Raw genomic sequence first — 118,523 nt, 5'->3', positions numbered from 1 at the left:
GCACCTGAGGTCGCGCTGGAGCTGGAAATCCCAACGTCTCGTCTTTGTTTGGGTTCGCTGTTGAAATCCTTCTATATATTAAACAGTGTTCTCTGAACTGGGCGATCTGGCTTGAACTCCTTGCTCCAGAAGGCCCCAGACCAATTTAACTGGATCCCATTAAACGGGACAGAAGATGGTGATTGGATGAGGCTTTGGGATGACATGTTGCCCTTGATTAGCTAATTCCACTCTCGCTAGCCATTCCGATCCTGTTAGAACAGGTGTGGTGAAAGCAGCCATTCCATCAGGGGTCCGTCTACATCCAGCCACCATCCATCACAATTTTCCTCTGTGTCATGACTCATTAGACCATTTAAAGCAGATTGTTCGACAATAACAGGGATCACTTTTAGGTGCAGGGTCTCATAGCGACAAGTCTAAATACAGATGTAGCATATAAATAAAAGTGTATGAGTAGGGATCCTGTTGAGGGGCTAGCCAACCTTTTTTGCCCTGAATCCAGGCAAGATCAAGTTTGTCCAGTTTATTTCATTTATTCTTTGTGTTCAGTCTTTATGAATGTACAAAAATGAAAGACGGGACTACATTTTATTTGGAAGAGAAATATTTATTTACCCAAAACTGTTCAAACCTGTCAAAAACAAGCCAATCAGAACAGAGGTTAAGGTAGACGCACTTTATTCCTAAAACAGAAGCTGCACCATCAGTAGCGGCACACAATTATATGTACACATATACACACACAATTACCTAAATCTGTTATATAAAATATATAATCTGACAATGTACCTTTTAATTCCTCTTCAGAGCTCATTGAGTTACTGTGCAAGAGACTCTGGAGCCAAAGCAGACAGAGGTAAGTCTCATCCGCTCATTGGGTGGGACACAAATGCCCAAGCCAGCTTTTACTTCATTTTCATAGCATGGCAATAAAAAGGTTTGTACCCTTTGAAAAAATAATATTCTAAAAGCAATCTACAGCAAATTCACTTGAACAGGTTTTTCCATGTTGTAATTGAGAAAATTACACTTTTTAAACCAATTCCTTTACAGTGAGATGTACACACCCTCTAGGATTTGTAATATATAAAAGATATTAAGCATTAAAAATTCCACATTTAAAAACTTACAATAAATAATATATGCAGGCATTTCATTAAGATAAAATTTCATAGATTGCAATCTACAGTCATTAAAAAGACAATTTATTCTCCTTTATGAAATGTCCCTTGATCTTCCAAAATGCTAAAGTGGATTCTTGGCATCCGATTGATTGAAAAACTCCAGCCAGTCACTGTTGTGTAAGATAAACTAGGAAGGAGGAAGAGGAGGAAGAGGACATTTGCCCTGACGGAGTGTGAGGTCCTTTTTGAATGTCAGGGATCCTTTGTGGCAGGAAGTCCATGATTTGACCTAGCTATCCATCCAAACAGATCTCAGTTTGACCCAGTTCAAGTTCAGAGCATGTTCATGATAAAATTGTACATCTGGGTGAGCACCACAAAGTGAACGGGCAGACAGGAGCGTCGGTCCTGGGTTGCAGGGTCGCATGTGAGCCAGGAGAGGGCGTTGTATTGCTCCAGAACGAATCTGTGATGGAGAATGGAGACACAGAATCTTAATACAGCAGGCGCCTCTCTCACATTAGAGTTGGTCAGTGGTGATAAGCTTACCTGAGCACATCAGAGGTGTGATTAGAGTCCAGCGGGTGGGAGTGTTTACTGTGGAGAAGCTCGTCTGATTGGACAGAAGACACATGCAGGTGCAGCGAGGCCTGGTTGAGGATGAGATGGGAGACAAATTAGATCCAGGCCTTCAGATTCAATTTGAACTTCCGCTACTGTCCGGTTACCAAAGATACCCACGTATGGAAGACATTTAAATAATCATCATTCTGTGTGATTAAAAAAAAATACCTGGATTGTAACATATCTTTGAGTTCGTTGGTTATTTCTGACTCAACATTTCAAAATGTCACACGTACAAGTACTGACGTACCTTTAGGAAGAGAGGGCACTGGTTACGGGCCTGAGGGCAGGCAGACCAGAACCAGTCGGGCAGTGGTCCAGCTTTGGCTGTTGAAACAAAGTAGCCCAGAGCCATTGGCTGCTGCAGGATGTTCAGAGCCTCTTCGTGGGATTCCATACGGTCTGCACTTTGACCCTGCAGGACAGAAAAAAATCAATGAAATTTAAAACCAAAAGTTCTGCTTTTGAACAGTTTTGGATTTAAATGGTCTCTTTTTGCCAATGTTACGTTGTTTACGACATCACATCTGAATGGACATGTCAATTATTGAATGTTTCACAACTTAAGATTTTGCAATGTGAACTCAGATCAAGGACAGTATTATTTTTTCATCCAGGAGATGTTAGCTCATCCTTCAAGCACTTTGACACAACTGAAAGTGGGCTTTTAATCAAATTAGAAATTTCTAACCTCTTGTTTCAACCTTCAGACTTCACCTATGAGCAAAATTGTTTTTTCCCCATTGAACATTAACAAAAATCATCACCTTTCTCTGAAGGTTAAAACCACAAAATTGATGCATAGGACTGTTTTGGCTCATTTGTTTCTGAAAATATGTGGTGAAATCATCCTTATAGTCTGTAGGTGATGTTTTAAATTGACATGACTGGGGTGTAAACAGATGGCAGACCTTGCTTCCATCTCCCCCCTGGTGGTAGTGGGAGCCAGGTGAGTGAACGGGGGAGGTTGTGGGCGAGTTGGGGAGGATGTTGATAAGATCTGGATCAACCATGTCATTGTCAAACAAGTCGAAGATGCCCATTCCGTCGGATCCATCTGTAAAGAGAGAGAAAAAAATGTGAGGACTGCTCTAGATATGTGGATCCACATCTCTCTGTGAAGATACTAACGCCTTTTTTAAACGTACCAGGATTTATGGGATTGAAGTTGATGTCGATGGGCTCTGTAGTGTTAGTGTTGACCTGCACCATCGCTGAGGTGGGGAACACGAGAATGTGTGTGCACGAAGTATCTTGAGGCGTGCTCAGTTGCGACGTTTGCATGTTGAGTGTGGTGCTGCGTCCAAACACCGAACCCGTTGAGACGGAATCTGCAGGGAAGAGAATGAAGTAAAGGTCATCAGATCTGGAGTCAGAATTAAAAGATTAGGTGCTCTGTTCCAAAGACTGAATAGCCATGTAAAGTTTTTTTACCTGGCATGATTACAAAAGAACCCTGGGGCTCCATGGCAACCAGACAGGCGCTAAGGATGCTGGGAGTGTCAGCAGCGGAGATGCCACACATCCTACATGTCTCCTTCAGACGTTTACTGAGAGACTGCAAGTTTCTCCTGCTCAGCAGAATACTCCAGTCTGGAAGAGAAACAAGAGAACATGTTGTGTTCCACGCGTGCAGAGAGAAGGTGCTCTACAAACACCTACTTACCTCTAAGCTCGCCATGGCCCATTCTACCAAGGCGCCCAATGACCACCCTCCATGGCAGCGATGTCACCTGCACAAGGCTCAGACACCACTCCCACAGCTTCTGCAAGCCCACTCGCCTGGCTGAGCCCTTTTTCCTCCGAGGCCTGTGCCAGAAACAACAGTATACTTAAAATCAGAAATCGGACAAGCGCTGCTGCCGGATACACTTTTTTGAATCTGTTCTTGTACCTGTTGGGTACATCAATGCTAATGATGCAGGTCTCCAGCAGTTCTCCATGTTGGTCGGTGCAGGAGGCCAGCAGCCAGCGCTGGTCGTGGGACAAACAGTAGCCAACAAACAGGACGTTGTACTTCTGCGAGGCCTCACCGAAAGTCTCCCCCAGCTCGGTCTGCTTGTCTTTCACAGGAGCCAAAATGAAGGGTGGTGTATAAAGACGGAGACACTCAGGTCTCTGCACAAAGGGAAAACTTGTTAAGGAGCAGCAGACGACACAACAACACATTGTGACGAATTATTTACTTAAACCAGAAGTCACCAGTTCAGCCACACACTAACCTCTGGGTTCTTGAGTGCCATGTCGATAGCAAGACCAGGACCAAAGCCCGTCAGGGCCTTGAAGTTGGTGGAGTTGGGCAGAGGCCTGCGACAATGAGTGAACACAGAGAAGGCCAACGACTTGAGGTGCTGGCCGTAGACGTGACGCTCCCCGCTGTGCACAGGCTGCAGCAGATACTGGCATGGAACGATCTGACAGGAAAGAAAGGAAAAGGTTACGCTATTTTGATGTTGAAAAAAAAAAAAAGTGGGGACAGATTTTCTCCTTGTTGGACATAAGCATCGCTGTTTGTTTTTTGAATTCCAGATTGGAAACTGAGGGGAACCAGGGGACGTCCAAAGGGATGACCAGCTGGTTTTTGTTTACTGGCAACGTGACTAGAAATCACACACATGATGGTCGTGAAGAAAAAGTTTCTATCCATCTTTTCTACATTGTCATTTATTTTATTAGTGAGTTAGTTTCCTTTGTCTAGGGTGACATGAATGATGTCCCACAAGAACCACTGCATGAGTAATCTCACAATAAATCCCTGCATAGTGGCTTGTTAATAATTAATGACCAAACACAAGGTTACACAAATATGTTGTTTTAATTGTAACACTACTTCATTTACTAGAAAGAAATATGAACTTTCATTAATGCAATAAAGTCATGATCTTTTGCCATCTCAGACAGCTGCGTTGTGATCACTGGGTCTAATCAATCAAACAAATCAAATGACTATTATGTTTTAATACTGTTCATACCGCGTCCTGCCATGTGACTGATGTGCACACGGATAGGTTTGTATCAATGTGCCAGAGGAAAGCATTCCGCCCTGGTGGTGTGGATGTGCTACTGCAGTATCACCGAGCTTTGGTAGTATCTTAGGTCACTACTCACAGGTGTGCACGTTTCCACCTCTACCCGTTAACCCTTTCCCCCCCTTCCGACAGCCATCTGGGGCTGCTGCCCTAGACGTGATTTCCCCCGTGTGCCCCGAGTCCATCTGGCTTCAGAAAAAGTCATATCATTTTAAATACAGTAATCCCTCACACATCCGCTCTTCAAGATACCCGGCTTCACTATATGGCGGATTTTTAGTAGGCAGTCACGTGATACCGTATGCGCACGCTATTGGCTGACAGCTTCTGGAAGTGCGCTGCGTTCCGAGACTCACGGATTGCAGCGCACTTCCATGTATTAAACACTTAAAGGTGCTTGAAACAGTCTATCAGAGTGTGGAAAAAGGTAATACAGATTGAAGGTGGTTTAATATCAGTATATTAATGTTTCATATATAATAATGTTTAAATTACCGTAAATAATAGAATAGTTTGTCGCTATATCACAGTTTATTTTTTTGCGGGTGGTCCTGGAATACATTAATTGTGAGTAACGAGGGATTATTGTAATTATTAAAAGCAATTTAGAAAATTTTATTGTTTCAAATATATTTTGCCTTCACACAAAAATATTTGGTCAACAAATAATTTCAGTAAAATAAGTTTGTATCTAAAAAGTTTGTATCTAAAAACACGATAAATTTGTCATCCAGTTCCGGTTATCTGCTGGTAAATAGAGGTACAATGAAGACGAGAGCTACGTGAATTACCATGCCCGCAGGTGGGGTGAAGGAGGAAAGGGTTAACAAGGTCATTTCCCTCTCATATCCTTTTGTGCCTGCTGGTAACCAGCTGTAAACCTCGAACACCTTTATGAATAAAAACAATGAAGCTAAAATCAGCCCGTACCTGGACCGACACAGCATTTCTGATGCGAGCAGGCAGGAACTGGAGCATCTCCAGGTAGCAGCGCAGCAAGCCCAGCGTGTAGGTACTGGAGTGGACCTCTCTGTCCACATCTTCATAGCTGAAGGGGTCGACGATGTACACCACAATGGCAGGCGGGTAAGAAACGGCGTGGGACTCCCCATCTGTGGGCTTCCCCACTTTGTCTCTCTCCATTGTACTGTTGAGAAAAGGTAGACAGCGGCTTTCAAAACGCACAAGCTGATGGCCACCATACAATATAGTGAAATGATCAATTCAGTGGAATTTCATCACAATTTCCTCAAAACATCTGACACCCACCTCCCACCCAAGTTTGAGGAAGTCAAGAAAACAACAGTCTTCTCACAAAGGCAATTCATCGTTCTGAATTGTCTTTCCATGAAATTCATCAGTTTAATGAAAACTACAAACATTTCCAGGCTTTCTCTCCTGACATTGGATTTTGATCAGTATTCTGTGCTGCGTGTAACATTACTGTCGTCAGTTGGCCAAGTTCATGTAAATCATTAAACTCTTATGAAAATATATCACTTGACACAATAAGAGCAGTATTTATTATTATTATCTGTGTTCTAAATCATTTTTTTGAAGTTTCACAATTGATATATTTTTGTATTAATAAATTTTAGTTTCAAACATTCTTTTTTTCTTTTTTTTAACAGTCTAGCCAACATGATATCAAACACTGGCACTGTTTGATTGCTTGCACTGCAATCATTTTGTTCTGTCAGCCAACTCAAAATTAAAATTTCTTTTCTCAGTCAACATCCACAACAAATTTCCATCTGTTTGTCTTGTAGCCCAGCTGTCACTGTGGCAACAGCAACACTTGATGACTGGATGTTACACGGTGTACTGTAGTCACGCACGCACCCCTGGATGATACGCATGAAGGGCAACTGTCTCTGCTGAACTGTGATGTCTGCAGCAGCTTAAAATAACTAACACAAAGATGGTTTTAGCAGGATGAGTGCATGTACACCAGATCTGGAGAGGCTTTGTTTGACTACAAATTACAAAGGAAAAATCAGACCATGTCCATTAGCTAAGATTTAAACTAAACAACTCCCCAGGAGCGGTATAGCAAAAATATATGTAGTAGTAGCCTGGATTATTAACTGTCTATAAATGACTATCGCAGTAACGCCCCACCTTTCTGGCGCCTCGCTGGACCCTTGAGACTGACTGGCAGATGGCCCGTTCTCCGCTAGCCCCCCGGCAGCCTGTGGGTTTGACTGGGATCCATTCTGAGATGAGCCACCCTGCAAACCCGCCGTCCCAAAGGATGAGTAAGAGTTCGGCTTGGTTGAAGCCGTTCCTCCGACGTTCTGGGAGCTGGAGGAGGAAGAGGAGGGAGAGGTGGCTTGGCCCGTGCCGGTAGCGTTAGAGCTCAGGGATCCTGAGGAGGTGCTCGAGGTCTGGGAGGAGGCGACTGCAACGGGGTTACGCTGGGACAATAGAGAGCTATCTAGAGACTGCTCCGACAGGTATGGAGCTGAAAGAAGTGATCAGGTAAAAAAAGAAGATTAGAATTTTGTCAAACCATTTGACCTGAATAACACTGGTCTGTCCCATTCAAAGTTACCTAGATCATAGCGGCACACTTGCGCAAAGAGTTTGAGCTTATTAAAGGCTTCATTGTTTCCATCCTTGGCCGCCATCTTGAGGAACCAGTCACTCAGTGGCTGCTCTGTTATGCTCCTTCCTTCTGTGGTGCCGACCTTTAATATGCCCTCTGAATGACTCTTACAGATAGGCCTGTGTTGCCCCAGCTGGCACGCCTGTCCACGCAAAGGGAGAGAATGTGAAAATAAGCCTGTGTGAATCTCTTCATCAATCATCATTTCAGGAAACTGCTTCTGTGGGTGCGTCGGTCCTACAGCACTCATACCTCATACATAGCACTCAAGTCTTTGAAGAAGGCCTTCGTTCGGCAAACTAGACCTTCGTTCTCTGGGCAGATAACGACGTATCCCACATCTCTCTGAGAACCAAAAGGATCTAGAAGGAGCTTCTCCCAGTACGGCAACCCGAAGGGGGACAGCACCACAAAATCATACTCGTAACCAACTAAAAAGGTGGGGATAGGCAGAGGCTCGGGGGACTCGTCTGTACCTGTAGGAAAAAGAAAAAAATGGCTCAATAACACAGTACAGTACTTTCCAAATCAAACTGATGATGATGATAAGATGCAGATGAGGTAACAAATGCTTTCCATGTACCATATGATCCCCTCCCGGCCATCTTGTGGAACTGTTGCCAGGTGAGCGGTCCCTGAATGCCCCAAGAGCGCAAACCCCTCTTCTTCTGAATGGCGTCCTGCAGCACAGGCTGGAGGGACAGCAACACCCGCAGGATGTCCTGAGAGAACAGCTTGCTCATATCTGCTGCTGCAAGAAAGAAAAGAAAAAACATCTTACCTTAACCGCAAAAAAAAAAAAAAAAAGCTTCAATAAAAACAAATGGTGAGGCTGAAATACATACATTTGCATTTTGGCCACTGATGGAGACAAGTGCTTTTTACTAGTGTTTCATCTACTTTGCCTCCTGACATGTTGTCCATGAACTGCCTGCCGTGCTCCAGTGCCATGTAGCAGTCATTGTAACAGTCCCTCTCCTCCACCCTCAGAAATGAACTGGGGGCTGAGCTCGGTTTAGGGTACTCAACGTCCGCCATCGGGGCGAATGGGTTGGTGCACTGGTCCTGCAGCAGTAGGATTAACTCATCTGGAGGTTTCTCCAGTGGGCAACCTGCTTTGTTTCCTGTGGCAGCTCGTAGCTCTTCGTAACACCGCTCTGTGTCCCGACTGGAGTCGGAGCCTCGCCCCACCACGTCAAGTTCGTCTTCCAAAAACAATCCGGCAGACTGGCCGAAGCGTCGGTTCGCGACGGCGCTGAAGCCGCAAGTGCAGGGGTACTGGGCCTCGCCGTTGTCCTTAAGGTACACGCCTACATCGGCTCCTCTGATGTTCATGTTGCACACGCACACACAGCAGCTGTCAAAGTTGCAGTCCTTGAAGAGGTTCATGACTGACTCTGAGAGTATGAGGGTGACGTATAGACTGTGGGCCTCGGGGATCGAGGGTACGGTGGCCGGCTCAACAGAGCTGAGTGGTCGGCAGGTGGAGGCAGTGGAGGCGGGCGAATAAAGGTCAGAGTTGTCGTATTTGAGCGAGCCCTGGACACTTGATGGACCGCGTGGAGTCCGTGGAGTCCTTGGAGTGCGTGGTGTGGGTACAGAGAACCGGGGCGTGGCAGGGGAGGGCAGGATTCCGGTGCCGCTGTTGCTAGGAGGGGCACTGCTGGACATGAAGGGCGTGTGTGTCTGAGGGGTGTAGGTCTGGCTATAGTCTGGCTCCACACTGGGGATATTACTGTAAGAAAAACACTCATGTTTATGACCATGCAATTTCAAGAGAAATTCAAAATAAGATGCATTAACATAATTTTCCTAAACTTGAGATTTTTATTACTCGTAAGACTCCTGTGCACTATTCATTGGGGCATTTTTCACTTTTCATGAAACAATTCTGATAATAATTAAAAACTTAAACTTTCTGACTCGGGTTTCAAACTTATTACCTGTTACAGGAATACGTACAGTGAGTAACGTTTCATTAATGAAACTGATTAATCATTAAATTAAACTGATGATCATAGAGGAGCCCTGTCTGCCAGTGAAAGACACCACTGGTCCACAGATGACTTTAAATGTACAAACCCATCTTTGGCGAGGAGATTGACATTTGTCACTGGAGGCATCAGTTCCATTTTGCCCAGGGTCCAGCTGGGCGTGTACACGCAATCGTCTGGCAGTTTGATGGGCAACAAACACTGGCTGGGCAGTATCTTCAGGGGGGCGTACATGGAACAGCCGGTAAATAACTGGCTCGTCTCCGGCTTGTATACAAAGGAGAAGTCCTGAAGGCAAATTAAACAAAATGGTGAAAAATGAAGTAGCTACACTTTTCATTCTCAGGGCTGTGACAAGTCATACCTTTATCTCAGATGGCTTTGGGCTGCAGAATCCCTCCTCTACCTCCATCTTGAAGTGGTTGTTGAGCTGGCTGCCATCCAACAAGGTGAGGCCTGCCCCAGTTTCCAAGCTGTCTTTGCTGCCAGAGTTCATAGGAGAATATCCCTGCTGTTCCAGGGATGGCGGGGTGGGAAACATTTGGTGCAGGTCTGCTGAGCCTACAGACATGTCATTAAAAATTATTACTTCCTCTTAGACATAATAGTTTTAATACAAACGGATTAACTGATGTTTTGTCTCCTTACTTATACAAGACAGAGGGTCCGTTGTGGCTGATTTTGCTTCTTTACAGACAAACTTGTCATCAGTACCAAGTCCAGCTCTTTTAGATCCAGGCTGTGAAAACAGGGAAATGCAAAACTATGTTTGACACATCATCAGTTTTTTAACAACCTACATCAGGAGCTAAAACCTTTGGTTAAAGATTTCATTCAACACACTATTGTACTTACTGCTAGCTCATCCTCATCTGAATTGAAAATTTTATCCAGGTCGCTGTAAGAAACAGCCAAATCGTTCTCATGGATTAAGCTGGTTGATGCTGAAGGCTTATTCCCGGATGGACCCTGAGCATCTAGAGATTTAAGAGGAGAACTTTATTACAGCACCATTTTACTCAACTCTCACTCCTTAAATCCAAATTAACAAAAAGAGAATACAAGCAAAAGCATCCTCACCATCTCCTGATGTTTCGGGTCCTTCATCTCCCTGGGTATAAAAAAGAAATAAAACACAGGTATTAATTTGGCTTTGCAAAAATATGTAAATCATTTATAGGGAAAAAGGCTGACATTTGCACCTTTTTAGACGAGGTTACTAAACCTCATCTAAAATAAACACATTTGAGGTATCTAATTACGAGCGGTCCACTGTGCACCAGAGTGTAAACACTTGTAATTGACACCATTATTATGACTGACCGGAACAAACCATCTTATTTGCTGCTAAATCACTGTAAATAACTTAACAAATATGTAACAGCCAAATAAAAAACTGCTCCCAAATATTCAACTTGTATGTCTTGAATCTCACAAATATATTGGAACACTGTGATCACTGAGGATTCCTGAAATATATATCATATCAGTGAGATTCCGCCACAAAACGTTCGGTACTTGTACTTGAAACATTTGAGACCAAACATTTTAAAACATAACTTCTAGGATGCTAAATGACCCCCAACCAAAACATAACAAATACAAGCACATTGGGGGAGAAAAAAAGAAGAAGACATTTCCAAAACTGTATATAATCCTGATATAGGAGCATCATCTGTTGCTGACTTTTGGTACCCAAGTATCCCATTTTGACTTGAGTCAGGAAATGGTAGCAGATGTTAGCAGACTCCAGTGATGACATTAACACTTTGTCAGGAACCCACCTTGTGTTTCTTGTTGCCTTCTCTCTCAGCCCCAAGCTTGTCTTTCTTTTCAGTGAAGCTGAACTCCTCATCGCCCTCTATGAAGGCATAAGGGTCAGGCTCCTCATTTTGTTCTCCGTCCCCCATGGCAGACACCAGATGGCTGTTTCTCCGCTGGGTGTAAGTCTTTACCAGCTCTTGGGACACCTTCAGGGGATGTGTGGTGCTAGACATCAACCTGAGAGGAGAGGGACTTTGAACAGATGCTCTGATAGACAAAGGTCTGCTGTTCGAAACACAATGCGTTACTCTGTTTTAACGCAGTGATGAAATACTTACTCAGTGACAGACACAACACTTTCTGTTCCTGCACCTCCCCCAGAATCATCTCTTGTTTTATCCACAGGTAGCGCCGGTGTCAGGAAACTTGACGCCTTCTTTCTAGGCAGGTTGAAATACTTCCAGGGGTTATGGGTGGAATCTTCGCTGGGGGTGATGGCCGAGCCCACAAAAATGGTTGGTTCCAAGGTTTCACTGTAGGCTGGAGGGAAGGGCAGATGCATAGGCATGTTCCCCATCTGAGACTCCTCTGACGAACCCTTCTGTGGCAACAGACAGGGCTCCACTGACGGCGGGTAGAACGGTTGGTGAATTGGTGTGGACGAGTTCTTCATTCCACCTGGAGTCATGTCACGTTCCACATGATCGCAGGGATGTGGGCTTAGAGGTGGGGGAGGTGGAGACCCGACGAGGTCTGCAGGGGTGGAGTGCGCGTGCAGCGTGGGGGTTTTAGAGGGTACCGTGTCCACGTGGTGCAGGTTGGGATACGAGCCCTCCTCCTGTGGTCGTAAACAGATCCTCTGGCTCTGGGGCTCCAGGGACTGCTCCTCGCTCACAGAGTTGCGGTGGTGAAAAGGCGTCTGCGGCCTCTTTTGCTGCTTCTCCCCCTTTTCAAGCTTCTCGCCCAGCTTGTGCTTGGGGGCCGGCTGGGCAGGCTGGCCTGAAGGCAGGTGTCCTGAGGTGGTGCTGGATCGCTGTTTCTGATTCTTATGTCTGTTTGAGGAGCGGAAAAAATGCAGGTAAGATACTTTCTTTTGCATAATGAACTTAAGTCGGTTTTGAATGCATTCAATTTGACACACCTTGAGCAGTTGCAGTGTGGTCTGTGAGCGGGCTCAACGAAATCCCAAATTCCAGTGTTATAAGATTCTTCCTCACAGGTCCCATTGCTCAAGGCTGTAAACTTCCTCCTATAGGGAAAGGGCCGAGACATTGTTTCAGTCAGCAGAGATGTACTTTGACTGACAGCGATAGTTTTGTGGAAGAGGAGACAAACATACTTGTGCACTGTGCGGTTAATGTTATACTCTTGCCATACTGACTCAACCATCTGGCTGGCCAGTCTGCGAGGGATTTTGCCCCCATGAAAAGTATTGTCAGAGCTGTAACTGTCAGATGCCGAGGACAACTTCAGCCACCTCTGGACAGGCTGATAATCTATGAGAGAGAAAGAAACAGTAAAAGTTCTGTTAGTATGCAGGATCTGAGGGTGATAAATGTACTGAATTCTGGTTAATGTGCAGCTCAAAGTCTTACCAGTCTGAGCCTCCTCTGGTGACGTTGGAGGAGTCAGAGTGACGGAGGACATGGCAGGATCTCGGTGAGGGGCCTGGCCCTGCTGTGCACCACACATGCTCCCTGAGGTGTTGGCTGAGCTCTGAGGAACCACAGCAGGGAGGTCCAACAGGGGGAGAAGGACCAGGCAGGAAGGGTAAACCATCCTTACTCCGGCTGCAGAAAAATCAAAATGATTTATTACAACAAATCCAAGTGTAGAGAAATGATTTGGTCAGACCCCCCCCCCCCGATACTTAAATGGATTTATTTGTCAGCATTCTCATTACAGTTCTCTGAAGGTTTTTTCATGGGCCAAAGAAAGATTTGCAACAAATAAGAAGAGGGAATGTTGAGATTTTTCTCTTGAAGTGCTGATGAATGACCAACCTATCTTTTAAATTCATGACTAGGTAAAATAAGGTCCCAGAGTGAGGACATTTTTGTGTCACAGCACAACATGAAAAGTATTTGTCAGTTTCTCTTGGACACTGTACATGAAACACAAAGTTCCAACCACCAACAACTGGTTTAACATTCAGAAGCCTTACCGACAAGGACTTCCACAGCTGCTAGAGAGTCATCCTCCCAGTCAGAATCTTCCATCTTCTCCTCCTGGACATCCTTGGGATTGGGGCTGATGGGATAGAACTGCCTCCACTCTTCTATGAGTTTCTGAGTGGGGTGGTCTGACATCTTGAAGGCCTGACCGGTGAGTGTCCCATTTAGGCCGTAAGGACTCAGGATGACTGGAGAGCAAGGAGAGGTTACAATACTTACGAAGGACGTCTTCACACAGGGGAAATGGGTTTAAAGAGGAAGATGGATTGGACTTTTTATGGTGAGCACCGCTCCTACCTTGGAGAGGGCTGGAGCTCTGCTGCACGAGGCTGAGGTGCTCCTCACTCAGTCGTTGCAGAGGCTGATGCTGAGCAATTTCCACACTTGTGCACACATTGCTGTCACCGTGCACGAAGAAGGTGAACGCACAAGACAGGTGCTCGCTTCATGGAAAAATAACGACAAAAAAGAGGTGCAGTGTTTTGAGATTTGTTTCCGAAGAACAAGTTGAACTTCACAGAAAGCAGCTAGAAGGTTTTGTCAACCCCTGAAGTGGGCGTGGTTAACAGTGGACTCACAAACATCATTTAAAATGGATTAGGAGAGGGCTTACAGTGTATGTGTGGAGACGACATAAAATTACAATGTCCTGCATAATTTGGGTGGGCAGTCTGATCCAGTTCAAGCTCAGTTGAAGTCACATTCACTGCCTAAGATATTTAGGCCTGTCCATCTCCGGACAGAGCATGTACATGACACACAAACACGCCAATCTGGACCTTTAACAGAATTTCTTGCAATAATAAAAAAGAATTAAAAAAATGAAATAATAAATTCGCCAGTCAAAATGACACATGGGGAGAACATTGCGGCCCATAAATGTTAAAATAATATTTAAACTTATTTTCAAGTTTCCTCAGGAAAGCTGGGAACATAAATGCACTAAAATAGTACTTGTTGACATGTTGCTGTAAAACCACAGTGCAGACTCAGCATTTTCCAAAGACTGTACTGTTTACCAGCCAGAGAGGGCAGGGGACAGCGAGACTGCACTGTTAGAGGTGCCATGCTGATACCTCAACACACAGTTGTAAACAGCTTCATGTATAAACAGTAGGAGAACACCATGAGCAAGAAATCACCTCCTCTTTTATGCAACAACTCAAAAGTAGCTGGTAGAAGTCTCAGAAAATCTTGCAAAGCCAAACGGGAGGGAAATGAGCCAAAGGGGCCCACATCAAGCACAAGTCAGCTTGGATCACAGCCAAGCAGCAAAGGCTCAAATTAGTTTGTCAGTGAACTCCAGGATACAGCGGCCTCCTCATTCAAACACAAGGGAAACAGTAAATCTATGTCTCCCCTTTCATGTCCCAGAGGTGAGTTAACACTGCTGCACAGATCCTCCCTGAAATGTCCAGTAAAGATCACAATATTCATCATAATAGTCTTGTGAAGTTCTCGCTTTACGAACGTGAATCTGTTTGAAATGTTTTCAATAGAACTCGAAAGCACTTGGCAAATACAGCATTTGACAGGGAGTCGAATCGGGGCAGCGAGTACACACTGAACACGTCAGGATCTTTGTTACACAGCTCAGTGGAAGACTTGTGTGCATTTGTCACTTTTCTCAATAAGACGATGACGTCTCATTCCCAGAAAGTGTCGCACTTCTCCAACTGAATGTCATGTGAAAATGTTAAAAAAAAAAAAAAAAAAAATTAAACTGTGTTAAACTCTGTCCAATGACACGGCAGCACTCAAACACGATGATCTGCCTTTGACATTATCATACTGCTTCACACATTGTTCCACACAAACACGTCCTGTTTAGCCCTTCAGCACAAGCTCACAGCGTCTTGTGCCGCAGCAATGTTTGTTTTAGCAATTGTTCTGGTTCTTCTGTGTTGAAATGAACTTGAGTTCAGTGTAAAATGAACATTTCGTAGATGGGTGCGTAGTATCTTCACGGTGGATACTGTGGTTAAATTTTGCTGTCCTCAGTTTAGCTGACCATTACTACTTTCTGACTCTGACCTTTTTTAACTCCTAAGAATAATGATCACATCAAAGCTGTCTGGCCATCCAGGTTACATAATCTCTTCTTTTTAAAAGACTTAATATTCTAAATCAACTGCTAAAAGTATTGAGACTCATTAGCAGCAGCTTAACACCAACAAAACAAGAACTAATATGGCACTCGCTTGAGCGCACGCCTCCGTCAACAGTCGCCATGGCTTATTCAAAAACCAGACTCCATGTAACTATAAATTCCAGGACAGACTATCCCCGATGAAAACATATTTAAATATGGCAGATTCGTATTTTAATGCGATCTAGCACTAAATTGGACACTCAGGGTGAGCCCACTGTTCCACAATGTCCTGTATAAACCTAACAAATGGTGGTCTGTGTAGTTCCACGTCTGATGTCTGTTGGGGTAGTAATAGTGCAGAACGGCAGATTTGTGTATGCGTAGGGACCAAAACCAAGAAGGGGGTATGAAGTTTTGAGGATGTCTCATGTGTGAGGTGCAAATGAAGACCAGCAGCAGTTAGCAACTCACTCAAAAAAAAAAGAAGACAATCAAACAAAACTGTTTTGAAATGGGAAGACTGTAATGTCCACAAATTCTTTAGCCTCTGAGCAGAGAATGAGATCAACATCCGGGTAACAAGGTAAATTATGTTTTTTTGGAATGTTAATATAATATTTACAAAGCATTTCAAGGAAGATTATCCAAGACGTCAAACCAGATGAGGACACTGCTGTTATAGCTCACCCCTCATTTCCTCACTTAAGATGGAGAGCTATTTTAAAAACCACACACTTTAACATTATTCTTCCACCATTATATAAAAACAAAGAAGTATTGTAGAGAAGGGTCTCTATTGTGCCGCTATTGTGATCCATGTCCAAAGGTATATGTATACACAAATTTCCATAACATGCCTGATTCGTACCTTATGGGGTGATTCGACGCTTACATTATTGACAAATTTAAGAAAATCAGAAGATGCCCTATGTCACAATGTTTAAGTTAAAAAAATATATCCTGCACATAAACGGTTCTGTTCTGGACAGATTTCCATCCTGCCAATTTATTTAAGTGGAAATCTATTTTGTAGCTTTTGCCTAATCATGATGAAAAATCCAGCAAACAAATAGACTTGAGTGAAAATATAAACTGAGTGAGCAGGTAAGTCACGGACAACCAGAAACAAGAGAAAAACAACACAGTAGTTGTTGTGCAGGTCATCCTTGCTCATCCGAAGAGAAAACACCCATTTTTCCATGTGACCCAATCATTAGCTGACTGTGGGCTTTAAGTTGATCATTTGCTGCATGTCATAACTTTGTTGTCTGTTACTGGTACATGTAACAAACCTTTTATTAATGGTCTTCTCCTCCTTCTGGTATGGCTTAACAAACCACTTGCCAATGCGGACAAAGTCACGGTTCATCAGACAGCGCTCCAGCAGGTTATGGATGGCCTTGAACAAGAGTGTTCGACACTCATAGGACAGGCCACTCTCCCACTCGCCATCTTCCTCACCTGAAACCAAGGCAGAATTACATTTTGTAAAAACCATGCCTTTCACTCATCCGATTAGAAAAAACAGTACCTGTAAACTGTGGTGTAATAAATTGATATGCCGAACAAATAGAGACTTGGCTTGATATTTAAATGACTGTTAATAATATACGGTAATAACAAAAAGACAATAAATCAGCCCTTAAGTCTGACAGAAAATGTACTATTTTGCTCAAACATGCAGAAACATTTTGAAAAGTCCTGAATTTGCATCTGAAGCCTTCTCGTCGATATTAGTCCGACTCAATTTTACAACTCAAAACTAAAACCTCCCATATGTCTCTGTAGTTCTGCACGGATATTTGTAAATGTTCTGTCTCTGTCCCGACCAATCTGTGTTGTCTTTAAGTAACTCTTGATTCTAGTTGAGACAGAATACGTGACTAAAGAACATCTTTGTTACACAATGAGAAAATGTAGAAAGAAAAAAAAAACACTGGGAAAATTCAAGAAAACGTAACTGACAACGACGCAGAATAACTTGCTCTTATGCTACCATACAATTCTGTGCCTCTGTGGCTGAGAGCCAATGTATTCCACAGGCTTTAAGAGACTATGAAACACATGTTGGCAACAAATCAGTGACGTTAAAACTCTTTACTGCAGTTTAAACTAGATGTCCTCATCATCACAGAACATGTTCAAGCATGTACAATCCCCCCAAATCTAACCAATTTCACATACAATTTTGTGTCAATACAGTAACTCTAGACAGTAGCTGCTCGATACCATCAAAAATTACATGACTGATTCAACAAAACGAACAAAGGAGAACGTTCTATTTTGTGGATATTTGTCTCATTTTGAGCTGCAGAAGACAAGACATGTTAAATGCACTTACTTGAGAGCTCATTATGGATAAGCTCTGCAAAACTAGGATCATCCCCCCACCAGAAAAGCCAGAGCTCTCTGCGACCAGGGGTGTGATGTCTTCTCCACACACTCAGCACGTCTGCCGCCAGGCATCGGCTGAAACTACATAGGATAGGGTCTTCCTCAGTCACAGGGAATAGGATGGGCGAAGAGGTCGGTCCTTGCCACACAAAACGACGCCATTTTATTCCAGTCAAATCCGCCTTAAAAGAAGGAGAAAAAAAAATTACAATTAATCAACAATCATAAGTTTGGATAAGTCAGTATGTATTTCTTCCTCTTCACCTATAGATGTGTAAAAGTGAAGGCTCCTTGTCCTGTCACACAGAAAATCACTTTAAACAAGATAATTGAAATATGAAACTAGAATATTCTTGAAAGTTTTGCGAAAATTTGTCCAGAAGAATCTGTAAATTTCAGTCACATGCTATTTTTACGTTCAAAGTATTACCTAATGGTGTCTTACCACTGCAAGTCACTGTAAAATCTAACTTAATGGCTCAGTTTTGACAGAAATAATGACTCTTTGTGTAACATATTTAGGAATGAATTACCATACAGTGACAAGCGAATCTAAGTCTTTGTGTTCCTGACAGCTACGGAATATACCCCTTTTGGCCCGACCTGCTACTACCATGGCACCAATGCTAACAGTCGTTAGTAACGTCAGTAATTAATCAATGCAAACACGCAATACTGTCATTTCAATACAAATCGATCAACGTCATTAGCTTATAGCATGCGTTTGATCAGTGTTATTAAAGTTAGCTTAACGTGAGATCACGATTTTGCAAGTCGCAGGCCCAATGCCTTCACGACAGTCTGCAACTGACGTTACAAAGCTTGTTGCCTGATTAGCCAAAATGGCTTTCTGGCCTTTCGGTATCATTGCTAACGCTAGCGAGCAACAGAGACACTTACCAGGCAGAAGAGGTTTGAGTGGCAATCCTCCAAACTGGCCCCGTTGGGTACAAAGCACGAAGTCATCCTTTCACTGTATGGTTGTAACGTTAAAGTCCATCGTCTCAATCACCTTCGGTGACAAAGCTGATCTAACTCGCTGGCGAAGCGACGTTCGGCAGTAATGATCCCGTTAAAGCGCTGACCAACTTGCTAAACACAGCTAGCTCCTGCTAGTTAAACATTTAACTTCTACCCGGCGCTAGCAGCCACCAGCACGGTCCCCGAGCTAACGTTAGACAAGCAGCCAAATAGCGTCAAATGCAGGCTTCTAGCTATTCGACTCATCAATCCTGTCTGAAATGTATTGTCTGATCTGGTTAGCCACAAGCTTGTTGCTACATTACCTTTAACACCAATTACGATTAGCCGATGTAATATGACCCCGAACTGCCGTTAAACCAAACACCAGAAAAGTTATCTGCGCAATAGAGCATACGAGCCTGAAGACTAAAAAAAACTTCACCTCAAAAAGCTCCAGTCCCTGGTCGGCTAATGCTAATGGCAGCTAGCCGATCTGAAACAATTTCAAAGCAAAGGAACTCTCCCCTCCCCCTGATCTCTCCTAGCCTGCTAGCACAAAAGCTAACATACCAGAGCTCCAACGCTAGCTTGTTAGCTAAATAAAACAAATATCTACACCACCCTCCTTTTTACTAAAACCATCACAGTGGTCCGTCATAGTAAAACTACTCCTTAAAGAGATGAAATGCTAAATAAGTGCGTCTACTCATCTGCTACTTTCCTCTGTCTGATCCATGGGTCCTGCAGATTTCCATTATTTCAGTTCATGGATTGAATTCTTTAATGGCGGCCAGGAGGACAACTCTGCCTCTCAACTCCTATTGGCCAATTTGTGGTAATGGGGGCGTCATCCGTCTTCAAGTAGCTCTATGACTTCACAGCTCACAAGATGAGAGCTCCGGTGCATCTGTCATACAGTCAGTAGTCACTCCACTGTGTTGGTTGTCGCTAAATATATTTCAAAATTAGCGGACTGTGTCAAGAAAACGGGAAACCCTCCATATTTATTTTGTATGTGTTTGTTTTGAGCATGATTTAATAAAAGAGTTATTCTCTCACTCATGGTTTTGCAATGTGCATTGACTTTTACTGCATATATGAACTTATCTAGGTCAAGTTTTGCAGACAAAGATGATGATCCCAGCTGTTATTATTGCGCGATTAGATCATACGAATCTCAGCTGCACTATGCACAAAAAAACTATTCTGCAACTTCAGGACTGTGTTAAAACAGAATGTGGTTATTATTTACTTTGATTGTCCTAGCAGAATCTTCATGCAATTTGTGGATTTTATAAGATGCATCAAATTTCAAGCGTACCCAAACGCCTCCCTGTCATTTCACGTCAGGCCACGGGGCGGAGTCTCGGTACGAACGGTGCCCTCGTTGGCCCCGCCCACACAGGCCTGGCGTCAGACGCATCGAGACATGTCAACAACATGCCGGAATCTCTGCGAGAAAAAGAAAGCGCTGCGGGAAGGAGTGACAGACAGCAAAGAGATGAAGGAACTCAGCCATCTAACAACATCGTATCTTTAATATCTCAGTTCGCAGATGATAATTTAACACTTGTACGGGTAGGAGCCTCTTTTATAAGGAGTGAATGTGCAGCATGGTGACTTCTTAGCCCCACACTTCTTCAGATCAGTCGTCCCCAGTTTGATCTTGGCACCACTGTATCTGTCCAAGTCTCATTGTGCAGGTCCTGCACATGTTAAGTAGAGCTGCTGGTTGTATAAATGTCTTCATGTCAACTCCAAAACCTTAACTGCTTTCTCTTCTCTCACATAGAACATTAGCACCGGGCTGGCAGTTGTTGGTGTTGTTCTAATATCAAGGAGTATCAAACTGGTAAGAGACTAAAGGACACAGCTGCACATATCACATTTCATTTCTGTTATAAATTTCCCAAATGAAATAGCAGCTGTCCTTTGTTTCAGGCTTTATTGCGACACTAATGATATACTTTCCCTCTAACTGATTATTTGATTTCTTCTATGGCACATATTTCATTCTTTCATATGATTACATGTTAAACCATCAGGTAGTTTAAGTGAAATTGAGCACAAAAAACATCCAAAAATTCTGTACAATGCTCAAAACAGCCAAATTTAAAAAAAAATAATTTGGATTTCATCCCTTTATCTGGAACCACAGCAAAAATGAACATTGTCTTACTTGACACATGCCAAACATTCTGTCAAGATTCATCAAAATATGCTGGACAGTTTATTTGTAATTATGGAAATGGTGGAAGGGACCTGCCTCATATTGTTAGAGAAAGCAGAAAAAACACCATAATCTGCTGCTTTACAGAGATCCACTCTACAAATTTAATTGGTATTTCCCTGTTATGTGCTCCAACATTGTTTTAGATATAAGCAATGAATTCTACAGTAGTTCTGACAGAGTCAAACAGGCCACATGTTTATTTTAATGAAGAAAAGCATGTTTAAAAACTACTTTATGAAAGGCATTCTGAATAAAAATAAATAAATCTTCAGTATAAAAGACTCATTTGCATCACATCATAGGATCACTGGATAGTAACGCCAGAAATGTTTCCACTGGCTGTTAGTTCAGTGGCACAAGGTGTCAAACAAGGTACATTTGCTGAATTGTACGCCATGTATGCAAAAGTGTTGTTAGTTAAATCTTGTTAGTTACACATATTCCCTTTTTCAAAATAAATTTGGCACGGGTTTGCATTGTGCCAACCCACCATTTTTCAGGGCAAAATGTAGCCATATGGTTTAGTGAAGCTGAATGTTTGCAACAGAAACCTTGCTCTGGACACATAATAACTAAAGAGTTTGACGGAAGAATGGACAAACGAATGTACTGATGGCCAAATACCCTCACAAATTTTATATTTGAAGATAATAATGAATTCAATGAACTGAAACAGTAAATATATTGTGTTTGCACTATTTTCAGCTTGGTTGGTGGAAAACAAAAGTAAATTATCACCTTTTTAAAAAATATACATTATACACAGCATGTCAACTTTTTAAAATCGGGGTTTCATTAAATGCATTGAAATAAATTTTGTGGAGTCAGGACAATTTATCCCTTTGAAATATGTTGTGGTATGAATATAAATATGGAGTGGGGAAAAAAAGTGGAAATTTAATTTAATTAACCACTTAAATTCAACACTTTGACAAATATATCCACTAAAATACCAGCAGTGCCTATTCTCCTCAGTAAACACAGTAATAATAACAAAAATATTAACCATCCTTAATTAATCTCCTTTAGGGAAATTATTTTTAAAGCGAAAGCTGGATGAATATTGCAGACTTGTTCATAAGCAAGAGCTCCTTTGGCTAGCCAGTTCAGTCCAGGTGTAATGTCCAATAATCTAAAGCCTTTTCAGATATCATTTTTATTCATGGTTAATGCACATTTTCCCACTTGAAGGTTCTGTTTGAATGCAATGAACCACTGATTGGTCGATTCCTGTATAGTATAAATCAATGAAGACTGCACTTAAGCAGCAAATTTGCTTTAGAGAATATAACCTTTTTTAAAAAAAAATTGCAACAGCTTATTGAGGAGGTTGAGATGTTTCAATCCTAAACAACTGATAAGATCAGAGGTGGACAAAAGATGTGTCGTGTTGAATATTACGCTAGGGCGTTGATACTACACAGTGGAAATATGAATAGTGTTCTACTTTTGTGATGCTTTCAGAGGAAATAACACCGGCTTCTGTATGTGTGTGATGTCGTAGTGACGTGTTCTTGTGTACAATTGACTTCAGAGATTTAATCATGTGGTACAAATAGGAAGTCTGTTATTTGAAGAACACAGAAAATCACCCTGGCTTGGAGATATAGTAGAGTATGTCAGCTTTTACAGTTGCTGTTGAGACGTACAGTATGTCATGCGTTTTAACATTGCAGAACACTGACACGTGATCCCATACACCAGCGTAGTCTTGTGATGTCTAGAGTTGGTCCAGTTTCAGCTGGCTAAATGGTGTTTGTTCAAACTGGCATCACAGAGGTGGAATAAACTGATGCTCCATTATGCTTTCATCACATTCAAACAGATGTCAGAATAAAGTGCAACAGGCCTGGAATGAAAACGCTATCTGAATGTGGCTTTAGACTTACTGTATAAGGTGTGCTTCAACTGAATTTTCTAAGATCATTTGCCCGAGGAGTCATTAAACTCAAGTGTCTTGTTCTGCCTCCTCAGCTCACCAAATTTCAAGCAGCATCTGAGATCCCTGCTTATTTTATTGAGAGGAACGTCAGACTTTGTGGAAAAGTTCGTGCTGTCAAAGAACGAGGACTTGAAGTGGAACATGTCCCGATTCACCTGCCACTCCTCTCTTCATTGCTTTCAAAATATAAATGTAATGTTTGCTGGTCAACTGAGTGAAATCCTGAAGACATGCACTTATAGAACAGAAATGTTGAAAAGCAGATGCATTCCTCCCTACACAAGAATAGCTTGTTAGCAGTCTGAATCTTATAGTGCTAAAAAAAAAAGTCAGTGTGACATTTGTATTTAGTAACATCAGACTCTTGTTGCTTTCAATCACTTTTCATTGTTGAGAGCATCAGGTAAGCTTATTACTTCTGTTACAGACAATTTAAAACATCTTACTGTTTATATAGTAGTATATCAGCAACTCAAGCTGGAAGAACTCAAAGGAGCAGCAATTTATAATGCCATTGTTCCTCTTGACCTCCTAGATGTTAAAACCTGTAAGATCTTACATTTTGGTTCAATGGCTACTTTACAAAGATCATTTCCAGGCATTTATTTCACATAGGTGGTCAACTATTTATAGTCATCAGTAGTGAAGGCCCAGTGTTGAATTTAAATGCTTTTATTATTGTAGCAATGAAACCAGTGATCATATAAAAAACAAAACAAAAATGAATTCTCAATGTGATTTAATGCTTTAAATTTGCTACCAAAATCCAAGCCCATGTACTGTATGTCTTATATCATAATCTGGGGCGGCAGTGGCTCAGTGGTAGAGCGCGCAGTAGAGCGGGTCGTCCAATGTTTCAAAGATCGGCGGTTCAATTCCAGCTCCTGCCCAAAAGTACACCCAAAGGTGAGCTGACAGTGGGAGGTGTCAGCTCTCCTCTGGAGCACTGCCGAGGCGCCCTTGAGCGAGGCGCCCTTGAGCGAGGCGCCCTTGAGCAAGGCACCGTCCCCCTTACAAGTTGCTCATATGGGACGCACCACAAAGGAGCTGCCCACCACTGTACCTCCTCTGCATGCGTACATATGCTGTATATGCATGATTTGAACTAACTAGAGTGTGCCACTAATTTCCCTGCGGGGATTATAATCAGTATATAAAATTAAAAAAACAAACAAAACCATTATCCCTATTCTACAAAATGTGCTTAAACAATAACTGCACAAGTCAGTTGTTACCTTTAATGTACTGTTGTGATCTAAATGGCCCATGCCCCCCCCTCTTTAGGTGCAAACTCTTCCTTCATGCTGGTGCATCTTGCTGGGGTGGAGTTGACATCAGAGGGAAGTCTATGGCTCCAGAAGAACCTGTTTCCTGCCCAAACAGTGTGGATAAAACTTATTAGCAGAGAAGATGACATGCTACACTGTTTGGTGTTTCAAAATAGGGTGAGGTGTCTATTAGTGGTGACAAAGCGGGGGAGTTGTAGCTTAGTTTACTTGATGTTAGACTAATAGGTGTGTATTTCATAATGTCATTTCCTTGTCTTCCCTCTCGTCTCCAGCAGAGGTGGATGTGGAGCTACTGTATAAATGAAGAAGTCCTCAGGCTTGGTCTGGCTCGCACAGCGCCTGTTGTTGGATTGCTTCCTGACCATCGCTTCTACTGGCGTCTCCATAAACGGCTCCACAGGGCAGAGGTCAGAGCTGAGAGAAAGGGGCAGGGACTGTGGAAGCAGGACACCCAATGGGAGAGGGTCTCCAAGGCTGTCAGAGACACTGCTTTATTCAGACTAATGAAGAGGATATTTAAGAGGAGTTGATGGAAGCTTTTTGAACAATCCAACACAACACAATTGATTCTATTTATATTGAATATCTCATAACAGACTAAAACAATTCCAATCCATCGCTTGTCTATCATTTCTGACAGATAAGTTAAAAAATAAAAAGTTGTACTCTCATTGCATTCCTTGTTACACCTGTTACACAGGTTTATGGTGTTCTTTGTAGATCAATAAAAATGTTTGAATCTCCCTGGCTCTAGTCTTTAATCTTTCACACACCTCATTAAGTGCAGCCATGTCTTTTTGGCGTGTGTGTGTGGGACACCCCGATAAACCCTAAAAGGGGGGCAGGGTATGTTAATGGTCTTTAAAATGGAGAGAGTGGTCCACTTGTCCTTTCCTGAGACCACTGTTGCTATAGAAACACCAAATGTGAAATACAAAGGAAAGCAAAGGCTAAACCCTATATTGGCTGCCCTCAAACCCCATGGGAGCCTTACATGTGTGTATGTGTGGGGTTCTTACTGCACAATTAAGAGAGCCCTTGTAGCCACAATACGACCATGACATTTGAGTATTTTGCATTGTACTGTAATATTATCGAAAGAGACTGAGGCCATACACTGCCTATGCTTTTCCCTAATTATAAGGTAGTCTTGCTGACACGAATGAAAAATACACTAGAGATTAAAACATTTTTATGTGTTGATTCTGTTGCAGAGATTGCTAATTACAGAAATTCCACTCCCACTGTTACATCTTGCGCCTCAGTTCGCTGACGCAGATGCTTCCATGTAAGGCAGAAGGGGGAAGAGGAGCAGGACTGGCAAATGAGGCCAAATTGTGTTGTGTGTCCCATGGGGTGCATGCTGAGGGGGTCTCATCGTTGCAGTTAGCGGTAGTACTGAAGTACTCAATCCAATGAGCACAAGGAGATTAGTGCAAAAGGGAGGAGGGTCAAAGGGGATTTTGGCTCTGAGCACAATGGCAGCAGAGGAGGAGTCATGGTGGAAGGGCTTGGGAGTGAAGGAGCGGGTAGGAAGGGAAGGGGGGATGATTCAGCTATCCTCTCTTTTGTTGTGCAAATGCTAAAAGCGACTGCTATGGCTCAAGACACTCCTGATTGGTGGACCGGTTTGATTTGTAAGGTGCATTTCATTCTGATGGCTGTTGCTGCCAGACTTTGAACTGTCACTATGGCAGGAGTGGGAGGGAAACCATGGAGGAGAGAAGTTTCTGTAGGTGGAAAGCAAATGCTGTTCTCTAAAGAGGTTTAAATATTTAGGATGTTTTTGTAAACCTTTGAGGCAACTGTACCTTTATTCTCAATTATCAGGGTACAATCTTTGTTCAATCTGTGATCAATATTTGACCGAAGATGTGCAGTATTTACAATACACTACACTCTCTATTTGAGATGATTTAGCTTTTGGTCCATTTTAATTCAATATCAATGTTTTAATTGTGTAAATTTAATACAATATTTGTCCTAATATCTTTAGAGGATTTTAGACCACTTTCTTGACCATCACCTTTTATAATGTTTGAAGGAACATGATCATTAACTAACTCAGATAAAATGAAAGTAATATTCATCCAATTACAGGTATGTGAAAAAATATAAAGCATTAAAATAAGGTCACAAATGTCAAGTGGCAAAAAGGAGATCATCTTACAGACGTTTACTCAGTAAAACTGCTGTTCGTACACAATAATAAAATTTAGGTTGTTGTCTCTAAGGTTCCTTATTTTGAACGAAAGTTTAAAGTATAAATACATGAGTGAACCATTTCCTTGCATCTCTTGTGGAAAAGTAGTCCACACTGAAATCCAGTCCAGCTTTTCCCAAACCCACTGGTCCCAGACCAGTAGTAGTCATTTGAAAAGGCAGTATGCTTGATGTAGTGGTGGGTGCTTGCCCACACCAGTGAAACTGTAGACACATTCTCTCTGCTGGGACGATCGCTTGTATTACATTTCTGCCATTTGCCATGGATGCCTGCTGCCTCGTGGACTACTGTTCAGGTGAAAGAGGAAAGATTTTCTAAGGAAGCTGACCAGGTAGTTTCAAAAATCAGAAACTAAAGTGACAGAAGTAAGTGAGTCTGTGAAGAGTTGTGACAGACTGACATTTTTGTATTTTTTTAAATCACCATGACATTACAGTGCATAGAGTGCATTTTTACAAACTTTTAAATGCTTTTTTTCTTATATTGTAACTGTTCAGTTTTTTGACTTTTGAATTATGCTCATTTACTATTACTTTGAATGTGGTGTTGGTGGAAAACTGTTTCTGATGTGCACCAGTTTAACTTGTGTATGTGAACAGATGCTCTTTAAAACAGAAACCAAAGACCTTTCAGTCCTTATCTTTATTGTACCACTCCAGCTCAGGCTCCTGCACTCAGAACACATTTTTAATTGTTGTTTCTGAACAACCACAAATTGCTTGAGTTCATGTGATCACCTAGGTGATAGTTGTCATGTGCTTTGATTTTTGTTATAACAGTGAATTATTAATCTGTGTAACTGTTGACACGTTTTTGCCATGTGCGTTTCACATTTTGGAACTCCTTTCCATTGTGCTTGAACAGAGATTTGCAATAGAGCAGTTTAACAAAGGCCTTTATTACACTCAGCCGGTAGCCATCCCAGAGAGAAAGAGACGGGACACTCCCCCATCCTAGAGCCGAGTCCTTGGGGATTTTTTTGATTTGATTTGACTGTAGTTAGCTGGGCTGTAAAGCGTAAAAAGATTTAAAGAGACAGGAAGTTTGTGTAAACACAGTTTAACTCTACATCTCTGCTACTGTCTGATAAACTTTAGGATGTATTGTCAACATCTCAAACAAGGAGTGTCTTTGTCAGGCACAGTTAATGAGGCTTGTGTGTAAACTGATATGTGCATGAGAGCTTCAGGTTCAAATTCAGTCACTCTGGATGTATGGATTTGGCTGTTTCATTGACTTTCTCTCCATCATGAGACTTGCATTCACCTGCTGTCACAAAAAATATTCACCTGTTCACAACTGTAACACAGATGAGATATTCCATCACACACACTGCACAGGCTGTATGGGTGTGTGTGTGTGTGTGTGTGTGTGTGTGTGTGTGTGTGTGTGTGTGTGTGTGTGTGTGTGTGTGTGTGTGTGTGTGTGTGTGTGTGTGTGTGTGTGTGTGTGTGTGTGTGTGTGTGTGTGTGTGTGTGTGTGTGTGTGTGTGTGTCTGTGTAATGGAATGCATCAACCGTAAAGTGACTCTCTTGTTGTTTGGTGACTTGAAGCAATGTGAACCGTGTATCAGCTTGCTGGTGTAGGGCTGTAGGAGTGGAAACACGAGTCTTTGTGGGTGATCCCTCATGAATAATTGAAGTTTGTTGGTGGAATGAAAGGGAAGGAAAGAGCGACTGGTGGTGAACTTTTTAGAAATATAAAAGCACATAACATAACATGATGTTTTAGACACCATCCATACTATCTACATGTGCGGAAATGATATTGTATTGTAATCTGTAATATTGTAATATTGTAATATTGTAATATTGTAATATTGTAATCTGTATTGGTACAAGATTACATGCAGATGAACAAGTTGCTCTAATCAAAGAAGAAATGATAGACAATCCTTGCAAGTCCAAACTAGAATCAATGCAGTTAGAGACTGCAACATCCCTCGACACCTCAAATTCAAAATTTAATCCTGACTTACTTGCATAGGTCAAAGTTCAAAGCTAGTACTCTTACCTACTTTTATAGCTCAGAGCAGTAGCTTTGATCTACGGTCTTATTCACACCGGCCTTCTCCGTCTTTCTATCTTATCCAGTTCCTGAGTGTACAAAAATTAAAATTTGAACTTGACCTAGTTTTCTCAAGGTCAAGGACATCATCTCATTTTCATCCCCTTTGCCGCCCGAGTAATGTCCTTTTTGTTTCATCTTTCTGTCTGCAATGGTTGCGAAGGTATTTGGTGGACTAACGGATGGACAGACGGACTAACGGACAAACACACAAACGCTGACAATTGCAATACATCACTGCTTGGAAGCAGGATATAAAATGACAGTGAAAGTAAAGAATATGAGTAGGAAGGCGTGTGCTTGAAATAGATCTGGATGTTGGACTTATGACCCACCACTATATTCCCCATGTAAAAAAGGACAACGCAGGAGTATGTGCTATCACACACAAGCACCCAGAAGCACACATGAAAATTAACATGTTGTATACTTGATGGTTTGACTCTGGAGATGCATTTTCCTCCTAGAACTGACAAATGTTAACAAAAGGTAAAATGCATAGTATCATGATAAATTAGACAATATTTTTACATCTGTAGCATGTGTCAGTTTTTTTGCAATACAGATTCATTGGTGGTCACCATTCTTTTTTTAACTTTATGATTCCTTCATGATAGTAAAACAGCTACACTGCCCTCTACACTGCAACTCACCTTTGACCCTTAAGTGAACTCTCTGTCTTAAGGTTTTATTTATCTCCTTATCAGAGCAAATTTTCAAAGACAAAGAGCATACAACTTCATACTCTTTCCCCCCAGCCTATTTAAAAACATGTTATAAATGTTATTAACACGCCTGAAATAATTAGCAGAGTGGTCCATCATTTGATTTGGGATGCCAAATTTTCACAATTTCAATATTTTTTATCAAATGAAAATATGTTTAGATAGGTTTCAGCCATAAATACTAACCCCTGATAAATGATATTTTATTTAAATAAATCCAAAATTAAATTTGGAAGTTTGAAATTCTGTAAATTCAATCTTAAAAACAGGATACAAATGGAGAATGAAAAAAACAAACTATTCTCACTGACTGCTAGCAGTTATGCAAACAAAGGTGATACACCACAAGCTATGATGTTAAATTACCCCTGCAAGATGAGATTTATACACACACGCTCGTACGCACACGCACGCACGCATGCACGCACACACACACACACACACACACACACACACCTAGAACACAAACACAAGACACATACATTTTAATCACTGGAGATCATTTCACAAGGAATTAAAATGCATACATTAATGGATTCATGGACATGAATTGAAAAGTTTTTGGTTGTTTTTTTTTTAACAGAATTTCACATTCTACATTTGCATACCTTCATGGATTGATGAATGTGTGAGTTAAGGATCCTCCAGGTTACCCATTGAAACCATCAGTCTATCATCAGGAAGTTTACTCTCCGTTCTGGTGACTGCTAATCAAACAATTCCAAGCTACTCATTGACTCACTTGTACAACCAGAAGTTTTACGGGGATCCTCAGCAGGGGATGGAGATATGTGTGAGGCACCATGACTGAAGACCACCCAAAACCCTGAGACAGTCGATTATTGTGCCTAAAATTCTAATCACAATTAGCAGTCACTCAGCATTCATAGCAATGGGTCACACGAACTAGAACAACCACTATATATCTCCTGTCTAAGTTGCGTGCTCTTGGAAGGTTCTGATGAGAGATGCGGTTCTCTTTGTGTCTAATGTCCCATAAATACATGCATATACAAAGAGTTAGTGGTGTCACATCACCATGCCAAACTAATACACCCCTTGCAGGAGAACTATGGTTTATTTCATCTGATGTTCATAATTTCGTAACAGATATAATACTGAAGTGAGAGACATTAATGACATCAGCTCAGGCCGAGAAAAGCAGTAGTCACCAAAAGAAAAACCAGCAGAGATGAATATTGCAGAGTTTTAACCAGGAGCATAAATTCTCTTTTAATGTAGATATAAAAGTGTTAATAAATGGAGTGTAGGTGTATTATAATATACAAGTGACTGAAGGTGGGCAGCGCTGTGCTCTGACCTTTTAGGGTTAGTTTGCAATGGTTACCTCTGGTTCTTATGGTTGCATATACTATACCAGTGGTCTACAACCCCTGGGCCGCAGAGCGGTACCTGTCCATGGGTCCATTGGGACCGGATGCACAAAAATTTACATAATTTACATCATTAATCTAATACTTATATTTTATTGTGGAAATTATGAGATTCTGTCTGCCAGTGAGCCAATGAGGAGAAAAAAAAAGAAACTACAACTTCAAAGAAATAGAAAACTTTAAAATACCAGTTTTTATGATGGTCGTATCATTTTATTTTGTTTTATTTATACACCACACCTCAAAGGTTGGTCTGTGAAAATATTGTCCGACGTGAAACTGATCCATGGCGCAAGAAAAGGTTGGGAAGGAATACTGTGCTAGAGGACAGTATTGGATTGCTTGTTCTATAAAGAGACCCTAATGTTAGAGTGCAATATGTTCATTCAGTTGGTTTCCTGCGCTAGCATGAGGTTCCTCAGCTAGTGTGAAACAAGGATCCATCTCTCTCCTAAATTTGTATTGTACATGTCAAGCAGTGGAAGCAGAAGAACTAAAATGATTTGTCACACATTTCATATTGTATTACTGCTGTTTGATCTTAACAACACTTTTGTCTCCAGGGCAACCTCAACCTGCTTCATTTTAGGACCTGAGTTCCTGGAATTGAAACAATTGTTATGCCTGATAGGCAAGAAAGAACATAGTCTGTACTCCCTTGATGTTTGGGATATCCTATAGATGAGAAAACGACTAGTTTTGCTAGTAATCAGAATAGGAGAGTCAACTTCCAATTCATAACATGTTGTTATGAGACATACTGGTTTGAGTAGGTCTAAAAATCATGTTTGTTTTTAATTACCTAAATAACATGGAGAATGTTCAAGTAAAATATGTAAAACATACTTTACACTATGTTTTGTGTAATTGTGTATTTGTTTCAGCCCAAATTATTTTAAAGCCAGAGAAGCTTAGATACAAGCTACCAACAAATATCTGATATGCATGAGATATTACATTTACCTAAACCAGCATTGTGACTGAAAAGCCTACATAAAGTGAATTAACTTGACAATTGACAATTTTTGGCATATAACCTCAATGGGTTCGTATAATTTAGGTGCATGGTGATCTGTCATCAAAGCTGCTCAAACAATGTCTCTAGTCATATCCCTCTGCTCAGCTCCTATCTCTAATTTGAACTCTGTTATGAAAACAAGCAGTAAATGAGAAACATCACTCTATAATTAAACAGCAAGCCACGAGGGGCCGTACTCCGCTATGACTTCAGAGGAGCTACGAGCTGATTCAGCACATGGTGAAGCATAGTTTAATGAATTTGTAGGAAAGCCCCAGATGGCTTTCTGAGATTATAATTTAAAAGCAAGACAAGGTTTTAAAATCTTATGTGAATTAGACATTAAAACAAATGTTTACTTTGCACCAGAGAGCTGAGAATGTAGCATGAGCAGGACTATGTGCTGTCAAATTTGAAAATGTTTTCCTTGAAGCACATTCTCCTTTGTATTTTTCTTTAATATTCAGAGTATAGGTTAGCATTTTGGTCTGAATGTTTTGCTTTATGTCTTTTGAAACTTTCTGCACCAGCAACCATTTATACAATACAACTTAATACAAATTTAAGAAAAATAAAATGTTCTTGGCTGTATTTTACATTTCAAAGAAATATGAAATAAAAATTCATTGAATAAGCAGAAATTTGTTGTATTGTGTTTTTTCTGTAGTATGCTTATAGAGTTAGTCGGGTTGACATTGTTGCCATGTGATCTGTTGCATTACACGCATTTGTCATTTAGAAGAAGAAGAAGGCAGGGTCACAGTAAAGCACTGTCACCTCTATGACAGCTGACCCCTGCCCTCTCTTTTTTTTGACCAGACACTCACTTTTCAGGCCACTAGGCACCATTCATAATAAATGTCCAGAGGCTCTGAGCCATTCCAGATTAATGCATCTCCTGTGTCTGCAAGAGATAAAGTTTGTGTTTGTAGTGGGAGGCAGTAACTCACAGAAAGACAGAGCAGCAACAGGTGGGGAGACATTTAGCAGTGAGATTGTCGGCAGGAGAGGTAGGAATGGAAAGTGTTCAAGTGGATGTGGTGGAAATTTGGGGATCCGGTAATAATGTTAAGGAGAAACAGAGAGAAGTGAGAACACATGCAGAGAGGAAAAGAAGAAAGAATTCAAAGGGGCAAAAGGTAGACTATATATATATATATATATATATATATATATATATATATATATATATATATATATATATATATATATATATATTTGAATTTTTACAAATTGCATTTTCTTATGCAATTTGTAAAATATTTATTTTCATAACTTTATTAAACAAGATATGTAACTGAATTTGTGTGTAGTCATAGTGACGCCATTTGTTCTTCTGTTCAATTAAGGTAATACCACATTAGTTAAGAATTTTTTTCATAGTTTTCCAACCAGGGCACATTTCTCACTAGGATTTTGTTAATGCCATGACAAAATACATAATGTTTAAATAAATAACTCTCCCTGTCAGATCTATTTTGTCTGTGTCCCCACACAATGTACTGGAGGGACTGGTTCTGTACACTCTAATTCCTCCCACTAAACAATCTTCTTCTTTAAACTGCATTTCATGCTGTTTTTTTTTAAAGACTAGTACAAGACACAGCAGTTAAGTTAAATATTCTTTAATTTTTCTGGTTATTTTAATTCCAGTAAAATGTTTTCACCTCACAGTGAAGTTCTCTTTCCCTGCACAGGTCATCCAGTGAGTCAATCCAGCTGTCTCCCTCCTCCTCTCACCATGAGCTCCAGGGTGGTGAACAGAAAAGGAGAACCACAGTACCGCCGGCATTTCCTCACAGACAACAGTATCTTTCATGGTAAATACCAGAAATACTCCCACAAAAGCATACTACAATGAACAGACAATGATTGGTATGTTCTTTCTGATAAATGTAGATCATTGGAATGAACAGTAGAGGGAGACTTGTCTCCACTGTTGTGCCTCTTTTTTTACATTAAAAAAAAAAAAAAGACTACACAGCAGTCTTGTGACAAGACATTATTGTACTGGAATACAACACCTGCTACAAGGCTCTGAATTATGTGACAAGAATGACAAACAGTCAATTTTGTGTCTGTGAAAAAACATCAACTAAAGCACCCTAGCACACATACAGTATGTTTACATCCTATAAATGCCAGAATATGTGTATATGTATACGATAATACAACCAGGGCACATTGTACATTTCCACCCTATCATTTCCCTCAAAGATATAATCCAGACAAAGGCAGCTATCGGTTTGATCATGATTTATGAGTTTCATGGCAGTGAGTGTGACCAATTGTCCAGACAAATCTATGAGCTCAGTTTGACCTCCATGCCTGCCATACTTTTGGCAGACACACACATTGTAAAGCATCCGCTTTCCTGACTGTAGCCAGTATCCACATCCACCACCTTCACACCAAGTGAAATACACTCATAGTGTATATTTTGTCTGACTACGCTGCTTGAGACATTTGCTGTGGATTATTGACTCGAACAAGTCTCTGTTATAAAAGAGTAGGGTTCCTTTATCACCTTTATGAGAATTTCATTGTACTGTAAATATATTTCCTGAAGAAAAGCACAAGTCTCTTCTTACAGAAATTGTGTCAGATTTTTGTAGTTAATCTGAAAATAATCAGGTGAACACGCATGAAATTAAGAAAAACACAATATTCCCTCGTTACTCGCGCTTAATGGGTTCCGGGACCACCCGTGAAAAACGAAATTCTGCGATACGGCAACAAACTATTTGTTTTTATTATTTACGGTAATTTAAACATTTATGAACCCTCCCCATACTTATATTAAACCACCGTATACAGTATCTTTATTACCTTTTCCCACACTCTTATAGACTGTTTAAAACACTTTTGTATTAAGAAAGGTGTTTCTTTAAGTGCGTTGTGTTTCCAGAGCCTTGGAATGCAGTGCACTTCCGAATGCTGTCAACCGATAGCATGCGCGTACGGTATCGCATTGGCTACGTATAAAAATCTGTGATGTACTGAAGCTGTGCATCTTGAAGCGCGAATAAGTGAGGGATTACTGTATTATGTTCTTCTGGTCTCTACATATATAGCGGTCCTCCTTGAGCCTACCAACTCCTAAAATGAGAAAAACAAACAGATCCTGTATCGACTATACAGCCAGTCGGCTCACACTGTGGATGAGGACTCAGGCAACATTAATGCCCACAGAAAAGCCAGGTGAGGCTCAGGCTCAGGCCGGGATAGGACGGGCAAGCTTGTGCTGGTTTAGGCCTTGGCACGCTGTACTGCCAGCAGATCAAAAAGTATTTTAGTTAGTGAGTTCCGGCAGATCGTAAAGACACCCCAGCGAAAGCAATTGCAGGGTATGATTTTGTCGTAAAACCATAAAATAGTTTAGGAGGTCAAAAACGTAAGTAGTTGATTGGGGAGCAGCAACAGCAAGTTGCACCAGCAGTCACTCGTAAGACCACAAGTGTTATTCACAGTTAGTCAGATGACTATAGCATAAACAACATAAGTTTAACAAACTCCCGATCTCTCCCCAAATCACTAAATCCATTGAATTCTTCATCATTTGTGTCAGTTCTGAGCAACTCTGCAGGTTGTAATTTGAAGAATATGATTTTGTTTTTGTGGCCAATTGTGTTCAGTTTTTCCTCATTTGTCTTACAAGTTGATGTTTCAATTTTTAGTGATTCAGGAGTAATAGGAACGACAGATACTTGCACCCTCTCAGGGCTGTCAGTGTGAAAAATAGCAAACGTGAAATAGGTCGCACCTGAGTGTTAGTCACAGGACCAGCCAACCTATAAAAAAAGTGTGACTTATGGTCCGGAAAATTCAGTACTGCCCCAACTCTCCTGCCAATCTATTTCTTACAAGGTAATATTCAGGTTTAAAACGTTTAAATCATCATTACATTTAATCTTAGGAATAAAAGGAAGACAAACAGGACAGATTATTAGAACAAGAGGAAGAGAAACAACACTTTGTATGGGAAGACATTTTGTCCCCTTTGAATGTTTTATCCTGTTGATCTCTCCCTTCACACATGACCCCTTCCTTGACAGTCAGAACCATCTTGTGAACACAATCCTGTTTATACTTTTCACACCTATTTTCTATCTGACTTTGCTTCCGTCCTCCTTGTTTTCAGTTTTCTGTTAATGTGTGATGGTCTTTATTTGGTTTATTTGGTCAAGGCTCATAAATCAGTGGATGTGGACAGCGGTGACACTGGTTTTCAGACGTCTTTGAATTCCTCCAGACAGCCTTAAACGACTGGGTAACCTGCGCCTTTGCTTCTCAGTCGGTGTCTGGACGCACATGTGTTATTTAACTCCTGCACGCATAAATTAAACAGTTTTAATGTGGACCAGTGAATGTGACTAATCTGGGAGCTCCAAACTTTCAGTAGGGGATTCACACGCACGCACGCACGCACGCACGCACGCACGCACGCACGCACGCATGCACGCACACCCGCACACACACACACACACACACACACACACACACACACACACACACACACACACACACACACACACACACACACACACACGCACACGCACACACAAAATCTTAATAGCTAATTTGGGATTAAGGTTATCAAAGACGCGCACATGAAACGTGGAGCATCCCAATATTTTAAGAAGCCTGGCTCTTCTTTCTTGTGACTGAGGAATCCTCTGGAACTGAGACACATTATAGATGAATAGAGAGCGTTGCACAGGAACGTCAGTGTTTTCCTTGTCCCACGGATATCGAAGAACTGTTAACCAAAAACAAACGGATGTGGGGTAGTTGAGTTTGCTGCAGGATTCAAAGTGTCACCAAAACGCGTAACCAGTCGGAAGAGCACCTCCGGTGGAATGTCCACATGAATAACTCTGGCCGTCGTGCGAGTGATCTACCACTCACTTGAGCACCAAACACTCCGTCAAACCACCGAGTGTGCGACAAATCAGCTAAACGCGTTGCTTCTGTGTAGCGCAGAGGAGAGGAGAGGAGAGGAGAGGAGAGGAGAGGAGAGGAGAGGAGAGGAGAGGAGAGGAGAGGAGAGGAGAGGAGAGGAGAGGAGAGGAGAGGAGAGGAGAGGAGAGGAGAGGAGAGGAGAGGAGAGGAGAGGAGAGGTGGTGGGCGCAGTAACAGCCAGTGTCTTGATTACTGGATCCACGCCACAGACCACACAGACAAGGAGATGCTGAAGAGCAGGCTGTTCGTGGGCTCGTTGTGTGAGAACAAAAAAAAGTGACTCTTGGACGCAGTGGCGCGTCAGGTGAACGTCAAGTGATCACAGAGAAACGGTCAAGATCAGGGATCTTTTAGTTGTATGTCAGCGTGTTATAACTAAGATATAACAATGTTGTCCAACACGAATGGAGGGACCTTGTGAGAACTATACTACTCCAGTACCAAATGGCAGAACTTGAAGTTTGCAGAAATCTCAGTTTAGAAAAGGGTAAGTGATCATTTTCTTTTAAATGTATCCATTGGTGCTTTCCTCTTTCAGTACCACATGGAGGGAAATACTCTGTGAAACGTGCATTGCTTTGGAATAATGCTGTTATTCATTGCAGGCAGGCTGAAATCCATGCGTAATTTCTTCATTATGCTTGTTATTGTGGAGAAATTCCATTAACCACGCTGCTACAGACACTTTTAATCGTTATTTTGGACATGCTCATTTTTACAAGGGATTTATTTTTGCACTAATCTGTGTTTATTGACAATTTGGGAACAGGACATCAGATTTTATTGGACCATATCAGTCAAATTGTTGCAGATGTCAGGGTGAGAGCTGCTGATGAAGATCAGCTGATGAGCAGAGAGAGACTGTCCCTGGTTCTAAAAATGCCCCGTCGTATTTGTCACTAGGGGGCAGAAAACCCTTTTAATTTGTTATGACAAGATTTGTTGTGGTCTCAGTCAGAACACCACATAAGTATGGTTGTGCCATATCTCTAACAACCGCACATTCTCTGCATTGTTTGTAGAAATCAACCCATCCTTAGATGTTTATAGGTTTGGTTGATGCTACACCTCGGTGAGAAGATGCAGAGTGATGAACAGATCATAATGCATTGCTACTTAAAGAGGCTCTCTAACAAAGGTGAACTGGACTGTCAGCAGAGTAACAGCCCCCCGAAAATCCAGACGAGGAATGTCCGCACCACACAGTGTCACTGAGCTTTGGGTCGAGCTTTAATGTCTCAACAGACCCTGGGCTATTAGAGCTTCCCTATACTCTGTCCTATGAGCCGTCAAAAACATGGCACATCCCTGGCACTTAAAAAGCAGAATGTGTCAGGCTGTCAGTCTTCAACCCTGCCGTGCCTGTTTGTTAATTTGGTAAGGCTAAGAAGACTTAAATGGCATCACTATTCCTTTCTGAGAAAGATAATGATGGAAGCAGGGAGGTCTGGAGAACCATGCATGTTACTAATCTCTTCCACATGGAGGAAATGGTTTTTGGATTAAAATGTTTTTTCATAATGTGTCTCTTCTGTACTGATGATGATGAATCTCAGCATGCCATCCCTCCCCCTATTGTCTCTGCCCCTTCCTTTCTGTCCCCCCAGGGCAGAGAAACAGCCAACAGACACCAAGGAAGGGAGCAAGCTCTCATCCTTTCTAATGTTCTCTTTTTTTAAAATCAGATCTTTCTTTTACAAACGCTTCATTGACGATAATAGATATGTTGAAACCTGATATGTCTCAAAATGTGTCAATTTAAATTGAAATCTCATGTCAAATAAAACAAATCTCTCCAGAGTAAGTTAAAATAAAATCTATGTTGTTACTAAACACAGCTAGTACAGGAAAATGTCACTGCAAAGCAATGCAGTCCTCAATCCTCAATGCTTTTTTGGTGGCGAAAATTGAAATAAGGTAATTTACATAGCATTTAATAGCTAATTAGCTTGTCTTCATTGACATTCACCTTCATAACACATCATGCATATTTTGTAACATTTGCTTCTTAAACTTCTGTAATTGACGTGGAGTCTTTCAACTATCATGGAGAAGAAGCTGTGCCTGTTTTCAAAGAATGCTTTGTGTACACTGCAAAATATTTCACTGTAAATCTACAGCAATCTAATGGCAGCAGCTTCATCTACAGATTACTTTCTTTTTGCAGTTTCAAATAGTAATTTGTAATTATATATTATTATACATATTATGATTATATATTATAATATATATTATTATTATTATTATATACTGTATATATATGTATTATATATTTTTAAATAAATATGAAGTGCAACTTCATAAACGGACAACAAAACAGTACTCATGGCTTTGGCAGATTAATGTATATGTATAGTATGTTAACGGTATGTAACATACAGAATACATCTGGCTTTAATGACAATTAAAAACTCTTTCTGTAATATTATAAGCCAGTTTTTACACATTCCTTTGTCCACTAACCAGAAGCATTATCCATTTACACAGTAACAGAATATGATGACAGATTTGACAATCGAACCGCCAACCTTGCAAAAGAAAATGGATGACCTCTCTACCTCCAGGGCGTCAGCTGCCCTTACAAAGCTAAATAAATCCTAAATTACAAACATAAGTTGACAAGGACAATGGTATTCTATTTCCTAACATTTTGACAGTTTAGGAAGAACTAAAAATATTTGTCCAAGGACACACTTCTGGAAAAACTGTTCATGCTGCTGACACTCCAGAACCTCTTTTATATTAGAGTGACATGAAAAGCACATTCAAAAGGACCTAAAACTGTAGAATGATGGTATATATTGACTATACCATTACCACAAAGAATGTTGGCATGGACAAACAGAAACTTGAAATTCTAAATGTCCCCTTTTGTGAGGGAATAACAGACATTTCCCAATACAGTATATTACCCATCAGAGGCTGTATTATAAATAGTGTTTTGGAAATATGTGGTGAAATACTGAGCTGGAGGAGGTCAGTCTGCTTCACTTTCATATTTTTGTCAACCACTTTTCTTTTCTTTTTCATTCCCATGATTGCTTGCTCTTTACAGTACACCTAAGAGTGTAATGTGCTATAAACATGTTATTTCATGCATGTTGCATTGCAGGTCATAACCTATTTTTATATGAAATTAATACAATAGATTTCAGATTTCACTGTAAAATTCTTTAAAAAAATATACAGTGTACCCATATTTTAGGAAGAAATAGGAAGAAAATTATCCACAACGTCTGTTTGGCATTTGGTTTGCTTTCCTCCTCTCATCTGTTAATACGCTACCCAGAAACTGGGGCTCCCAGGCTTCACTGTGTACCTGAGATCAGACAGTTTTCATGGGTCTGCTGCTAAAGATACTCTATCTCAATATACGTGCAGTCATCCAGCCTGCTCTGGCAGGAAGAAAGAAAAAGCTTGAGCATTGTCCCCCAGCTCCACCACCACCACCACCACCACTACACACACTCACATGCTCACAGCTTCAGTTCCCTCCTGTTATGTCAGTATTGAACTCCCCCACACAGGGAGCCCCCTGCAGCATCTTTGGTGAATGCATTATCATGCTGCAGTTGTCATATGTTTATTTTCATTCTGGTGCTGCTCTACGCTGTGCACCCTGGGCAGACCTGGAACCCATTTGTAGCACGCCCTACTTGAGTGCTGCCTTGAGTGCTCTTAATTAGTTGGAGTGAGTGACTTTGAGATAAGGGTTTGGATTTTCCCTCAATTTACACATTATTTAATGCATTTTCTAACCTTTCATGTCACAAATAAGACGGCGCACCAAAACTGTTTTTACATTCATACAGGGTTTATATACAGTAATTAGCTTACCATAAATGTTATTTATATTTTAATTTGTCCCCTGAGCCATCAATAGTTTGGACTCAGCAGCATTATGCTCCTGTAGGTTACAAAGCTTTGAAGTTGTATTAGCAAGAAGACACTGCCAACTATAACCAGCCGTGTTCATTAATTTGAATTCAATGCCGTTAGTGTACTGCAGCTATTTGTCAACTTCAGTAACAACTTCACTTCAGTTTTTGTAATGTGATTCATTTTTTATCAACTATACAAGTAAATGAGAAAATCTGAAAAGTATGGAAAAATGTTTAGGAGGTTTTGGAAAAAGTAATGAAGTAGTGAGACGTCCAAATGGTGGTGACAAAGGAAAAAGGATAGATAATTAGATCAGTTTAAGTGAAGTCCATTAGCCAATAAAATGTTTTGTGACTGAATATCCAGGTCCATTCCTGTCTGTGTACTGGCTGCATGGTATTTCTTCTTCCATACAGCTTTCCTTTGTGTTTCTTTCCAATGAAACTGATCACACCAATTGGAGACTTCCACAGGCATGGATGTGCATGTTTTGTCAACTAAGTTAGTCTTGATTGGCAACTAATTCAGGCTGTTTCCATGCTGCTATGTATGATGCATTGAACAGAATGTGAGAAGAAGTAAAAAAAGATAATATAAAATATAATTTTTTTATTATACATGATTGTCATGCTTGAATAGAAATGGCCATGACGTAGCCGCTATGGCCATAACATAGGTGTGTTGCATTGTTACACTGTAATTCGGAGACTCATTGCTGTCACAAATAAATTACCATCATCAGTCCCATCATGATTGAAGCCTGATTTACTCTGACATTGACCCAGAAGTCTTCTTTGGCTACAGATGTGGTGGAATGTTTAAAATAAAATAAAATAATAAAATACACACTACAGTAAATGCAAATGTGTTGACAGAGTTGTAGAGACTCTCTGACCTTGATGTTAGGCAGAGTGTATGCTTTTCAGATGAGTATTGGCAGTAGACTTATCCCCATACTTGCATAATGTGTTTTGCAAAGATGACGTAGTGATGTCAGTTCGACATGGGGTTGTTGAGGGCTAGCTCAACTCAACTCCTGGGATGTCGTTACCAGAGATCTCGATAGATAAGTATCTGTTGACATTTTTTCTGCATCATCGATGACACTGTTGAACTTCTCCTCAACCTATGCACGATTTGAATTGACAAATAAATATCTTGTACTTATATACTTTGTCCTGCCTTAAAAAAACCTGTCACAACCCAAAATGGCATCACGAATAGGATCTTGCCGACAACCACACAGAGCTGAAAAAATTCCTCCCAAATTGTTGAATGTCTTTTGGAGAAGTCAAACACTTTGTGCACTGGATGACATACTAAACATTTAGGGATACATGCAAGAACATCATTGAAAATTACACCTTTTCCAGACTGACACATGACATGCATACTGCGCTGTGAGACGCTGTTAAAGCATCCAGCTAAATCATTAATTTTACAGGTTTCGATGTAACTCATAAGCAGTTACATCGAACCCACGATAACTGAATAACTGAACCCATGATGGAGCAGCTAAGGCTGAATTCAGGTTTATAATTTTAATTGGTAGGATACGAAAATTGGAAGACTTGGAGAAGAATGGATAATTGAGGCTTGAGACACAAGACTGGGCGTAACTGGAACAGCAGGAGGCAATGGTCAGCTGGAAAACTGATGAGTTGTGAAAGAAGGAAGTAGTCATGAAGAAACAATACCTACCAAAATCAAAGAGTTACCACGGGATAGCCAACAACAAACTGGCGAAGGGGTGGATGAGTAGCGGGTCACAGGAAGCTGGAGCCTAACCCAGCTGTCTTAGATCGTGAGGCGGGGGAAACTCCGGGCGCGATGCCAGTGCGGCGCGGAGAACCCATGCAGACATATGGAGAACATGCAAACTCCGCACAGAGCGGGACTCGAACCCAGAACCGCCTTGTTGTGTGGCGACAGCACTGCCCACTGCACCGCCATGCTGCCAGACACAAACCTGAAAAAACAAACAAACAAACAAGAGGATGGGGGAGGGGGGCAAAACGTTGGGAAAAACACACAATACTAAACGCCAATCCCGGCAAATCCCAAAGGTAACATCAAAATAGGACATTTAAATTTGTCACAATAATACTTCTAATGAGTTATGGTTATGTTCCTAGAGTGAAAAACAGATGTTGTTTGTACAAGTGTTATACCTTTTTTAAATTAAAAAAAAAAAATCAAAATTCAATTAGCTACACAATTCGCAAAACTAATTAATTTACGTGATCCGGTGTATTGTGCAATATGAGTGGAATGTGGAGAACAATCACAGAGGCTCTCAAGGATCAACTCCACCAGATTAATCATGAAATTAAATAGAAATACGCAGCCATATCTAATTGTAACATGCGTTTCAATCTTTCATACAGAAAATAAGAATCAAAGCTTTTCAACAATGGTTCTGACATTAAATTAGCTAACGAGTTATTCTTGCAAGTGTATGTAGCATGATGTGTAATGTAGCATGACCATATAGAAACCTTTTGTCAGCTGATGTCTGAAGAATGTCTATGAGCTACCAGCAGTATCTTTAGTGGGTTCAACCGCTTGTCCACAGTGTTGATATAATTGAGCGAACTGCATTCAGTCGACCCATTTAAACACACACAAACAACAATAACGATGTGGTAGGTGAGGAAATACTTCTTGGAGCTGAAAGGTATCCCCACCTATATATTTGAATAAGCTCACTTGAAAGTCTCACGCTGTCACACTATCATCAACTCCACCCTCTACCTGTCAAATAAGCGCCCGACCAATCACGGCGCCCAACCAATCACGGCACATCTGCCAGAAGGAATCACGTGAACAATATGGCATAAGGCATCTGCTATGTTAGGAGAAGAAATAACTATACATGGACTTCCCAGATAACCTAATTTTAGAGTGTCATAACTGTTCCAACAATTTTCATGTTTTTGAGCACAGAGTTCAAACAGCAGGAACGACGCAGAAAACGGCAACAAATTCTGAGTGAAACTAGCTGGCCAGCACAAACAGTCTGTCCAGCTATGGTTTCCGTTAGGAATGGGACCATCGATGTAGTATCCAAAATACTCCTCGGGCATCTGACAAAAACGATCTTTAAGTAACTACATACAGTTCTGTTCATGTAGTCAGCTAACAGAATTATCACTTCTAAAATGGCTTTTCCACTTGCTCTTTTGACAGGTGTCTTTTCCTTTAACGTTAGCTCCTTTCCCAATCTCACGATTATTTATTTTCATGTTTGGTATGAAGTCTGATATTATTGTTTTATTGTGGAATTTTCACGGGTTCCCGCTAGTCTTCCTATATATCTATATACAGTACACCCCAGAAATGCAGACGGTTTATGACTCATGAATACAATAGATTCCAAGAGGCTGTTTGTAAGCTGAATTGTTTGTATGGCATTACATATGTTTGTAAATCATTATAAATTCAATTTGAATCTATAATTGCAAGATTGAGTTTTGGAGATGAGTGTATGGAGAAGTGCTGCTGTGTGGGAGTTGAGCAGAAAGGGGGAAAACTTTTGAATGTTCCTCGAACATCCGACTGTTCATAAGTCAGATGTTCATATCTTGGGGAATTGCTGGAGTTCTCTTCAAAAGTTCAAAGTAACATGTTCTTTTTCTTTTAAATGCCAGATGTGTCTGCAGATAGTTTTGCTTTAATTTGTGTCCAACCATTGAGTAAATTTATGAATCGTTGCACCCGGAGCAGACAAATACTAGGTCTAGAAATGGCTTTTCACCACTGTATGTTCGAATGGTGAGCTGAGAGGATGCAGTTGGGTACTGCCAGCAAACACCTACCGGATGCCACTAAAAGCTATACACTTGGTCTTTTAACATTAGAGAGTTTATCTGTTAACCTGAAGTAGCGCGGTTTTATTTATATTTTATTTAATAAAGTCAGTATTACATATATGAAAACAACAATTTTGTATGTCTTTGAAAAAGAGTTCAGCCGTTGAACCCCTCCCATGAAATTCTATAAAATGGTCACTGCAGATTTAGATATTTATAGGGATCCTCAACGCTGCTGCAGTTTGTCTTGAGACAGAATTAATCTACCGTTTTCATTGTCTGGAGAAAGTCACAAATCTTTTCCTGTAAATGTTAGAGTCCAGTACAGTTACTTGGTTTCTCACCTGCTGTGTTCATGCTGTCAAAGACAAGGGTGGGGTGCTTTTTCATTTTCCTGTCATTTTGTGCAGTTGTAATCATCTGTGCCAACATTCAAGCCACTGCTGTGACAATCAGCGTGATCTCTTTATTTATCATGTGATTGACAGGTTAGGGCTATGTTATGTGAAGAGGATTTTTAAAAAAAAAAATTCTCTCTGTCACCTGTTTCTACTTTCAGAGGGGATTGGACCAGCTCATGTAATTTTTCATTACTGAATTTCATCCTCATTTCACCTGTTGACTCTGCAACATTTCCTATAATGTAATGTCAGGCTGTCCTCCATGTTGTACCCAGCTGTGCATGGTTTTGTATTCCTTTGTGTTAGCACATGTGTCAGCTTTCTAGCATTAGTGACATATGTCAGGAAAATACCTTCTTGTGCTTTGAATCAAAGTGAGATCATAAGTTCCTTGTTGTTTAGGTAGGACTATTGTGTTACTCCTGAGGTAAAAGATAGACAGATGTACTGACACACACACACACACACACACACACACACACACACACACACACACACACACACACACACACACGTGCGCGTGCACACACACACACACACATACATGCACACAGACACATGCGCATGCGTAAAGTAGTGAATCCATTAAACCTCACCATTTGTAGTGCATTACCATGAATGTTATGTCATCATTCTTATCCTTGTATCCCACTGGCTGAACAGAATGAACTCAGCTTATATCCAGAGATATAATCTGCTACACTTCCTCCATGTCCTCTTGTACTATCCATAATCACCCCACACACATCAGAACAATAGCAGAAAAAAAAAAAGAATCAGAATTTATTTCCGCTCATTACGATCTAACATACTGGAAAAATATTGTCACAGCAGCACAGATGTACACAATGGAGAGGATGAGAAGAGCAAAAAGTGGGAGTGGAGATTTTGATGACCTGGAGACAGGTGGAAATGTGTGTGTGTGTGTGTGTGTGTATGTGTGTTTGTGTGTGTGTGTGTGTGTGTGTGTGTGTGTGTGTGTGTGTGTTTACCGGGGTTTGAGAAGGAAGACAGCCACTGCAGATTAGAGGATAACACATAGGAGGTTGAACTGGAGCATAGAGGCTTTCTGTCTGATCCCAGCCTGGCGAGTCCATCAGTTCTGATGTGAAGAAAACCCAAAGTGTTTTTATCAGGTTTTTTTTGGTACAGGTGGAGCTGTGAGAGTTGCTCACTGGGATAGAGCTAAGGAGAATCCCACTAAGATCTTGTTCATCTGCAGAGAAAATGGAAGAAATTTGTTCTTCTCTTTTTGTTCCAACGACAATATGTGATCACAAAATGCGATCTAACTTCATTCATGGCTCTGCTGAAAAATCAGCCGTGTTAACTGTTGCGATGCTCCTGGCACGCAATGTCTACCATATTGGCGGCACAGTGGCTGTACCACAGAAATGCAGACTTACTCAAATTGGTAAGTTAATGTCTGTGTGTGTTTTCGAGAAAGTATGTGATATACAGTAAATTGGTGAGCCTTACAGATGTAAACCAGCCAAAACTAATAAATGTGAGTATTTTTATTGCATTTTCCACCTATCAACACTAAATTTGATATATTTTGTCTTCTGGGCTGTCTACCATACTCTAAATATTTTTTTTCTATTTGTTTCTGTGGTCAAACACATTGCATATTGAACATATTGCTTTTTGGTGCTATTTATAGCACAGGAAAAGAGCAGGCGCTCATGTTTATGTATCAGAATATCCCCAGGATGATCAAATTATCTCTTTTTGCCGACTTAACTTTGAACCTGCATGAAGCTCATCTTAATGAGCTGTTGCTCATTACATGCAAGACATAACCTGTCTGGTTTGTGTGTTGATTCTTGTACATATTTGCTATAATAACGTGTAATTGTTATTAACTTTGTTGTTTGGACAGTCAGTCAAGCAAAACCAAATCAAATCGTGATTAAGAAATTCTGCCGACTTGTTATCTAACAGACAATAACAGAGCAGTAAGTGAAAAGTGATGATTTCAATTTGCTTAGATTGAAATGCTTGGTGCACTGAATAACAATTTAACTGGCTTGGATAGTTTTGCTGCTGGTTCCTAATGTTACATGATTACATTAATGCGTGGTGGATCAGCAGATGCTGTTGAATATGAACTAATGTAGTCGTAACTAAATCATGGTCTTTGGACTGTGGTCCATTTTATTCATCAGTAGATCTCAAAGAGATCTCATACAGAGATGTTCGAGAATTAACCTCAACTTATTATGTACATATAGAAATTAAGCTGCTGTGATGGCTGAGAGGATTGAGATTAAAAATGACAGGAAAGATTGAAAACCATAGATTAAAACGGCTGTTGAATCTATTGGTTGCTTTGCTAACCTGGAGCTGACCTGTGCAGATAAAAGTTAGGATGGGATTTATTCATCAGGCAATCAGAGTCGGTCCTCTATCACCTACCCCATTAAAATATGCTTGAATTGGTCCTCTGTGGGCAAGGCAAAGCTTTGATCTGCTTTCCCTGCTCTGCATCAACAAAGATGATGAGTGTTCACATGTGCACAATAGCACATTCATGCACGTAAACATAACTGAATTCAGATTCTGAAAGTCATTTATATCAAAAAGGGAGAAAAAGTGTATTACACAATTCTTCAGTCTCTCACATCTGTCACCTTTGTTTTATGCTTCACTGAGGTTGTTCAGTTGTCTTCTCTATGGATCTTTTTCACTTAGCTTTCAAGGAGAGAACCATCTGTAGCCACAGTGTGAAAATGAATGACACTTGCCAAATGTAAGAAGACAAACCATCTTGCAGACGTCTGAAAGATAGATACTACGAGTACAAGGTCAAAGTAAAGTATAATTGTGAATCATGTTCAGATGGTTTGAACTTGATTGCATGGAGGAAGAAATGAACAAGAGTGGAGAGCAAAGATTCAGAAGGCAGTCCATTTGATTTTATCCATCGCTGGTCTTGGAACCACTTGCATTAGGCCTCATCAATGACGAGGAGGCAATTACTCTTTCAGACAGATATTAACTCAGCTATCTCTTCTCCTTCAGCTATAAGTGATTTGAGATTTGACTCATTGTGGCTTGTAGATATTTTGATGGAGGGGAAAGTGAGTCAAAAACACCTTCGGAAATGTCAAGTAATGAAAGAGATGCAAGATGACTACTGAATATAAAAATGGTAGGAGAACTGATAATATAAGAGGTATGTGGCTTTCATTTATGTTGTATGTTTTCCTAGTGGAACAACCACAGAGATGACATGACAGTCCTCTATGGTGACTGAAAAAAAGGTTGTAGATTTTTAGATGACCTTTTAGTGACTTCTGAGAGTCTCGATGTACACTTGGACATTATGAAAGAATGGGAATATCGTCAAAATATGGTAAATAATGTTTTATCGAGGTACTGGAGAAGAATTAGTGGAACCTTATCAAGCAGAAGTACTGTTGTTTACTTGCCTGAAATAGTGCAAGAGAAAGGTCCAGAGTAAAGTCCATGCTCACTGAGAAGAGGCTTTAGATATGATCAACACCACATTAAAACCGAATTTGACAGTCGCTACCACTGAATTTCTTAATGAAGCTTTGAATTTCAGAAGTGACCGGGTGAGATAAATAATTCAAAAAGACCTATTTTCTTGTTTCTGATTAATTCTTTTTCTGCGAGTCTCTCAGTCTTTTATGGCTCATTATTTTCTGCAGCTCACAGAGTTAAAACAATACACAGTACTTGTTCAAATGTTATTAACACAGACTTTTTGTTAATTATAAGGCGATAAATGATTAAATATGAATTAGTAACAAATTAAGAGCTGAAGTTGGATATATATGCAACTTTAAACATCATGTTTATGATGTAGAGACATTATAAACATTAATAAACATACAAATGAGCGCCTTTTCACTTTTTTCTGAAATCACTAGGAGCCATTATTATCATACAATATAGCATAAATGAGCTGCAGAGTAGTTGCACTATTAAAACTGCAGTATGGTAATCAATATTTTATTCTAGAAATGGATTAAAGAGATGTGTCACCTTATACAGTTTTATGGAGCTCTATAGAAGCCTTCAGAAACAGTTTTGGCTCATTTGACAGCCTAATTCATTTAAGATTACAGTCACAACCACTGTACCATACCAGTGCAGCATCAAACAGGCAGACACAGTTAGCGACAAGACAGCGAACATATTGAAGTATGTAGGTAAAGAGGCAGATATTATTTCATTTGCATCTATGCCTACTGCATATAAGAGACAGTGCAGCTCTGTGTCAGTAGATCTTTAAAAACACAAATGTTTGTAGACTAGTTTATTATTTCCACATATAGTAATATGATGGTGCTGTGATGTCAGGTTTTCAGCTGTAAAATGTATGAATTCTATGGTAGAGCTTTGTGGTACATGTGGTTCAGAAACAGCACTGGCAACCCTCTGTTTGTGTGGTTTTACATATTCATGTCAGCGGCTCACATCAGTAATCCCTTCTACTTATCATTACATGAAGCACAGAAGCTGCACTATTAAAGGTGACTATTGCAAACCATTGAATTTTGCTAAAGATTAATCTTACCAGATCTATTTATCACTCTGGAATAGTCTCATTGATATTACCCACAAACTTCAGGAAATTGCAATCAATCAATCTCTCTGCCTGGCAGGCTGAAATGACCACTAGTGTATTCATATCCTGAGTCTTGTGTACTCCTGAGGTTCCTGTGCGTATACAAGTGTGTTTGTATTTTTGCATAATACGATCACTGGGGTGAGCTTGTACAGCTCCAGGATTTTCAATCTGTATTTTTATTGTCAGATTAAGGAATTAAACATCAGAGGCGAGAGATGCTTCTGTAGTGCTCACCCACATTTTGGTGTTTTGGGAGTGCACACATAGAAAACCTAAACCTCCATTAGTTTCAGCTTTTTGGGAGCCAGATTTTCCGTAATAGGTTAGTCTAGCATCCCAAATCGTTCAGAATGTATCCATCCATATGCAATGACACATGTGAGGTCTGAACACAAGACCCAGAGGAAAATACAATTTGAAAAGAGATCTCAAAGATGTTTCATTTACTTCTCCTGTAGACAGGAGATCTGTAGGACGGCAAACTGAGACTAAGGCTTATTTATCCTGTGTCTCAGTTTTTTCTGATGAGCAATAAAATGCCCTGAATTTCAATTTAGCCTCCTTTTAAATTTCAGAAGAGATATCATTAAGGTCTAATTTAATTCTCAAAGTTTCTCAGAGTTTTCTGTCTCTCTGTGACCTCAGACAGAGAAATCAGAGAGCTCACTTTAATGAACTCATTCGACACTCATCCCAGCTTCAGTTCATGTATTTCATACTTAACTCAGATAGAGCAAATGAGGAGCTCTCCTCAGGCACTCATTTAATTCTCAGACTCAGGCACTCATTTAATTCTCAGACAATTCTCAGACTTAAACAAATGTTTTGTTTTGTCTGAGAATTGATGTTCAATGTTGTTGGTGGATATGCTCCACAGGTAAGATGTGAGGTGGAGGAGAAGGAGAAATTCTGGTTGGACTTGGATGAAGTGATGCAGAACATACCTAGAAGTGAGAGAGTTGTCATTGGTGCAAACTTCAATGGAAAAGTTGGTGCAGGAAATGGAGGTGATGAGGAGGTGATGGGCGAGTTTGGTATCCAGGAGAGGAATACAGAAGGAAAGATGGGGGTTGACTTTGCATAAAGGATGGAAACGGCTATAATGAATACTTTCTTCCAGAAGAGGCAGGAACATATGGTGACCTATAAGAGTGGAGGTAGGAGCACACAGGTAGACTACATCTTGTGTAGACGGTGTAATCTGAAGGAGATCAGTGACTGGAAAGTAGTGGTAGGAGAGAGTGTAGCCAAACAGCATAGGATGGTAGTGTCAAGAATGACTCTGGTGGTGAGGAAGATGAAGAGGGCAAAGGCAGAGCAGAAGACGAAATGGTGGAAGCTGAAAAAGGAAGAGTGTTGCATAACGTTTAGGAAGGATGGGTAGTCAAGAGGTGCTTCCAGATGACTGGACAACTACAGCTAATGTGATCAGGGAGACAGGTAGGAGAGTACTTGGTGTGTCATCTGGAAGGAAAGTAGATAAGGAGATTTGGTGGTGGGATGAGGAGGTACAGAAGTGTATACAGAGAAAGAGGTTAGCTAAGAAGAAGTGGGACACTGAGAGGACTGAGGAGAGGAGACAGGAGTACAGGGAGATGCAGCGTAAGGTGAAAGTAGAGGTAGCAAAGGCCAAACAAGGGGCTTATGATGACTAGTATGCTACGTTGGACAGTAAGGAGGGAGAGACTGATCTATACCGGTTGGCAAGACAGAGAGACAGAGATGGGAAGGACGTACAGCAGGCTACGATGACTAAGGATAGGCTTTAGAAGTGAATTGACAGGTGTCATTAGTCTGATGGGAAGATGGTAAGAGCACTATGAAGAGTTCATGAATGAGGAAAATGAGAGAGAACAAAGACTAGAAGAGATGGCTCTTTTGGGCTAGGAAGTAGCACAGATTAGTTAGGATGAAGTGAGGAGGGCATTGAAGAGGATGAAGATTGGAAAGGCACTCGGTCCTGATGTTATACAGTACCTGTGGAGGTATGGAAGTGTCTTGGGGAGGTGGCAGTTGAGTTTCTGACTGGGTTGTTCAACAGGATCTTAGATAGTGAGAAAATGCCTGAGGAATGGAGGAGAAGTGTGCTGGTGCCCATTTTTAAGAACAAGGGAGATATGCAGAGTTGTGGCAACTACAGAGGAATAAAGCTGATGAGCCATACAATGAAGTTATGGGAAAGAGTAGTTGAAGCTAGACTAAGGGCAGAAGTGAGCATTTGTGAGCAGCAGTATGGTTTCATGCCAAAAAAGAGTACTACAGACTCTGTATTTGCTTTCAGGATGTTGATAGAGAAATACAGAGAAGGCCAGACGGAGCTGCATTGTGTTTTTGTAGATCTAGAGAAAGCTTATGACAGGGTGCCCAGAGAGGAACTGTGGTATTGTATGAGGAAGTCTGGAGTGGAGTGGAGTGGATAATTATGTTAGAGCGGTGCAGGACATGTATTAGGACTGTAAGACAGTGGTGAGGTGTGCTGTAGGTGTGACAGAGGAGTTCAAGGTGGAGGTGGGACTGCATCAGGGATCAGCTCTGAGCCCCTTCTTGTTCACTATGGTGATGGACAGGCTGACAGACGAGGTTAGACAGGAATCTCCATGGACTATGATGTTTGCAGATGACATTGTGATCTGTAGTGAGAGCAGGGAACAGGTGGAGGAGAAGCTAGAGAGGTGGAGGTTTGTCCTGGAAAGGAGAGGAATTAAGGTTAGCTGCAGTAAGACAGAGTACATGTGTGTGAATGAGAGGGACCCAAGTGGAAGAGTGAGGTTACAGGGAGAAGAGATCAAGAAGGTGGAGGATTTTAAGTATTTAGGGTCAACAGTCTAGACTACAGTAATGGAGAGTGTGGAAAAGAGGTGAAGAAGCATGTACAGGCAGGATGGAAGTGGTGGAGAAAAGTGATATGAAAAGTGTGATGTGTGATAGAAGAGTTTCAGCTGAAATGAAAGGACAGGTGTAAAAAAGTGTGGTGAGACCAGCGATGTTGTTTGGTCTAGAGACAGTGTCACTGAGGAAACGACAGGGGATAGAGCTGGAGGTAGCAGAGATGAAGATGCTTTAGGTTTCTCAGGTAAAATGCAGCACAGTGGCACAGTGGGTAGTGCTGTTGCCTCATAGAAAAGAGGTCCGTGGTTCTGGTACTTTTCTGTGTGGAGTTTGTACTTCCTCCCTGTGTCTGTATGGGTTCTCTCTGTGTTCTCCGAATTCCTCAAACCTCTAAAAACATGTATTATACATTGAACAGGTCAGTTTACACTGTCCATATATATGAATGTGTGTGAATGGGCGCCTGGAATCAGCTCGAATAGGCTCAAGTGTAAACTTGTGACTGGAATTCGGATAAGGTGTCTGAAGATGATTACTGATTGTCTTATCTTCAACACAATGAATAAATGAACGATTAATTAATAAAATATGAGGTAAGATGAATACATGTGACCTTTTACACCAAGGTCTTAGTTCCATTATGTGTGCTGCTTTATGCATTTATAATTTGAATGGAAACCCACTGATTTCACAAACTAAAATATATTTACTTGTGAGGGGAGTAGTGATAACTGTTATGCACCTGTCATTGCTCTTTTCCGTATTGTTTCTGAGATTTCATTTTGTGTTTTGAATTTGGGACTCTCCAGCTATCTGTAGCTGTTCTTACACAGATGTTACACAGTCCTGCCAGATCAAGAACCATTCTTTGTGTGCCTTTGTGCATTTATGCTGCACAAATCAATGGCAGTATAACACCAATCCAATGTGTAGTTGCAGATATGTACTGCCTTGCATGACAGGCAAGGCATAATGTGTAATGGATTACCATAGGTATCCACAACAGCATTTGTCATGCACTGGACAGTGCTTTGTAAACAATGCTTAATGTAACGACAGCAATAGTTTACTTTCCCTACTACATGGTGGTTGAATTTGTGCCTTCTTTCTCCAAGCTTACTGTAATATTAAATCACTAAATTATTTACTTACCATCATAATGACAAGCTGCTTCTCTAGAGTATGTAAAGCTGGCTATACTATTCTCAAAAGTTGTAATTACAACTTTCATACTTAACTCAGATAGAGCAAATGAGGAGCTCTCCTCAGGCACTCACTTAATTCTCAGACTTAGATAAATATTTTGGCTGTTTCTTATCATCAAGTACGATTCAGGTATTTTTTCCTTGTCTTTAAGTACTGATTATTTTTTCTTCAGCACCAGCATTCATTTTAAAGTGTTTAAACATGCCTCTTAGAGATGTTTTCATTTGATGAGCATTTGATGAGTTGAAGAATTTAGCAATCATCTACACAAATGAAGAGTCTTCAACAATGTCCCTGATGTCTGAGCAGAGAGGAAGCATTAAAGTTGACATCTCCACTATAGAACTCATTGTTTCATATTTGTTATTGTTATCTGTTGAGTCCCTCATTTGTGTCCTTCATATTTTGTACAAGGTGACTGACTGTCTTATGAGATATTTCTGTTTCAAGTCCCATGAATAGACTGGAACCTCCCCACCTTCCTGCAACAAAGTGGATAAAACCTCAGTAATGTATTATTTTGTGAGATTTGAATACTTCCAAAATAAAGATATGTTGTTGAGAATGTGACAAATATATATGATATGTGAATATCATACAGACATTGCTCACTTTAATCTTGTAATTTAATGTGATGAAAAATTATAATTAAAAATGTGTTGTCCAGGAGGGCTCCTGTGGAAGACATCGCATTGATTAGAAGGTTGGATGTTATATCACCCTTGCAGAGCAGCACTTACCGCCTTAAATGTTACACTCACACACGCACGCACGCACACACACACACACACACACACACACACACACACACACACACACACACACACACACACACACTCACACACACAGGAATGCACGGCATACACACATCCCACTAATGACGATGGAATGTCACCGTCTTTCTGCTGTCTTCCACGTCTGTATCCCTGCCACCAGCAGTCACAAGAAGCAAAAAGTTTGAAGTTATATCTTTTATCATTTTTCAATCATGGACGGTGCCAGACAACGAAACACAAAGTCACTTCTCACCATCATTTCGATCCCTCTGTTCTACTCTTCAGAACACGCCACCCTTTGTCTCATCTCCCACTACTCTTCAGTTTGTCGTTAGATGACTACTAGGACTTGAGCTTTCTCTCCTGACTATCTGACTGTACCACAATTCATTGCAGGACCACAAGTAGTACAAACTCTATGAAGATCCAGTAAGAACAAGAAAAAACATCTTACTAATTGAAATTTAATACATTTCAGGTAAAAGATGAATTTTAATAAATTAACAAAAGAATTACATTTGTTTTTCTGTCAAAGCTACTGAAAACTATTGATATTCATCTGTGTCAATAATCATTAGTGTGTGTTAAATTTAGGGTGCTAAAGTCTTGGTTAAAAATCAATAATAGCAAAAACCTGAGGTCTAAGTTTTCATCCATCCATCCTTTTTTAAATAAATGCACAATGGCTCTTCCAATCCATGTGAGGTGAATCTGTTGCTGGGCGAGTGCAGCATCCAGTTCTGAAGTTCAGCCCAATCAGTCGTTTGACAATAGTCCTTTGAAAATTCTTGTTTCTCTCTAACCCTTGTTTCTTGTGAACATATTCCCATTATCCACTGCTGAACCGATTTCCACCTTTTCACATTTTCATTTTCTTTCTTTGCTTATTTTACTGTTACTGCTCTCGACTGATAAAAGCTGACCCTGTACTCAGCCAACCATACATTTTTTTAGATTGATGCTTAGTTAAACTGCACTATAAATTGCAATTACCTTTGATGCACTTGGAAAGAGGCTTAAATAACAGAAATCTTAAAATCAGAATATATTAAACCAATAAACAATGTCAGATAATGAAATGTTTAGTGTGAATCAATATGTATGTAAACTCTTTTGTAGCCTTTAATATAGCCGATGCATTGCTTCCACCTTACTGTGAATGATTTGATTTCTTCTGGAATAAGCTGCAGACCTCTGTGAAACTCTCACAGAGGGACAAACATTAACTTTGTCTCCTCTAATACGATCTCTCTCTTTCCTCCTTTTATCCATTGCTTTCAGGGGGACGACAGAAAAGTAGCCCTGTGTGTTCACACAGTAGCATCTCTGTTGCTGTTTTGACTTTGACCCATGTCGGTTGCTGGCTGCCGTCCTAATTGTGTGGAACTGTGACTCTTTCCCTGGTTCCTTCCTGAGAAAAGAAAAATGAAGCCAGACACCTGTTCCCTTTGTGTCTTTATTTAGTCCTCCATCGACCCCAGTTTTTATGTTTATGTGTGTTTGCTTTTTTTTCTTTGTCTTCTGCAGTGGAGCGATGCATGAGTGTAATGCAGTCCGGGACACAGATGGTAAAGCTGAAGGCGGGATCCAAAGGGCTGGTGAGACTCTTCTACCTGGATGAGCATCGTTCCTGCATTCGCTGGAGGCCCTCACGCAAGAGTGAGAAGGCCAAGAGTGAGTATGCTTTGACTTACTTATGTGGAACCACACATTTACTATTTAATATATACAAGAGCACATACACACGCATCACTATTCTCCTGCAGACAGACATCAATTACAACATGACCTTCTTCCCAGTGGTAAATATATAAATATAAAACTATTTTAAAAGATGTTTATATTTCTATTAGAGCAAGATTCTGTTTCATAATGAAGAGTTAATTATTCTCATGTTTATCTTCCTATGAAAAATCAAAAAGCGAGGAGTTTGCATCATTTAACTTTTCAAAAGGCTGTGCAAATTTGTTGTTCTTGGTTCATTCCTCTGCTATACAATTGTCATGCACTTTCATCTAGGACTGAAGGATGAAGTTGGTGTTATTCCAGATTTGCTTTTACTAATTTTTATTAAATTGTACAGACAGAAATCAATATGGCTTTGTACTTTTGTCCCTGAGAAGTAAACAGGATTAGACAAACAGGACAGATTTTAGCAAATGGTATCCAAAGACATTTTTAAATTAATTTCATTATTTTTTCCCCCAGATTTTACACTAATAATCAATAATCATTTATTCCCCATCTCACCTCTATTAGTTACCATTGATTCACTGTACAAAGTGACAGAAGGCAGTCAGTCGGATATCTTCCATCGCCATGCAGACGGCAGCTTCGATCCAGCCTGTTGTTTCACAGTGTACCACGGAAACCATATGGAGTCCCTGGACCTGGTGACCTCAAACACAGAAGAAGCCAGAACTTGGATAACCGGTCTTCGGTACTTGATGGCTGGCATTAGTGATGAGGATTCCCTGGCCAAACGGCAGCGTACACATGACCAATATCCTTCAAAAATAAAGATACACACAAATCACTTTTTTGTGCTTTTGTCATTTTGCTTAAGACTTCAGGTAAGTGTGAAGAAGTTCAGTAAAATCAGAGTTATGTTTTTCTCTAATAAAAAAAGAAGCGACCAACTCAAACACACTCTAAACAAAAATGTATTTCATCTAGAGGGGAGTGACATTTTCCAAGTGTGGGGTGTTTATGCTCACTCAGGGAATCACAAGATTAAATGGAATAAATGGAGTACAGGTAGTCCTTAAGATACTGGCTTGCAAATCATTGGGACATACAACCGTATCTGACAGCTGTAATTCTCCTGTCTGTTGCAATGTACACAGAACAGCATGACATTAACACCCCATAGACACAGATTTCACGTCATGTCAAAATAACTTAACAAATATTAGACTATGTGAACAGTTTGCTCTGATATTGGACTTCCTGTGACTTTCCCCCCCTTTCCTGTTGATGTCTCATCTGCAGTTTTTCCTTCTTTTTATCTACATCTCTGAACATTGGCGCAGGGAATGAATGCACAATATATTTATGTTCATGGGGGCTTTCACGAACTTCTAGACTGCCCCTGACAATTCAGATCAGGTTGGAAGATAGAGTCAGTGATGTAGCCCATAGACTACCTGTAAGAAGACCTTGTCACAACCTGCCTGTTATTTCATATTTTCTAATTATTGATGGCATTGTCCCCATGTAGGAGACAAACATTGAATGTCTTGCTATTTGATGTTAACTATTGGTCAAGTTAACTGAGAAACTTAACGAAAGTAAAACAGAGTTATCAAACATAAAGTGGCGTGATGACCAGGAAGCGCATCAGTGCATCATTCACATAAGTGCGGTCGAATCCCTCAGTGAGTTAAAGTTTGGCTTGGCCTCTACCACCCTGAGGATAAAATTCATTCATTAGAGGTAGAGATGTAAAAGTTACATTACGGTACTACAGTATTTTATTTCATGTATGTGTTGTGTTCATGTCCTGTAATTGTTTCTGGTAAGTCTTAGGGAATACTGCTTTTGTATTTACAGTAATAATGACATTTATATGACCTCATTCAGCTTACAAACAGCCTCTCAGAAACCGATTGTGTTCGTAAGTTGAGGACTACCTGTATTTTATTGAGCTCAAATACTTGGCAGACTTTATTTATTGTCATACACCTGATACACAATTTTCCCTTAATGTGTGCGTGTGTGAGACATGGCTGAAGCAGACTTTTGAGGAGGCAGATAAAAATGGAGACGGGTTCCTGAACATTGAAGAGATCTACCAACTGCTCCACAAACTGAACGTCAACCTGCCACGTCGGAAGGTCAAGCAGATGTTTCAGGTTGGAACATGAAGCCACATCTTGTATAAATATTTCAGTTCACTGACATCACATTACTGATGCATTTTTAATGTTAATTTGCATTCGTGTAAATCAAATAAACATGAAGGAAATATTTAATAAAGTCATACTGGAGAGAGGCACTTTAAGAAGAAAACGATAAAACAGAGTAGATGTGGGATGCTTCAATTTTTAAAATGTAAGTTACATCTAGTATCTTCAAAAGTCCACACAGTGTTTAGTGGCCTACTTAAAAATAAAACATTAAAGGTATGAGGGAACACAATGCAGCATTTAATGGAATTAAAAATATTGAGTTACATCTATTGACCATGCAATGACAGAAGCATTACAAAAGCCAGCTGCAAAGTTTAGGTGGTGAGGCAATAAATAATAGAAAAAACTGAAAAGTTTGCTGGCTCTGACACCTAATGGGAAGCAGAGAAGTAATAGAAAATATATATGAATTTTAGTGGGTATTAAATTGTAATATTACATTAAATTGTAAAAAGATGGCAACTTCAACAGGACTCCTGAGTCTCTGAAACCTCTAAGCCTCCTCTACTTTAGTTTTGATCACTCTAAAAATAGTAGAAAAAGTTTTAAGTTCTGCATAGTGTTAAAAATTTAATCTACAGGGTTAATTTGCAAACAGATTTGAGTTTGTGTAAAAGGGGTTCAACAAGACATTTTGGTCAATGAATACCAAACAGTCTTATTTATATAATTAAATAATAATGCAAATCTTTTATCAGCCCATGAGTTTAATTTATGGGTAATTGATTTTCTTTCAAAATGAATATGAATAGCAGAAAGGAAAATAATCCTCAAATTAAGAAATTAAAACATCAAAAGCATTTTTTGTAGTCTACCAGTTTGATGATAATATTTTTTACATTTCCTTGGATTTCTGTCTTTTTCAGCGTGAACTGTAAAAGTGCTGTAAAAATGAATAAGAAAATTCCAAACTGAGTTTCGGTTAATGTTAATATTGGACCAATTTTGTGATGATTCAAAATGGCACACTACCTTAATTCTATTGCAGTTAAAAGCTTACAATTTGCTGGCAGTATATGCACATTTGATAAAATGATCTAAATGCAGTGTCTCCCAATTTGATTTCACAGTGTTTGTCTGTTCATAATGAGCTTAAGTGCAATTTCACACCATAAAACAATTCCCTCTTTGGGCTTAAGTCAGACAGAAAATTTAATTTGTTTACTTCTGTCCATTTGGCAGACTAGGATGTTTCCACCTGAACAGCTCAAATGTTGTAAATGGCTTTTTTTTCCTGTCCATCCTTTCCTCAAATCCATCACAGTGATTTATCCTGTAAATGTATGTAGATTATCTTTGTGATTGAGTCCCCAGTGCACATTGTGAGCTCATTATGGGGGTGTGAGGGAGGCATTAGCTGGCATTATTAGATTTTCTGTAGAGCCAAATGGACCCCTGTGAGATCCAGGTAATAAAAGATTCTAGGTCCCCGCAAGCTGTGTGTAGCAACAGCATTGACCGAACAACGAGTCACACTGTATGTGTCCTCAGGCAACATGAGGTTAGATGTGAGGTCAGGGAGGGAATGCACTGCCTACAGAGGGAGTATGTTTGTGTCATGTACGCTGGCACAGTGTGGGTTTGTTTGTTAATTTAAAAAATAATAAGTTTGAAAAAAAATATGATGGAGCAATAAATGAAGGTGGAGGACAAGAAAGACATCCATCAAGTATCTTAATTCTGACCATATGCATTGAGTTATATATTTGTAACTTACAATAATTAGAGTTTTAGCACCATGTCACATCCTGATGATCAAAGTGAATTATGTTTTACTGCATTCATTTAATCTGACAGTTGGGCCTAACCAACCAGTCAAGTGATTCAACAACCAGAGGAGAAAACCATCAATGGGAATGTAGCATATTTAATTTCTCAAGAAACCTCAGATGTGAATGACAATTCAGAATTGTAAAGCAAGATTGATGTGTACAAAAGAAACTGTTGTACATTAAATGTTCCTGTATGTGGAGTAAAGTAAATGTTAGGATGAGAAGAATCAGCAATGACTGCAATGTCTCTGTGGACACAAGTGTAACAGTTATAAAACCTTGTTCAAGCATTGTTAAGAATCTTAACAATCACATTTTTAACAATTCTTAACAATCACATTGTTAAGAATTTTGACATTTTTACTTACAGATTATTTTTCTCAAAAATTGATCTTCCCACATTATTTTTAATACAACCAGAATGTCTCATTTTGTTCATAATCAAATTACACCATTCCTGGTGCTCACTTTAGGATTTGAAGGGAATTCAGAAAGTTTTCTTTAATTTAAGGACTGTGTGGCTACCACTGGGAGGGATGCACTTGCAATGAGGTTTGATATTACTGTATATAAACAAGCCATCAAGATTTGGTATATCCCACAAATAGCTATCACTGTGCGTCACAGAATGAGGAGACAAACACTCTAGCCTCCCAATAAATGAGGCTCAGGAGAAAATGTCTGGTCATGCTGTTGAAATGACCTCAGGTCAGCATCTTAGCTGCTGAAAAACCCCGCCAGTATATTTCATTTGGATTAAGTTAAGTAATGTCAAATATCTCTGCTGTTTATAATGAGACCCTATGGGGCAGTTGAGTCGAATTTTCTTGTGCTCCAGGACTTCCAAAGCTGTCTGTTTTCTTCCATGCCAGCATAAAGATAGCCAGTTCAAATTTTGATATGATTCAGTGTAAAAATAGTGGATGTAGGATTGAGCACAAGTTTTTACAAAGATGTTATCTTTTCCCTTCCTCTCCTCTTACTATGATGTCACCTTCACATAGCCTCTGAAGGCAGTCTTTATGACGTTTAATTTCTAATTGAATCAAAACTATGGTTTTAATGAAGAACAAGAACCAATGCAGTCAGACTGCAACATCCCGCGGCACCATCGTGGTCACTCCCAAAGAGAACCTCAGCATTTTCATCTCTGCTACCTCCAGCTCTGTCTTCTGTTATTAAAAATGGGCACCAGCACACTTCTTCTCCATTCCTCAGGCATCTTCTCACTATCTAAGATCCTGTTGAACAACTCAGAAACTCTACTGCCACCTCTCCTAGACACTTCCATACCTTCACAGGAATATCATTAGGACCGAATGCCTTTCCACACTTCATCCTCTTCAGTGCCCTCCTCACTTCATCCTGACTAATCTTGGATACTTCCTGGCTCAAAAGAGCCACCTCTTCTAGTCTTTGTTATCTCTCATTTTCCTCGTTCATCAACTCTTCATAGTACTCTTTCCATCTTCCCATCGCACTACTGACACCTGTCAATCCACTTCTAGCCCTATCCTTAGTCACCCTAGCCTGCTGCATGCCCTTCCCATCTCTGTGTCTCTGTGTTACCAACCTGTGTTGATCAGTCTCCCCCTCCTTACTGTCCAACCTAGCCTACGAGTCATCATAAGCCCCTTGTTTGGCCTTTGCTACCTCTACTTTCACCTTACGCTGCATCTCCCTGTACTCCTGTCTCCTCTCCTCAGTCCCCTCAGTGTCCCACTTCTTCTTAGCTAACCTCTTTCTCTGTATACACTCCTGTACCTCCTCATTCCACCACCAGATCTCCTTATTTACTTTCCTTCCAGATGACACACCAAGTACTCTCCTACCTGTCTCCTTGATTACATTGCTGAGTGTACAGAAGTTAAAATTTGATCTTGACCTAGTTTTCTCAAGATCAAGGACATCATCTCATTTTCATCCCCTATGCCGTCCGAGTAATGTGCTTTTTATTTAATCTTTCTATCAGCAACGGTTGCGAAGATAAGTGGTGGACTACTTAACGGATGGACGGACGGACAAATGGATGAACACACAAATGCTGACAATTACTGTACAATACTTCACCACTTTGAAGCAGGATATAACAATAAATCATCTTGAGTTTTTAATGGGGTTTCTATCTGAAAATGGGAAAATATAGCAAAAATGTAGGATTTTTGAACAGTTTGTCCACATGTCTGATGGGGACAGAAGTTAATGATTCATAGGATTAGTGTGTGACATGCTACTGATAATTTATCTTATTTTTACACTTGCAGGAAGCAGACACAGATGACCAGCAGGGCACCTTGACATATGAGGAGTTCTCTGTATTCTATAAGATGATGTCTCTGAGACGGGACCTGTTCCTGCTGATGATGGCGTACAGTGACAGGAAGGACCATCTGACAGTGGAGGAGTTAGCCAACTTCCTGTGCAATGAGCAGAAGGTTAGAAGTCCCCCTGCTCTCAAATTAGAGCCAAAACATGCTCAGCTGATGATTTTTAACCCAGCACATTTGTATGTAGAAGTGAACAAAAACAGTATTTCCTCACAATAAATCTGACAGATAACTCCTTCTGTCTCAGCTGTCTGCCCAAAGGCATCTGCTCTGCTAAGCTTGTCTATCTTCCCTAACATTGTTTTGTCTCAGGGGTGCTCTTTTCTTGTTCTTTTCAGTTTTTTTTTTGCCTGCTATTTCTTTTTTTGTTGTTCTTTCTGACACACTCTGCACTTTCACAATGCTATGGTTTCATTTATTATATTGTATTTACAACTCTCAGGTGAGAAACAGTTCCCAGAATATGTTGCTTGTTTAACATGGTTGACATTTAAAATAATCTTCTTTTCCTATGGGCTTGTCCCGTTTGAGGTCGACAAAAGCGTGTCATCTTTTTCCAATTTAGCCTATCATCTGCGTCCTCTTGTCTAACACCAACTGCCCCCAGGTCATCCTCACTACATCCATCCACCTTCTCTATGGTCTCCCTCATGCCTGGTACTGAATCTCCATTCTCATCACCCTTTTACTAACATACTCATGATCTCTTCTCTGGACGTGTCCAAACCATCGCATTCTACTCTATTTTTTTTCTCCTAAACATCTCACCATGGTTGTTTCTCTGATAAACTCATTTCTGAACCTATCCAACCTGGTCACACCTAGAGAGAACTTCAAAATCTTTGTCTCCACTACCTCCAGTTTTACTACCTGTTTTCCTTTAAGCGGTACTACCTCTAATCCATCCATAATGGCTGGTCTCATCTCTGTCTTATACACTTTGCCTTTTATCCTAGCAGAGACTGTTCTGTCACAGCAGACATCCGACACTGTCCTCCACCCATTCCAGCCTGTTGGATCGGTTTATTGACCTCCTTACCACACTCGCCTTTGCTCTGGACTGCTGAGGACCCCAAGTTTTTAGTCCTCCACCTTCGTTATTTATTCTCCCTGTAGCCTCTCTCTTCCATTTCCACTAATATTAATTCCTCACCTCTCCAAAGCATGCTGCTATCTTTCTAAATGTTCCTCCACCTGCTCCCTGCTTTCACTGCAGATAGAAATGTGAACTGCAAACATCGTGGTTCAGGACTACCTGTATTTTATTGAGCTCAAAAACTTGGCAGACTTTATTTATTCTTATACACATGATACATGATTTTCCATTAATGTGTGTCTGTGTGTGAGATGTGGCTGAAGCAAACTTTTGAGGAGGCAGATAAAAATGGAGATGGACTCCTGAACATTGAAGAGACATACTAACTGCTTCACAAACTTAACAACCCAGGGAAACAGGAAGAGGCTCAGAGCTGATCCCAGGACAGTCTCACCTCCACCTTGAACTCCTCTGTCACACCTGCAGCACACCTCACCACTGTTCTGCTTCCCTCGTACATGTCATGTAATATTCAAACTTACATCTTCTACTCTACCTCTCTCATTTTCCTCATACATCAAAGACCCATTACACTGCTAGCACCAGTTAACATATTTCCATCTTTATCCTTAATCACCCTAACCTGCTGCACATCATTCCCATCTCAATCCCTCTGTCTGGCCAACTTGTAGCGTTCCACCACCAATTCTCCTTCTGTTCCTGCCTCTTCTATATATAAAATCTGCACCAATCACAAGTGTCTCCTTCTCTGGAATGCTCCGACTAACTTCTTCCTCCTCGATCCAGAATTTATTTTTCTCCTTCAGTTAACATCCTATCTGTGGGGCATAACCACTAATCACATTATACATAACACACTATATTTCACGTTTCACTCAATCTGACGCTCCAAGACACTCTTAAGTAACTCTTCTTTTAAAACGACCCATACTCCATTTCATTTAATCCTGCTCCTAAACTTCTAGATTTACTGCCTTTCCATGTGCTCTCCTGCACACCCACTAAATCCATCTTCCTCTTGATCATCATGTTAACCAACTCCCTTTGGAGCATTTCTTGTCATAGTCCCTGCATTTCAGATCTTGGGGCTTTCCATTCATCTTTCCAACATAAATGTTTAGTAGAAATTGGAAATCATCCGAACATCACTTATCCTTTACAACACAATATATTTGTCATTATCTAGTCTCAAAGAGCATATACAGGGTATATATTAAAACAATCTTCTTCTTTTTTACAATAGATGACCAATGTGACTCCAGAGTATGTTGCAGAAATCATCGACAAGTTTGAGGTGTCTGACGAGAACAAACAAAGAGGTGTCATGGGAATTGAAGGTAGCTTTCTTCTTTCCTCTATTTCTTTGTCTTTCCTCTTTCATGATATACTCTATCTGTTTTCACGCCCCTGCAAATCTTTTCATCTTAACCCTCTTTGTAGCTGTCGTTGCAAAAATCATAATTATCTCTTTTAGCTTGTCAGTTGGTGTCAAGACCAGGAAGTATTATTTTATACCTTTAAAGTTGTCTTTCTGTAAGACTGGGAGAAAATGTTTCGATTGGATTAATTATTGGACATTGTAAACACAACATGATAAAGATTACACAAAATACACAGGATGAAATCATTTTTGGAAGGGCTGGAGCCCACTACGTTGAAAGCTGAACAACATGATGCTCCAATTACAGCTGATGAAAAAACACAGGTTGTTAGTACTCTGAAATCATCACTGAGGCGTGATGGTTTTATAGCTGAGTTTTGATTGCTGGAAGAGGTCACCACGCTATCCCTGTAACCTTATAATGAGGGCTTTGAAAGGGAATGTCATATACCAACTATTGCTTTATGCTGATTAAATTTTCTTTTTGTGATGAGAATAAACAAATTAATTCTCGGTTGTTGTATGAAACTATATTGCATGACGTCCATCACACCTCCTATTTTCAGATGGTTCATTCCACTTAATCCAGTTAATTTCTTTCTTCTTCTTCCTTCGTTACTTCTTCTCTGCTGAAAGTTTTCAATAAACACTTGACACAATTTAATATATTTGGTAAAATGTTTTTATGGAATGGCTAATGACCAAGACTGCTTTTAGGAAAAAACAATGCCTGTAGAAACATTTTGGACCTCCCAAATCTGCTCTTAGCTCTGATCTGATTATTATGCTTTAGCCTGAGGCACTTATGACAATGGGTTCTTCCTGCTGACAGATCTCCCCCTGGTACATGATAAAACAATCTGCTGTCTGTACTTTTTGGCCCCGTCGTTATTTTTGTCAGCAAGAATGCCACCATTTCCCCTAAAGTGTCAAAAATAAAATGCTTAAAAATGTACCGTTTTATAAAATTTTATTGACTACAAATGTCTTAGAACACTTTCAAATTGAAGACGAGTTCATTCAGACCAGAATCCACATGGATAAGGGAGATAGATAACCAACTGCTCCGTGCGATTTATGTTCGATAAATAGATAATGAGAATGCGGTAAACACACACACACACACACACACACACACACACACACACACACACACACACACACACACACACACACACACACACACACACACACACACACACACATACACACACACATACAGTGGTACCTCTACTTACGAAATTAATTGGTTCTGGAAGAAATTTCGTAAGTAGAAAGTTTCGAAAGTAGAGACGTGCTTTGCATGCAAATGCCCTAATCCGTTCCAAGCCCCCCAAAATTCAGAAAAAAATGTTTTATAAAGCATAAAAATGGATCAAAACATGTAACAAATAGATGTTACTATTTGATTATGAGAGTTGTGCATAATGTAAAAAACAAAGAAATAGAGTAAAGAATAAAAATGATGGTCATTTACCGTTTAACTGCTGTCCTCATTGTTTTTTGCCTTCTTTGGTTCATGCGCTCTTGCCTCACCATGTCGAACAACAGAGTGAATTCCAGTCCTCCCTTTAATCTTCTCCAACCAACCACGCGCTGCCTTAAACTCCTTAATCTTCCTTTTGTTTTAATAACATTGCGATTGTAGATGCACTACAGCCATATTCTTTGGCGAGATCAACCAAACGCATCCCTTTTTCATGGTTTTCTATTATCTCTTGCTTTGTTTGTACGGACAAAAAACCTCTTTTCTTTGTCTTTTCTTTTCCTCTTTTCTCCGTCACTTTCTTGGGGTCCATAGTAAATACTCTAAAAAATAATATATTTATGTAAAACTCAGAACACCTCATGGGACAAGGGACGAATGACGGGGATGCTGCATAGACACCTATCTAGCTACACATAGAGGTACCTCTTAGCCAATGGGATGCCAGGATGCTAGGTAATAGCCAATGGCAGAGCAGCTATAAGAATGTTGCATTCAGGAATCTTTGGGAGCTGCTAGTAGCAGCCCAGGCTGTATTTTTACCTTTCGAAACTCGAAATTTCTTTTGTAACTGGAGGCAAAATTTTCCTGTTGAGGCATTTCGTAAGTAGAAAATTTTGTATGTAGAGTCATTCGTAAGTAGAGGTACCACTGTGTGTGTGTGTGTGTGTGTGTGTGTGTGTGTGTGTGTGTGTGTGTGTGTGTGTGTGTATATATAAGATCAATACAGGGCATAAAAAGCAATACCCCCCATAGAAGAGACGGTTAGAGTACTATCCAGCTGTTCTACACACACACACACACACACACACACACACACACACACACACACACACACACACACACACACACACACACACACACACACATATATATATGTAGAACAGCTGGATAGTACAGTCAATTAGGTCACCTGACTTGAATGCAGGAGGTCGTGGTTTTCGAATCCGGGTCAAGGCAAGCACTATCCAGTCAACTTACTCTAATGCAGGAGGGGTGTGGTTTGGAATGCAGGAGGACGTGGTTTCAAACCCCAGTTATGGCGAACACCATCCAGTAAGGGTCCTTGGGCCTTAGCCTTAGTCCTTAATGCTGAACCCGCCTACCTCAGTTATGAGAGAACACAACAATCACAGAGTCATACCGGCTTGAACGTAGCTCGGGTCAACAAGGTCCGCATCAGTTTGTTTGGGGAACCAGGGCAATATGATGAGGAGGACGCCAAGTCATCATCACCCCCACAATCTGAGATTGGGTACCAAGCCCCAAGAGACATAGACAGCTTCAATACAAGAGCTACTGACCTGAGAAACAAGATCGTGACCCAACTGGGAACCTGGAGCCTCCAGCAAATACCGATGCTGAGTTGTCAAGTACCTTCAGAACATCTGCCAAAAGATGTGAATGCTGCAATAAGAACCATCCCCACAGGGAACATGACTTACACTGTAGATCAACAAGCTGATTCACAGTAAAGAAACAGTAATCCTCGAGATGCTGGGATATAAGATCAATACAGGGCATAACAAGCAATACCCTCCATGGAAGGGACGGTTAGAGACCAAGATAAAGGCAACACGGAGAGAAGTCAGCCAGCTAGCTGAGCTACAGAAAGGTAACATGGTGAATAAAGGGGTACCCAGGAAATAGAACAAGCTCTCCATACCTGAAGCACTCAAAACTGCCAAACAGAGACTAACAGCTCTGGCTACCCAACTGAAGAGATACATCAAGGAGATAGAGCCCAGGAGAATAATCAAGACCTTCTCCACACATCCAGCAAAGATGTGCTCTCAGTGGCAGGGAAATAACAGCAGCCGGTCAGACCCACCAAGACCTGAGGTGGAGAAATACTGGAAGGGTATATGGGAAAGAGATGCATCACACAACACCAATGCCCGGTGGCTAGTTGACTTGCGAATGGACCACAACAGCGTCCCAGAACAAGAACCAGTAACCATTTCAATCACACACATCCAAGAAAGAGTGTCAAAAATGAGGAATTGGTCAGTACTGGGCCCCAATATGATCCATACATACTGGCTAAAGAAGCTGACAGCACTCCATGAGCACCTAGCAGCACAGATGAACCAGCTGCTAAGGGATGGGACACACCCAAAATGGTTGACTGAGGGCAGGACAGTGCTGATCATGAAAGACCCACAGGAGGGATCCACCCCAAACTACTGGCCAATAACCAGTCTTTGTACAACATGGAAGCTCCTGTCAGGCATCATGGTGGCTAAGATGAGTAGGCACATGGTTCAATATATGAGCAGGGCACAGAAAGGAGTTGGTAGTAACACTACCAAGCACCAGCTACTGGTGGACAGAGCAGTACACAGAGACTGTAAGAACAGGCAGACCAGCCTGTGCACCTACTGGATTGACTACCAGAAAGCCTACGATTCAATACCACACACATGGATACTGGAATGTCTGGAACTGTATAAGATCAACAGGACACTAAGAGCCTTCATCAAGAATTCAATGGGAATGTGGAGGACAACCCTAGAGTCCAATTCCAAGCCAATTGCCCAAGTTAACATCAAGTGCGGCATATATCAAGGGGATGCACTATCACCTCTGCTGTTCTTCATAGGGCTGAACCACTTCAGTCATTTCATCACAGAGTTGTTACGGATACCAATTCCAAAGCGGGACAACAATCAGCCACCTCCTTTACATGGATGAGATCAAGCTGTACGCCAGGAATGAGCAAGAAATCAACTCACTGATTCACACCACTAGCATCTACAGCGACGACATAGGGATGTCATTCAGATTAGACAAATGTGGCCGGATGGATAGAAAAGAGGCAAGATGATCAGAACTGAAGGGCTTGACCTACCAGAGGGCAGGATAGGAGGCATGCAGGACTGCTACAAATACCTTGGAATCCAACAGGCTAATGGCAATCATGAGGAGGCTGCAAGGTAGTCAACCACAGCCAAATACCTCCATAGAGTGAGGCAAGTCCTGAGAAGTCAGCTGAATGGTAAGAACAAGGTCCGAGCCATCAACAGGTATGCACTGCCAGTCATCAGATACCCCAATGGGATCATAGGCTGACCAAAATAGGAGATAGAAGCCACAGATATCAAGACTAGAAAGTTTCTCACCATACATGTAGGGTTTCAACCCAAGTCTAGCACCCTTAGGCTGTTCACCCCAAAAGGTGAACTGCTTAGTGAATGCCTTAGACAGCAGAAACCTGATCAGAGAGAGGAGGAGGACACAACATGGAGTGACAAGCCCCTACACGGCATGTACCACAGTCAGATAGAGGAAGTGGCTTATATCAGGAAGACCTACCAATGGCTGGACAAAGTTGGCCTAACAGACAGCACAGAGGCACTGATCATGGCAGCACAAGAACAGGCCCTAAGTACAACAGCAATAGAGGCTAAAATTTACCACAGTAGATATGCCCAAAGTGCAGGCTATGTAAAGAAGCCCCAGTGACAGTCCAGGATGTGGTAGCAGGGTGTAAGATGCTAGCCCGGTCAGCATACATGGAGAGGCATGACCAAGTAGCTGTGATAGTGTACAGGAACATCTGTACCTAGTATGGACTAGAAGTACCCAAATCTCAATGGGACATACCACAGAAGGTGGTTGAGAACAGCAAGGCTCTGATCCTGTGGGACTTCAGCTTCCAGACTGAAAAACAGCTGCTGGCTAACCAAACATAGTGGTGGTGGACAAAGCAGAAAATAGCAGTGGGAATTCCAGCTGATGCCAACATCAGGAAGAAGGAACATGAAAAGAGCCATATCAGACTATTGTCCTGCAGTATCTCTTTCTATCACAACCCCCACCGGGCAGCAGAGCTACGTTCATGCATCTCCAACACTCAAATCCACCCCTCTTGTTATCATTTGTTGTTGTCTGTGTGAGCATCTCAGAGTGTCAGTTACTTCAAGTGTTTTCTTCTTCTAATCAAGGATTAAATTATAAGGAGCAAAATCTTAATGTGAATTAATCTGAGCTCAAAGCTATCTCGTGAATTACGAGTGATGTTTAAAGGTAGATATTACAACTATATGTACTGTATATTTTTAATACAATTACTTGTATATGTATAAGCTTTTAGTCCTATTTATTGTCTAGTGACACAGTATTACGTGGTTTTACCAGTTTTCCAGTTACTTGACAGACACGTTAAATTGAGTGAAATAATGTAAACTTGATTATAATTTTTCGGTGTATTTTTTTTAACTTCACTTGAAATGACTAGTCACTCAGGGCTGAATGAACCCAAACGTTTAATCTGTGTGTAGTGTCAACATGTTCAACATGATGTTTGCACTTGTAAATATAGTTTACTGAAATGGTGACAGTTATGAATGGGAGGTGGATGGATTTGGCGATGGTGCGACAGAAATGTCAACATGTCAACCCATAGTCAGACAAAAGGGGCTAGATACTGCAGTGGTGTAAGACGTTGCTTCCTATTCATAGACATCAATGTGCCCGTGGGCTTGATTCATGACCCCTTGCTCATGCCATACATCCATTTTTTCTTCCTATTTTCTGTCACCACAAGGTCTTTTCTATAAAGAAGGCATGAAACACTTACACCTACAGTATGAATTTATTGATTTCGGTTTTAAATTAAAAACAATTGGAAAGAAAGGTTAAAAGAACCAATGTTTTTAAATGCAATGATAAAGTGATTAGTTCTGTTAAAAATTCAATAATCTCCATCCTCACTTGGTAAATCACGACAAATGTTGGTTGAAAAAACGTGAATATTTGGGATTTTGTTTTGGGAAAGTGTTTTCTGTATGTGTGAAGGTGGAGCTTAAGGAAAGAGGAGGGAGGATTATAGTGGAAGAAAGTCAGAATGAGGCCAGTGGGAAAATAACTGAGATGAGAGCAGTGGGTATGGGAAGAGGAGATGACAAAGACGAGAGCGGTGAGATGAATCTCGTTGTTGGAGGCATGAAGGCTATGTGTCTGACTGATCAGGACAATGGGCTTCATGTCTCGCCTACAGGCCAAAAATGCATGTGTTTCAACCTGTTTTTGTACAGTGAGGTGACAGAACTGTACAAATAGATTCACATTTATATCTCACCGTGTAATGAGCTCTTATGTATAGTAGCCTGTTTGGTCTCTTTGTATCTAAATGTCTATAGTGTGTAGTATAGTACATGGGATTCATGTCACACATTGTTCTACTAATTTAGCAGGGATGCCATTGTGACATTACATGTCTAGTCTGATCACTGACCTCCTATAACAACAATGTCTCCAATATTTGAAGCACAGTTTTTTAGCTTCTTGTCCTTAGTGCCATCATCTGCATTATATTGTGTGCTTTATCCTCCACTCTTGGTACTCCTGCCTTTTATACCTCCTTTCTGGATGAAAGCCCGCCTTCTTCACGCTCACTCCTCGTCATGCTGTATTACCTTAAAATGGCTGTTAAACGTATTATCCAACCACGTGGTTTCAAACATCACCACTGCTTTGAAAGCAGAATGTTCTGGTTTGAATGCATATTGTTTGATTTATTTGGTATTTTTCTTGAACTCAACCTGCAAATAGAAATAGATATTGGAGATTTCACTGTTGCCAGGGTGCTTGATGATCAGGATAGTCAAAATCCCATGATGTATGTGGATACATGAAAGGTACAGGATAGCTGCCCAGTTAAGCAATATTAAAATACTTTCATCATGACTTCTGTAAAGTGGCTCTCAAGGATGTGATTCTATTGCCTTAATAATTGCTGTGTCTGATCCACTGTACACTGAAATACACCAAACTCAGTGGTCGCATCTTACACAGAGGGGCCAAAATACATGTCCAATAGGCACCTTTCCTTATTCAGTAAAAAATATTTACATTAGATGACACATAAATAAATATATTATACAAATTATTTCTTGTTCACACACACAAAACAATTCTTAACTTTAATCTTTATTGAATTTATAGAGTTGTACAAAATATATGCACAAAAGATTTAACATCTGGACATGTGACATAAATTATTACAGTATATAGAGCAGAAAAACCTCAAGAACTGAGTGTTTGCAGTCCCAAGATGGCTCAAATGGCATTTTCCATTTGTTTTTGTCATGTGTACATGTAACATGGTATAAGGCAGGAGAGCATTGCTTGGTGACTGGTTCACCCTCTTGGTTGACAGAGGGTTTTCATTCTTGGACACAGGAATGAAAACAGAATTGTCGTAAAATTCAATTCAGTCAGAACCTCGCATCTGACAACCACTGACGGGCCGTGCATTTTAACCATAGGCCTTCAGTGACGTCATATTTATTCCTACCTAAAATACGCATCATAATATCAGTATAACAGCAGGGTTTGAGAATCCACACATATACATTACATCACCCTTAATAAAGGCTAATCAAGCAACACCTAATTTCCGGAGCATTTAAAATAAATTATTTTTAGTATTTTTGACATTTAACTTTGTTATAATGACTTTATATATATGTATATATGTATATATTTGTATATATACAGTATATATATATATGTATATATTTGTATATATACAGTATATATATAGTATATATATATATACAGTGTATATATATATACAGTGTATATATATATACAGTGTATATATATATATATATATATATATATATATATATATATATATATATATATATATATATATATATACACACACACACTCAGAATTCATTGCCGTTTTCTTCGTCAGTCCTGGTGTCTGGACTTCCTGCTTAAAAACATGAAAATTGTTGGAACAGTTATGACACTGTAACATTATGTTAACTGGGAAGTACATGTATAGTTAGTGAGGGGCATATGAAGTCCCATTAAGCATTGAAGCTCTTCATCCCAATCGGTTCATTATCTCTAGTACAGCATCTACTGGATGCTAAAATATCAGTTGGCATGAGTTTGAAGTGTATGGCATTTTGCAGAAAGCCTGCGAATAAAAATGTTAGAAAAATAAGGAAGTATGCAAAAAAAAATACGTATATGTGTGTATGTGTGTGTGTGTGTGTGTATAAAAAAGAAAAAATCAAATAAATAAATCTATTAATAATTCCCATAGGGAAATTATTTTTGTTTAAGTCCAAATGCTTGCACACGTATACACTATATACAGTATACAAACACACACACACACACACACACACACACTGGCAGTATGGAAAAAATTATCATTTGGACATGACGAAAATGAAAATACAGTAAACATGGACAGTGAGGGGAGGGTGGTTGGGGTTGGGGTATGGACAATGATTGTGCTTTTGTAACATTGAGGTATAGCCAATGATTATGCTTGGGTCAATACTTTGGTCTTTATTTAAAAACAACATTTTTTCCGAGAATGTGACCGGGACGTGTGGGAATTCACGGTGTTTTTCCTGGAGGACAAACTCCATCGCAGAGTTCTCCAACCAGAAGGCAGCGCATCCCGGTCTGACCCAGAACTGGCATCAGCCAGGAACGTGAATGAATGAAAGATGAATGAATGAATGAATGAATGAATGAATGAATGAATGAATGAATAAATAAATATAGAAACTTTATAACTCATAAAGAAAGAAACAGACTAACAAATATCCAACTGTTAAGCATGCTTATCAACGCGTCTTTGACGTGGAGCTGTTATACGTCAGAAAATAGCTGATTTTAACTCCATCCATTCTGTGTGTACATGTAGACATGGGTCACACACAGTGACGTCACAGCGGTTTTCGTCGCAGGGAGAAATCCCCCGGATAGAAAAAGTTTCGGTTTCATCATCCATATGATAATGCAGATCCTTCGTTTTCAAAAAAACTTTGGCCAGCGCTTTCCTCCCAGATGCCTGCGTTGTCGTGTGGACAACAGGCATGCCCCCAACAAAAACCCTCGCTGTCCGATGCCTTACGCTATATTACTGATTCCAGCGGTAGGTAATATGGCGGCACACTGACTGCTAAAAGTTCTATCTCCCGACAGCAGTGCTGCTCCTTAGGTGAATAGATCACAAATTTGATCCAATTTGACCACGGTTGTGAGTGGTTGTTGGTTTTTTGCGTGGCCAAGCTATGCACTTGTGATGCATCCGCAGTGTACCCCATGTCTGGCCCACAGCTAGCTGGGATAGGCTCCAGCAATGCTGAAGAGCTGAAGATGAAGAGCTGAAGATTAAGATGAGACATTTATATTTATCTCGTCTTCAAGAAAATGGATGGAAGGATTTTACAATAAAAATGAAGAAAAAAATTCAAAATTCTAACTAATCTCATACATCATAATTAAATGCATGCTGATTTCAAGCCAGGGCTCACTTCCATAATACTCTTTGTCGCATTTATTTAATTTACAGACTGATTGTAAGACTAAATATAGCATTAGTCAGCAACATTAGCTAGAGCAGTTAATCACCTAGTGATGACTAGTTCTGTGATAGCAGCAAGTAAGCACTCTTTCACAAACTAATGTGGAATAATGTGTGGGGAAAGAATGTTGTTGGTACACAATTTTGTTTTTTCAGTTTTGTTCCAATCAAAGATCAGTCAACATCAGAATGAAAATGACAGGAGGAGTAGTGGATAATCAAAGTCAACCGGATTCAATGTCTGTACAAATTTTGATTGCAGTACATCCAGTTCTTCTTGAAATATTTCTGTGTGTAGAAAAATGTTGATTTTAAATAATCTTCCCTGTACATTTGCATTTCCCGACAGGCTTTACAAGTTTCATGCGCAGTCCGTCATGTGACATTTTCAACCCCTTGCATAATGAGGTAAATCAAGACATGGAGCAACCTCTGTGTAACTACTTCATCGCCTCCTCTCATAACACTTACCTGACTGGAGACCAATTGCTGTCCCACTCAAAAACCGACATGTATGCCTGGGTGCTGCAGTCTGGCTGCCGCTGTGTAGAAGGTAAGCATACACATTAAATATGGATGTCACTCTGTGCTTTTCTGATAATACTTACTTCCACAGAAGAACAAAATTGATATCAAATTAACTTTGACTCAATTTATTCATATTTTCCTTTAGCTGATTTGGGATAATCAGGAACCATACCACTATTGTCAAATATTTAAACTATGAAACTGTTCAGCATAAGAGCTGTGACATTAATTCCAAATGAGATGAACCATCTGTCCTATATTGAAAGCTGAAGCAGTGTTTTAATCATGCGTCACTTCTCCTGTCTTTTTTTTTTTTTTTTGCAGTGGACTGTTGGGATGGCCCTGATGGAGAGCCGATGGTTCAACATGGCTACACTTTGACCTCTAAGATACCATTCAAGTTTGTCATAGAGACCATCAATAAATATGCCTTCATAAATAACCAGTGAGTCAAAGCTCCCAGTAGAATTCAAGTGTTTGTGACATTTTATGTCAAGCAGACACTTCCTCTGTCCGCAGGGAATTGCCAGGAATACCAATAAAAATGCCATCTTACTTATTTCCCTTTCACTTCAGGAAAGTATAAAAATCCTGAAAAATAATTTCTGGATGACCAATAAATTAACAAATTTCACAAACAGCATAATACAGATTTTATTGTTCATTGTATATTGTCATATTTTCTTTATGGTCATGTAGATTAAAAAATGCCTAAAATAAAATCGTCTATAAAGTTCATGTTTCCCTGCAAGATTTAACAGGAAAGTTACAGCACTGAAACAGCCAGCTTTGTGTTTTTCACACAACTCTGTGATTCCTGGCAGTAATTAGCACCCATAATTGAGCCATCTGCTTAGCAGTGCTTCCTCTGGTTCCCTGAGGACTCACTCTTTGAGACAGACTCTACTGGGTCCAACAATACCTAAATGAAGTGGTGAATGGCTTCACTTTCCGCTACCACATAGTCCCAGTTTGACATCTATTGGAAAGACTTATTATTGCAGTGCCTGTGTTTTAAAGCCAATAATTTATTCAAAAGTATAGAGAGTATGACAAAAGATTTGAATTACGTAAACTACAAAGGCACATTTGGCAATAGCATTCTTAAATTGTCACAAAAGATTGAAGATCATGCCTTCATTAGTCTCAACTGCAATTCAGCATCGCTTTCAATATTTTTGGCAGATAATCCACATACCAATTCCAGGTTTTACACGAACAGCCTTTTAGTTTGTTATAACTGGAGTTGAAAGATAAAATTGATACCGATCTGTCAACAGAGTGTCAAGCAGCAGCTTGAGACTCTTGTCATCTCAGCTCAGTATAAACCACAAAGTCACACATTACTGTTTTTGTACAAAGGGAACAAACAGATTAGAGATATATCGATCATCCAAAAATAAAGAGGGTGTCAAGCTGTTAACTGTCCGTCTAAGAGTTGCTACACAATAAGTGGCAAAAAAGGAGAAATGCAACATTTTTCTAGATACTTCAGAGTTGATTGCAGCAGAGTGAGGGTATAATTTTAGGTGTTTCACCATGAATTCACATCAAGTTGACACTGCTGGCACAAGACTGTCCACATCAGAAGTCAAGTACAAATGCAAATAAAAACAATGAAAACAACATAGGCAAAATAAAAACACAGCTGGGGAGAAAACACACCTGTTTTATCTCAGGATGGAAAGTACATGAAACATTTACAATGAAGGCCTCATTTAATTAAAAAAAATTTTTTTCTCCTTTTATTTTTAATTAGTTTTGTAGTTTTGACCATTCTACACTTTTGAGTTGAAATAAATTCAGCTCTTTAAATGATTACAGTGGTCATTTTAATTGTTAATTGTGTATTTAATAATTAATTTTGAGCAAAAGTGAAAATGCTAATTTTCTTTGATATGATAGTAAACCAAATATGTTTTACTTTTAGACTGAGAATAGAAGTAATTAGATGCGACTGCTGTTGTCTTTTTTGTTTTATTTATTTGTTTCATAACTTTCATAACAACAGCAGAAAAAGATCTTGATACCTTTGCTTAAATTCCCTGGAAGTCTTTGCTCTATTGCAGAACTTTGTGGTTCTGAGCAGTCACAAACGCAATGCTTTAGTTGTACTAGTCAAAGTGTGTGTGTGTGGGTAAGTGAGAGAGAGAGAGAGAGAGAGAGAGAGAGAGAGAGAGAGATAGAGAAAGAGAGAGAGAGAGAGAGAAAGGGAAAGACAGAGTGTGTTTTGCGGATCACAGATGGACTTGAGAGCAGGGCTCCATCCCCTGAGGGAGAGCTGTCAGTTTGACAAACTTGACATTTGAGCTGTGCTGCCACATGGCCACAAGTCATTTCACCTTTTCTAAATGAAACAACAGTGACATATACACACGCACACGCACACACGCAGGCAGGCACGTACGCACACACACACTTCAGATGAGAGAGGCATTTATGCAGCTGTATGTTTTATCGTTATCCTTCATCCTGGTCTGTTGTTTGGAGGTGATTCAAGCTCATCCTCTTGACTGTTTTGACTTCAACCACTTTCTGAGAGTTTACTAGTTTTTATGTAACTTAGGATAATGTATTTTAAAGTTTTTTTCTCTCTTATTGCAGGTACCCAGTAATTCTGTCCATAGAAAACCATTGTAGCATTCAGCAGCAGAAGAAGATCGCACAGTACTTGCGAGAAATCTTTGGAGACAAACTGGATGTTGGAAATGTGCTGAGTGGAGATTCCAAAACTCTGCCCAGTCCTCACAACCTGCAGGGCAAGATACTCATCAAAGTAAGTAAACACATGACTGACTTCTTTTTCACTGTAAACAAAATATTGCCATTTTAATTCACTTGAAAATCAAATTGAATCAGATGGTTCTTCCTCTTATTTCAAACAAGAAAGTAGAAAGCTAATGTATCCATAGTTTACTTCACGTGAGTTGCTATTCTGGGGAGTGGGAGAAGCTCCTCAAGGCAACTAATTAATGACCATAAACAGATCAAAAGAAGGAAGAGGGGAAAGAGGACTAAAGTAGGCCATTGGATTAATAGCAGAGAACACGCTCAGACATAAAGGGATTCACACAAATGCAACTCGATGGCTCAGTTAGGGCTGTCAAAAATGTTGATTATTTTAAAAATGGCTCCTAGTCAATCACAAGTTAGAATAAATAAATCTTTAAAGACATTTAAATTTCATCAAAAATTGCATGCTGATAGATATTTGTCCATGCAGAAGTCATTAAATACATAAAACATTACATACTTCAATATAAAAGGTGTGCAAGGTATATTGCTTTCATTATAACAATTTCTAATACTTGCTCTGCTTATGTTGGGTCGTGGCCATTGCTGGAGCCTAACCCAGCTGACTTGCAGGCAAGAGGTGGGGGACACTCCGAGCACGACACCAGTGTACTGCAGAGCAAACCATTCACACATTCACACCTACGAATATTTTTCACTGATCACTGATGTATGCTTTTGGATGTGGAAGAAAGCCGGAGAGCCTGGAGAGACCCACGCAGACATGGGGAGAACATACAAGCTACGTGCAGAGCGGGACTCGAACCTGGAACCATCTTGCTGTGAGGCGACAGCGCTACCCACTGCACCACTGTGCTCCCCATATCGCTTCTTATCTGAAAACAAAAAGTCTGAAAAAAACCCTGGGCATCATTGTGCTGTGGCACCCACTACAGTATAAAAAGGCAGGATAGTTGATTTGTAAAACATGATTGATATGATCATCTGCAGTGTGAACATAAAACATATCTTCAGATCTAGAAGATCCTTATCCACTAACACAGTAAAGAAACAAATAGCCAGAGCAGCGCTTTCAGTGTTTATTGGATTTTTGTTATAAGAACCAAAGAAAGCCAACATTGCTGCCCTGGAAAACGGGCTCTGCCTTTGTCCATCCCGAGCCAGTTATCTGCAAAGTGAAAGAGTACTATTGATTTTCTACAAAGAGCTTCACTCCTCTCAATTTCTTTCCTCTACCCATCGATGCTTTCACTTCTGTCAACTCCCCAAGTGGAAAAACAGACAAGAGAGTCACAAGAAAATAAAGATATAGTGGGGAGAGTTTTGACCGTTGCAGAGAAAAGCCTGATAGGAGATAGGGACATGATATCCATTGCCACTGAGGGCTTTCAGGAAGGTTGAATCTGTCATTGATTTAGAAAGTTTAGAAATTCTTGACTCCCACTCATTCAGATTGGCTTGCTAATGGGATTAAAGGGCTGTTTAGGGAGTGTCTAAGATAATCTACAGCCTGCAATCTTCTACAATCTTCTGTACTAGTTCCGTGTGTGAGTGTGTGTAGGTGTGTGTCTGTGTATGTGTGTGTCTGTGTGTGTGTGTGTGTGTGTGTTTGTTGTGTCTGCACAAGTCTATATTTGGTATCTTATTGGGTGCTCACTTCAAACAGTAGTGGCTCGATTTGCCTTTAGTGAGGTTAGTATACAGAATTTTACAGTATAAATTATTTTATGCGGCGAATGTTTGAGGAAAACATGCGTCCTTCTGTGCTCTAAAACAGAGTTTGTCGCTCTGCTCTCATCTTGCTTTCTGCCATCTCTCTGTCCAGGGGAAGCGTCTGCCTGCCTATCTGTCTGCGGACGCCGAGGAAGGCGAGGTGTCTGACGATGACAGCGCGGATGAAATTGAGGATGACTTCAAGTTGAAGAGCAGCAATGTAAGATGAAGAAATGTTGCTATGATTGCTATGTTCTGGTTAAAATGTATGATATTTGACATTATTTGAGCATTTCTTCCTTATCTTTGAATCACATCTTAATGTCACCCTTGGGCCAGTTGTTCCCATCTGTGTTAAGATAAATTTGTCTCTTTATTTCTTTGTTTTCAAATAAGTCAATTTTTGATTTACATTTCAACCAAATATCATGAATCCCGTAAACTCCTGTTGCAACTTTCGCATGATCGGCCCTTATTCATGGTCAATTAGGATGTCTTACACATCATGGCTGGTACAGAAAATTAAATGTTACATGACTTTTAAATTTTGTGTTAGATATGCATCAAACTGGTAGAATTTAGGCTCATAAAGCCTACCATGAATCTAAAAAAGAATTAGGCCTGTTGATTGCTCAATTGCTTGATCCACTCCTGATTTTGACACACCTACACCATCACGCCCTGGTTGCTTATCTGCGTTTCGGTCACGTGTGTTGCTGGAGCTTCTCTCAGTTGACTACGGACAAGAGACGGGATACATCCTGGACATGTCGCCAGTGCATGACAAACCACTCGTGCATACACTCACACCTATGGATAATTGACATTCTTTTCTTTGAATTTTTATTTGTTCTTCTCTATCATCAATTCAAGGACAATAAGGCAACAAAATTATATTCAGAAAAAAATACATTCCAGGTAGAACAGACAGGGACTGGCCCTTTCTTCCATTGACACCAACCACAAACATCAATTTGATAATAGGAGTGTCATGATATTGTTCTGCTCAATGAGGCATTTAATGTTCGTACTTGCAAAGTTTTTACATTCATTATTGTAAAAATGTTATGTAACAATCAGTGCTAATGGAGGAGATATGGATATCAAGTCAATGCAAGCTTAGGAAGGAGTTTAAATCACAGCTGCTTGTTTATCCTCAGTGCTTGATGTGCTTTTTATCATAATTTTTAATCTTGTTAATTTATTACATGACGCAATAGTACCAGGGTCCTCCTCACTGCAATTAAAGCAAGGAAAAAAGTCCAGATGGTTCAGTTGTGTAACCAAATATGCCATCATTCTTCCAAATGTAGCTGGAGGCATGAGGTTGCAGATGCCACTTTAGATGATTATTGCTGTTTCAGAAGGGTGATGGCAGGTTTCCACTGATGCAAGCTTTTCTTTTGAGCTCATTCCGACAGAGTGCTATCCCAGCAATAACCAAATTAACATTATAATAGTAGTATTTTATAGATTGTGTCCTTTAACTTCACATGGGCCTGTGAAATGAAAAAGCAGTGACCTCTGTTCTTTTGTTTACTCAGAATCCCTGTCATAATCAAAAGCAGCCTTATCAGCCAAGTATCAGTACACAAGTACACACACACATGGAATTCCAGGGTTAGAATGTATGTATGCAGGGATAGAATTTTGGACTATACTTTGGAAAAATAGCCATCAATATTACGACCATTTAAAAGGCAATGCATTTAAGTATTGTTAATGCTCAAAAGAACAAATAGAAAAATGACCAGACCTGCACTGTCAGATTACCCCAAATACATTCAAAGTCAGAGTGATTTGTGAACTGATTCAAGTCAATGTAGTGTTTTAATTGATTGCTGCTACAACATCCGGATGGGAGTGAGGAAGGAAGCCTGTTAATACAAATACAAGCATATTAGTAGGTAAAGTTAAAAAAACCCCGGAAACTAATCAATACACCTAACTATGAATGCTTAATAGGATTAATGTCTCAATTATGTGATAACCAAGTCAGTCTTATGGATGGAGATCTTTCTTGAGCGTAGTTTGATAAAAATAAAGCAAGAGTGAGAGAGAGAGAGAGAGAGAGAGAGAGAGAGAGAGAGAGAGAGAGAGAGAGATTTTTTTAACATCACATTTATTCATCACATTCATCACATTTATATAATCACATTGACACAAAATCCAAACGAGATTCACGTAAAGAGGATTTTCAATAATACTGTGTGTTTTCTGATCAAAGAAACATCTAACCTTTTAACATTTATCAAACTAAAAAGAAAGACAAAATTAAAAAAAATAGAAGCAAAACAAAAAGGACAAAAACGTAAGGAAGAAAATTAATTGGGTTGATGAAAAAGTGACTTTGTTGAGGTGTGCATGTGGTGCAGTAGTTGTAATTGCCCCAAATTTTATTTTCCACACCATGAAAGAAGTTATAAGGATTACATAACAGTTGTATCCATCCAGCTTTTTCATTGTTTGCATTTCACTGACATACTTCAAAAAAGTAGACAGCAGTGTGGCGCAGTGGGTAGCGCTGTTGCCTCACAATACGGCGGTTCCGGATTCGAGTCCCGCTCTGTGCGGAGTTTGCATGTTCTCCCCGTGTCTGCGTTGGGTTCTCTCCGGGTTCTCTGGTTTTCTCCCATGCGCTTCAGGTTGATTGGCTGTCCCATATTGCTCGTAGAAGTGAGTGTGTGTGCATGGTTGTCTGTCTTCATGTGTGACTCCGCGGTGCACTGGCATCGTGCCCGGAGTGTCCCCCGCCTCACGCCCTATGCCAGCTGGGATAGGCTCCAGCTCCCCGTGACCCGCTACGGCGGATAAAGCGGCAGAAAATGACTGACTGACTTCAAAAAAGTTAGACATGAAAATTTCCCACTCAACAACCAAGTACCAAAGTGATGGTATTGTTTGGTATTTTTTTTCTTTCTTCTATAGTTGCCAGTTGAAGAGTGGTACAGGAGCAGATTGATTAAAAAACAATCTCTAGGGTTTTGTGGAAGTTATTACATGGTTCTGACCATGGCTCTGAAAGATTAGTACTTTACTTAGGCTCTGCATTGATAAATACATGAATGTGTACTTCATTATCCCCTGTCCACACATAGGTCCTTGCACTTTTATTTAAACAAATTATGCATCCGTCTTTCTCTTTCCCTGCCTTAATAACTCCTCATTACTTTTACACAGGGCGATGGCCATCACCAGGTGGAGTTTCACATCCGAAAGAAATTGGATTCTCTGCTAAAGGAGTCTCGGATCGGAGACAAAGAAGATAGCGACAGCTTCAGCATCCGAGCTCTGCTCCGGGCTACGCATCAGGGCCTTCAGAAGAACTTACGGCAGGTACCAGCCTAATGCAATGTGAAAAGCAGCATGTGGAAAATAATAATACACTTCAGCAGGAAGGGGGGGGGGCATGGTGGTACAGTGGAGAGCGCTGTCTGGAGTTTGCATGTTCTCCCTGTGTCTGCGTGGGTTCTCTTTGGGTTCTCTGTCTCACTCCCACCTCCAAGAAACATGTGCTTCAGGTTAATTGGCTGTTCCAAATTGCCAGGTGTGAGTGTGTGTGTGTGCCTGTTTGTCTGTCTCTGTGTGACTTCGCGGTGCATTGGTGACCTGCACAAGCAGATGAAGTGGTTAGAGAAAATGAATGAATGAATGAATGAATGGATGAATGAATGAATGAATGAATGAATGAATGAATGAATGAATGAATGAATGAATGAATGAATGAATGAATGGACAGGAAGGGGGGCAAATATAGGCCATGACATTAGTCAGAGTGGGAATTGGAGAAAAGGAGAGAACAGACCGGTTACTGTATCATTCACAGGTCAAATGCTGACATGCAACCAGCATCTCCTCTAGTCTGTGGTCTGTGCTCTACCACTAAATGTTGAGAAACTAAATATCTGCAGTGTTACTTAATATTTAATTTCCCTCCTTGTCTCTTGTGCTATTTATAGAAGCTTCAGTTTCCTGACAGCCATTTTATGAAGTGGATGCTGTGCATCTCGGTTTCCTATTCCTTTTTTTACTTCTGCTTTGTAGGTTATCCCCTTCAACTCAAGGGGATTTTTTTTGGCCCTCTCCCATTTTTTTTTCCACTGGTAATTGTCTTTTTTCCCCCTTATTCCCGATCTACTGCCTTCTTCAGCTGTGCGTTGCTTTATTGGCTGATGTCTTGCTGACCCTCTGGCTTCTGAGCTTTACGTTTATGTGACTTACTGAGCACTAATAGGGTTTTTGAATTCACGTAATCCACACATAAAAATAAACCAGCACATACAAAACCATTTATAATGTGTTTGAATATGTTCTCTGTCTCCCTCTAGAACTCCAAAGGGGTTTTGAAGAAATCTCAGAGCAGGTCCTTCATCACAACTCTTAAGCAGAAGGTGAGGATCATTAGGAGAAGTGTGAATGCTTGTTATCTACCTACAGTAACTGATTGGACTGAAATGGTAAATTTGGATAAATTAAGCTTGAGGTTAGTTGGTAATGAATCACTTTGCTTTTTATATCACGAAAAATTATTTTTTTTCTTTATTTTATTTCAATGAGTAGTAACGTATAGTAATGTATATCTTGTCATTTAGCTTGATGAACACATCATCTTAACAACTGCCTTCTTAGTAATGAACAGAATTAGATTAATTACATTAGGTCAGTAAAATAATTGATTTTAGACTTGTACAATTTTTATTATTGACTTTTCTAGCATGTGCTCTAGCATGTGCAATCAGCTGAAGAGTCATATTAAGAGTCAGGAGCAGGAAAACACAAGCAATGTTAATAAAAGGTGGAGGATCAGACTTTTCCTGTTTTGAACAGTGTAAATGTTCAAGTCCTTTTGATGGATGGCCACTGATTCATCCTAATGGTTCTGCTGAGATGTTTTTGCAAATCGAAAGAAGGGGTGCAAAGACACATATTACACTAATGCACAAACAGTACTGTCTTTGGAAATATAGGCGATTAACTTCATTTAATTTTTTTGCTCAGCTATGCCTGCTGTTTTACTTCTTCATATTTACCTTGCGGATATAAGAGGGCTATTAATATTTCATACAAGCATCAACAAGGTAGACAATAAATGTACTGTATGCGTTGAACCATTTACTGTTTTAAAGGTCACTGCATCTTTAAAACAAAACAGAGGATGATTTGCCAAGATTGTATTGTTTACAGATTTGAAGTGTGATATGTCTTTTGAAATGATTTTCATCAATTATTTAAAGTAGACAATAAAATTGAAAAAAAAAAAGTATTGTTGTTCCTCGCTCTGCATTGAAGACGCCCATAACATCCCTCTCACTAGTGTGTATAGTATTTTCAGGGGGCGTTCCATAATAGGATCTGACAGACTGCCACAATTTTAATTCGACACACAGCTGAGTATTGTGAATGCATATGTTATGCATATCTGATAAATGTGCAGATGTAAATCCGGTCATTTGATACTCGTTAAGGTGCTGTGTGTCTTTGACCTCCAGCTAGCTTTTTAATGGCCATTCATTTTGCGGCAGAAAATAAATAAAGCCATGGTTGCATTTGCTCCAGTTTCCCTCTGTCCCTTTATTTTTTTCAGGCTGTTTTTTTTCCACAGTGAATTTACCCACTCAAATCTCATTCTCTAATGCCTCCCTCTCTGTATATTATGCATCCTCCCACTTGTGTGTATATGTGCACATGCATGGGCACATGTAATATCCTGGCAATCGTCCTAAACCCTGTAATTACTGAAACTCTCTTTCTCTTCTTAACTCCACTTTAGCCCTGTGAAGTACGTGGTTTCTCTCAGAAACAAATACTCACTTGGTATAATTACATGTGCTACACCTAGAACACCCACCATCATGCACAAACACTCAAAACAGTGGTAAAAAACAACACACGAGGAAACATAGAAACTGACACAATTTACTGAAGCTATATAATCAACAACCACTTCCTTTTAAAGATCTCTTGTACAGTGTGTAGGTGGTATCATATATGGTAAGACTTTTACACATTTATGAAGATTTCAGCAGGCTGTGATTTTTTCTCCTTCACCAGAAAGCTTTCTTTGCAGTGTAACTGATGGTTTGCATGTTTTCATTGCCCAGAGGCATTCCAAATCTAGGCTCACATGTCAAAGTGTGGACAAAGAAGAGGATGGCCTGGAGAATTCTGGGAGAGAGGTTGGAGGACAGTTCAACAGGTAACCTTTGACCTGCCTCATGCACTACAATTCTGATAATGCACATCAATGATTGGCATGGTTGTTGCTTTTTACTTGAGGTACAGAATGAACCAGGACAGAAGGAGCACCTTGCAAACCAGTTTGAGCATTCGTTTGCTCTTTTCATGTTGAAAGAATTGATCTCAAACCCATTATTCTACAGTTTTTCCACACAAAATATTTTATTACCAATTGTAAACTTTGAAGTAACCCAGAAGACAGAGACCAAAGAGCAAAGACAGAACTCATGACGTGGTTTAGTGTTTTCTGTATACTGTCTATTTTTATACTAGTTTTTCTTATCGGAGTTTTAATTCTGAAAATGGTTTTCAGGTTTGCTTTTAAATTTAGATAAATCTTCTGTGATCAGAGGAATAAGTAGCAACCCACACAAAAAGTACTCTCTATAAAAACTATCATGTACACATTTCAGAGATAATAATTTTTTAAATCGTTTTGATACATGATTATTTATTAAAGCAATACTGTGAAATAATTTAAAGAAATAACATGAAATTATTCATTATTCAAAATATTTAGAAACTAAATACTTCTCTGGCATCATTAGTAGGTTGTGGTTGTTAATGTTAGCAAACTAGACATAATTATTATTGAGATATTATTTTCACTGATACCAAGTATACTATCGAGTCACTCCCCTGATACTCTTGTGATACTGCTTTCAGTATAACTTTTGTCAATCTATTTATAGTACAGTACTGCATATTTTACTGTAATTGTAAAAGCAGCTTAAAGGTTCAGTTTTAAGGATTTAGTGACACCTAGCGGAGATACTGAAGACTGCAGCCGCCTTAACTTACCTCTCCAAGAATGTAGAAAATACATAAACAAACAAAAACAAAGCCCTCTAGTGTCAATATTTGTTTTAGGATCAAGCTACTGCTGAAATGGCAATTCATAATGGTAAACTATGTGGTTCTTTAGGAAATATATAACCCTATTGTTACAAAATTTTTGGCACAAAACATGTAAAAATGTCCCTTTTAAAAATATCATCAAAAAATGTTCCTCTGTACAGAATTAAGGTATTTACAGTAGTATATTCTGAGTTACCTTTCCCTTCATGTCTATGCGACCACGATATTGCACTCCATGTCCCTCCACCATCAACCATCAACCTGTACTGCCATAGTCCCTTTTCTTTTGTACGGAGTCATGAGAAACATGTTCCATTGGAGTAACACACTATTTATACAAAATATTCAAAATCAGAACTGATTTACCCTCGTGGAAAAAATTTGCAAGGCAAAGCAATTTTAGTTGTGTTTGCACACAGAGAGGTAGTTTTAAAGTACTATTGCATCTGTCAATTTGTGCGCGCTGCATGAGCAAATTCGTTCTCCGTCAGCCACATGCTGTCTTATTTTTCCTTTTTGAGGCACCACCAAGTATGGTACTGTCAGCTGCTGTCTCTCTGTTTAATGCCTTAGTCTCTCCTTGTTTTTCAAATTCTCTGTTCCTGCTTGCATATTCATGTCCTTGGGAACTGTCACAACAAGATTCCTGAAAGTTGGCATTAAAGGAGATATGTGACTGACTTTAAGCAAGACTGTATGTGTATGACACCGAAAAAGTATTTGTATTTGTGTGAATATTTGTGTTTAGCTGCATTCCACATGCTCCAGGACCTATCGAGTGTTTTTTTTTTTTTTGATGATGATTTCCCACAGTTTGCAACCTGCCTCACTGATGACAATCCTCTCTTACCTACTATGCCTTCAGCACTACAGACTGTCAAAACAACTACATCAGTGTGTGCATGTACTGATTCAAACACTTCTTACTTTTCTTTTGCGATATCTTCACCTGATCTGACACACTCTCCTCTATTTTATTGTTCAAACGTCTTATGTCATTTTGCTTCACTTTAGAGGTGGAAGGAAGAGGAAGACGATTAAACTCAGTAGAGATCTGTCAAACCTGGTGGTGTTCACCAACTCTGTTGCCTCACAGGAGTGTTTGAATGAAGGTAAAACCCAACAGAATGATGCCTTCTCATTCACAAACAATATGTACAATAGTTTAATATATGACTCATGATTTTTATTTTCAGGAACCCTGGTTGATGTTCTGTCATTTAGTGAAACCAGGGCCCAGTCTCTGGTCAATCACAGAGCCGAACAGTTCCAGGCTTTCAACCAAAGGCAGCTGTCGCGGATTTACCCCTCAGCCTATCGCATTGATTCATCCAATTTCAACCCTCAGTTTTACTGGAACGTGGGCTGTCAGTTGGGTAAGACAGTGGCCTCTATCTCCAATCTCTATCTCTATCTCTTTTGAGTAGATGATCTCCATAAGTCAATGGTCCTTGCACAGCAGTGCATGCACCTTGCACCATGCAAACCACATGATTTATTTACATGTCTGACATCAAGCAAATTGCCAATGGCCATTTGCATAGAAGCTAACCAGAGCTAAAGGTGAATTGTAACTCAACTGTACAATATGTGTGTGTGTGTGTGTGTGTGTGTGTGTGTGTGTGTGTGTGTGTGTGTGTGTGTGTGTGTGTGTGTGTGTGTGTGTGTATGTGTGTGTGTGTGTGTGGACATCGTGTGTATGCACAGCAGGCATTAGCATACTGTGTTTATTGTGTGTTTATTTATGGAGATGCAGTCATGTCAGGACTATTTTAGAGGATCCAGAAGAAGTTCATGAATAAATAAGAAACAAAGGATGATTATATGAATTAATTTTTTACATGGAAGCTCCAAATGAAAAGAATCAGTAAATCCAAAATTTGGGGAAGCCCTGTCTGTCTCTACAATTTTTTAAATAGTTCTGTTCAATAAAAAGTGCAGTATCGCACTCGGGGAAATGGTTCTAGGTATTAGAAAAAAACATTTAAAATTTTACTTATTTGTCCCAAACTGGGAAAGGGAAATATTGGCATGGGTAGTGTAAAATGTAGCTGTATGTCTGTCTGTTTGTTATTCAGTGTATTCATTCTGTTTGTGTAGCTGACTCTGATTCTGCTCCCCCACCAGAGTACAGTGAAGAAAAGTATGATGATAAATCTCAACAATCTTGTGTCACAAAAGAATCTGAGCTAGAAAAGTACAGCATGATTGAGTGGGCTACATTGACTATGGAGTTGCTGTGATTCATTGTAGTCTTGCAATTCTCTTTATAATAATCAGGGTTCAATAATTTAAAAAGACATAAACAGAACAGTCTTAATGGATAAATGAATACATGTATAAACAACAGAGAAATGTTTGATGAAATGTAAAAAAAAAAAGGAATTGAACAATGGAAGGTAATGTGATTTCTGAATATTTAAATTGTTTTTTTTAATATATAGTGAAGTAAGTTTTATTGTATCACATCTTTAAAAAGATATAGAAAAGATAATGATGATAAGTTATATGTAGTTTAGTGTGTAAAGGACAATACTAGGAATATATAAAATATCTTTCTAAGAATTAAATTCAGTTGATATGATGTTTGTTTTTCTTTTTAGTTGCTCTGAATTACCAGACAGAAGGCAGGATGATGCAGCTTAACAGAGCCAAGTTCATGGTCAATGGAGGTATTGGCTACGTCCTCAAGCCCCCTCCCATGTGTAAAGGTACTGCAAGAAATAGGCCGCAAACACACACATAAGCACAAATGTATACGTAAATATCAGCTGTTACTCATAGAAACACTGTAAACGCAATATGAAAGTGTTTATCTATTCTGATAGATGCATGTAAGAAGTTTTTCAGTTATACTGTATACCCTATATGACTGTTCTTTAATAAATATCTATCCATAATTAAGCTTAGAGCCAACACAGGTATGTCTTAAACTAAAAGAGAGATTGTAATATGGCATTGACAGGCAAGAAGAGTGAATTTCCTGCATTTCATTTAGTCGAGGACCCGAAGCCAATGGAGGTTATGTAAATGTTAACAGATTGAAAAGTAACTTATCCACAGCTGCCACGTGTTGAATACAATATTTGATGTTTTTATTTACTGAGAAAGTACGGCTTAAAAATGAAGAGTAGCTTTTAAATCGAGACATAAAAACCAAATCTTCAAAGAAGGCAAAAGAAAGAATATTTTTTAAAATCTTTTTTATCTCAATTTAATTGAGAAATATTTAAAACTTAAAATGTCAGAACAATTCAAAAACTAATATAGTAAGAAGGAATTATTGAGTCAGAAGCATGTGTTATTTGTGACATCACAGATAGTCTTGGAAATAATCTTTATTCAGCTCATTATAACTATGAAGAAGAAAATTGAAGGCTCCAGCTCTCATACAGTACAGGACACTTAAGCTTGATATAGGAAGCCTTTTGTGTCCGGTTAAATACACAGATTGCATAGAATCCTTGAGTTTTTAATGAGGTAAAAGGAGTGAGGGCATCTTTAAGTACTATGGCTTGAATGGGGGGTGGCAGTGGCTCAGTGGTAGAGCGCGCGGTTGAGCGGGTAATCCAATGTTTCAAGATCAGCAGTTAAATTTCCGCTCGTGCCCAAAAAAGCACCCGGAGGTGAGCTGACAGCGGGAGGTGTCAGCTCACCTCCGTGGTAATGCCGAGGCGCCCTTGAGAAAGGCGCCGTCCTCCTTACAAGTTGCTCATTTGGGAGCTCCGCAAAGGACCTGCCCACCACTCTACCCCCTCTGCATGTGTACAGGCCCCCTGTGTGTGTGTGTGTTCAGGGCCTGTACACACATATATATGCATGATTCAAACTAACTAGTGTTCAACTAATTCTCCTGTGGGGATTAAAATCAGTGTGTGTGTGTGTGTGTGTGTGTGTGTGTGTGTGTGTGTGTGTGTGTGTGTGTGTGTGTGTGTGTATGTGTGTATATATACAGTGTATACACACACACACACACACACACACACACACACACACACACACACACACACACATATACAGGTATATATATATATATATATATATATATATATATATATATATATATATATATATATATATATATATATATATATATACATACACACGTATATATGTATAATGTATTCCTCATGTTTGTTTTGAAAGTACTAATGTGGTTTTAATCTACTGTTGTAAGAGAAGGCAGAAGAGGTATGAATATTCACCCAAGCCTTGTTTGTGATATGAGATGCTGCTCTGTTAAAATGTATGTATGTAACCACACATGTTAATATTATCTAATCAGTCCCAGAAATGTGTTATTGGCTCACTGTATATTTAGTCAGTTTTTCACTAAATATACAGAAACTGAAATAACCAGAAAAATCAGAGTGGACCACAGTTTAGAAATGAGTAATGACATTAATCAAAGTGTCTCTCATTTGTTTCAGGCTCATTTAACCCATTCAGTGATGACCCTCTTCCAGCATACCCAAAGAAACAGCTTGTTCTTAAAATCATTAGTGGACAACAGTTGCCTAAACCACCAGACTCCATGCTGGGAGACCGTGGAGAGGTTAAAACATAACATCTCTCTCTGTCTTTCTCTCTCTCCCTCCTCATTTCTCTCTCTCTCCCTCTCTCTCTCTCTCTCTCTCTCTCTCTCTCTCTCTCTCTCTCTCTCTCTCTCTCTCTCTCTCTCTCTCTCTCTCTCTCTCTCTCTCTCTCTCTCTCTCTCTCCATCTCACATTCTCGCATGCAAGATGGGAACATGTCTTTCCAAAAGTTTTTAGCTTACTCTAAGCATAACTATATGCAGCATTATGAGCAAAGTAAAATAAATTATGATTACTGTTATTGTAATTGCCCTCTCTCCACCAGATCATTGATCCATTCGTCGAAGTGGAGATCATCGGTCTTCCAGTCGATTGTTGCAAAGAACAGACACGAGTTGTTGATGACAATGGTTAGAAATGTATACATCTACCGGCACTATGCACAATGTCTAATAATGCAAGTCTAATAATAGTGCAAACCACTGACTGAACCATTTAATCGATAAGCAATACATTCAATATTATAATATATACTGTATATATATAGGGCGGCATGGTGGCGCAGTGGGTTGCACTGTTGCTGCACAACAAGGCGGGTTTGGGTTCAAATCCCGCTCTGTGCGGTGTTAGCATGTTGTCTGCATGGGCTCTCTCTGGGTTCTCCGGCTTCCTCCCACCTCCAAAAACATGCACTTGGGTTTAATTGGCCCTTCCAAATTGCCCATAGGAGTGAGTGAGTGAGTGAGTGTGTGTGTGTTTGTATGTCTCTATGTCTCTATGTTACTCCGTGGTGCACTGGCATTGCGCCCGGAGTTTGCCCCGCCTCCCACCGTATGCCAGCTGGGATAGGCTCCAGGTCCCTGTGACCTGTGCAGGTGGATGAAGCGGTCAGGAAAATGAATGAATGAATGTATACATATAACTATGTATACATTTGTCCATTTCTGTCACTTACGGAGCTGTTTTGGCTTTGTCAAACATAGCGGTTTATATTCTTTGCTTGTGACGGACCTCACGTTGTCGTGTGGGGAACCCTGATGCTTTATTCACCAGAACCGAACTCGTGAAGCCGGCGTCTACCCGGATGGTCGGTCCATAACGCCGAAGCGGCCTTTGTCTTTGCGTTCATCTGTCCCACACGCACGAAGCCGTTACGGCTTTGTCGGACGCAACGGTTTGTTTTCTTGTGACGGCAAAGAAAAAAAGAAAACAAACAGTCTGATATTATTGTTTTATCGTGGAATTTCCACGGGCTCCCACTAGATTATATGTAAAAATACTAACTGGAACCCATGGAAATTCCACGATAAAACAATAATGTCAGACTTCATACCAAACATATGAAAACAAATGTATTGGTATTATAAACCAAGCGCACCCAACGTAGTCAAGTATCAACGTGATGACGTAACGACTTTGTGCTGGTAAATCATGGATTGCCCTGGGCGGGCATTGCAAGAAAGACATTGGAGAAAGAAAAATAACTAATCATGAGATTGTGAAAGGAGCTAACGTTAAAGGAAAAGGCACCTGTCAAAAGAGCTAGTGGAAAGGAAATTTTAGAGAAGTGATAGTTCTGTTAGCTGACTACATGAACAGAACTGTATGTAGTTAAAGATCGTTTTTGTCGGATGACCGAGGAGCATTTTGGATACGACATCGATTGTCCCCTTCAAAATGGAAACCATTGCTGGACAGACTGTTTGTGCTGGCCAGCTAGATTCACTCAGAATTTGTTGCCGTTTTCTGTGTTGTTCCTGCTGTTTGGGCTTTCTGCTCAAAAACATGAAAATTGTTGGTACAGACAAACTAAAGTTATGTTATTGTATAGTGATGGGCAGATGAAGCCCCATGAAGCATTGAAACTTTTCATCCCAATCGGTTCACTGCGATTCAAAGCTTCAGAGGCTTCATTTGCTCTAGTACGACATCTACTAGATGCTAAAATATCATTTGGCATGAGTTTGAAGTGTGTGACATTTTGCAGAAAGCCTGTGCATAAAAATGTCAGCAAAATAAGGAAGTATGCAAAAGATGTATGCAGTGCGCCCTCAGTCTTTGCGGTTAATGCGTTCCAGGCACCACACATGGTTGAGGAATCCGCGATCGAGATAGCGATTGTTGAAGTGGAGCCAAATAATATGGTCCTAAAGACCCTTGGTCCTCCAGCTTCGTGTTCGTTTTCTCTTGGTTGTGGACAATTTCTGAACAGAGTTAAATAAACAAAACACTCAGTGAAATGTCGAAGCTTCAAAGTTTATTTTTCAATTGCAAAGAGAATATTCTCGGCACTTTGTCTCATGGAAGATTACTTCCTGCAGAGTGCGAGGATGCACTTGCAGCACATGGATTTTATGCACATCAGAAGGCGGGGTTCACCTGGTATCACAACAGCTGCAAGATAGCAGGCAAGACAGTGGGTTACATTCAGGTGATGTCATGGTGCGCCAATTATCTGAGAAGAAAGAGGAAGACGGCCTTGCAGACGGCCTGGCAAGAGGTGATAAGCAGACAGGTCATGAAAACTATCGTAGCTATACGCCAATTATCTAAGAAGATATACGCCAGTTATCAGAGAAGAAAACGGAAGACGGCCTTGCAAGAGTTTCTGCTCGACTAGCTGTGCAATTATCTAAGAAGATATACGCCAATTATCAGAGAAGAAAGCGGAAGACGGCCTTGCAAGAGTTTCTGCTCGACTAGCTGTGCAAGCAATTTAGCATAAGTCAGCAGTTCTAACTGTCACGTGATGTGACCTAAGATGAACTTTAAGCTCAGTAACTTTCAACATAAAAAGATATAATTCCAACATAACATAAAAAGATATAATTCCAACATAACATAAAAAGATATAATTATAAAAAGATATAATTCCAACAATCCCCCTTTTGGACTCGAAAGAGTCCAACACCTAAAATTAAATGTAGAAAATCTGTAGAGCAAAACCTGCTGCCGGGAGAGAACCTTCCGCAGGGTTCCATAACACTAGCATGACATTGAGATGTTGGGAAAAATAGGGGTTTAATGGACAGAGTTAAAGGATTACTTGTGGGGGAGTAATCCCTTTGCAGAGAAAAGAAGGAGCCCAATCCAGAAGTGGGGGGCTGGAACCCATGTTCTGTGGAATACCAAACAGAGGACCAAGAAGCACACCACGGGTCATTAAGGGAGTTGTCACTGTGACCGCAGATGTAAACATCATAGTGTCGCCATGGTGCGCCAGGACCCCTGCAGTTAATTACTTTGCAGAGATCAAAGGTATAAGAAGCTGTAGCCCCCTCAGTGTAGCTAAGCGTTAACCCACCATACTGTTGTAAACATTTGTCAGGAGAGGATGCAGCAGTGACAGCCAAAAGACTAAAAACAAGGAAATACAACATGTTTTTTTTTTTTTTTTTTTTTTTTAGTCTGAAGATAACGGTTGTTGCTTGTAGAGAGGGAGGTCTTGCACCTTTTCCTCTGGGTTGACCCCTCTGGATACTGGCTCGTCCGGACGCTGGTTGAGAGCGATGCTCGGGAACGCTGCACCGTGACCGCTGGGGTCTCTTCAAAAGCTTAGGTCAGTTACTGAACGTAATTGCCTGCTCACGGGTTGCTTTGTGACTTTACGCCACGTTGAACAACCACTCACTCGATGTCCTCAGTTGGAGCCGTTGCTCGATGTCCTCAGTTGGGGCGGATGCCCTAGTGGTCGTCACCACTATTAGCAGCTTTTGGAGAGGGGAGAGCGACTCCCGTTGGGGTCTTTGCAGGCCTGGTGGACGTCAGATGAAACCACGTGTCCCCTCTTCCTAGAAGCCGAACTGCGGTTCCGGTTCTCTCAATGACTTGATGGGGACCTGTCCACCTAGGTTCAGACCATTTTCGTTTGATTACTCTCAGCCACACCCATTCACACACATTCACACTTTTTGGTGGTTTCTCCTGTGGTTCTGTGAGATGGGAAAAATTGACTGTTAGTTCGCGGAGGCCTTTTGGGCCTTGGAATCCGGGAACTGGTTCCAATGGAGCTGTGGGAGCTGGAAAAGGTCTGTTAGTGTGTGCCTCAAATGGGGTCCAACCTGTGGATGAATTCAATGACATTCTGACATTCAACAGAGCCACAGGGAGGGCCTGTAGCCAATTCATCTTTGACGAGGCCATGGATTTTGACAATTTTTCTTTGATGTTGCGATTCATTCGTTCGACCTTTCCCTGTGACTGAGGGTGATACACAGCGCCAAAAGTGTGTCTCAATCCCAACATACTTTCCACCTGTTGTAGATGTTTGTTTTTGAAATGAGTTCCATTGTCTGACCTGATTTTTCTCGGAAAACCATGAGTTGGAATGTAATGGTTAACCAAATGTTTCACTACAGAAGCTGCTGTCTCTGTTCTGCATGGATAAGCCTCAGGCCATCCTGAAAAAGAGTCAACAATCACTAACAGGTATCGATACCCATTAACCGATTGGATCATGTCGGTAAAATCCATTGAAATTACCTGACCAGGTGCTGTCACTTCCTGGTCCTGCACCCCTGGAGGTGGTTTAGTTGTTGGCAGGCAATTATGCCTATTGCAAACACTGCAGTCCTGCAGTTCACTTTTCACAATTGTTCTCATGAACGGATGCCACCAGCCACAGAGACGTCTCAGTGTTTCGTCCGTGCCTACGTGGCATGGTCCATGGGCTTCTTGAATCAAAACTTTCAATTGTTTTTGAGGCGGCACAGGTTTACCTTCTTTGTTCCAGATTCCTTCATCATTCTTTTCACCCCCTTTTGCCTTCCACAAACTCCTTTCTTCTGGGCTAGCTTTCACCTGCCACTCTCGGATCACATCATTCGTTATTTTGCAATCAATTTCTTTGTCACTCACCGAGAGTTGGAGTGCTGGCTGATAACCTGCCACCTTTTTAGCAGCTGCATCTGCTGCGGCGTTTCCATTTGCAATCAGGTCATTTTTTCTGGAATGACCTGGACACTTGATAACAGCAACAGCTTTTGGCAACATCAGCATTTCCTGGAGATGCATTACCTCTTTCAGGTGTTTAATTGGACTTCCTGTTGCTGTCTGATAATTGTTCCGTTGCCATTCACTTAATGCAGTATGTACAACCAAATGAGCATAAGCAGAATCAGTGTAGATATTTACAGTTTGGTCTTTTGCGAGTCCTAGAGCTTCTGCGACTGCTAGGATTTCAGCTCTCTGTGCTGACTGTGGTCCGTCCAGTCTGACTTCCTTAACTGTCTCAAAATCGTCGTTTTGATGTTGAACTATGGCAAAACCTGATTGCAGGCCATCCATGCCTTTAAAACAACATCCGTCGGTGAACAACGTCATGTCGGGGTTAGTCAATGGCTGTTCGTACAAGTCATCTCTGAGTTTTGTGTCGTCTTGGACTTTTTCTGTACAAAAGTGTGGGGTACCTTCAATCAGACCATCAGCCATATTGATCCCTTCATGGATGAAGATGATGTGTGGTTGAGTGATGACCGATTCAATCTTGCGTTGGCGTCCTCCAGTCATGGTGAAGAATTGGCTTGTGATGTATTGGACAGTGCTGTGTCCAGTTCTGATGGTCAGTGGATGATGAAGTACCACGTGGGCAGTTTTCTGGACCAACCTAGCTAGTGCTGAGGCAAAAGATGAACAGGGCGTTTGGCGTTTTTCATAATTGTCCAATGGTGTTGAGACATACATACAGACGTTTCGTTCTCCTCTATCCCCCTTTTGAAAAAGCACAGCAGAAACACTGCTTGCTTTTTCAGCCACATCGAGGAAAAACATCTTATTGTAGTCAGGAATGGAAAGAGATGTAGCAGAGGCCAAACATGCCTTAAGGTGAGAAAAGGCAGCATCAGCGTCCGGAGTCCAGGCCAAAGCGGCTGAAAGGTTCCGCATGCCGACTTCCTTGACCATAGCACGGAGAGGATGCGTGCACTCTGAGAAGTCAACAACATGATGGCGAGAGTAGTTACACAACCCCAGAAAAGCTAGCATTTGCTTCACGGTAGATGGACGAGCAGAGTGTAAAATGTCTTCTCTGTGCGAGGAGGAGAGGCCTGTGCCCATCCGGGATACACAGCGACCAAGGAAAGAGACTTGAGTTCTGGCAACTTGAATTTTGGATTTAGAAACTTTAAGGCCTACTTCATGGAGACGAAGGAGCAGAGAGTGAGTCGTGTCCAGACAGGATTGCTCTGATGGAGCCGCAACCAGGAGGTCATCGACGTACTGGACGAGGAGCACACCGGGCGGAAGAGACAAAGGTTTCAGAAGCTCACGAAGATGGACGTTGAAGAGACCAGGAGAAAGGAGGAACCCCATGGGCAGACAGTTGTAGGAGTATCTCCTTCCATCCCAGGTGAAGGCCAGATAAGGTTTCATGGATGGATGAAGAGGAATACTGAAAAAAGCATTAGCCAAGTCGATGACAGTGAAGTGAGTGTGAGAGGGCGACAACAGTGAGAGTGCAGCATGAGGGTTCGGGACCGGAAGGGTGGGAGTGGTGACTGCAGCATTTATAGCTCTCAAATCATGGACCATCCTCCATTTGCCTGTACCTTTCTTTTCTACAGGGAGAATGGGTGTATTAAAAGGAGAGCTTTCAATTAGAGCAAGCACACCAGCTTCAAGCAACCCGTTTATGGTCTCAGTTACACCGGCCTTACCCTTCGCAGGAACCGGATATTGAGGAACCCAAATGGGACCCGGTTTCATTTGAAACGTGACTTGCGTGACGTCACAACGACCGACATCCGTAGGACCCTGGGTCCAGAGGGAGTCGGGAAGAGAGTCAATCAGCGCAGGTGCCAAATCGCTGTCGGATGTTTCTCTGCCATGGTGCCTGTCCAGGACGCTGTGTTCTAGGACGGAAGGGATCACAAATTCTGGAGACAAAATGCGATATGAGTCAAGAGATGCAGAATAGTGCAAACCAGAGTAGAATGTCGGCTTCCGATCATCAGCATCGATGCAAGCTTTCACGAAGGGACCCAGATCTTTCTGTGTGTGTTTTGGGGAGACAGCCAAGGAGACATGAGGATAGCAAGGCGGCATCGAAGGATCTGGAGGATCATCCATACGATACCACTTCTGCTGTTCGGGCGTCAAGGATACGGCCCAAGCCACACCCTGAGGTCCTACGTAGAGATCTTGGAGAGAGAGATCCCACGGGAGTCCTTCCACCTCCTGGAAGGCTCCCAGGAAAATTGTGTCTTCCATCCTGTCATAATACAGAGTACAATGCAAAGCGTCAGAGACCAGATCATAGGGGCGTAGGTGACGGACCCAGGGCGACCACTTTGTCCAGAAAGTCTCAACAGGAGTCCACTGTCCAGCATCAGTGTCCATCACAACCCAAAAGATGTCAGCATACATGCACACCACAGCAACTTTGGCATGTACCGGAAACATGGTGTTGACGGGGTTGGTGGCAGACAGGCACAGTCGGGATGATCCATCCGGAAACATCAGTTGCAGGCCGTCGGCAGAACACTTTATCAAAGGACACAACTTGCACATTAAATCACGCCCTAAAAGATTGGCAGGGCTGGAGGGAGCCAGGATAAAGGAGTGAGTTAATAACTGGTTGTGTGCAGAAACCAAAATGGAGGAAGTCTTTGGCAGGGCAATTTCTTCACCCTTGAACCCAACTAAAGGAATTACGTCATTGGTGACATAGGCGCCAGGAGGAAGCCGTTGGATGGTGGAATAACGGGCACCAGTATCAACCATAAAAGGAGTTGACACTCCTCCTACCGTAATGGTGATCATAGGCTCCTGCATGCCTATGTCCGTGGGTTCAGGGCATCTTCATTGTGAGAACTGTTCACCAGGGGGCAGACGCTGGCGATTCGGGACGGGCGAACCTTGGTTGGAGTCCACTGGGCGGCGCTGTTGGTACTGCTGCCGATCTAGAGACTGCCACCGTCCCATGTCTCTGCCACGTCCACGAGGGCGTTGGAATCCACGACCACGCCCCCTAGGTGGGGGCCTCTCGGGGCAATCTTTGACCCAATGACCTTCTCTGCCACAGCGGAAACATACGTAACGTTGAGTGTCAGCCCCACCCCAAGATCGTGGCCCCGACTGATACATCATTCTATCTGCATCATCAGGTGGAAGAGCAGAGGCAGGAGAGGAAACAGAGTCCTCTTTCTTCTTGATGTCCTGGATCTGCATGACGGTCAATTGAGAAACAGCAGTTTGATGTTTTTCTACCTTAGTATCTTTTTCTTTGGCATGTCTCCTCAGAAAGTGTCTCAGGCAGGAACACCACCGGTCATCCGTCATTTCAGCCAGATCTGGTATGTTTTCCATGGCGGTAACCACTGTTTTGGGAATCCCCTTCAAAATGGAAGCTCGAAAGACTGAGTCATGGAAAGGCGAAGTATTATGTAGAAAACCTGTTTTAATGTGATATTCAGTTTTGGCCCGATCAACGTAAGTAGTCGCGTCCTCTCCAACTTTTGGAGTGAACACCATGTCATGGACAGCACACAGAGGCAAAGGGAAATGTGCGTTAAGACCTACGTCAATGCGGTCCAAATTTTCGTGGTCTAGAGGTTCATCTTTAGCCATACGACCCACCCCTGTTTCCTCTAGAACCTGTGGTAAGATAGACAAAGGACATACTTTAGTTAAAATCATTTGCATGTCACCACCACACAAGTCGTGGCCCATAGCCTGACGCTGCACGGATGCAAACCAATTGCGTCCCCCCGATGAAATAGGTGGCAATGTCTGAAGCATGGCATTGAGATCTGCTGCAGGGAAAGGGCGGTAGACGGCAACACGCCGTCCGGAGTTGGGGTCCACTGTATCCATCAATGGAGCTTGTACAGCGGCTCTGGATCAAGTCACAGGTCCCTCTGAGGTGGGCTGACAGGGAGGCGGGGTTGGAGGCCGGGGAGGGAGAGAAGGGAGGGGAAGAGCGGAGACGGGAGGTTCCGCTGCTGGAGGCCGGGGAGGGAGAGAAGGGAGGGGAAGAGCGGAGACGGGAGGTTCCGCTCGGGAAGAGAGGCGACAGAGCTGTTCCTGAAGTGCAGCCACCTGTTTCTGTAAAGTGGAATGTTGTTCGTTGTCAAATGATACCTCATGATGTTTGAGTGACGTCTTGAAGTGTTCCTCCGCTTCTTGTTCTGCTTGTAGGACCCTCTGACGGAGTTCGTCTCTGACGCTGCGGGAGGCATTCCCTCTGCGCAGCAGCTCCGTCTTGAACTCACTCAGGGCAAGCCTCAGGTCCGGATAAGTTTTACTGGTCCTGAGGATTTCTTCAAACTCATCTTTAAGCTGTTTGTTAGCTCGTTCACAGGGCGCGGCCATGATTCTGACATGTTCCGGTACCACTTTACCTTCAGTCGCGGGTGTGGGCGCGGATGGGGCGGTCTGATCCATGTGCAGTTTCCCGCTGGTGATGTTCCAGACTGGTGTCTGGAAGTATAGTGACGGCGGGTCTGGTTTGGTCTGAGTCAGAGTCAGAGTCTGTTGTAATTCTGCATAAGGATTACTGGCAAACGGGTTAGTTTTGGAAAAAACAGATGCAAAATTCTCCCCCAGATAAGGAGGCGGGTCAGGATTATTCCAAGCACACTTTTCTTTGACCTCTTGTCTACTTACTCTGACTGATCCTCCCATTGACAGCAATCGTACATGTGACTTAACTTTTTCCACCTTTACATATGACTCTCGTGCCCGCCTTCCTGGAATACTGATTCTATTTGTTGCAGAGACAGTTGTGGCCAGTACATTTAACTTTTTAATGCATGCTTTTTCAACCTCTTTCATCAGTAAGACGAATGATTTTTGGATGTTAGCGGTGGTAACCATCCTTTTTTACAGCAATCTTCAAACCAATCTTTCATTTCAGACTCCGTCTTACTGCGGATCTTTGTGGGCAGTCCCTCGGATGCCACTAAAATAGCAATTTTTGCTTGATTTTCTAATGGTGCACCATCTGGGTCGTCTGGAATTAAGTTCCAGTTGAACCAGTCTGTTTCCCGATCGAATTCACCTTCCATTGTAAATTCTATTAGGCCTTTTCCCAATTTAGTTAAGAAAATTCGGCGTCGTTTCCTCCGAGAACCTCAACACGGAACTCAGTATCACTCGACCCACGATCCCGGATCGTTTCACTAATATTCCCAGACGGGCGTCCCAGACGCAAAATCTCTAGCGCGCAGGATGTCCCAGACAATCCTCTCAGTCTACTCAGTTATGGAAGAATTTACCAGACGTTTTTAGCCAATAGTTTGCTTTAACCTCTACAGCCTAATGTCATCAGCTGGGGCAACCCCACAAACTCTTTGAGCGACCGCAGCATTAAAACAACTAGGTTTGAACGTCTGTAAACCTAGTTGAGTGTTCTTACTGTAAGAATAATTTAGGTGTAAGAACCACCAGACGCTGACACAAAGTATAATTAAAAGACCGATCAATCCAAACAGCGTCCGGTTCGACATTCACAAAAAGACGTCTATTAAATCAAATCACTGGTGTTCGAGTCAATGATTCTAGAACGTTTTCCAAATAGGGAAAGACAGATTTTAACCTTATACTGACAGGCAGAGACAAGGCCCTAAGAGGCAAAGTTCCTCTTACCTTACAAGTCGGGGTACCCTTTGGAGTTGTCTCTGTCCGGCAGGAGTCCAGCCAAGATCACGTCGGGGTCACCAAATGTTGAAGTGGAGCCAAATAATATGGTCCTAAAGACCCTTGGTCCTCCAGCTTCGTGTTCGTTTTCTCTTGGTTGTGGACAATTTCTGAACAGAGTTAAATAAACAAAACACTCAGTGAAATGTCGAAGCTTCAAAGTTTATTTTTCAATTGCAAAGAGAATATTCTCGGCACTTTGTCTCATGGAAGATTACTTCCTGCAGAGTGCGAGGATGCACTTGCAGCACATGGATTTTATGCACATCAGAAGGCGGGGTTCACCTGGTATCACAACAGCTGCAAGATAGCAGGCAAGACAGTGGGTTACATTCAGGTGATGTCATGGTGCGCCAATTATCTGAGAAGAAAGAGGAAGACGGCCTTGCAGACGGCCTGGCAAGAGGTGATAAGCAGACAGGTCATGAAAACTATCGTAGCTATACGCCAATTATCTAAGAAGATATACGCCAGTTATCAGAGAAGAAAACGGAAGACGGCCTTGCAAGAGTTTCTGCTCGACTAGCTGTGCAATTATCTAAGAAGATATACGCCAATTATCAGAGAAGAAAGCGGAAGACGGCCTTGCAAGAGTTTCTGCTCGACTAGCTGTGCAAGCAATTTAGCATAAGTCAGCAGTTCTAACTGTCACGTGATGTGACCTAAGATGAACTTTAAGCTCAGTAACTTTCAACATAAAAAGATATAATTCCAACATAACATAAAAAGATATAATTCCAACATAACATAAAAAGATATAATTATAAAAAGATATAATTCCAACACGATCTATTTATTTTATTATTTACGGTAATTTAAACGTTTATGAACCCTCCCCATCCTGATATTAAACCATCTTCTATCTTTGTTACCTTTTCCCACACTCTTATCGACTGTTTAAGGACTTTTGTGTCTCACAAAAGGAGAAAGATGGAACGAGCGCACTTCCGGATGCCGTCAACCAATAGAATGCGTGTACGGTATCGCGTGACTGTGAAAACTGCTGTGATGTTAGTGTGTGTGACCCGTGTCTACATGTACACACAGAATGGAAGGAGTCAAAACCTGCTAATTTCTGACGTATAGCAGCTCCACGTCAAAGACGCGTTGATAAACATGTTTGACAGGTGGATATTTGTTTGTCTGTTTCTTTATGAGTCATAAAGTTTATATATTTATTTATTTATTCATTCATTTATTCACGTTCCTCGCCAAAGACGCCGAGGCCAGTTATGGGTCAGACCAGGATGCGCTGCCTGCTAGTGGGTGAACTCTGTGATGGGTGCGCTTGGTTTATAATACCAACACATTTGCTTCATATGTTTGATATGAAGTCTGATATTATTGTTTTATCTTGGAATTTCCACGGATTCCCGCTAATATACAGTATATACTGTATACACCCACCCACACACACACACACACACACACACACACACACACACACACACACACACACACACACACACACACACGCACGCACACACGTGTACTGTATAACGTTAGCTAGTTAGTCATATACATTAATTTAGTTAAAGTGTGTAATTGCACATACATTTTGATCAGCATATATTTGGGTGTCTTCTTCAGGTTTTAATCCTGTGTGGGAAGAGACTCTGTCCTTTACACTTCATATGGCTGAGGTGGTTTTGGTGCGTTTCCTTGTCTGGGACCATGACCCAATTGGACGGGACTTTATTGGTCAAAGGACTGTTGCCTTCAGCAGCCTGATGCCTGGTTTGTGCACAATTCCCATTTTTTCCACTTTCTTTTGACACAAGGAACTGCTTTCATTTTGATTACAGGAATCTTCAAGCAGATAGTTTGTCAGTACAAGTTTGAATCATGCCACTTCTGGTATTTAACTCAAATACAACGATTCAGTGGCACTTCACCACATAATTTCCATTACGGCTTTGGTAGTACTATTTCCAGAGGGTGCAATTGTCTTGTGTCTAGTTAAACATGATTTGTTTGATTTGCATGGTAAAAGACCTGTGTCTTGTCAAGTTATTTTTGTTGTTGTCCCTGAACCTCCGATGCCCTCTCCTTAGGGAACTACTACACAGCTGTCAGTTTGATGACAGCTGCTGTCTTTCTTTGATTCACTCCATCATTCACTCTGTCACTCACATACTTTCTCTACCAACAGGTTACAGACATGTTTACCTGGAAGGGCTAACTGAGGCTTCCATTTTTGTGCATGTGTCAGTGCATGATGTCTATGGAAAGGTAAGAGCTGTCTATTCCAATCTTTGGTTGTACCATTTCCATTGTGAGTATCTTGCATCAAGTGAGATTATACAGTATTTTAGAGGCAGATAGGAAAAATCCTAATTATCTCAACCCATCAGTAAAATATGATACTTCAATCCTTTGTCTTTCTAGTGGAGTCCTCTAGTCCTGAATCCCAGCTTTACCATAATGCACTTTCTAGGATCTAACAAGGTATCCTGATATCTTAGATTCTGTGTGGTGATGCATGAAACAGTGATGCATGGTCCTAAAGTGCAGTTGTGTTCAACTATGTCTTTAATTACTGGCTAACATGTGAAAAACCAACAAGTCATATAGTTTCTTCATGAGTTAATTTATAGTTAACTGGTGCATCATTTTAAACATAGAGCAATGTGCTACATAAACATACCTTCATAATTCACAATGGCTTCTTGCATAATGTTTGTCATGTAAATCCAAAGAATAAGCCAACTATAGGGAATGTGTGTAAGCATGAAATTGCACAATTTGCAGAAAAATATCATTAACGGTGAGTGCATGACATAGAGTGTCTTATCACTGTTGTCAGAACAATAAGTGGTTTAACTTGTGCTTAAAGGTTATTTTATCTGTATGCGAAAACTCCCTGCCCTTCTAACAAGCATTCTTTTTTTTTTTTTTAATATGTGTTTCATGTTTTTGTTCCCTTCCGGTCCTTTTTGCCTCAGGGTCATCAGCTGCGAGGTATTCGGGGTTTTTTCAATCGTTCCTCCAAATCCTCTGTGGACACTAACTCCAGTGGCCTTCGGAAACGTTCCATCAGTGTTCAGCTCCTGCGTCGCACAGCCAGTGCTCCAGCAAAGGGAAGGAAGAAGACCAAGATGGCATTATCAGAGTCAGTGGCTTCAATGTCAGACCAAAAGAACAGCACAGATACAGGAACAGGAGGTGATGGCATGTCAGGGAAGGAACAAAGCATGGGGAAGCATCTCCAGCCACGAGCCCCCCTCATCCACAGGCCTATCTCCATGCCCTTAGACAGGCTTCTGCAAGGACAGCTGTCTCTCTGCTCCCCAGACAATGGACAGCTTGCTGTGGATGCTGACACTGTCATTGGTGAGTATTTTGTTTTTCAACTCGAGGAAAGAACTGAATTTTGGAATGATACTAATTACATCCCAGTTACATCCCCTCACATCCATAATGAGAAAAAAAACTACCCTAATCTGTAAGACAAATGTACTACTTTCTTGTGATGACTCTTAAAACAGGGGTCTCAAACTCTAATCAGCTAGGGGCTACAGGAGTCTGGGTGAGACTGGGCTTCATCAGTTATTCCACAAAAAAAACTTCCCAAAAAACAAAACTTTAGTACAAAGTTTAGTAAAAAGCTTCTCATCACATAGTTGGACATGGATTCAGCGGTACAAATGGATTCAGCCACCACCAATGTTTCGTTGACTATAACCGAAGCGGGTAGGTCCCCTGTGAGCCCCAAGCCTGACCCGGAAGAGGGACGGCACCCACCCACCCACACACCCACCCACCCACCCACACACACACACACACACACACACACACACACACACACACACACACACACACACACACACACACACACACACACACACACACACACACACACACACACACTGCCATTCGTATAAAGAGCCTGGGCTGCACCATCTTTGAATTTTTACACTGTCCTGCGGCCCACAACATATCATCCCACGGGCGACTTTCGGACTGTGAGTTTGAGACCTCTGTTTTAGAGATTGCATTTCTTAAAGGAGATTAATGTGACTAATTTATCTCTTTTGCTTTATTAAGCCTGTTACAAGATGTAAAACTGACTAAAACTGACAACAGTCTCTTTTTCATAATGCCTTAATATTCCTTTTCTGTCCCATCTTCATCTGTTGTGCTTCTTTAAAATAGAAAACTGACTAGGATATTCCTGCAGGTAATCTAAAATGCCTATTGTATCAAGGTTGCATCATTCAAAAAACATAACAATATTGCGTCCACCCAGTGTGCTTTGTCAAAATGGTCTGAATTTTTTTGTTATTATCCCATTTTGTTTGTTGTAGTATCCCATTTGATCCAACCAATCCCATTTGACCATCTTTTTACAAATTAATATATGCAAACATATATTAATTTTTGCAAGGGTATCCTCAAAGGTATCCTCATGATACCTTTGTAGAAATGGATATAAATGTGGATGAAGATCCCTCTGAGATAAATGTGGATGAAGATCACACTAGGATGTTGCTACCCTCACAGAAACATCAGCCAATGGAAGAAGATTGTAAATCCAACAAATACAGATGCCATTTATTAAAACCAGAACACTCCTAAATACTCACAACAAAAACAGCCTTTGTCATATTGTGACCATCATCAGCAGTACGACTCACATGCATCTCATGAAGTATTTTCAAAATGTCCTACAAATTATCATCAGCTGTCTAGTCTCCGCTTCATTTTCCAGCTTCCCCTTCACAGTTGAACTTGGTGATCCATTTGCCTGTGTTTTGCTTAATGAAGTTTTATTTGTTGTCATTTAAATGTTGGTTGATGTCATAAGCAAAAGAAGTTAAATTAAGAACTTAAGTTAATTAAGGTCTTTATTCTTTTTATAATCTGTGTCCACAGAAACTTGCCCATTCAACAGTCCAAGGTCTTCCTCTTTGGATCCTTTCATCGACTCATTTTGTACTGAACCAAACATCTCTACCCCTTCAAAGGAATATATCAACAGAGATAAAGAGACTGAGCAATCAGATGAGACTTCATATCTGGTTATTGGTGGAGGAGTACGCAAAAAAGAAGTGTATGGCAATTCTCAGTCAGAAAAGAATGAAGTCAACAAATTAAAAATTACCGCTACAAAAACAGAAAACTGCTATGTCTCACCTTCTACAAACAGCCAGTTGAGACCAGATAAACCAGAAATATCATCAAACAGCACAACATTCACAATCGCACCGTCAGTCTCTTCATCCTCCTCCGCTCCCTCCTCCATGGACCCTCTTTCGCCTGTTAATATGGACTGTGATCTAAAGAGTCCTTGTTCTTTGAATGACAGCACCATCTCCAGACTCATTGAGGCAGTATCCTCAGGCAATGAGCAAGACACAGGTGGTTCTATTTCTGCTCTGATTGGTCAGTTTGAAAGCAGCACTGGTTTAAGTGAACTCACATCCCTATCTCAAAATCATACCCCTTTTCGTGAAGCACATTTACATCCTACCACTCCTGAAGCAGTGCAAGATTTGGGTACTTTTCACAAGACCAAAACTGCATCTAATTGCAAGGAAGAGCCAATAAGTCCTCAAAAGAAAACTAAAAAAAATAATCATGCAAATCATCAAATATTTTCCAAGGCTGATGAGATTGCTCTTGGTTTCCTCTTGGGCCCAGAAACTGCTGACTTTGAGGAGGTCTACACCATTTTGGATGAAGAGATACTGTTGCCTGTATCAGTGTATAACCAAAGGAAACCGACAGTACAGTTTCAAACAGAGACTGTAGTGAGCACACACTCTGAAAACTTTGGGTCTTCTTCAGCAAATGCAGATGAAGTTTTTGTTAGGCACAATGTGGAATTGGATGATATGCATAAACAGAGAGACAGGATTGAAAACATTGAGGAAACTGAGGAGAGTGTATATGAGGAAGTTTATGACCCCCCAGCACCTGTACCAGTGATAGAACAGGGTGCTTCTAAAAGTCTCATGGATTCCTCTGTAAACACTTACTGTTTCCACTTTCCTCATGATACCTTAGCAGAAATGGAGATAAATGTGGATGAAGATCCCTCTGAGATAAATGTGGATGAAGATCACACTGAGATGTTGCTACCCTCACAGAAACATATCAGCAAACGGGAGAAGATTGTAAATCCAACAAATACAGATGCCATTTATCAAAACCAAATCACTCCTAAATACTCACAACAAAAACAGCCTTTGTCATACTGTGACCATCATCAGCAGTACGACTCACATGCATCTCATGAAGTATTTTCAAAATGTCCTACAAATTATCATCAGCTGTCTAGTCATCCGCAACACTGGAACAACTTCCAGCCTCCATCAGTACTCAAACCTTCAAACTGTAGACTTTCAAACACGTCTCATCAGAAAAGTTGCCCAGTTCTTGAGCACAATTATGAGACATATAACAGCAAGGACTTCTGCAGGTCCCACTCACAACAGAAAATCTATAATAGCAGCCAAAGTAGAAACATGTCATATCAAGATAGACAAGATTTTAAACAAATGGAGGAACCAGTAAGGTCCTATCACAGTGGTTTCTTAAATGCTGAAAGTCCGCTTGCTCAATCTGCTGGGTCAGTGAGCATCTACAAAGACAGAAGCCCACGGACACCTACTACAGACTGTGGTGCAGTGTACAAACACTTGGACAAGGCCTCCCTTATCCCCAAATTAGAGTCTTCAGCTTATGAAAACACCCAGCTTCATTGCCAAATTCAAACACAGTCAATCACCCCAAAGCATTCATGGAACAAAAATGTTTCCCCCAATACCACAAGGCACTGTTTTCCGTCTGAATCGAGACATCTACTGCGCTCAAATAGAGGTCATTTGCCAGTAAATCCCTTGCTTAGTACAGCAGACAATTCAGCCCCCAGCCCTTGTAAATCAAAGTCCCTGGGAGATCTAACCTCTGAAGACATAACATGTAACTTTCAGAGCAAATATAACATCATTAGTCGCAGTTTTATCACACCACATATGAAAAAGCAAAAGACGATTGGCACCACGGGAGATGTAACTTTCCAATCCCAGGCTTGTGATCCACTTACAGAACAGCTACGTAAACTTGTCAGTTTGGAGGGGGAAGAAAGTGACAAACAAAGCCCCCAGCCTATCCAGGTGCGTCAGGAAGCAAAATCGCCACAACCACATCCCCAGGCTATCAATATAAGTTCTGATGCTCCCAGGGATTTAGATGATTCCCCTCCAGTCCTTACCCGCCGCCTGTCCTCGCGGAGCCAAAGCAGAGTACGTCACATCAACAGCCGTGCCCGTGAAAGACAAGACTCTCTAAAGCCTCAAGCAGGAGTGGTGCTCAATAGTCCAACCAACATTGGTGGGATAATATTGAGAAATAAATCAGTCTCTCAGAATCCTCCAGCTAACAGACATTCTACTGGTTCTTACATAGCAGGTTACTTTGGTCAGCTGGAGGACAGAGGACTCCCTGAAGGCGCATGTACATCATTTCCTTATCAGACTCTGTGCCAGTACAAAGATTGGTATTATACAGATAATTCTGTTTCACCTGTTGACTCCAAACACTCTGCATCAGAGCCTGAGGTTTACTTTCTGCTCAGACTGTAGCTCTGAACATGACCTACTATGAGCATTAAAGTCAAGTAGTGATTCATGATCACGTTCATGTGCACCAAAAACCCAGTAAATAAATAATCAAATACATACATACACACATAAACATGAGACGCTGTTTGTTCACATGTTCATTGACCAGTAGGTTCCCATTAACGGTCAAATAATCGAGATTAGTCTGTACAAAGGGAAACAAGGCATATAATCTATGTTTGGATCTGACACTATGAATTTCTTGAATGAAATGTCCACTTTCAACAATGAATGGTCTGTTCAATTTGGTAACGTTTTGTCCCTTTTCTGCTTAATGTGTAAATGTTCCCCTCAAATGCTTCTGAGACGGATTGTATGAATATTTGTCATGTCTTGTCTCTGTAATCTACCACCCATCATTTGTACATTTGAATCAGAATCAGCAACTATAGATGAAGAGTGATTTCATTTCTTTGTATTTTCTGAATACACTCATTTTTAAGAGATGGGATTCATGTTTTTCGAGACCAAATGTAAGTCTTCCTGTTATTTAAAGTGGTACTCCTTTATTTTTGTTGTGTATGAATATGTATGTCATTGCCATCTAAGATGGGTTGTGGTTGATTACCAGCTGTAACTTTACATTTAGGTTTGTGCATGTTACATGTAAACATGTCAAGCATGACTATGCACCAATTAATACATGTGTTCACCAAAATAACTGCACCGAAAAGATAGCTCCACTGGATACAACAGGGGAGACAGGATGTTTGTATCAGGTTTAATTTAGCACATACATTTCTCTAGTTGAATTTGTTTCCCCCTCTGATATATAGAATTTGAAAACATAATTGCAAATTTTAAAGATTTTAAAGAGTTCAAATGTTTTTATTTTTATATTTCCTTTGATACTGACTGCAAAAATAATCTATTGTTTTTGTTAATTTTTGTATAATTGATGGAAAGACAGAGAGTGACAACTGCATAGGGCCAAGTCAAGCATGCGAGGGTGGTAGAGCAGCAGTGGTTTTGTTTTTATTGGTTCTGTGCTACAGCATTCTTTTTTGTATTGCTGCTCATAGGAGGACTGAGAGCATTTTCATACTAAGGCAATAAAATATTTGATTTCAACAATTCTGCGTTTATTTACTATCACTGTCGAAATTGCAGAGTGAGATATCATTAATCAAAGATTAATTTCATCAGGGACTTGAGGTAGCCCATCGAGGGCTTCATTGTTGATGGTAAAAGGCCAGATCAGTAAACTGTCGAGGCGTATCTTCCAGCATTTTCTCCTTGTCCGTGATTAGTCTGGAACCCTCAGGCCTGAGGAGGTTAGTCATAGATCCAGAAGAAGGGCCATAAAATTATTTCAAACTCTTGTGAAAGTTCTTTATGTCATCCTTGTCTGCAAAGCCCTACGTTTAATTTGCTTTGCTGCTCAACCAAGAGTCCTTCATGTGGCACCGCTTGACTTGAATGTGTTCTTTACATTTCTCAGTGTCTTTCTTTGATGTTGACTTTGAGTTATCAAGATAAGTTTTATAGGCGCGATACTTTTCCTCTAGCAGCTGCTTGATCTCCATGCAGATCTCATTAACCAGTCCTTGTGCTTCCTGGTAGACGGCCCAAGATACTCCATGACTGTGTTATACACCATCCCACAAAGTGGGGACCATGCTGTCTCAACATCCAGGTACATCCTGGTACAACATCCAGTGCCAGATGACTGCTTGACATACCTGATCTCAAGCTTGCTTGTGTTCAGGTGATTTGGTGTTTTCACAACTTGTGACCGTTTCTCAGATAGGAGGTGTACTGTTAGTTTCTAGACAAGGCGGTGGTCAGTCCAGCGCTCTGTGTCATACATGGCCTTTGTGATCTGCCAAGACAACTGGAGAAAGATCATCATTGCAATCCACGGCATCTGTTCCTAAGTGGTCTGCCATGGCTTATGAGCTCCACAAAAAGCATTGCTGATGATCGCCTTTCAGCCTGTTGAACCACAAGAGATAGTTTCCTTTGCACTGTCCACAGAATCAAGCCGTGACACACTGTGTGGACAAAGCCCTGTCAATTGAGGAAGATAGATCCACATAAACAGGCTACGTTGTGACTATTCTCTGTGTCAATAGTATGTTTCTTCACTAAATGTACAGGGATTTATCTTGGGCAGAAAGATGACGTACAGTGGTTGTGCTGAAAAATACATATAGTAATGATGGTACAGCCTTGCTCTGGTTCATAGATCAATACCTGATTTTGTACAACCTCGAGTGACATTCCCTTCACCTAGAGAACAGCATAATCTCTATACTTCTCTAATGCATGTGAAATATTCCTCACAGCTCCATGTTACAGTCTAGTGCGTTGGTCCCCAAACTAAGGCCCGTGGACCGGATGCGGCCCGACTCTACAGTTGGCATGACCCCCCGAACATCACCAGAAAAATGTCCCGCCTGACAAAACGGTTCTACAAATGATCGATCTAGAATGGAAATGGCACCTCACATTTTTAACAGAGATGACAGTAACGCAGAACAGCCTCAAATTGCAGCTACGAGGCCAGGAGAAACTTATTTGCGACATACTGTATATTCCCAGATAAAATCATTTGCAGTGAAACTAACGCCGGTTTTGGAACGAGTGACAAAACACAACTACATCCAACTCCCTGCTACCAAAACCTAATTGCAGAGAAACCAGCGGTCCCATTCGCAGCTGAAAGGTGTGTGGAAGGTCTGGAAATGCTGAAGGCAGAGTTTGGTGTGTGATTCTGTGAACTACATGCTAATGCAAAAGAAATGTCTTCTTCAGAACCCCTTTGTTGCCGACATCAATGAGGCCCAGCCTTCCTATCAGTTTGAAGGGGGTGGAGGATTTTATTCTGTGATTATAATCCAGAACAGTGTCTGCCATCATTCCTCTGGTTCCTGGCTCAGTCGTCTTCTTTTTTCTTTCTTTCTTCATCTTGGTGACCAAAGTAATCAAAAAGGTCTTGAGGGTTGTTCAGTCAGTATTATGCTCCCAGTGGGGTGCATGGAGCAACAGCAGTCTTTCCCAGTATGGAGATGTGATTATTGGTTGTCTTTTTTATTTGCATGACTCACATTTTTTGTAGAACAAAGCTTCACCAAGCTGCCATTTTATGACCACTGCACTAGGTAAATCTAATCACATGTGTTGCTATCAAACCTATGGAAATTATATTGTTTATACAATAACATTTGATTTATTTTTATATTTCTTTGTCATGTTCATAAAATAATATTTTGTTGAAATATAATGAAATTCTACAAATTGCTAAGTACCTTAGATTTAGAAAGGCTTAGAGAACAACTGTTTTATCAAATTTATCAGTGTTCTAAAGCAGTGTATCTGAGACAATCACAATATGATAATAGAAGTTTATATTTATTTATTCATATATTTAGTCATTTATTCACTTATTTGGACTGTGGTGCCAAATATTCTCTCTTGCTATCAGCTGGTCCTCAGCCCAGTCCTTTGCTGATTGGTAGTGCATCATCATTGTCAAGCAAGATGCTGTCCAATATCTTACGGCCTGTTTCTGTGCCTATTGTGAGTTTTATTTCGTAAGGAAATAAATGCCTGATTTTGTAGAGGTTGTTATATTTTGTAAAAAATGAATTGAATGATACATTTTGAATTAGTGCATTGTTAAAATGTATAATTCTTAATCTTTCCCCAAGATAAGTTATTTGGTGGGCGGCATGGTGGTGCAGTGGGTAGCACTGTCGCTGCACAACAAGGCGAGTCTGGGCTCGAGTACTGCTCTGTGCGGAGTTTGCATGTTCTCCCTGCATCTGCGTGGGTTCTCTCCGGGTTCTCCAGCTTCCTCCCACCTCCAAAAAACATGCCCTTCTGGTTAATTGGTCATTCCAAATTGCCCGTAGGAGTGAGTGTGTGCGTGCGTGGTTGTATGTCTCTGTGTAGCTCCTGCGGTGCACTGGCGTGGAGCCCAGTGTTTGCCCCGCCTCATGCCCTATGACAGCTGGGACAGGCTCCAGCTCCCCGTGTCCCGCGCAAGCGGATGAAGTGGTCAGAAAATGAATGAATCAGTTATATATTTGGCTTCCTGTCCATGTCTTAGTGACAGATCAAAAGACCCAAATTTCTTCAGAACAATTCCCAGTGATATTTACCAGGCCAGAGTCATGGCACGACTGGTCATTCACTACAACTGGACTTGGATGGGAGCAGTAATTTATAACAGTGATTATGGTCACTCGACAATTCAGGTTAATGTTTTTGCTATTAAAACCTGCGTTCCGAATAAAAGAAAATCTCATGAATCTGCTGCATTTGTGGAACAATTTGAAATTTCAGGTGTTTTAGGAGATTCAAGGGAAAGGCATTTGCTTGGAATTCATTTAGACTCTCAACAGAGAAAATAGAAAGCGTGATGCCAAACGTGCAGCGAGCACAATTCAAGTTTCCACTGCTAGGGTGATACTCATTTTCTTTTGGTTTACATTAATAAAGGATATGTTTCTGGAACTGTCCAAAATGAATGTGAGTACCCTACTTGGATCAAAACACACACACACACACACACACACACACACACACACACACACACACACACACACACACACACACACACACACACACACACACACACACACACACACACACACACACACACACACACACACACTCCTTATACAGTATATGTTCCCTAAAACAAAAAAAAAATTAATTGTATATACTTGAACTTTTTTCGTTGTAGGTGACTGACTTGGAGGCTTGGCGCACAAGTAGTGATCTATTTAAACATCTTTCCATCCCTCAAGTTGCAAATGGTGTTCTCGAATGAATGAATGGATGAATGAAGTTTATTTTGGTTGTTCATATTTCATATTTAAAACAAACAAACAAACAAACAAAAACAAAACATATTTCAAAGTAACATAAACAAAACACATTTCAATTGTGTATACAAATGTATTTCATGTCCATTATTGTATGTTGGTACTTAATATGTATAGCTGTATGAAGTTTATAAATCATGTCATGGAATTAGAGACAAAAAAAAATATGTTACAGATCAAGTATTTTCCTGCCAGTTATCGTTGACATTTTATACACCTGTGTATCTGTTGCTGTGTTTTCTCCCTAATCCATTCATATGCTGCTGTAAACATGTTCAATTTTGGATGCATAAATTGAAATAGTTATTACAGAAACCCATTCTGAATCATATCGAATAGCGTAATATTTAACATCTATTAATCTTTATTGTAACTTAACCTTCTTAAATCGGTTTGAAGAAGAAATAAAATGATGAAATTTCAGTGACTAAAAATTAGTTTTGAATGTATTTTTTATGTATGTCCACTAGATGGAAGTATTATCATATTTAACCATGCAATGGAATTCATCTCAGAAAACTTTTTTCTTATTGGATTTGCAATTGCATGCCAAAAATAAAATCTTGCGATTTCCCTACTATTAATAAAAAAATACTTCCGTAGTTACTTCATTTTTGTTCAGGGTATCACAATTCATTTTGACCTTTAAACATGTAAAGAACAAAATCTGTACTTGCATGAATGATACTGCAATTCTGAATAATTTATAATAAAAAAAAAATTCTGTCAATGAATGGAACTGTCACAGATTTTAATTATATCCCCATTTGTCATAACCTGTTGCCAGACAACATGGAAAACAGAATTTTGTTTAGCATTTTACAAATATACGATTCTCATGTTGCACCTGTCTCACCTTACTTAAAAATGTGCCACTGGCAAATTGCTTCCCCATTTAGTCATGATTTGTTCATTCATCCATCCGTCCATCCATCCATCCATCCATCCATCCATCCATTTTCTATACCCGCTTCTCTAATGGAAAATTTTACACGGCACTGTGGCTGTCAACAGTTTCATTTCTAGTTTGAATCCAAATATGTCGGGAAACTGGCGGTTCTGTCCTCACAAAGAAACTGTTTTTCACTGCTTCCTAGACTGTCAGAGACTCGACAATCTGTTCCTGTTTTTAGAGTCTTTTTGTCTTATTTGGTCGTGTTTTCGACAAACAGGTATACATTTTTGGTTGAAACATAGGAAGAATCAACAAAAGGATTAGCAGATTCTAAACTTTCTTCTGGGCCAAACAAAGATGGCCATTTATCTCATCAGCAGGAAAAAGGTTGAAGGTTCGTCTGACTGCAATGCAGAAGCCATTTTAAGAAGAATATGTCAGGGAAATATCAGAATCGATTTTAACTATTTCAGATTGATAAGGATTTTGACACTTTCATTTATTTATTTATTTTGTTTCGGACGTGTTAAAAGTTATGAAAATCACACTTTTTCAGGTCTCTACATATACGTAGTGCTCCTCCCTAACCCGACCAACTCTTACAATCTGGTAAACAAAAGCTTCCAGCATCAATAGATATTTGGAGTTTTAGGAATTCATGGCCTGAATCAAAACGATCGGATTTTGCTGGAGCGTATGGATGGACCGGGGTGCACTGGCGTCATGCCCGGAGTGTCCCCTGCCTCACGCCCTATGCCACCGAGATAGGCCTCGGCTCCCCGTGACCCGCTGCGGCAGATATAGCGGTGGTAATCTGAAGATGACTGACTGACTGTATGAATGGATCGATGGTATTTGTTACGTCACAAATCCTCTCTGGACAGAGTGATTCTCGATATTGATACGTTGACATGCCCAAGGCTGCGGCAATCCCCGAGAAGGGGGGAGTTTGTTCAGGCCACGGTAGCATTGTGCGGTAATGTCCTAGCCCATAGCTACACACTGAAAGTTCCTCACAAGCTGTTGAACTCAGTTAGCATTTCGTGAACTAGACGTGCCAGACGTGCAGCGAGCACAATTCAAGTTTCCACTGCCAGGGTGATTATCATTTTTTGCTGGTATACATTAATCAGGGATGTGTTTCTGGAGCTGTCTAAAAGAAATGTGAGAATCCTACTGGAATCAAAACCCACAAACACACACACACACACACACACACACACACACACACACACACACACACACACACACACACACACACACACACATTCAAGTGAGAATACAAGAGAAAAAACTTGGTCTTACCGATAAAATCCCATATTTGATTAGTTTGCGTTATGTTAGCTCTCTTGCTATCCAGGATCTGTCATTGTCCGTGACGATTTTTCATCTATGTCTTTCCGTGTTTTCTTCTTCTTGTCCTCAAATTCTTCCATGGCTTCTAGGTTTTAGCTTTTCTTCCAAATTTTCATCAGTCGCTCCTTAATTTTTCAAAGTTGCTCATTAACTCTTTCATAGAAGAGACCATCTGTTCTAGAATATAATTCATATTTGTTCCCATCCTCCTCCGATTTTTCTCTTCCTCTCGGGATTTTGCAGAGAGCCAGTGACAGTCAGTATGAGTTAGAAAAATAGCCACAACAGGAGACAGAAGACAGACATCTGCTCCCGTTGAGAGCCGGAAGAGGCAAATTTTACGGGCCTATGGTGTGTCAAAGGTGTCTTATATTCTGTGTTGAGTGAGGAACTTGTGGCGGTCCCCAACCACTTATTCTCATTATTGTAATTATTATTATTTGATTGACATGTTCACCCTTTTATTGGAAATGATCAGTATTTCTCCTACGTTGAATGCACTGATTGTAAGTCGCTATATTTCAAAATGAAAACTCATCAGTACAGTCACTTTAACTGAGTTTTTAATGTAATTATTTCTTTAAATTATTTCGTTTACAGAGATGGGGCGGTAGTGGCTCAGTGGTAGAGTGGACGCCCTACCACTGAGCCATTTGTGTTAATTCACGTATATTTGGTTTATGTCCCTACATTTCATATTACTGTACTTGTTTTTTGAAATGAGTTTGCGTGAATCTGTTTGGAATTTTGTGTCAACGTGACTTGTAGAAGAAATCTGATTTTAAAAATCTTCCTCTTTTTCTTCTTCTTTCTCTTCTTCAGTGATACTGTGTTGGTTTGTGTTGGGAATTTCCATTTAACTATGGAAATAACCAACACATTTGCTTACACAGAAATAGATAGCACAACACTTAGTCCTTGTCTACCACATACATTTCTAAACATGGACAGCACATAGATAATTGATATATAGTATGTGAGGCTGAGTCAGGCTGCTGATGAGCTGATCCTTCAAGGAGAACCTATGGCAGATACCATCAAGATCATGGTCAATGAACATTCTGATGGTGAGTCTCATCCCTCAAGGAGAGTCTAACCCAAACACTATAAAGATCACAAAACATTTGGGGTTCTTCTCCAGAGGTTTGTTGCTCCGTCTGTTGAAGAGCCCAGCGCTGTATCCTCACCAACTTGTAAACTGTTTGAATTTTTCAGCAAACCTGTTTTGGAATACAATTTGTGTCATCATTGCAGACACACCTCTCAACCAAGCTAAAGAACCGAAGAGGGTTTTTCCTGGAGCAAAACCTTAACATTTACTTGAGCCTATTTCTGCTTTGATGAAAGGCGTGGTACACCTTGATCAAGTTGCCAGTTCATCATGGGAAGCAGATAAGAGAGTCAGAGACACCATAAACATCCAAACTGAGGCCCACATTTGTCAAGGCCCCCTGAACAGTACCTGAAAAATGCCACCAACCCCCCAACCCGACAAAATGGTCCAAGAGCTCATCAATCCAAATGGGACTTTGCATTTTTAACAGATGTGACAGAAATGCTGAACAGCCTTTACTTGCAGCTACAAGGCTAAGGAAAACATGCATTCATTTGCAACATGTATTCCCACATAAAAGCATTTGAGGTGAAATCAGTGCTAGTTTTGGAACAAGTGAAAAAGCACAACTTCGTTCAACTCCCTGCTATCCAAAACCTCTCAGTAGAGAACGCAGTGGTCCTGTTTCCAGCTGAAAGGTGTGTGGAAGCACTGGAAATGCTGAAGGCGGAGTTTGGTGTGTGATTCTGTGAAATACATGCTAATACAAAAGAAATACGTCTTTTCTAGAAACCCTATGTTACCGACATCGATGAAGCCCAGCCTTCTTATCAGTTTGAGTTACAGAACTGTCATTTTCTGGAAGACGGATTCAAGCCCGACAGTTTCATTGACTTCTATGCCGCCCTCCCCAATGACATAATAATCGGAAAAGGTCATTAATATTTGGTTCTGAACAACAATAAATGTTTACATTTAGGCACACCTGCGATTATCACAGGTTTTCTGTTGCAATCTGACCCAGGCCCCCCATCAGAGAAGGGAAAAGTTATGAGACTCCTGATCTAACGTCTACTGCTTAT

The 118,523-nt window shown here is 40.6% G+C and overlaps 4 protein-coding genes across 6 annotated transcripts; 2 read left to right on the top strand and 2 right to left on the bottom strand.

Moving 5' to 3' along the window:
- Window positions 1–900: 900 nt before the first annotated feature.
- LOC137596549 (mediator of RNA polymerase II transcription subunit 13-like) lies at window positions 901–19,544 on the bottom strand. The gene is made up of 30 exons (XM_068317189.1): window positions 18,707–19,544; window positions 17,754–17,988; window positions 16,705–16,873; window positions 13,618–13,763; window positions 13,311–13,508; window positions 12,742–12,936; window positions 12,486–12,642; window positions 12,288–12,395; window positions 11,485–12,198; window positions 11,167–11,383; window positions 10,463–10,493; window positions 10,238–10,359; window positions 10,031–10,121; window positions 9,747–9,943; window positions 9,471–9,670; window positions 8,234–9,123; window positions 7,972–8,139; window positions 7,641–7,864; window positions 7,335–7,530; window positions 6,902–7,244; window positions 5,711–5,927; window positions 3,974–4,165; window positions 3,646–3,869; window positions 3,418–3,560; window positions 3,186–3,344; window positions 2,900–3,082; window positions 2,663–2,808; window positions 2,002–2,166; window positions 1,677–1,777; window positions 901–1,593 (listed from the first exon to the last, which is right to left on the bottom strand). The coding sequence occupies exons 1-30, from the start codon at window positions 18,770–18,772 to the stop codon at window positions 1,461–1,463; spliced, it is 6,330 nt and encodes a 2,109-aa protein (XP_068173290.1). The 5' UTR covers window positions 18,773–19,544; the 3' UTR covers window positions 901–1,460.
- Window positions 19,545–20,186: 642 nt separating this feature from the next.
- On the top strand, window positions 20,187–24,976 carry c18h3orf33 (c18h3orf33 homolog (H. sapiens)). 2 transcript variants are annotated; one of them, XM_068317783.1, is made up of 5 exons: window positions 20,187–20,347; window positions 20,562–20,621; window positions 22,977–23,136; window positions 24,229–24,389; window positions 24,509–24,976. In XM_068317783.1, exons 1-5 carry the CDS (start codon window positions 20,210–20,212, stop codon window positions 24,761–24,763), a joined length of 774 nt encoding a protein of 257 aa, XP_068173884.1. In that variant the 5' UTR covers window positions 20,187–20,209; the 3' UTR covers window positions 24,764–24,976. The 2 variants fall into 2 exon arrangements, with proteins under 2 accessions (XP_068173884.1, XP_068173883.1); XM_068317782.1 differs by having other exon boundaries at window positions 24,506–24,976.
- Window positions 24,977–26,725: 1,749 nt separating this feature from the next.
- plch1 (phospholipase C, eta 1) lies at window positions 26,726–110,346 on the top strand. Its single transcript, XM_068317184.1, has 23 exons — window positions 26,726–26,822; window positions 33,359–33,481; window positions 55,660–55,806; window positions 56,392–56,635; window positions 57,857–57,986; window positions 62,080–62,250; window positions 64,443–64,536; window positions 74,763–74,966; window positions 75,266–75,386; window positions 77,546–77,717; window positions 79,521–79,628; window positions 82,589–82,744; window positions 83,737–83,799; window positions 85,510–85,604; window positions 87,518–87,615; window positions 87,700–87,879; window positions 89,107–89,214; window positions 90,934–91,058; window positions 91,364–91,448; window positions 103,264–103,410; window positions 103,826–103,905; window positions 104,619–105,006; window positions 106,549–110,346. Exons 2-23 carry the CDS (start codon window positions 33,403–33,405, stop codon window positions 109,260–109,262), a joined length of 5,709 nt encoding a protein of 1,902 aa, XP_068173285.1. The 5' UTR covers window positions 26,726–26,822; window positions 33,359–33,402; the 3' UTR covers window positions 109,263–110,346.
- LOC137597141 (uncharacterized) lies at window positions 97,762–101,614 on the bottom strand. Of its 2 annotated transcripts, XM_068318106.1 has the most exons (3): window positions 100,117–101,614; window positions 99,556–99,630; window positions 97,762–97,910 (listed from the first exon to the last, which is right to left on the bottom strand). In XM_068318106.1, the coding sequence occupies exons 1-3, from the start codon at window positions 100,849–100,851 to the stop codon at window positions 97,902–97,904; spliced, it is 819 nt and encodes a 272-aa protein (XP_068174207.1). In that variant the 5' UTR covers window positions 100,852–101,614; the 3' UTR covers window positions 97,762–97,901. The 2 variants fall into 2 exon arrangements, 1 of the variants encoding a protein (XP_068174207.1); XR_011035614.1 differs by lacking the exons at window positions 97,762–97,910; window positions 100,117–101,614 and adding an exon at window positions 99,731–99,857 and having other exon boundaries at window positions 99,409–99,630.
- Window positions 110,347–118,523: the final 8,177 nt, after the last annotated feature.

This window comes from Antennarius striatus, chromosome 6 (genome assembly GCF_040054535.1).
Source record: "Antennarius striatus isolate MH-2024 chromosome 6, ASM4005453v1, whole genome shotgun sequence".
Lineage (NCBI taxonomy): Eukaryota > Metazoa > Chordata > Actinopteri > Lophiiformes > Antennariidae > Antennarius > Antennarius striatus.
This window is presented reverse-complemented; position numbering and strand designations above follow the sequence as displayed.

Bases quoted from the DNA above. Each gene is read 5' to 3' on its own strand.
- plch1 (XM_068317184.1), top strand. From the start codon at position 33,403: ATGAGCTCCAGGGTGGTGAACAGAAAAGGAGAACCACAGTACCGCCGG. The intron at 62,251-64,442 runs GTTAGAAGTCCC...TTTTTACAATAG, and splicing joins TCCTGTGCAATGAGCAGAAG to ATGACCAATGTGACTCCAGA. The intron at 85,605-87,517 runs GTAACCTTTGAC...GCTTCACTTTAG, and splicing joins GTTGGAGGACAGTTCAACAG to AGGTGGAAGGAAGAGGAAGA.
- LOC137596549 (XM_068317189.1), bottom strand. From the start codon at position 18,772: ATGACTTCGTGCTTTGTACCCAACGGGGCCAGTTTGGAGGATTGCCAC. The intron at 5,928-6,901 runs GTGGGGCGTTAC...TTTTCTCAACAG, and splicing joins TCCAGCGAGGCGCCAGAAAG to TACAATGGAGAGAGACAAAG. The intron at 3,561-3,645 runs GTACAAGAACAG...TTTCTGGCACAG, and splicing joins AGCATTGATGTACCCAACAG to GCCTCGGAGGAAAAAGGGCT.
- LOC137597141 (XM_068318106.1), bottom strand. From the start codon at position 100,851: ATGGTTACCACCGCTAACATCCAAAAATCATTCGTCTTACTGATGAAA. The intron at 99,631-100,116 runs GTATCATTTGAC...ATCTTACCACAG, and splicing joins CGTCACTCAAACATCATGAG to GTTCTAGAGGAAACAGGGGT.
- c18h3orf33 (XM_068317782.1), top strand. From the start codon at position 20,210: ATGCCGGAATCTCTGCGAGAAAAAGAAAGCGCTGCGGGAAGGAGTGAC. The intron at 20,348-20,561 runs GTAGGAGCCTCT...TCTCTCACATAG, and splicing joins ATAATTTAACACTTGTACGG to AACATTAGCACCGGGCTGGC. The intron at 23,137-24,228 runs GTAATGTTTGCT...CCCCCTCTTTAG, and splicing joins ATTGCTTTCAAAATATAAAT to GTGCAAACTCTTCCTTCATG.